The sequence below is a fragment of the Eleutherodactylus coqui genome, chromosome 8, assembly GCF_035609145.1.
Source record: "Eleutherodactylus coqui strain aEleCoq1 chromosome 8, aEleCoq1.hap1, whole genome shotgun sequence".
Classification (NCBI taxonomy): domain Eukaryota; kingdom Metazoa; phylum Chordata; class Amphibia; order Anura; family Eleutherodactylidae; genus Eleutherodactylus; species Eleutherodactylus coqui.
The window spans coordinates 120880684-121024862 of NC_089844.1; the positions used below are offsets into that span (position 1 = coordinate 120880684).

Sequence of the window (144179 nt, forward strand, 5' to 3'; positions counted from 1 at the left end):
AATCATAATACAATAAGCATTTCATAGCGAATCATAGTAAATAGAGATGAGCGAGCACGCTCGTTTAAGGCAGATACTCGAGCGAATGTGTCTCTTCTCGAGTAACTGATTACTCGTCCGAACAAAGGTGGGGGGGGGGGGGCGGAGAGACAGAGACTTTTAGGATTTCTAGGGGCTTCTCTCATTGCCCTCTTCTCTCTTCCTGACACCTTGCCCGGCACAGGTAGGGTTCTTCATGAAATGTTATCTCTCTCATTAATAGGTGAATATTTACATAACTTTGGGTGCGCTCCTTCTTGCCTTCTCCTGTTCAATTGAGGTGAGTTCTGACAGCATCCCTTCCACTGGGGTCTGTCTCTCCCTATGGCCCCCTGCACACGGGCGGAAATTCCGCAGAATTTCTGCCTGTGGAAGCTGTCATAGGATTGCGTTAGAAAATGCAATCCTAGGCAGACAGCTGCGATTTGTCTGCGTGAAATCACGCGCAGAAAACAAATCGCGGCATGCTCTATTTCTGTGTGGGGCTCGCAGAGGACTGCACAGAAATTTCACTCCCGGGCCGTCGGTTCCGGTCTGCGCAAGCGCTGGCTGACCAGCAGCCGGCACATCAAAGAGCCGGAGCCACGGGAGCAGGTGAGTGCTGCGCTGGTCTCTGCAGGGGCTTGGCCCGGGTCCCGTTGCGAGAATTCCCGTTGCTATAGTCCAAAACGTCACATGCTTCCGCCATGCTTCCTCCTCCTACTTTCACCCCAAATTAAAAATATGTCCATATGTAAATATGGAGCTGCAACTCTCATGTTTCCACGAGGAACATACTATTAACCCCTTAACGCCACATGGTGTAACTGTACGTCCTGGCTGTGGGGTACTTAACGCAACAGGACGTATAATTACGCCATGTGGACAGTGCGAGATCAGAAGAGATCCCTTGCCATCCGACCGTGGGAGCTGTTTGTCACTGATAGCCAGCCTCCCGGGTGCATCGGGACAGCAATGCCCGCTGTTAACCCCTTATGTGCTGCAAACTATGTAGATCGTGGCACGTAAAGGGCTTACAGATGGAGCATGCTTCCTCTGTGACATCATGTAATCACGGGGCGCCTACGGGTTGCCATGGTAACAGGACGCCACATACAGGTGTCCTGCTTTACCATTGCCTGTGATCACTATTACAAGCAATGAGGCATTGCAATACAAAAATCCTGCAATGCTTTATAATAGCGATCATAGCAGCTATGGTACAAGGTCCCTACGGGGATATAGAAAGTGTAAAAAAAGATAAAAATAGTGAAAAAAAATGTAAAAAAAAACTTTTTTGTGCTTTTCCCCCTATTAGTATAATTTTTTTAAAATTAAAACCCCACATATTTGGTATTGTCGTATCCGTAACGACTTGTACAACAAATTGAACACACATGTACGGAAAAAAATCTGAGGAAAAATGCTTATTTTTTTTCATTTTGCCATCCAAAAATTGCAATAAAAGTGATCAAAAAAGCTGTATGTACGCCACAGTGGTCCCCATAAAAACTACAGCTCGGCACGCAAAACACAAGCGCTCGCTAAGCTCCATCCATGGAAAAATAAAAAAGTTATAGGACCTTGAATGCAGCGATTTAGAAAAACAAATAATTTCCTAAAAAAGGGGTTTTATTTCGGAAAAGTGGAAAGACCTAAATAAAAAATAAGAATTTTGGTATCGTTGCAATCATACCGACCCGCAGAAAACATGTATTGTGTCATTTATGCTGCATGTAACAAAAAAATAACAATGGCAGAATTGATGTGTGTTTCTCTCCCTGCTGTCCTAAAAAAATTAGTAAAAGTTTTACAATATAGTCTATGTACCCAAAAATGACACAAAAAAAAAACTACAGTTCGCCGCACAAAAAAACAAGCCCTTATACGGCCGCGTCGACGGAAAATGAAAAAGTCATGGCTTTTGAAAAGTGGAGATGAAAATCTCCCAAAAATCGTTGCGTCCTTAGGCCCAAAATAGCCGTGTCCTTAAGGGGTTAAGAGGTGGAATCTGCACTGCAAATCTGATGCATGTGGCACGCTACGGATTTCAGTTCTGCGCCGCATAGCAATTTCCGTGTGGCTTTTTTTTTTATTTGAAATTGCTGCTACTGTAAACACTGCGGATCTGAACAAAATATGAACATGGCCTGAAGGTTAATGTTTTCACTGAAGCAGAAGAATCACCTTGGTCACTGTATAATGGTGTCACTGTAAGGATTCTTTGTCTCTAAAATATACCTTTTAATAAAGATACGCGCTAAAATTTCAACAGAGATTCCGACACAAACACATAAAGTTACTTAATTATAAAAAACAAATAGAGTCGAAATGAGCCACCATGGGACTTGAGGGATTAACCTTCATTAGCTTTAGTCAAATATCTCAGTGTTTAGTGATAGTATACCACTCATATTTAACACTAGTTGATATGAGTTTTCAGTAGCTTTAGTCAAATATCTTAGTGGCTATGGTGATATGCCACCTGTATTTAAGATTATTTGCTATAAGCCGAGGCCCAAAAGAATAATACCAGCTTTATGTAAAAGTAATGCTGATCGGTGACTAGGAAAAATGAACTTCCAATAAAGTGGTCAATATACTGCTAAAAATATCCAGTCCTGAAATCTAGGTTCTAGGTTCAACGCGTTTCCACCACCCTGTGGTGGTTTCATCAGGAACCTGTCCACTCCACAGTGGAAAAAATATGATGGATTCAAAAGAACCACCTTAAAGACTGGCTTAATGGTGCCGGAGAAATTGACCGGACGGCTCTTGTTTAATCACGGAGTATAAAACAAACCTTTTAAGGTGTAATGGGTAATTTAGGAAGGCCGATTTGAATGCTGATAATATGTAAGCAGTAATACAACCATCCTATATATACACACTTTAAATAGGTTATCAGAGAGGAGAACAATGTCTAATAAATAGATGTTATCTTTATAATATTATGGAGGCTCCGATCATGGTAGTTTTTAATGGATCCAAAACAAATGGCTAGCAGTCTGTACACAGAACAAGGGGAATTTTACGTCCCCCAAGATAAAGGAAACCGAGAAGTTATAGGAAACTAACGAATGGTAGTTCTTCATTGAGTCCCTTAGGTTGCACACTGTCAACCCTGTAGGTTCACTGCACTTCCTTCTGTAAGAATCTTTTGTCCATGTCGCCTCGTCGTCCATAACTACGTATGCTTTCGATCCCCTGAAATTTAATCAAATCGGGGTTGCCATCATGATGGTCTTTCATATGGTTTGCCACCGGTGTATTATCACCTCGTCTGATGTTGCCTACGTGCGCCAAGATGCGTCTTCTAAACTCTTGGGTTGTTTTGCCCACATAGTTCTTTTTACATGGTCAGGTGGCTATGTAGACAAGGTGAGAGGTGCGGCAATTGATGAATTCCCTGATCTTATAGGAGATCCCTGTGGAGGCACTCTGAAACTCCCGCCCTTTCTGAATATTACTACACGCCAAACAATCAGAGCAGGGAAACGTCCCTACCGGTTTACATTGGTTCAGCCATGTGGACGGTCTTAAAGATCTTAGGTGGCTCTTGACCACCATATCTTTTACATTCCTTTCCTGTCTAAACGTCAAAAAATGATTCCTGGAGAGAAATTCTCTCAGGTCTGAGTCTTCCTGCAAGATGTCCCAGTATTTAGTCAGTAGGTTTCTCATATACGGTACCCCGTTATCGAATGTTGTAATGATCCGTATAGTTTTATCAGGGTCCCTTATTCGCGGGACTAGGAGACTGGGCCTATTCTGCCCTTGCGCATATTCACATGCTTCCTTAATAATCCTCTGTGGGTAGCCTCTTTTTACAAATCTTTCCCCTAATTGTGCACTCTTCACTTTAAAATCCTCCAAATCAGAGCAATTTCGTCTCAAGCGTAAAAATTGACCTTTGGGAATCCCTCTTTTAAGAGGGTACGGATGACTACTTTCCCAGGCGAGGAGACTATTTGTAGCAGTGGGTTTCATATAAAGGGTAGAGGAAAGAGTGCCTTCTGGTGTTTGCATTATTCTTACATTGAGGAAGGTCAGTGAATCTTCCTGTATCTCCATAGTCAGTTTTAAATTAATGGAGTTGATATTCGGGAATGTCAAATTAATGGAGTTGATATTCAGGAATGTCACAAAGTCAGTGAATGCCTCTTTAGTCCCTGATCACAGAATAAATTCATCATCGATGTGTGGTAGCCACAGTGGTGTGTTGTCAGTCCACTGGGCATTACTCTCAATAAAGACCATATGCTCCTCCCACCAGCCAAGGAACAGATTTGCATATGATGGGGCACAGGGACTCCCCATCGCGGTGCCCCTGAGCTGGTGGAAGAAGCGGCCATTGAAAGTGAAATAATTTCTTGTCAGGACAAAGGATAGTAAATCCACAACAAATTGGTTGTGGTTTAGACATCCATTCCCTCTTTGTTTCAGGAAAAAAACAACCGCATCTAGTCCTTTATCATGAGGAATCGAGCTATATAGCCTTTCTACATCAAGACTAGCGAGGAAGGTATAGGGTTCAATATGCCTCCCTTCAATTTGTCTTAGTACGTCTGTTGTATCACGTACATACAATGGCAAAGCCACCACAAAGGGGCACAAGATGTTGTCTATATAGATTCCAGGGTTCTGTGTTAGACATCCAATTTCAGAAACTATTGACCTGCCTTTCAATAGTTCTATTCCTTTATAGATTTTTGGCAGGCAATAGAAAGTTGATATCTTTGGAGGATTCTGAACCAAAAAGTCAAATTCTGCCATACTTATACAGCGAGCTTCCTTAGCTTGTAGAAGAAGGGTTTTAGACATTCCTGAATATCAACTCCATTAATTTGACATTTCTGAATATCAACTCCATTAATTTAGACATTCCTGAATATCAACTCCATTAATTTAAAACTGACTATGGAGATACAGGAAGATTCACTGACCTTCCCCAATGTAAGAATAATGAAAACACCAGAAGGCACTCTTTCCTCTACCCTTTATAGGATACCCACTACTACAAATAGTCTCCTTGCCTGGGAAAGTAGTCATCCGTACCCTCTTAGAAGGGGGATTCCCAAAGGTCAATTTTTACGCTTGAGACGAAATTGCTCTAATTTGGAGGATTTTAAAGTGAAGAGTGCACAATTAGGGGAAAGATTTGTAAAAAAGAGGCTACCCACTGAGGATTATTAAGGAAGCATGTGAATATGCGCAAGGGCAGAATAGGTCCAGTCTCCTAGTCCCGCGAATAAGGGACCCTGATAAAACTATACGGATCATTACAACATTCGATAACGGGGTACCGTATATGAGAAACCTACTGACTAAATACTGGGACATCTTGCAGGAAGACTCGGACCTGAGAGAATTTCTCCCCAGGAATCCTCTTTTGATGTTTAGACGAGGAAGGAATGTAAAAGATATGGAGGTCAAGAACCACCTAAGATCTTTAAGACCGTCTACATGGCTGACCAATGTAAACCGGTAGGGACGTTTCCCTGCTCTGATTGTTTGGCGTGTAGAAATATTCAGAAAGGGCGGGAGTTTCAGAGTGCCTCCACAGGGATCTCCTATAAGATGAGGGAATTCATCAATTGCCGCACCTCTCACCTTGTCTACATAGCCACCTGACCATGTAAAAAGAACTACGTGGGCAAAACAACCCAAGAGTTTAGAAGACGCATCTTGGCGCACGTAGGAAACATGAGACGAGGTGATAATACACCGGTGGCAAACCATATGAAAGACTATCATGATGGCAACTCCGACTTGATTAAATTTCAGGGTATCGAAAGCATACGTAGTTATGGACGACGAGGCGACCTGGACAAAAGATTGTTACAGAAGGAAGTGCAGTGGACCTACAGGGTTGACTGTGCAAAATTGTGTAAAATTCCCCTTGTTCTGTGTACAGACTGCTAGCCATTTGTTTTGGATCCATTAAAAACTACCATGATTGGAGCCTCCATAATATTATAAAGATAACATCTATTTATTAGACATTGTTCTCCTCTCTGATAACCTATTTAAAGTGTGTATATATAGGATGGTTGTATTACTGCTTACATATTATCATCATTCAAATCGGCCTTCCTAAATTACCCATTACACCTTAAAAGGTTTGTTTTATACTCAGTGATTAAACAAGAGTCGTCCGGTCAATTTCTCCGGCACCATTAAGCCAGTCCTTAAGGTGGTTCTTTTGAATCCATCATACTTTTTCCACTGTGGAGTGGACAGGTTCCTGATGAAACCACCACAGGGTGGTGGAAACGCGTTGAACCTAGAACCTAGTTTTCAGGACTGGATATTTTTAGCAGTATATTGACCACTTTATTGGAAGTTCATTTTTTCTAGTCACCGATCAGCATTACTTTTACATAAAGCTGGTATTATTCTTTTGGGACTCGGCTTATAGCAAATAATCTTAAATACAGGTGGCACATCACCATAGCCACTAAGATATTTGACTAAAGCTACAGAAAACTCATATCAACTAGTGTTAAATATGAGTGGTATACTATCACTAAACACTGAGATATTTGACTAAAGCTAATGAAGGTTAATCCCTCAAGTCCCATGGTGGCTCATTTCGACTCTATTTGTTTTTTTATCATTAAGTAACTTTATGTGGCCTGAAGGTTACAACTATAGTGCCCTCACAGGTGCCAGCGATGTCTAGAACACCTCTACATGTAGGAATGCAGGACACTTAGGCCTCATGTCCACCGGGAAAATCAGGCCCGCTACGGATTCTCCATGTAGAATCTGCAGCGGGTCCCTCCTGCCCCGTGGACATGAGGGCTGAAAATAGGAATAAATCAGAATTAATTTACCTCTCACACGCTCCGGATACTTCCTTCGCTGCGGCGTCATCTTCTCTCGTCGCGGCCGGATCTTCTTTCTTCGGCTCGGCGGATGTGCATGATGACGTCGGTGACGCGCCCCGCGCATGCGCCGGGCCGAAGCAAAATGATCCGGCCGCGACTGAGAGAAGATGGCGCCGCGGCGAAGACAAGAACAGGAGCGTGTGAGTAAAATCAGATTTTTGTGTCCCGCGGATCCGGACGGCTTCCATAGGCTTCAATAGAAGCCCGTGGGAGCCGTCCCCGCGGGAGACCCGCATGAAAATGGAGCATGGTCCAGATTTTTTCATGCTCCATTTTTAAAAAAATCACTTTTATTGACGATCCGCGGGTATTTATCTACCCTGCGGGTGGTCAATGCATCCCTATGGGGTGCGGATCCGCGGGCGGGAGAAGAGTTAAAATCCGCTGCGGATTTTAATTCTTATTTTGCCAGTGGACATGAGCCCTTATGGTGGTGCCATAAGAATAGCAAAGTAAGCGCTGCGGAATAAGTTGGCGCTATACAAATAAAGATTATTATTATTATTAATAGCAGAACAGTTGCCCATAGCAACCCATGAAGTCGCTGCTTTCATTTTTCCTTAAACATATGAGTTGGACTGTGGTTGCTATGAGCAACTGTAAGAACCGTGCCCATTGGCTCTCCAGCTGCTGCTCGTCCACAGCCTGTAACTAACAACAGCCACACATCTCTATGGAGCCTCAGTCAGAGGCTCGGTGACGTCATCTTCTCCCCATCCCGCCCAACCCTTAGCCCCGCCCACAACATCCTACCGCCGCTCTGTTACTACGGCAGTACCCCGCCCACCCGGCACACGCCCCGCCCACTCCCGGGGCTCTGCGCTGCTCTGCAGGTTAGTGTCTCACACGCCGAGCTCTGTGCTGGAGGTGACAGGCTGCTCCTGCCGCACAGCTGCCGTATGGAGGACGCTGCCACATAGACGTGCTGAGAGGAGCTCCACAAAGTAAGCGCTACCGCTGCCTGGCTGACTCCTGTAGTGGGGGCTGAGGGGGGCTTGTTGAGGACTCACTGGTGTCTGGCATCTGAAGTTGTATGTTGCTACATCTCTGTGTATGTATGTCTGTATGTCTATATATATATTCTGTGTGTGTGTATATATGTATGTCTATATATATTCTGTGTGTGTGTGTATATATATATTCTGTGTGTGTGTGTGTGTGTGTGTATATATATATATATCTATCCTTGGAACTCTCCATGTATCACAATGAAATCATCTTGGCTTTTGCTATAATTTCTGCAGATTGTTACAAATGCGAGAAATGTGCATAATTCACCCCAAATCCTGGCCAGGATGGATCGGGTGAGCTGTTATGCAAAGGGTTAATGTCGTAATTGAATTAGCAGTGTACAGACTCGATATGTAGGAGATTTACAACTTGTTGCTGCAGTCAAAGAGCAAAGTTCTCGCGGTCCGTGACGCTAATCGCCATAGTTACTCCCCGGTAGGTCTATAAGGGACTTTTCACGTGGGACGGAATATTCCGTAACCGCATTGTAGAATACGACGCCCCGGAATTCTGCACCAAAATTTGCACGAAGGGCTTAAATAGACGATCGCCTGTGTGAATACGCTTGCCGCCGCGGAGTGTATTTGCGAATGTGCCAGTCGAGTTGTTGTGATTTTTCGCGCCCGTAAAACCTTCCACGCGTTCGTCTGCTGAGGCCTTTTCTGTGGGATTTGATGCAGGATTCTTCTGTTTTTACTTCCGTAACGAAATCCGCGTCCTAGTATTTAAGGATCTTGCGGCTGAATAGCCCGCAGGAGGGCGTATTCGCCAACGCTATTGTGGAATGTTCCGTCCTGTGTGAAAGGTGTATGAGGCGGGCTTCACACGGGTATATCTGCATATATCTTTCAGTCTGTATAAAGTGTATTTTTTGCGCAAGTAATACGGACTGCGTACAACATTGTTTGGTCGTCATCAAAAATCCGAAATATCACGCCTATTGACGGAGTCTGTCACGTATGTCGCTGCTGTGTATTTTTTACATGCGTGAAAAACGTAGTGAATATGTATGCGACACAAAAAAGGAAAAAACCGCGGTGCATTTTTCACGGACTGAATGCACAAATTGTATTTCACATGAAACTCCCATTCTGCAGCATCGGGTCTTAGAATTCGGTGGTGTTCCTCTGTTATTCCTCCTGGAAAAGTGTGGCTAAAGTGACAACTGGGTGTTATTATGAGCCAGGGAGGTGCCAGAGCTACAGTTTGGTTGTGTGTCTGGTCCGCTGGCAGACAGTTTGGGCAATAAGGTGCTGTCTGGGGGTCTGGAGCGATGGGGAGGGGGGTTTACAGATCTTTACAGGTTGTGCTCAGTTCTCATATGTAGCTGATTTTAATGGGGGTGCAGCTGTTTTTTGCACCTCCAGCCCTGACTACAAACGCTGACATCCGGTCAATCAGCTGATCGGGGATCCCCGCTGATCCTGAGGGTAGTATATAGTGACAAGACCCCTGTAGAGGAGTTATCCAGGCCAATAAACTTTTAGGATTGTGCTTTTTGCGGAGGAAACCCTAAACGGAAGCCATACTGGCCTCACCTGATCCCCCGCGCCCCACGTGTTCTGACGACGCACTGTCCCACGCTGCTCCCCACTTCCTGCTGCAGCAATGATGTGACTAGTCACCAGCACAAAGTAAGCCATCTGATTGGCTGGCGTGGTCACATGTCCTTGGTGTCCTACTCGCAGCAGAGGGGACTGGGCACAATCTGAACAAGGGCAATAGGGGGTCAGGTGAGGAGCGTGGGGCTTCTTCTGATTTTTCCACCACTGTATACATCTTTTCTACATTTTTTAATTTTTTTTTGGCCTGAAAACCTGCTTTCCCACCGCTGGGACCCCCCAGATCACTGGAATGAGGGCTCATCATTATAGTGAAGAGGAGATTGTAGGAGCGGTGGTCCTGGATGCTGAAGGAGATGGAAGAGGACAGCGCTCGGCTGTTTGTAGAGGGAACCAGTCACCAGATAGAAGTACCAGAAACTAACGGTGCTGTTACACCTAACGACGTACCATTCCGACCAGCGACCGATGTCCGAGCTCTCTCACGCAGCCTGTTGATACATCGTTGGCTCGTTCACATTTGCTGTATAAGTGAATGCTAACTGAATGAGCGATGAGAGAACGGGCTAACAATGATTTTTATGCCTGCGTGAAATGAATGATAAGCGAACGAATTATCATTCATCATTGGCTGCGTTTACACTGGCCAATTATTGTTCTTACTAGTTTGAACTATTTTTTTTTTTACCGATCGCTCCGTGTAAAAGGGTCTTTAGGTTTGGTTTGTTATAGTCTAGGTGACTGGGAGTCTGGGGAGATGTCTCAAGGCTCCTTCACTAGAACGTATTGTGTGTGCAGAATAATACACTGTATCAGCCTGCCATAGTCTTCCATGCTGCCCATCACACGCAATAAAGATCGCAACATGCTCTGTATTGGTGCATATTACTTGCGGGCAGCACACAGCGAATTAGGTTTGTGTGTAGCCACCCTCATACTCGCCCGGTCCAACGTTCCTGCTGTGCCCCCTGACGAAGGCAGTATGGGAGTGCATGCCCACAGCCTTCTGAAAAGGGCCGCATTGACTTCTCTGGGGACCCCACAGCAATGAGGGACCGGGTGAGTGTGATAAGAGGCTCCCTGGACTCGACGTCACCTAAACTATAGGCACCATAACTTGGTTTATAGTTTATGGTGTTTATAATTAGTGGCAAGTTCCTTTTAAAAAAAAAAAAAATATATATAAACTTTAATTTATTATTTTTTTTACCTTGCAGTTCCTGGCACGATGGCTGCTATCAAGGCTCTCCAGCAGTGGTGCAGGATAAAGTGCGAGGGATATCCCAATGTGAGCATTACGAATATGACCACGTCCTTCAGGGACGGACTGGCTTTCTGTGCCATTCTTCATAAACACCGACCTGACCTCATGTAAGTACATCCTCAGGGGCTTCAGACAAGTTCCATTTCTGTGACAATCCTTGTTATAAAAGTGTATGCGGACTGAAGCGTACAGACACTCACGTGCCTTAAGGCCCATTTACACGTGACGATTATCGCTCAAAATTCATTCAAACGAACCAATCTGAGTGATAATCATGCAGTGTAAATGCACAAAAATAGCTGCCTATTGGTTCACAGTTTTTAGGCGGACTGAAAGCCGGTGATAAACAACCGTCGCTGGCTTCTCGTTCCGTGTAAATGCTCACCGCTTCACGTAGAAGGTGAAGCGCTGAGTGAGAAGCCAACAAGGACTCAGCGATCCAGCGGTGAAGTCTGTCTAAACGCACTGCGCGTGTACTAGCTGCCTTAGCCGACTGTCATCCCGTGTAAAAGGGCCCTTAGACTCCCCTCACATGGGTATATGGTCACTGTGTATTACACGCACAGTATCAAACTCCCATATACTTTACCTGTGCCTCTCGCACACAGAGCACGCTGCGATTGTTTTGCGCATGTGTTTCTCTCACTATTTTGCGTACACACCAAGATGGTGTATGAGGATTGTCGGCACACAGCAAGTACTCATGTCATTGCGTGCTTGTGGGCGGGAGATAAGCAACTTACTCCTGTGCGAGAGAGGCCTCTTTTACACGGAACAATAACTTACTCGCACAAGCGAATGCTGACACGTTTGCTCGTGTGACCTGTTTATACAGGCAGATAAATCATTTGCGTATCGTTCTTATATTCACTGTAGCAGTGAATGTGAGCTAAACGATCGCTCACATGCCAAAACTGGATTTTAATGCCTGTATACAATGAACACATTCCCGTTGGTTGTTTTTACATGGAATGATTATCGTTCACATTCGCACTATCCAGCGGTTTTGTGAATGATCATTCTATGTATAAGGGCCTTTACTGGTCATCGCACAATAGGAAGTAAGATGAAAGGAGCCTCCATTGTTGCTGCTGTCCTATCCTGCACAAGTGTATGACTGAAGGCAGACAATGTAGCTGGCAGGGTGGCGGTACTACCTGCACAAGTGTATAACTGATGGCAGACCATACAGCTGGCAGGGTGGTGGTACTACCTGCACAAGTGTATAGCTGATATTAGACAATACAGCTGGCAGGGTGGCGGTACTACCTGCACAAGTGTATAGCTGATATTAGACAATACAGCTGGCAGGGTGGCGGTACTACCTGCACAAGTGTATAACTGATGGCAGACCATACAGCTGGCAGGGTGGTGGTACTACCTGCACAAGTGTATAGCTGATATTAGACAATACAGCTGGCAGGGTGGCGGTACTACCTGCACAAGTGTATAGCTGATATTAGACAATACAGCTGGCAGGGTGGCGGTACTACCTGCACAAGTGTATAGCTGATGGCAGACAATACAGCTGGCAGGGTGGCGGTACTACCTGCACAAGTGTATAACTGATGGCAGACCATACAGCTGGCAGGGTGGCGGTACTACCTGCACAAGTGTATAGCTGATATTAGACAATACAGCTGGCAGGGTAGCGGTACTACCTGCACAAGTGTATAGCTGATGGCAGACAATACAGCTGGCAGGGTGGCGGTACTACCTGCACAAGTGTATAGCTGATGGCAGACTGCTATCAGATGTACATTTCTCCTCTACTTTTAGTTTATATAAACTATCACTTGGTTAAAGTGACCATTCAGCCCTTGGACTGTAGGGGGGAGTAAAATTTTCTGACGCTTTGCCTTTGTTAGTGATCCTCTGAATCCGCCGGTAGCCAGTCCCTCTTCAGCCTGATCTGCAGGTGAGTGCTGTAAATGGAGAGTAGCAGGTAATATCCCCACCAGTCATTGGCTATTCATTGGCTACTGCGGTGACATGTGGAGCTTATGACATTACTAGAGTCGCCAGGCTGCATATGACATTACTAGAGGCGGCCTACGTGACCTTGCTAGAGCCGCCGCGGCGGGGGCCTACGTGACCTTGCTAGAGCCGCCGCGGCGGGGGCCTACGTGACCTTGCTAGAGCCGCCGCGGCGGGGGCCTACGTGACCTTGCTAGAGCCGCCGCGGCGGGGGCCTACGTGACATGTCACTATGAGTGACTCAGCAAGATATGAGGAGAAGCGCACAAACAGGAGTCAGTGGGGTGTTTTATCCCTGGAAATCCCCTTAATCTTTCTGATTGTAAACACAAATGTTCTTATTCACTGGCAGCCAGTGGGGAGAATTGAAATAGAATGTTTATAACTATTGTACAATGATTAACCCCTTAGTGACCACCAATACACCTTTTTATGGTGGTTACTAATGGGCTTTAAAGCTGCACCTCTCTCTAAGGCAGTGGCTTAGCTGACTACCGACAGCCAGGCTCCTGCTCTAACAGCCGGGAAGGGAAAAACCTCAAACTCTGGCAGTTTAACCCCTTACATGCCACAGTCAATAGCAACTGCATCATGTAAGTAGATGGGTGAAGAGTGCTATCTGTCACCCATTAGCACCCTGCCGTGCGATGGCAAGGTATCAAGGCCTCCATGTCTGCCATGTAACTCAGCCGATTAGGCCCCGCCTCCGGTAGAGTCTAATAGGCTGTTGTCATAGGTGTAGTAGAATGTACTACATAAGTAATGCAGTTTATCAGAGTTGGCAAGAGGGGTGGGCTTTGGGAGCTGAGCTGGCATAAACGGTGCAGCCCGCCCACCGGACCGCTCTGCCTTATTTACATGCAGCACGGGAAAACTTTAATCTCTGATTACTAAAGTAGGCTTTTATTAAGTTAGACGAAAATAATTGTGGACACGGAGGACTGTCAATATTATAGCGTTGCTCTTGGCTTACATTACTAAAATCTAGTGACCACTTCCTTTTTTAGGTATATATTTTTAAATCTGCCAAATTTAGGCCAGTTTCACATCTGTTTTGGATCCTCCAGCCGGAGGTTCTGTCACAGAATCGGCTCAAAATACCGGAAGCAGGGCTTTTCTTTCGTCCAAAAGTCGGGCAGCTTGGCGTAAACCGGACTGACCTCATTATAGTCAGTGGGGTCTGTCCAGAGACTGCAGTTCGGCCGCAGGGGTTCCCCTTTGCTGCTCCCCAAACGGAGCAGGAAAACGGAATCCCCGCTGCAGATGTAAACCACCCTTACATAATCTGAACATTTTTTGAGGCGCTGAGTCCGAGGTATCTTCGGAGATAAATCATTAATGACGCTGTTCAACTTGTGCCCAAACTGTGGCTGTAACGTCACGCAGTGAAAGGAACCTGTCTGACATTGTCAGTCATTGCCGTGAAGAAAGGGCGTCAATCAGCCTCAGAAGTGAAGTAAATGCGGCATTCATGAGTCCGGATGAGAATAGACACTTTGTGTGGGCTGCGCTGGAAAATGTGAAAACAGGCTGTTATTGAGCAGCGTGGATAAATGTCCAGCCTGTTATATGTGCCAGAAGAATGTGTGAGAGCCAGAATCCATCTGAATGATACATCTCATCATACAATAAGGCAACGTTCTCTGCAGAGGAGCCGCACGCAGGACCTGGATGCAGGAGGACAGCCTAGTTTGTCTCTTCATCTGCATGTCTTACTATGTTCTCGTACCGTGCAGAAAATAAAACTGTGATCATGAATTCTCATCTTCATTTGCCTGCACAGCAGTTTGTACTTCAGAGCTGCACTTCCTGCTGTTGCTAGGAACTGGAAGCTGCAAGTGTCGTCATCAATTTTGGAAACAATGGAACTTTCTCAGCTTTTTAGTCAAAGGCGGCTACCAAGTATACGCAGGGATGCCCCGCTTTCTTTATTTCTGTGTATTACTACATATACTGTACTGATTTCATTATATTTAGTCCAAAGGGGAAGGATCACAAGTATTTATACCCAATCTTATCCTGATGAGTCGGCAATAGTTGTCATCTGGAAAACCCCTTTAAGAGTTTCTTGGTGATTACCTCACTAGTTAAGATAGGACAAAAGACTTCTTGAGAAATTTTCCTTCCGGTGTTTCTTATTGTCTTGAGGAGACACAGCTCTCTGCCGCCCACTGATCCTTTATACACCTTAGTCTGATGAAGTTTGTGTAGTGATATAATATGTTTACTTTGTAGGTGTTCTGCTCGTTCCTTATGGTTATAGTGCATTGACAGCTGGTGATTGCCTCACCTGCCACAAAGCAAGGCGATGCACTAAATCCCTCTGCACCAGCTCCATTGTGTATTAGTTGTCATCGGATCACATGGATCATTTCCTAGATTTATGTATACTTGGCTTCAGTTTTTCTGCTAAGATTGAAATCTCCGGCCCCAGGATTACTCAGGGACTGCTTATCATTGGTCACTTAAACCAGTGACCGGGGCAAGATCCCTTTTTGATCACGGTAACCGTATGATGCTTTATTAAAGCTGAGCAAAATGGGTCTAACGAAATGCCTCCTACCAAGTGCAGATCAAGTTATCGGAGGCAAGACACAACCTCTGACTCCTAAGACCATGTTACTAAAAACTGGAGATGAAGTCAAGTACCCTTCTTATAAGTGAGCCATCATGGAGAGCAAGATATGTGGTATCCCAGTTATCTCCCTGCCTGACACTTCACAAGGGTGGTCTTACATTTGTTTGCTCCGATGGAAGGGGGTTTGTCCCATTTCAATGTTTGATCTGGGGAGGTCCGATTTCTAGGTCTGATCAGCAGAATAAGCGGGGATGTAGTATAATGCAATACAGGATACTGCAGCTCAGTCCAGTTAATTTGCATACAAGCTGCTGTATTTGTCCCCACAATGAAGGGGATGTATTACTTGCTGGGATACCGCTGCTCCTTCCTTCTACTTATCAGCAGTCGTCTTGAGGATCAATGAAGCACTGATGTTCAGACAAGGCTAAGCCATCCGGGGCTTCAAATAATGACCAAAATAGTCATCAGTGTGACCTATAACTTGCAACTGACAACACGACTTTACAGTCTTGTCACCAACTGCGACTAGCCCTGCCGGGGCTTTTTTGCAGCTGTAATAAAATTAATTCAATTAAAAGGGTGACCAAAAATTTTGACTCCTAAATTTTTCAGCTTGAGAGCCATTTGCCTCTATGAACATATATAATTTATTTATTAGTCTTCAGTCCTGTTATCAGTAGGGAAGCTTTGATAACCCCTTTTAAGGCCGCACTTAAACCTAACGCCTGCCTTGTCATTTCAAGAGGAGGTCGGTGCCCACTGTAGTGTTTTGCATTGGGATCACTGTCAAAGATCAGAACAATGCCGCCATATCGCACGAGTCCGAGAAGTAGTACACTACTGTTCCAATAAAATAAAGGCATGTCTGCTGTAGTGGTAGCCATTTTTGCTTCTCTGAAAGCCATGGGGTTCTGGAGTTCCATATCAGATGGACTCAGAATCCGTCTTGGGCAGTAAGAACGTGAGCGAGGACAATAACCTTCCCGAAGACTAGGTGGAGGCACTAGCTCAAGAGTCATTCTGCCTTTCCCTCACCCAAGTACCAAGTCAATCCATTTTTGCCATGGGCCCCCTATGTCATCCATGATATAAATATACCAAGGTACGAACAGCATAGCAATGAAATTGAAGTTGCAAATCCCTGGGTCCGGTTGAAGCAAGGTTAAGAGTCGCTGGGTCAGAAAATTGAAGAGACAGACTTATTTTGTGCGGGCCGGAGGAGAGGATGTGCGCTCTCATCCTTGTAAGTCTGCTGTGCAGGAAACTTCAGGAAGCAGGATGAGACAATCCTAATGCCTGCTATTCTGGGTGCTGGGTCTCCGAGTCACTGGGCCTTTCCTCCCACTTGGTATTTTTTCCTGTGTTGTTCGCTGAAACTGACTTGTTTTTTTACGTCTGGCTGATATCGCACAGCTGTACGAATAGATAAAGGATGTGTCTGAGAGCTCGGAAAACACTGCAAGAGTCTTCCTGGTAATTGCCTAAGCTGCTTTATTGGTCTGCCAGTTTCTAGAAGCCCTAGAAGCAAATCTGTTGGTTGTAACAGAGTTTCTCCAGGCTCCTGAATGGCAAATCTGGCTAGCTATTCTGCACTGTGACAGTGTGAGAGGTCTTGTTGCAGATTTATGATGAGGTGCATTTTCCCAGGGTTCTAGGTGCCAGGCTCATGCCAACAAGCCTCTGCCATGGTGAGGAGATCTAAAGACAGGAAGGGCAGTGAGCTGAAATTTTTCATAAGTGAAGGAAAACTAGGCTACAACTCTGGTTTAGTGACACCCCCATGACAGCCATATCCATTGTCAACTAGCTTTCCAAAAAAGTTATTTATGGAATAGAATTTGTAACTGAACACAAATCGGCACATGTTGGGGTCCGCTTAGACCTGCCGATTTATTATTTGGCCTTAGGCCCAATGTCCACGGGCTGGTTTGATTTGCGGAAAGATTCGCAAATCAAGCTGCTCATAGAGAAACCTGGTAGAGAAACCAAATAAATTAAAGCATGCAGATTTGTTTTGCGGACCTTTTGGTCCGAAAAACAGATCGCAGCATGCTCCATTTCACTGTGGATCCCATTGAAGTCAATAGAAACCGTCCAATCCACGGGAAAGCAGGAGTTAAAAAAAAAAAAAGGTGCTGGCTGGTGCATCTGCAGTGATAAAGAAAGAAGGTTTGGACAGGGTACAGAAGACCAGCACAGGTAAAATTAGTGTCGTCGGCTGCGGGCATGGTGGGATTCTGCTGCGGGCTCTTGCAAGCGGAATCCGACCTGCCTGAGGCCTTAGACAAAGATTTTCTACAAAAGGAAAAGGAAAAGGGATTCATCTATAGACCTTTATCTGTCTAGTGATGGGTTGCTCTTTCTTTTGGATCAGTTTTTGGGTTGACTAATGTGAGCTAATTTACATACTTTTTTGAAAATAAGGGCCCATTTACACGGAGCGATGATCGCTCAAATTATTAAGTAGCTACTTGGCTACTTAATAGCTTATTAGCATGCAAATGAAGCCTTTAGCTGAATGCAGTTAATAGCTGGAGGGCTCTTATCTGCATTCAGCTCCTTTGTTCTCCGACGGGTTAAATAGCTGAAACAGTACTATCAGCACTACCCGCGGAGAACTCAGCGTGCGGTCCTGATAAGACCGCCCAATGATTTTTAGGTTGGCCTGAATTTAACAATCAGCTAGCAGTGCACGAAAGTGCACGATGGCCGCGCGTTTAGACGCAACGAGTATAGCTCAAACTATCGCTTTTTAGTGTTTTTTTTTTTTGATCGGTCATCGCTCCGTGTAAATGGGCCTTAAGTCTCCATACACAAACGGAGACTCTTCAATGAGTACCAGCAGCCCATGAACTGTTGACTATTTTAGGCTTCATATACCTAGACACACCAATCAAACTGCTCACTGCCCACCTACCATGGTTGACATCTTCATCAGTATGCAGCCCCAAAAGTCAATCACGGCAGATGGGCAGGGCAAGCAGCATCTCATGAATACCCACAAACCTATCCCCCATTGGCAGCTGCCAAAGCTGGACCTGTTTCCTGCAAAGAGCTGCCAGTTGGCTGTGTGCAGAAAAACTATACAGCATTGTCCCATAAGTGGCAAACCGCTGGAATGGTTGTCTGTGACTAGGTTCTGCTGTCCTCGGTAAGAGTAGTGTAAAGTACCCAACAAGGTCCCTTTAACAGCAGGCTTCTGGCAGCTATGAGAATATCACTTGTCTCCCTGTTCTCCTGCTGGTGCTCCCCTACAAGGGTGTATTCACATGGGCCGATGCGTATTTTGGTCCATTAATATTCAGCATATTCATGGGCTGAAATACATTGTTGCCTTGCGTTTCTCAGCAGTGTTTTTACGTGCATCAAAGAGAAAGAAAAACGCATGAAATCCCATTAATTCCAATTATTTCAATGGGCTTTTACAGTACGAATACAGAGATGGGACGCGCTGTTTTTTTTTTTTTCCACGTGACTGAAAATCATTGAACTCATTGAAATAAATGGTCTCTCTTCGCTGTGTATCACACTCATAAAACATACCTGTGTAATATGCTGTGCATCCACACCCACGTGAAACAGCCCTAAACTTCAAGCTGATACATTTCATCTGCACTGATACATTTTAGCAAACTACACTGACAGGCTGGTTGCTATGGAAATGCTCTGTGACAGCCCTATTTAAAAGCTAGAGGTTGTTAGGCAGTTTGTCCATAGCAACCATTCTGTTTCCGCTCCACGCTGGAGAGCGCCAGCATTATCCGATGTAATCCCGCTCCCTGATCTGGACACATGATACTAACCAGATGTTGTGCCTGAGTCATATAGACCCCCTCCCCTCATGGTTTGTGGTAAGGAATGACGAGGGGTCATTGCACTAGGACATCAGCATGTGACATCGCCAAGACGGTGGAATTTGTGGTTACTGACACGTACCGCACTTGTAGAACGGCTGCCAATAATGATGTGGCAGGAATGAGTCAACGTGTTTTTTTTCTTTTTTTTCCTGAGAAATACTTGTTTTCCTGCGAATAAGACGTTTGTGTCAAAATAGATTATTTTTATTATTTAGCATTTTCTGGAACACTTTGTGATGGGACGTTTTGTCCATTACTAAAGTTCAAACGTCTTATGATGAAATATACAAGTGTTTCAATTTCTCCCCCTTTTACAAGATCTCTGCTTGCTGTCAGGTAGCCAGATTTTTATCATTTACCTCCGATTGTGACAACGAGAAAACCCTTAGCGTGCTATTACGTTAGCGACAGTGACTTGAAGTATCTCGATTTAATGCATCTGGACTTGGCGGTTCAACCTAGCAGTTTATAGGCAAAAATATGAATGCTAGCAGTGGCCATTAGGGCTTCAACTGAATGGACGCTTTATTACAACCTCTGGCCCGTTTACGATTGGAGCTTCCTTGCATGGAAATGATCCCCGTGACCCCGGAGTGCAGCATAAACCACGTGACAAGTCTTCTGCGGATCAGTTTCAGTGTGAATCCACATTAGATGGGAAAATCCAGCGATCTGAATGACTTCCAACAAGACTTGGTCATCGGTGGTAGACTAATCGGGGCCAGGATGTTACTGCTGACCGTGTGGGGTTTTCTCATGCAACAATGTGGAGAGTATACAGAGAATGGTGGGATCAAGGAAAAACATCCAGTGGAAGGGCATCCTGTGGATGGAAACTTCTTGACAAAAGGGGTCACAAGAGGATGTCAAGAATCGTTCTGATGAAAAGGTGGTGGACAGTCTAGCACATTGCGGCTGAATGGAAGGCTGATGTTCTAACGAACGTGTCCAAATGCAGAACTCGTTCATTAGCCCACATGTGGCTAAGCAAGCAGACGATCAGTATCGGCACCAATGTAGTCTAACAAAAAGGCGAAACTCCAGGGGACAAAGGAACACGAAAGTTGCATCACTGAGCAGTGGAAAAAAATTGCCTTTTTAAGATGCATTCAGATCTGTTGCACCATGCTGATGGGAGGTCAGAATTGGTCACAAGCAGCATGAATCGATGAACCCTTCCTGTTAGGTGACATCTCAGGCTGCTGGAGGTGAAGTAATGGCATGGGGAAGGTTTTCTTTGGTGCACCCTGAGTCTTCCGATACCCATCCATGGACACCACAATCGTCATTGCTGCCATTCTGAATGTCAAAGGAGTTCAACGCATTACTACTGCAGGGTGTCTGATAAAGTGAGCAATCGATATGTTATGAAATTGACCACTTTGGACTATTTAGCTCGGGTCTCATACGTATGGCTGTATTATGGATTTGTAATATGTGCCTATGGACTTCCGTCCAGGATCTTCTAATCCTGTCCTGCCTATTGTTGTGCTGGGCATTGTCTCGGTTAGCCATGAGATGGTTATCAGTGTGCCGCGGTCCTCTCATCTCACGGCTGGGTCCTGTCACTCCGGCATGTGGCGGTGTCATTGTATGCTGTGTTACAGGAAGCACCTGGATGGGTGATAAAGGGTCGGGCCATGCAAATTAATTCAGGATGTGACCGCATCCACGGCAGGTCGCCCGGCTGTAGAGTCCCAGCGTGATTACAGGGATGCCGGCATCTGATATGACCTGCCGATGACTCCAATCGTTAATCATCCACCATTACCATTGTTGTGTGTGTTTATATTGCTGATGGAGCTGACTTTTATAAAGCTGGTTCAAATAAAGAAGATAATAAAATATTCCGGAGAATCGTATTCGTGATAAAATATTGGAAGAAAAAGCAGAAATGTGGAGCCAGCCGTACATGGTAGGATGTATGTCAGCGGAGCGTTGTCCGGCTGGACTCCGCCGCACAGCTGGGGTCCCGTATGGATGTGACCTGGATACGCCATTTCTGATACTTTTTCCATTACAACATATTGTTTGCAGTTTTTTTTTTTTTAATCACATGCTCTTCCTTGCATCATCCCAACTTTAGGTCATTATTCATTTCACATTATTCCAGACATATATGTCCAATCATCCTACACTGTCTAGTGACTAGTTTGCCCCCCCCCCCCCCCTCGTTGTTCTATGGATTCTGCTGTGTTGTTTATGATCCAGACTACCTAATGCGTCAAACTATACAGAATGACTGATGGAACTGCCTTTTTTTAATATTCCACTTTTTTTTATTTTGAGTCTGTTCTTTTTAGTTCTAAATCCCATTGATTTCTCTCCCGCCAATTATCCTTCTGATGTCGACTTTCCTTCCAGAACATGAAGCTGGCAATGTCATGGTATTATAGGTAAACCTTTTCTGGCCCATTTTCAGCTCCGGAAGGTTTTGTTGTTACATGTCCCATAAACAAACATGATCGGGCGAACCTGTTGACACAAGAATGTTACAGAAGTCTAACTTCACTTTTGCTTTCTATTATGTTTTTGCTTTATGTGCCAGTGATTATATGTTGCAACTGGTGATCTTTGGAATTCTTGAGGACCTGTATTATAATCGGGGGGCTGCTTTGGTCCACAGAAACTGCTACTGGTGTCCAACTAAACTACGTAGTCCAGCTCCTAGTTCACTAAATGATCTTGGCTTCCTTCGGCAGCTCCCCAGTGGTGAGCAGGTCATTGGGGTCCAGCAATGGGCTCATCCACATTTCATCAGCAGTATTCTACATAGTCACCTTTTGACCACCAGAGCTAGTCTCTCATTGGAGGGGCTTTAATAAAGTGCAGTTCCAAGCAGTCATATGGATGGCTTTCAGATGCAAGGTGAATGGTTATAAAGTACCTGCGCTCGTGCTCCGTCAGCTGTTGGCTCTTCCGGCAGCTGAAGATGACCCCATATGGTTTATAAAATGTTATACAGAGCCATCTTCAGCTGCCGGAAGGAGCCAAAAACAGCCGACGGAGCACGAGTGCTCTAGCATAAGAGTGCAGGTACTTTTTAAAAAGGGTATTTTACATGGCCGACTATCAAACAAGATCGCTGGACTGAATGTTTGTTTTCCCAAGCATCCGGCTGTGGACAAGCAAATGAATGAGCAAACACTTGTTCGTTAACTAATTGTATCTTTTATGTGAGCCTTAAAATCTTTGCTGCTTGGCTGCACGTTTCCCGCCACCAATAACTGCTTGTGCTGCTAGTCTAAATGGATCTGTATAAAGGTCCGGTAGACCAGTGCCGATCTCGTTGATTGATGCTGGTCTACCGGGGTAGGGGGGGGGGGGGTAACATAATAATAATAATCTTTATTTGTATAGCGCCAACATATTCCACAGCGCTTACATAGACAGGGGGATACAGAAAGACAAAAAAATACAAACATTACAGAACCACGGTTACATAGTAATCAGTTGATGGAAACAATAGGGGTGTGGGTCCTGCTCCAACGAGCTTACATACTACAAATAATGGGGTAATACAGAAGGTAAAGGGCTGGAGATGATGTGCACGGTATGGCGAAGTGTGAGCGATGTTATACACATAGACAATGGTCAGATATTTAGCCATGTGATGGCAGAATCAGTATGACTGCAGGGGCAGTTTATGATGGCTAGCAGGGATTGCAGTCAGTAGGTCAGGGAGCATGTTATCAGGCGGAGTACAGAGGGGTTTGTTTAGAGAATGCAGTATGCCTCCCAACTTCACACAGAAGCACCGTATCTGTAAAGACATTGCTTAGTTCCATCCAACCTGTCGGATCCATATTTCTCCTGACATTAAAGGACCGGGAACATTTGGCAGCCCATATAGACTTTAGACCAGTGCTCTCCAGCTGTTGGGAAGCTACATAGTCCAACGTGCTTAGACAGTTGCAGGCTGGGACTTGTAGTTTTCCAACAGCTGGAGAGCTAAAGGTTGGAGACCACCGCTCAAGTATGCCAGTGGGCACTTAGAGCTGGCATGCGTACATGGCAAAATTCTCCTTTCTTAAACAGACCTTTGGTTGCAAGATAAAACTCTATGTAAAACAGTGTGTAAATGCGTTAAATTACATTTGTAATCCAAATCTTTTTTTTTTTTTTTTTTTTTTTCCCTTCCAGAAATTTTAATTCTCTCAGTAAGGAGAATGTCTATGAGAACAATCACCTGGTAAGTCAGTATTCACTTTTCATTGTTTATACTAACATTGCATTTACCCCACTTTATACCATCTGAAATACCATTTATAAGAGCTTGAAACCTTTGTCCCCTGGATGTTATAAACCGTCGTGTTATAGAGGTCCCCCACCTTTTATACCTTGTGAGCCATGTTCAACTTTTACTGGTTGGGAACCACATTCAAGTCAAATATATTAACATAGTAAACATTGAGGAAATGATGTAATTTCAGTTTGGTATTGGTCACCCTGGTATAACACTACCATGTTAGTCAATTATCTGGGGATAGGCTGTCTTTAATATTGTCAGTGGGTGTGACAGTATAACCAGCAAATGTAACATCCACTAACTTAAATGATGTATATATATATGTGTGTGTATCTAAACTCGGGGCTCCTATGGCGAGCCACACGGTAGAGGGTAGCAGGCCACATGCAGCTACTGATTGGAGATCATGCTGTTGGATATTTTTTCCAAACTTTTTTTTTTTAACGTCTCAAAATTGAGCGATTTGATATTTTTATGACCAAATTCCTGATTCAAGTTTTGCCTATATTGAAATTCCTGGGACCGTAGTGTCACTTCTTGACATGGAATCCGTATCGGGAAATCTGCATATGGGTTTTCCCATTGAAAGGGTTAAATCTGTGTGCGGCTTCACTGTACACTGAAGGGAGAGAAATCTGCTGTGGGTTTGCATCGAAAATTCAGACACAGATTCCTCTTCCTGAACACACGTTTAGGCCTCCTGTACACAGCAGAGCCGGATCTGGCAACGGCGGCGTCCGCGTGTACCTGCTCTGTTGGCTTCTTTTCTCTGCTGCGGATGGACCCGGCGGCTTGCCGTCGCACTTGCTCAGTACAGATTTTATTTTTCCTCCAAATTTTTTATTTTTCCCGTGAGTCGGGCGGCTACCATTGACTTCAATGGAAGCCATCCACGCGGAATCCGTGGAAAAAGCAACCATGCTGCGATTTGTTTTCCTCCTCAATTGGTTTCCCCAAGTGTGCAGGAAGAATCTATTTCCCGTAGCGTTCTATGGGCTCTATTTGCCATGGATCCGCAGCAAATATCCGCCCGTGGGCAGGAGGCCTTATAGTCTTCCTAGCCACCCCCCTAAAAAATTCAGTCACACATAGGATATTTAGTTTTTTCCTGATACCGTTTTTTTCCCAAACCTGTGCTTGTTATTAAATGTACAGCAATTACTGCAGTAACTTTCTTAATGAAACGATGTCTGCGTGTGCTATCACTTTTGTAAAAAAAAACAAAGGCTAAAAAAGCAAATCTACCAATAACAGTGTAAATAAGACCTGATTACTAAACTTTGCTCGAACTACTAGTTTTGGATGAAAACCCACTTTAATAAGTCCTCTTTAATATTGAATGAGGCTGTGCATACATATAAGAATAGAGGTTATTAGGAGAGTTGTCGCCCCTTAGAGACTTGGTGCAGGTTATGTTTAATAATCTATTCCGAGAGGCACGGCGTTGTATTTGTATATATGTTAATGACTAATTTATGCCGTATCCTCTAATTGAGAAGGCAGTAGTGCGCTGCTGATGTCTTTGCACAGCAGGTTGTTGGAGGTCCGCTCTCCAGCTGCCTAGTAATGCTACACTCATTGTTGTAATGTGATGCTTCCCACGAGTCCCATGTTATACCTCCACGCTGCAGGCTTTCCGTGTGGCTGAGGAACAGCTTGGAATTCCAGCTCTCCTGGATGCAGAAGATATGGTTAAACTAAAAGTCCCGGATCGACTCAGCATCCTCACCTACGTGTCGCAGTACTATAATTACTTCCATGGACGCTCGCCCAGTGAGTATACCTCGATGATTTACATGTTCCATTAGACTTGTTGGTTATGTAGTAGGAGTAGCGGTCACACCCAGCCCTGGTGGGCGCCCAGTTTGCCCCTCTGGCACATAAGACACTGGTAGTATAAATGGTACTACTATATGGGGGTCCGTTAATCAGAGCTAGGACTTTCAAGCCAATCATGTGGTGTCCTATCATATAGACATTGACAAAGTATATACCTTTTATATATTTATTTATTTTTATATATATATATATATTTTTTTTATAGTCACAAGTTTTACTGTGTCGGACACTTCTTTCTGGCAAAAGGACATCATAGAGGTGGAACAGAATGGAAAGCTGCTGTACAAAAGCAGCTTTCCGTTCTCATCCTAACGTCTGTCATATGTATAACAAACTTTAAGATGACCCCTTTAATTTGCTATACTCTGGATTGACCGTCTGTGTTAGCGGTTGACCATGTTATCAGCACAGTGACCACCACAGTGCCTTCATTGCACTACCGGACATAGTCTGCCACCTCCATGTTTGTAGCGCTGCTCGGCCCCATGCAAGTGTTTGTACCCTGCTGTCGCAAGTGGTGATCACTGCATGATGGAAGGGTTTTAATACATTTTCTCCATTGTGTTTTGCTACGTTTTGCACAAAAAGTTGCATTTGACTTGACTAAAGGCCCATTTGGACATAACGATTATCGCTCAAAATTCGCTCAAAAGCCATCTTTTGAGCGATAATCGTTGTGTGTAACTGCACTGACATCATGCAGTGTTTGTTATCCCGTCGCTCATCGCTGTCTTTCAGCATGCTAACAGACAACGATCAGCCTTATCAGGGATTCACAGCAGCCCCGCTTGTGTTCTGCATCCTCCACTTGGAGCGCAAGGTGGCCGCTCAATGTTTGAGCGATCATCTTGTACTGTAAATAACACAATGATTGCTGCTCAAAAGACATCTTTTGAGCGATAATCGTTGTGTCTAAATGGGCTTTACATGGGATAGCGATCTGCTGAAAACACTCCAACTAGTGATTTTCAGCGATGGTCGTCTGTATAAACACAGGGCCTGACGGTGCGGAGTGAGAAATCCCTTATTAGTCACTTTGTCTCAGCTCACTGCAAACAAAGCGACTAGCGAGCGACTCAGTATAAACAGGCAGTCGTGGATGATTGAACAATCGCCTGTTCACAATGAGTGGAGACAGGCGGATTAAAGAGCTCTACACGATCCACCGCCACTCACTGAACGACTACTGCGCTCATATGAAAGCACGATAGTCGTTAAGATGATTGCGAGGCGCTTGTGCGCCCAACAGGATTCCCGATGTAAAGTAACCCTAGAGCTACCAATAGACAAAAGATGATTAAAATGGAAGATTTCAGCCCAAACCATTCTTAGTCTGGTGAAATTTAACAACGAACGATGACAAGGCGTTCGTTTTAGTCGACCGATGGCAAACCGTCGTCATCTGGAAAGTTGTCAACGAGGTTTGGAATTTTCATCTGGTAGTTGGACAAAAGATCTTTTGGCGATCGCCTGGCGCCAAAGGTATCGTACAATATTTGTCTTTTGCTGACAACAATCACATTCTAGTGTCGCTGAACATGCGGGGCCTAGAACAGTAAATACGGACTCAGCCCTACTTCACACAGACGCCGACGGTAATGCGCAGTACACTGTTCTTTGTACTTCTCGTGCCGCTGCTAAGGAATGACGCAGGTACCCGCAGTCCATACGCAATGTTAATTGTATATGGGCTGCCGGTCGGATGGCCTCCATTGACCTTAATGGAGCGGATTCTGCGGCAAAATAGAATATGCTGCAATTTTTCTTGACGCAATTTGTGTCCATGAGTGTAAACGAAAAAGTGAAAATGCATGCCTTTCTATGCCTCTGTTTTACCGCTTATCTCCTGCGCAGACGGCGATCGCAGAATTCGGAATCAAAGTGTGTGTGTGTGTGTGTATGTGTGTGTGTGTGTGATGGTTATTCTTATCTGTGTTGCCACCCTCTGGCCCGAGGGGCATGGTGGCATAAGTAGCCATAAACTGTGTTTATGGTACTTGAAAACTCTAATTGGCCTTAAAACTCTTTCAATGTATTTGAGATGTAATGTATGTTTTCTGTGATTTGACTTGTATGTTGTCTATATAGGGACGTCCTTCATACTGTGTTCTCTTTGAGGCGTGTAGAGCTGGTTCTGTGGTGTTTGAGGCTGTTTTCGGAGTGGAGGTCAGGCATGTTCCCCCTCCTCTGTGGGAAAGAGAATGAAAAGGATCAGTCTCCCGGGAGGATTGCTCAAAATGTTTTCAATTGTGCTTCTCATATGAGGGTGAAACTTCTTCCGACTCGCAAGTATTAAGGAATGTGCGCTGATAAAATGACCTCTGCCCGGCGTGTTAAATACTTCATATGGAAAGACTAGGTTGAAAGATCAAAAACTTTGAAACAAAAACCCCATTCAAACAGTTTCCTGGAAAATAGAAAGACAAACAACATAAAGTGTGACAAAAGCCGATTAGTTGTCCTTATCTGTCAGTTCATTTAGGTGACGAGTCAAAGGGGGACATATTCATAAATCAGAGGGTGGAAATACTTGGGGTGTATTACATGGGGGAAGTCAAAGGGGGACATATTCATAAATCAGAGGGTGGAAATACTTGGGGTGTATTACATGGGGGAAGTCAAAGGGGGACATATTCATAAATCAGAGGGTGGAAATACTTGGGGTGTATTACATGGGGGGAGTCAAAGGGGGACATATTCATAAATCAGAGGGTGGAAATACTTGGGGTGTATTACATGGGGGAAGTCAAAGGGGGACATATTCATAAATCAGAGGGTGGAAATACTTGGGGTGTATTGCATAGGGGGAGTCAAAGGGGGACATATTCATAAATCAGAGGGTGGAAATACTTGGGGTGTATTACATGGGGGAAGTCAAAGGGGGACATATTCATAAATCAGAGGGTGGAAATACTTGGGGTGTATTGCATAGGGGGAGTCAAAGGGGGACATATTCATAAATCAGAGGGTGGAAATACTTGGGGTGTATTACATGGGGAAGTCAAAGGGGGACATTCATAAATCACAGAGGGTGGAAATACTTGGGGTGTATTACATGGGGGAAGCGAAGTTGGTTCGAGAAACTCGGACTGATATCACACTTGCAAACAGGCAACTTGTTTCTCTGTGTGAAAAACATGCATTTGCAAGAACTCATTGTGATACATGCGATTTTTCTCGTGTGTGGAAAACTAATGTTTCAATAGGAAAAATAAAAACTGCATGCGAGCGTGATGCGATTTTTAGTATGTTTTACTCTTAGAAAAATATGGGTCAAATAAGACATGCTGCAATTTTTCTATCAAATAGTAGGTTTTTCTGTGTAAATACAGCCTTAGGCCTCATGTCCACAGGCACGCAAGAAATCCACCAGCGACCCTGCATACCTGTCCATGTCTTGAAGTTCTGTATTGCGGATGTGTGCGGAAGTGCCAGCCAGCGCACATGCGCAGTACAGATTTTTTTTTTTCAAACTCCTGCTTTTCCCGCGGAAAAGAATCTGCAGCCCGTCTACAATTGACAGGCGGCGGATCGGACGGCTCCCATTGACTTCAATAGAAGCCATCCATGCAGGAACCGTAGTAAAATAGAGAATTCTGAGTTGTTTTTTTTTTTTTTTTTTTTCATCCACAAGCAGAAACCGCAATTGGTGTCCACTCATGCATGAAAAATCATTTTCCATAGCATGCTATGGAGGGTTATTGCTGCGGAACCCGTAGCGAAACGCCCACTCCAGATTCCGCAGCAAAAATCCGACTGTGTGCATGAGGCCTTACCGGTATACTGATACAAAATACAAGTGTAGATACTGTAGATCGCTCCACGTGTAGACAGCCAGGTTTCTATATAGAGCATACAGGAGCACTGCACAAGTGCAACAGATTGATGAACAAGCACTTGCACATTGGAGGGGGGGGACGGTATGCCTTATGTATGTGCAAGCATAATCCTAAGCAATGGGTGCCAGTCCAACTGATGTGTAGCGCACCAGGGATTTTGACGTGCGGAAAAAACGCATGTCCAGCGATGCTCGTACAAATCGGATTGCACTTTTTACAAGTGCAATATCGATCCAAGTTTCTTGGACCAATATCGCGCTCATCCTTGGCTGACCCTGCGTACCTCACTTAACTGTACTGCGGAGGCTCGCAGGCAGTCAAGCGCAGTACAGTTTTTTTGTTTGTTTTCCTAGTTTGTATTTGCTGCGACGTCGCTTGGCAATGACGCAGCTACCTGCAGCCCATACGCAATGTTTATCGCATATGAGCTACGGGTCAGGCGCCCCCATTAACATTAATTGAGGCCATCTCTATAGATTCCACAGTAAAATAGAGCATTTTTCTTCTGCTCGTGGAATACACAATTTGTATCCACGAGTGTGAAGGAAAATTGGTAAATGCTTGCCTTTCGATGACTGCGTTTTACTGCTTATCGTTCACGTGGATGCCGCCATTCAAATCTGCTCGTGTGAGCCTGGCTAAGTGGAGTAATCTATTGAATGGAATATTTTTTTTCTTTGACAGAAGGGCTAATATGAGAAATGTTCTTTGAATATATTATCCACTTTGAGCAATGCCTTTTGTCTGGCTTATGGGAGCCTCAGCAATCAGCTATAATCTTTAGGGACTGTTCAATTTCCCTGCAGTGCCACCTCTGGTGAGTTGAAGTATTACACGGCACTCACTGAGATCAATAGCCGAATCTGGAATGCAAAAAAGGTTCCGGGTCCTCCAGGGAAACTTTGTAGGTGATATCTACTCTACATAATAGATGAAGGTCTTGAATGAGGGATCCCTTTATTAATGCAGAATTCCCTAATATGGTATTTTACAATATGTTTTCTAAACTGGCCCTTCAGAGCATTTGAGCTTTGACTAACTTTCCTTACTAACTCCAGGCCGTGTCTCTTAGAGGTGCTGGAAGGTGCTATTAGATGTCATCTGGTATGATCCGTTTTCTGAGAAGTTGTAGGATACGGTTCTTTAGTTCGGGGGGTACACAGTAAAGACATTTAGAACAAGCAGTAACGCAGCAGAGTTGGAAAGTGAAACTGGAGTCACCGGTCACAAAGTGCAAAGTAATTATCCTTGGAAATGTCCTGAGGAGCAGAATAGTTTCGCTTCCAGTTATAGGAAAACCCCTGGCTCTGGGAGCGTGTATATAACTCATTGGAGATCGTTTCATATGGCAAGGAGATAAAAAAATCACCATCCTCCTGTTACACCGCTGGGCTGATCGATGTGAGACTACAACCTGTTCCTCTGCTAGAGAATTATACGGTATATAGACTCATCTAAGGCTCTGTTGGTATCATCCTGTTGCTAGCTCATGCATTTATGGATTTTGTCTTTGTGAGCGCCACTGTGAATGCTGCCTAAAATTAAACTTTTTGTGAATGGGTGATTTGAAGAGTGAAATAACTTTTTGATAACCATTCTCTTACCACATGAGATTAGCTTTAAGATGCCCACACCCCTATAGTCACTCTTGGCCGAATAGCTGTTCCTTCCAAATTCCCCGTACACCTACATATTCAGTTAGGCCAAGTGTGCATGTGTTTGTAATGCAGAAAGGAGCACAAAACACTGTCGAACACCTCTGGTAGCAGCTCATCTCTTGTGAAAACAAAAGGATGGGGCATGTAAAATTCAACATGCCTGATCCTCCTTTTCTTGACCTCATCTGTCAGAGAAGAGTTGGGAGGGTTATTCCCATCACTGCAGAATTACCCTACACGTAGGTAGAGTATAACATGCTGATTGGTGGGGGTCTGACCATTGGGATCCTCCACCGTTTTTGAGGTTTCAGCCCCAGCATTTCCCAAAGTGTTGACAGTGGAGGTCATTCATGTTCGCCTATGCTCCAGTCACTTCAATGGGACCACCAGAAATAGTTAAAGGAGCTGTCCGATTACTGGACAACATTCCCCCCAGATAGCTGTAAGTTTCTTAAAATGGCATAAAGAGCAGTACGTACTTGTCCCTTACAGTGGGGATCCAGCGCTGTAGCCTTGCTGTCGTCCTGGCGTTTGTTGTGAAAGATGGCGTCACAGGAAGTCACCTGACCACTGCAGCCAATCAGAGGCTGCGGTGCCACTGGCTCTCCTGGCATCGGCGCTCACATCCTAGGTACCATGATGCCAGGAGCTCATAATGGTGACCCAGTCAGTTCGTATCTTGTGACGACGTCTTCCACAACAAATGCTGGGAGGACGGCGGTGCTACAGTGCTGGATCCCCACTGCAGAGTACAGGTAAGTACTGCTCTTTTTATTATTTTAACACCATTATAGCTAATGGGGAAATGTTGCCGGTAACCGGACAACTTTGAGTGCTTCAACTTGGCTATCTCTAGTGGACTCGCTGAATGGAGTAGAGACATGTATGTGTCCTCCACTGCCCACACTTTAGGCGTTCCGGGGCTGAAATCTCAGAATTTGTGGAGGTCCTAGTGGTCAGACCCCCACCAATCAGCAAGTTATCCCATAATCTATGGGTAAGGGTATATCATGCTATGATGGGAATATCCCTTTGTCGAGTGTGACCCACATTATTCCTTTAAAGGCACCACTGATATCCGCTTCACATAACTGGAGAATGGGCGACTGTGGGTGTTTTACCTAATATTTTTCTCCAATCTTATGTCAAAGTTTCTTGACAATAGCACGGGATTTCTGGTGACCAAATGGTACAACATGTGAGCACATCTGGAGTTGTCTTTAATAAACTCCATTGACCACATTCTGCAGAACGCCTGAAGGCCCCAACACTAAACTTCCTCAGAAACCCTTGCCGGATCTTCCACTCTTGCAGTTTTTCTTGGCTTCTTCCGTCTGTGTTTGCACCTGATTTCTTTCTAATTTCTGTTGTGGATTAAGGTGTGTACTTCTCGGAAATCAAATATTTCCTCAGTAAATACACAAGCTGTTTAAATAGAAGTTGGCTGCAGTTCTGTCCTGTCAGAGAAGGCTTTAACTTGTTCTTGTTCGGCTTTCCGGCTGGAACCATGTAGTAGAGAAAAAAAGTAGCTTTTTCATTTGACCCTTTTTTGCTACTTGTCTGCGGGTAATGAAGAAAACCTTTGTATTATTTAGTGCCAGACACGGTTTACGTTCTAATAAGTGTGTAGAAAACAGTCCTTGTGTGGTGCGATTTGATTATCCCTGTTAATGGATGACAGGTTAGCGCTGCATACATGAATACGTTTGCTCCGATTTCTGGCCAAGGAATAATAGAATTAATGAAGATTAAAGGAACCTGATGTACTGAGAAGATGTCAAAGCCAACATGATCCCTGAATACTCGGCTGCTATCAGTAGTATCTGGGCCTCATACATGCAAATGATAAAGACCCCTTGGGCTCCTTACCTCCCATCATCCATCTTGTTTCCATTGCTATACTGTTCCCTTTCCACATGATCGCCCATGGATCTGTGGATGCTATACCTCATTCAGTGTATTGTAGAACGGGAAACCAGAAGACTAGTTTGCGGCCTGTACAGCTTCACGTGCATTAAATGGGCCCCATTTTTGCACGTTAATGAGTCATTGGGCAGGTCCCATGGAATGACGTCTAGGTGTCAAATGCGAACTGGCATGAGTGAATGGATTCCTTTTTGCTTTGCCGCCATCAGCAGTACCATCCGTGTTTCCCCAATGGTAGTGCAAGCTGCAATGACCCCCTTGAACACAGGACTCTGCTTTGAGTTGAACAGACTTTAGCAAGTTCAACAAGATTGCAATCCAACAGCAACAGTCTCTATAAATTGTAATCCTCCTCGTCCACACGGTGTATAATGTTCTTCTCAATGGTGGACTTCTCAGACCCAGAATAAATTGATCTCTGAGCATGATATTTGCATCATGAAAAGCATTAGGCCCTTGTTCTTCATTGCGTATTTCAGCTTGGCCATCAGTACTTGGCAGACCGGTGGTCCTTGGCAAACTGGGGCAGTGTTTTTGCCCTCATTTTTGGTGGCACGCAAAGAACCTTATCTACTACATTCCTAAAGAAGCTGTCTTCCATAACATCTTCCCAGATGCAAGAGATTTGGTCAAGCACTCTGTTTCTTCTTCGAGTACTAGTATTGTCGTTCTTGCGCCTCCTTTTCTAGTTCTGAGGACTATTTCAGTCTTCAGAGGCTATATTACAAAGTCAGGCCATCCCCTCAAGTATCTCCCACTAATCATCCTCCAAGTAGACAATTAGTCCTGTTCAGTTTTGGCATCTGATTAAGGACTCCTTAGGATGGACAGGGTTGGAAGAATATATTGCTCCTTCAGTCGACATGTTTGCATCCTACACTGCTCTGCTCAATCTCCTTCTTGGCTTACTTCAGTTGTACTCTAGGTGTCTCTGGTTACAGACTCCATTTCTCTGCAGACCCTTGTCAGTGGCTGCCTTGTATATTTTCATGTGGGCTGTCCAAAACCAATAGTCCCAACCTCTGATGCTCACCTTAGGGCCTACTAACTCTTTGATGCTCTGAACTACAGTTTGTGAGATTGGTGGGACCCCAACTGATTTTGGTGGAAAAACCCCTTTATATTGAAACTATCACCAGGAATGAGCACCATCAAGTAAGTTATGGGGCTCATATGGCAGGTTCCCTGGAGTCCCGGGAGGTATTTCTTATACTTACCAGACACCCCCATCCAGAGCTGTCCCCCTTCAACTCCCCCTCCAACCATGCAGCCAATGCGCTGAGTGTACACGCACAGCATGCAGCCAGCGGTCCTGCATTGTGCCACCTGACTTATGGGAGTGACTGTGCTGGATCCGGGAGTTGGGCAAGCATAAGAAATACCTCCCCAGACTTCAGGGAACCTGCTGTATCAGTGCCATAACTTAGTGTGTGGTGCTCATACCTGGTGGCAGGTTCCCTTGAATAAGTCAGTGTGTTCCCCCAACCTTGCCATCTACCTATCCAACACAATCCCCACATCCTCCAACAATTTGTAAGCTTTCATATTCTAATGGGATTGATTTATCTATCATTAATGCTGTACGTTTTCTCTTCCAGTTGGAGGTGTCGCGGCTGTGAAGCGTCCTCCTCCAGACACTACTGAAGAACCGGCTGGAAAGAAACTAACCAATCATGTTCCTCAGCGCACACCCCAACCGCTACAGAAGAGCAGCCCGGCTGTTGAGAATGCTCCAGTTCGAGCGGTAAGACCATACATGCTTCAGTCATTAGGTCCAATTCCATAAACCCAGATCCTTCCAACTTGCATATCCCATTATCCAACAATGGCAGCATTCCTCCAAAATCTATGAAGAACCAGTTATTTAACGTGGATATTAAATTTTTTACTTTTGGCAAATCATTTATAGGTAACAAGATATTTCCTAAGTTTGATCTATCCATGCATATATTGGTAACCATGAGCCCCAGATGGATCATCTCATGGGCTGACTTCCAGAAAAAGTTCCACGATGTCCACAGGTTGTGTCTGGTATTGTAGCTCAACTCCATAGAAGTGAATGAGGGTGAGCTGCAATACCGCACACAAGCTGTCTACAAGTATGGCACTGTTTTTGGAAAAAGGCAGATAGAGCTTTCTAATCTTGTTCAAACCTTTTAATGTATTGCTTACCTAGTGAACATTGGTATTGACTTGCCTTTTTTTTTTTCTTTAGGGCATTAGAGAACTTAATCCAAACAGCATGGTAAGCAGCAACTGCTCGATCTGCAATAAACATGTACACTTGGTTCAAAGGCACATGGCTGATGGGAAGCTCTATCACCGCAATTGCTTCAGGTAGGTCTTGTGGACGTCTTGACCGTAGCAGTGGAGACTGTTGTGCCATGTGAAGCACCTCTGTATTATACTTTGCTATTCAGAAACACTTGATACTTTTTGTTTTTAGGTGTAAACAGTGTTCAAGAACATTGCAGACGGGAAGTTACAAAATAGGAGACCATCCGGGTACATTAGTTTGCACAAATCAGCATTGCAACTCTCCTCCCCCTACATCTACTAGCATTTCATCCACTGGACCATATGCACCTGTAGTATCTTCTTTACCCAATGGACCATATACATCTGTAGTATCGTCTTCAGGAATAAGTCGGAGCAACCCAGTCGCAACTAGTCAACCAAGCAGCAGCCCTATTAGCAGGACTTGGCAAAATACCACAAGTCCTTCTGTTCCAGTGACAACCAACAGAATTACTACTGGCTTTGCCAACAAAAACACTACAGATGTCTCAAGAACAACAGGACAAGAGTCTGGATATAAGAGCACTTCTACTGTGCAATCCACAATCATTAAGGATGTTCCCACAAGCTCAACCAAACATGAATCCACAAACAGGATAGCAGTGGGATTTTATGGTAACCCTGAATCAAGTGGTAATGCCTCTAGTCCTTTTGGCCCGAATAAGGACAGAATGGCTTCAAATATGTCCAACAGCCCAACAACTAGTTATTTACAGGCAAGCAAAGGAAACAAAGATATTAGTCACTCTTCTTTGTTTCAGAGCAACTCTCCGAGAGATGCCCAAAAAGATCTAGGACAGACTGGTCAACCAACCAAAATGACTGGTGTATCGGGAAATGTCATAACGGTGTCTTCTCTTTCTACTGGAAAGTGGCCTTCCTCAGCTGCTAAAGATGAAACAAAGGAGCCCAATGCCGCCTCAAAGCCTTGGGTTTCAACAGCTGCAAAAAATAAGGAAGCCCGGGACAAGTTTTTTCAGTCAAGTCTTGTTTCAGAGCCAACAACTAATCAGTCTTCAACTGGGCGAGACTCTCCAAAAATATCTGTGTCCACCAGTGGGCCTGGTAGATCGGTGGCTACTAATGTGGCACCAAAAACACTTGAGACCAATACTGAAAAAGATAAAGCTAGGAACTTTCTCGTGAAAAATCTTCCAGGTCCAGGGTCTCCCAAGTTTTCCAGACCTGCTGAAACAATCATTATTGTATCCACTCCAAAAAGGTATGAGCTCACTACTGTAAGGCCATGGTGCCTGTTGATTTCCACCTGTATCTTTGGAGTCAAATGTCATTTTTTTTTTTCTACTTTATTAGAAGATTTTGATGTGTGTACATATAGTGATATAGGAAGGAGCGAAAACATCCAGTACATAACAAATGGTAAATACTTGCTTTACTGATTGTGACAACACCCATAAAAACCCATGTTCGAATAGCTAAAGCTTGTATGCTCACTTCAATAAAGAGGGGAATAAGGCAGTTAACAGACCTATGGCAACTGCCTATCTCCTGCAAAACAAAGGATTAGGTATGTTGTCTAATGTACCCTAGTGCACATTAGATTGTTGGCCTGTTGGTTCACCACCAGGAAGACCAAGGCTGGCATCAAGCACCTGACCAACCTGGGCAAATACGAAGACACATTGGACTTGGGCGTCTGTAGAGGTCTAAGTAAACATGCTATATGCTTGTCAAGCTGAGGCTGTGGAGCCATTGTGACTGTGGTCCCCCAAGTGCCCAAATACACCGTTTTCCCTGAGATGGAAACCTGATTAGAAGATGCCTTTGTGGTCCCTATAGTAGGTAAAGTCCCCTAATGCAAGCACCGAGTCATGACTGACTCCTAGGGTGACATAAAGAAGTAGGACGGCTGCACCAGAGGAGTAATATTGGAAGGCGTTCAGATCATTCAATCTCCTTTTACTAATAAAGATGGAGATTGAATGATCTGAACGCCTTCCAACATTACTCCTCTGGTGCTGCCGTCCTACTTCTTTACATGATCTTCATTGTTTGGATCTTTGTGTCCGGATCCGGATTGGCGTGCATGCCAAGTAACTCCCTCACTCTGGATAAGTGTATATTTTAAGTGCTGCTGACCCCTCCTTTTACAAATGACTCCTAGGGTGACGTCGCATCGTGACGTTTTCTTGGCAGACTGTCTTTGCGGGTTGGTTTGCCCAGTCATCTTTTATCCCCCAGCAATCTGTAGTTGCTCCATTTTAACAAAACTTATTTTATAGATTACCAGATCCTCAACCAAATACTACGTTTTCAACATCCAAAGCGGAGCCTGAGAAACCTGTTCCAAAAGAAAGAAAAAGTAAAGTTACAACAATTGTGTCGACTCCTGAGCCACCAAAAAGTACTTCGCAAATCAGTATCAGTAAAGGCTATGGAGCTCCAAGTTCTGACAAGAGTCCTCTTCCAGCACCTCGCACACAACCTGCACAGCCTAGTGTGCTGAGTCCTGATAGACTCCAGAAGGTGGACGAACCATCTGCAAAGAGTAAGTGGTATTCCATGACCGGTCTTGGGTTGGGTTGACTTGTGGGAGAGCTTTGCCGAGAGCTTTGGCTCCATCTTCACATTCCATCTCAGTGTTTTCCATCCTCCTTTCTGTATCTGATGGCTTTGAAGTACATTCCAAAGTGCTTCAGCTTTTACTTAATTAACTTTTTATACATTTCAGCATCAAATTCTGGCAATAAAGTGGCAAAATCTGAAGCCCCTGAAGACTGGAGGTCAATGCTGAAGTCTGTGGACAAGAAACCTTCAGTTCAGCGGTAAGATTACGTGGAATAGTCAAAGGAATTGTCTGGGAATAGTCAAGTGTTTACTATTTTCCTCAAATTATGCCACTCGTGTCTCTGGGCTACTTGTCTGCAGGCTGCTCCTGGTCTTGTGACTCGCTTCCATTCATGTGAGTAGAGATCAGCTGCAGTACTAGACACAGCCTATGGTCAAAAGTGGTTCTGTTTCTGGGGGCAAAAACACAGAACCTTTTCCTAACCATAACTCATTAAAAAATTGAAGATTATATAAGGAGTACTCTGTCCAGAAACTCCGCAAGTTGTTGAAGCAGCAGTTTCTCAGTGCCTTTTGGACCTGATTTTCTGTATTTCTGCATTGCATTGGATGCATACCTCCCACCCATCCTGCAAAATCACGGGTGACCTTGCTTTTGTAGGCGTTCCTGGGTGGTTTAGGGGTCAGAAACGCTATCTTTTCTCCTTAGGGATAGCACCTAGACGGTGAGTGAGAAGACTCAAAGGGCCATTCATGCTCCTCTGGGTAATATTCAAATAAGAGAGATGGAATAATACCTCCACAGTGCCACCTATTGGAAGGCAGCATTCCTTCAAGCCAAAGTCAGACTCTTTATACAAGACTTGTAACAACGACTGGGAATTAATTAGGCATGGGGCTTCAAACTGTCTTGAAAATGGGGATTCAAATGTTGTGCGATGTTGTTGAATTTCTCCATGGCTGCCCACAAGGTCGGTCGGCAGGCACATTTTTATTATACATATCTAAGCATTACTTAGAGGATCTCAGGCTCTTTTCACACCATGTTAGTGGTTTTCATGAAACGTATGTGTCGGGAAAAGCGCCTGCTGTATACATTTAACGGAGGCCGTGGCAGAATGCTTTAGTGGCATCTGTCACCCATAGGATATAATGGCATCCTGGAAAATATTAAATGGACACTATTGTAGCCTACAAGTGACACCTTATTTCTCATAGACTATAATAGTTTCCTTTTCATTGGATACTTTTTTTTTTAGAATGCGGCTGGGTAAATTGCTCAGTCTGCTGCGCTATTCCATCCAGTAACAAAAACCTATATCCTTGGTGGATACCAGTCAAACCGAGGCAGAAAGGGTCTATATGGATATATTTGTGTGCACAAGGAAACTTCCGTATACTTCACATGAATCCCAAAAAAGCAGTGTGAAAATAGCCTCCCATAGGCTCTAGGAATGTCTTCTTGCTTAGTAGTCAAGCATCTGTATCCCAGAAGTTTTAGAAGCGGTATTTCCCTAAAGTCACACCCTGCTATATGGGCCTCTAGGAATCGTTAAGATGTCTGGGCTCCTTAAATAGAAGCATTTACATGAATTATGATGTGACTTTGATTAACTCCTGGCTCATTCCAGCCAAGTGTCGGGTTTAGGGAAGTTTTGTAAGACAGATGTGTGTTTATAGCATGTGTCTGGGAAAGTCCTAAAGTTTTGGGACTGTCGACTTCTCTGGCTGCAGAACTGCTCCCTGCGTGCAGAAAAACACCTCATTATGGAGTCCCGGTCATCTGTCCTTCCTGACAATGGGGGGAGATGTGTATGTGGTTGTCATTGTATGTGTGCTGCTTGCTTCCAACAGATGCTTCTGCATTTACACTAATACTAGCCTTATGTTCTTCACAGTACTGTGCACGAGCCAAAGGCGGCAACAAAGGATCCAGAAAGTACTACAACTCCCAAGATACAAACTACTATACACATCATCACTCCAAGCCCTGTAGAGAAAGACAACAAGCCAGTTCAACCAGCTGCACCCACTACTACACCAAGCCCCATAGTCACAGGTAAGGAAACACAAAGGCCATTCACATACCTGTTACTAATGTATACATTCAATGGCCGCTTTACTAGAGACACCGGTCCTGTCATAATTGGAGTTCCCCTGTATGGAAATTAGACCCGTGACCCCGGAGTGCAGCATAAAATCAAGTGACAAGCTTTCAGTGGATCAGTTTCAGTGTGAATCCACATTATAATAGGGAAAATCCAGACATGTTAGCCACATGAAAAAATGGCAGTCTGCATGCTGTCCGTGAACGAACATGGACAGCACATAGAAACAAATACACTAGTGTGCTGGAGTGCAGAAGATTGGATCTTTGGGCAGAGGAAATGCATTCCCTGGTCAGAGGAATCCAGATCTCTGTTGCACCATGCTGATGGGAGGTCAGAATTTGGTGCAAGCAGCATGAATCGATGACCCCTTCCTGTCAGGTGTTCAGAGCATCTCAGTACCTCCATCTCATTTGCACCATTTGCAAGAAGCTTCCTGTCCACATGGGCCCATATCCCCGCAGAGCTTAGTGGAATCTACCCCATGACAAATTGCTGCAGTTCTGAGAGTCAAAGGAGGTTTAAGGCGCTTCTAGGTGGGTGTCTCTAAGTGGCTATTCACTGTGCATAGACCCTTTCTGGTGTCAGACTGTGGCCGTTATACAGAGATGAGCGATGCTACATAGGCATCCCTTAACGTCCTGCAGATGCGCTGGGGGCTATGCCATAGTACATGGCCAACAGAGGGCTCTAGCAGTGTTAGTACTGCTATTGTCTGAGTTCATTTCTTGCACCTTCAATATGAAACTGTCCAATGACCCGTAGTGGAAATTCTATCCCCCTCCCCACCATATATGTACATTATTCAGTTTGTGTTGTGCAATCTGATTGGTTTTCTTCTGTCTTTTCAATTTCTTCTCCAAACTAGCTGAAACTGAGCTGATATAGGCTTCTCCTAATCTGTGTGGTGAGCCGGCTGCACGCAGTGATGTGTAATCTATGCATGGTCCATATGTCCTGCTTTTATCCCTGCATGTGTTTGGAGTGCAACCTTAAATTGAACCGTATCCTAAAAGATCTGTTCCAGGAAGCCCCCCGTAGATTGAGATCAATCACGTAGCACTGATGACTATCGCATGTTACATCTTCATGGGACAACCCTTTCCGAAATGTAGTTCCCAGGATTGCGCAGGTCCCGCTCCTGACACCCTCAACATACCGCTCATTTTTGTTGGGGGAAATTACTGCTGATTAGACCCCTGTAGGGGAAATGTATTATATGGCGGTCTTCTAGATGAATGGTTGCCCATGTACTGTAATAGGGCAGGTCTTGTCTTCGTGAGATAACCCTTTAATTATCTACCCTTCCTGTATTTTTGGTCTCTACTATGCGTGTATTACGGACAGTTTAACAATCATAGATTTGCACTGAGACATTCAAACGTGTTTTTCACGCACATGAAAAAAATAGTAGACTGTCTTATTTTGGTCCTTATTACCAACCAAAATGGCCCATGCAAGTCTATGGGAATGTTAAAAATATGCATGATGCACGCGTATTCACAGCATATGTACACAAGGAGGCAGGAGAAGTCAACTGGTCCTGGTGTGGTTTTTTGGGGGGGTGGGGGGCTTTTTTTTTTATTTGCACATGGAAAAGAATGCAGTGAATACGCCTTTAAAATAACGTGAGAAGGACCAAATGTGCAGTAAATATGTGCAGCTTCACATATCAAAACTGCATATGGCCATGTGACCAAGTCCTTAGACCAAGAGACGTCTCCTTCACTTTAGAGTGCTGCCATTCTCCTCCGGTCGGTCAGTCTCCCAAGTGACGACTGCATATGGCAGCACACTTCTCTTATCAGGAAACCTGTTTCGGCCACCTTGCTGCATGAGACACAACCTTCAGTATGGATGGCATGTGAGTGCATGAGGGTGGCCATCACCGGCGTGACTTGTCTGTGGCGGACCATGACTTGTATTAGCCATACAGCTGCAGCACAGTCTTGTCCTTTGGTATAACGCATTAGATATGTGCTTTTCATAGGACTGCAGGTACACTGTGGAAATAATAAATCCCGCCCCTAGAAGAAGTTGTCATTTTGCTGAAAAACTCAGCATGCAGTTACATCTCAGGCAGATGTATAACTGATTATAGTTGTAGTGTGATTAGATGAAGGGTACTAAAAGGGGTTCACCCAGCTGATGCTATAGTCTGAGAGGCGGCACATCATTAGAATGTGAGAAGCTGGATGATCGTATCAACAAATTGCCGCCACCTGGGACTTCTGACCAGACTGTTAACAGGTATTGGGACCAGTGGATGTGTGAGGGCACTTGCATCCAAGCTAGAGGTGGTACAACAGGGTACTAGAGCCTACATGCCCACCTGTATCACATCTTGTATCTAAGCTAGAGGCGGTACAACAGGGTGCTAGAGCCTCCATGTCCGCCCGCATCACATCTTGCATCCAAGCTAGTGGCAGTACAACAGGGTACTAAAGCCTCCATACCTGCCCGTATCATATCTTATATCCAAGCTAGAGGCGGTACGTACAGCAGGGTACTAGAGCCTCCATACCTGCCCGTATCATATCTTATATCCAAGCTAGAGGCGGTACGTACAGCAGGGTACTAGAGCCTCCCTACCTGCCCGTATCATATCTTATATCCAAGCAAGAGGCGGTACAGCAGGGTACTAGAGCCTCCATACCCGCCCGTATCACATCTTATATCCAAGCTAGAGGCGGTACAACAGGGTACTAGAGCCTCCATACCTGCCCGTATCATATCTTATATCCAAGCTAGAGGCGGTACAACAGGGTTCTAGAGCCTCCATGCCCACCTGCATCCCATCTTGTATACAAGCTAGAAGCGGCACAACAGGGTACTAGAGCCTCCCTTTGAGCGTTCAGCTTTACACTATAAGGCTGCCTGTCCACGGGTGGTTTTGAATTGGGTTCCCCGTGGCGATAATCTGGCCATGGGAAACGCAGTGACCGCTTTCCATAGCGTTGCTATGGAAAGCGCAGCTGCCCTGTCCACAAGCGGAGAATCATAGCGATTCTCCGCTCGCGGCCTGCAAATTGCAGCATGCTGAGAATTACCGAGATTCTCCGCGGTAATCCTATCTGTCAGATAGGCCCACAGCGGAGATCCGTCCTCTGGCTCCTGTTTCCCAGCGGTGGCTCCCACAGCGGAGATCCGCAATGCCCGTAGACAAGCAGCCTAAATGATCATTTTGCTCTGATATTGTCATTACTTATATCAATGTTACAATCACACAGAGGTGGTGTCATTTCATCCCAACAACTCCTTCTAGGGAGGGTTTGGTTTGACAATGAATGTATATATTGTGACTTTATACAGGGGCTCTTTCTCTAAGGTGAACCTTGGGGAATTTATTCTGGCACCACTCTTACGAAAGCAGACTAAAAGAAAATCTGTGCTTCCTTCACCGGGTAACTAGTGATCAGCGGCCTCTAGTGAGTACGGCGCCGCTGATCACCTCTACATCATCTGAGCAGCGGCGTTGTACTCGCATGTGAACGTTCAGATGAATGTTCATTCATGGTTATCTGCCTGTTTAAGAGGCTTTTTAGGTTCTGGTCACATTTGCAGTTTGCCGCTCTGTCCTTGCAGACAAAAGCACTGGACCCCATTCAGGTCAATAGGAACCATCTGATCATTGTATTATAACCACAGGCCATGTTGCAAGTGTGAAGAGTCGGTGACATTTTATACCCCTCCATCACTTATTTCTTTATTTCACTCCTTTAAATAGTGCATACGTATTCTGTAGCGCTGTACAGACTGTCATCACTTACATTTGTCAGTGACCACATTGGGGCTCACAATCTATATTCACATATTGGTATGGTTTTTTAGGTGTGGGAGGAAACCAGAGTACCAGGAAGAAAGTCACACAAACATGGGGAGCGCATACAAACTCCATGCAGATGTCATGGACGCGTGATATACTGTAGTCATGTGACTGCAGGATATGGTTGCCATGGATGAATGTAGGAAGTTTCTTGCTTTTTTGCTTCCCTTGGGTTTGTTCTGGGGGGGGGGGTTAATGGTTATACCTTTTGTGTGTATTTTTCAATGGTCTTTGTTCATCTGTCTAGAACCGGCTAAAGTAGCAGCTGCTAAGAAGAAACTTCTGGTTGCCAAAACAGACCTGTTAATGGATTGGCCCAAACCTGAGCAAAAGTGGCAAGATAACTCTGTGACCCATAACCCGGAGGTGCCTAGCTGGCGCTCACATGGGTCACCGGACAAAGTCTCCTGGCCAAACTCTGTCACAGACAAGACTTCTACAAATAACCTCCCTGGTAAGGACGGTGTACATACAGGGCTGCGGGGAGGGTTTGTATACACTTCAACTAGTCATTCATTGCGGACAGGAAGTGGTTCAAAGACGAATGACTGCCTGTTTACACTGAGCGAGAGGCGCTCACTAGTTGTTTCTTTTCGGTGAGCTGAAACAAAGTAACTAATGTGCAATTTCTCATTCAGTTCCCTGTGGGGTTCTACGTTCACACGGGACAACTGTCTCCTAAAATCACTTTTTCTGTTGATAAGGTACTTTTTCACAGGCCAACTAATGCACGCACGCCCGGGCCAGCTGACGCACGCACGCACACCCAGGCTAGCTGACACACGCACGCACAGGCTAACTACTATACACATTGTCTACGTAATACTGTTATACAAGGTCCATGGCCGTTTCGAACCTCCGCTGCCAGTCCAAGGAGGTGCCCTCTTTATTATGTGCGCTGTTTGGCGGCACAGGTCACACACCCTTAAGGCTGGCGGTACTTTTCACGTAGGTGATGATGTTGTTTTCAACTCTCACACGGAGAATGAAAGGGAATTCATGTAAACGTTAGGCTGACTGCACATGATCACAGCGATGTGACAAGTTGCACAAGTTTTGCCTCGCCCGTATGAGTCACATGAATGTGGCTGCTAAGAAGCCATTACTCCATCGGGTGTGCACCTGTAACACTGCCTCCCCCATCACAGCTAAATTTAGAGGCAAATCTTAATTTAGCTGCCTATATTAAGGAGATTGATGCTCCTAATGATGTAATGGACTTAATGTTTTTATTTAGCCTATTACATTTCTGCCCCAGAAGTTGCAGGCTGTCTCTGCAGAAGGCTGGAAATGTCCTGTCAGATTAAATAAATTGCTCTGCCTTGCAATTGTGTTTCCTACCTTTGATCACGGTATCCCATTGTCCTAGTAGAGAGGTAGCAGAGCTGAGTTTGTTTTGGCATCCAAAGATAAGACTGCTAGTGAAACCACAGATTATGCCATATGACAAGTTCAGTATTGCAGCATTTGTATGGAATCTTCTGCTGATGTCTGCATATGGTATACCGCCATACAGTATACAAAATATACCAAGCAAGGCCATGTAAGTACTGTACATTATCAACTACTGCATGAGCGAAATAATAGTGCCATACAAGTACATTGGTCAAATAACACTTCAGCTAAGTTCTTAAATAAAAAATCCCTTTCTTGCTCTTAACACCATACAATAATATACTGTGCAGCGCCACACAGAATAAATACCGCCATATGTTGCTTAAGTTATACCAACATATAATGACCGAATAACCGCTGCATACTTGGCGTAATCTAATAACATGTAGATGTTCTATAGCACTAATACTGTTATATAACTGGTGTTAAAGGAGTTTCCAGCTCTAAAAACTTGATAACCTAATAGGTCAACAAGAGCTGATTTTGGTCTGCCACTCGGGACCCCACACGATCCATTGTTTGCCAGCCACTGTCATGGTGTATGAAGCAGACAGCTCTGTACATTGTACAGTGGCCTAGTATGGTATTGCAGGCTCAGCTCTCCTTCACTTCAATTAGACTGTGCCTGTAATACCATGCTGAGCCACTGCACAATGCACGGAGCTATCTGCTTTATAAACCGTAAAGTCCAACAGCCACGTATGGATTTTATTTATTAAATCCACGCGGGAGATCCGCAGCTCTAGCCGCCCATTAAAAAAATGGGGCATCCGCAACTGAATTAAACCCTGCAAATTTGATTTTTAGATGCTTTGCGGATGCCCTGGGCAGATCTAAAATTGCAGCATGTTCCATTTTTTATCGTGGATGTGGCTCCTTTCATCTTTATGGGAGATGAAAACACATCCGTGATGCTTGCGGGTGCAAGCCATTAAAAAATCCTTTTTACCCAGTTTAGGACCAGGCACTGTAAATTTACGGCGCCTGGTCCCAGGCTTAAAGCCCAGCTGTATGTAATATTACGTCGGGGATTTAAGCCTCCCCTTCTGCAATCAATCAGAGGCAGGACGGGTTGTCAGCCGTTAACAGCTGATAACCCGGAGGAGAAGGCAGGAGGGGTTTTTAACCCTTTCTGTTTTCTCCTTCCCTGAGTACACAGCGTCCAATCATCACTGTGTATTGAAAAGTGAGAGCAGAAGTGTAGCTTTCACTACGAGAGCCCAAGGGTCACGTGACTGCCGGGATTCCCTGCTACAGCAGAGCTACAGGGTCCCAGAAGACCTGGAGTACCTCTGCCAGTGACTGTCACTACAAAGGATGTTTTCCCCTGTAACTGGGGCTCCTATGGATTCCCCAGCTACAGTGGAAAAGTGTCAAATAAAAAAACAAACATGTGACTGTCCCCCAGAGGTCTTACATGACGTTGTGGGGGACACAGATAGTAAAAAAAACATAATTCTATACATAAGGAAATAAAAATTACAGAATAAAACACTCTATACATAAGAAAGAAAATAACCCAAAACCGTCGCAATAAGCGCCCTGTAAACCAAAATCATACATTTATATATCAAAACGTCCGAAACAAAATGAGGAACCCATTACCATACTTTATTTTAGCGTAAATATACTAATTAAAACAAAAAACTCTAAATGTTTTTTTTTTTTTAAATCTTTTTTTTTTAGCTTTTTACCCCCAATAAAACTAAGAAACAGAAAAAAAAGTCAGTGAAAAAGATATTAAAAAAATACCTCTATAAGGCTGGCTGCAGATGGCCAGGTCGGATCCCCTGTGAGAATTCTCGTAGCGGGATCCGACCCGAGCCCCTGCAGGGACCAGTGTGGCGCTCCACTCTCCCATGGCCCTGGCTCTTGGATGTGCCGGCTGCCGGCCGCCGGCCAGCCAGCGCATGCGCAGAGCAGAGCCTGCTGCCCGGGAGTGACATTTCTGTGCAGGCCTCTGCGAGACCCGAACAGAAATAGAGCATGCCGTGATTTGTTTTCCACGTGTATTTTCACTCGTGCAAATCGCGGCCTTCTGCCTAGGATTGCGTATTGTAATGCAAGCCTATGGCAGCTTCCCACGGGTGGAAATTCTGTGGGAAATCCCGCTCCAGAATTTCCGCCTGTGTGCAGGCGGAAAAAAAAAACTGCAGCAAAAATTATTTTGGTAGCTAAAGAAAAAAAAGTAGGGAAGTAAAACCACCACATGGGTAAAATCCCTAAAAAGTGTCTGGACCTTTAAGGTACAAAACAGTCTGGTCCGTAATGGGTTAAGATGATCCACAGTGCATCCACTGCGATATCCGCATTGAAAATCCGCGCGTGCCGTGGACATTGGGCCTTACAGTGGCCTGATTAATAGCTGCTTGATGGGGCTCTCAAAACAGCAGACCCCGCCAATTGGCTATTGATTACGTATCCTGAGGATAGCTCGTCAGTTTTTTTGGAGCTGGAAAAGTATTTGTGGTGGTCACAAGTTTTGGCTGCCAGGACATGTAACGTGTCCCCTTCACCAGATGCCCCTGATCTACTTCCCTTGCTCCTCACTGTGTGGCCACATACCTCCTGAGATAGGTATTTGACATGCTTAGCTGAAAGTGACATGATTAGCAGTTTGCCAGGCCATCCTGTATATGCGGTTATACTGTACATATTATGTCATTTATGGAATGGCAATTCTAGAAAGTGACAGATCACCTTCACAACGTATATGGGATACACAGAAATTTGAAATGCTAAATAAAAGTTCTTGTGGTATCAGAGGTGCACCCGGGGCACAACCCAACGCTGCCTCAAAGACCTCTCTGACCTTGCTATGTGTTATGTTGAGTAATACTGGCAGTTCCCATGTGCATCATCAGAGAAAGTAGGAGCTATTATTCCATCTCCCTTATCTGCACCCATTTCTACAGCCAATGACCTCATCCACATGTGCCTCAATCATAGCAATGGATCTACATCTATACAGAAATATTCTACAAGTATAATTCGCCTGGGTACTTGCTGCATAGCACACATTCAGTATATGTATAGCTGAGGAGTAGGCGGGTCACTGTGCCAGCATTGTAGACAGCTCCTTGTATCTGCCTATGCAGTGGGGCTGTCCGTCAGGGGCCGCAGGAGGCAGACCGCTCATCTGCACACTTCATCAAGCTCTCAGAAGTTCAGGAAGGAAAAACAGGCACTCGAGGGGCCCTTTTACATGGAACTTTATCCTTCAAAAAATCGTTTGATCCTGCGAATTTGAACAAATGGTTCCATGTAATCATGGCCACCGATTAAAATGACGGACAAGAACTGCTTCTCGTTTATCGTTCGTTTTATGCGGTCATAAAGTGTTCCTTCGATTTACGCATCGTTGCATGTGAACAGCGATTGTTTAGGCATTCCACATTCGCTGGTACGGTGAATGTGAACGGCTAAACTATTTATCTGCCTATATAAACGGGCTGCACGAGCAAATTGTCGTAGTTTGCTTGTGCGAATGGTAATGTGCTCCTTGTAAATAGAGCCATATGCTCCTAAACGACTGCACGAGCGCGGGCGTCACCGCTGTGGTCGTTGGCACTCGTGCAGAACATTAAGACTGGCCGGCTTCTCGCTCAGCACTTTACCTTCTATGAAGCGCTGAGTAGGAAGCGTTTACATGCAATCGTGGCATGCTGTGATTTTTAGACGTGAGTGGAAGATCACGAGCGTTTTTTTTTTTCCCGCTATTATACAACGGCACTATATGCTGGTTAAAGCCAGTACTGCATGCGGTGACACGTTGGATAGGCTCCAGCAGCAGAGAGGCTGGCAATATACAGTAAGAGAAACCCGAAAGACGTCTTCCGACATCGGAGCTGTACAGCCTTAAATCATAATGTCTTCAGACATCAGTGGATTAAAAAGGGTTAATTCACCCGCCATACAGTATGCATCAGGCCGCGTATACTATCCTCAAGCTAGGTCATCAATAGTTGATCTACTGGAATCCATCACTATGGACCCTGAGCGATCAGCTGATCGGTCACCCGCTGTCAGAAGACACGGGGGTATGGGAGCAGAAGCTGATTCTCTGACCCCTGTGTAGTGGTTATTGTTGGTAATTGCAGCTCCCATTAAAATGAGAGCTGCGCCTGTAATTACAAGTGCTGGCCACTACACAGGGGTCAGAACACTAGCTTCTGTTCCGACCCCTGTGTGTTGCGGCGCTGACGGCGGGCACCAGATCTGCTGATGACCTATCTTAAGGATACGTCGCCAAAAGTATTTCTCTAGCAAACCCCTTTAAATTGAGCATGGAGAAGCTCCTCAGATCGGCCTTTACTGACCCTGTAAGATGTCCAAGACTTTTGCTAAATATACTATTATGTATACTCGGTCTACAGGAAAGCCATGCCTTGCTTATTTCTTGGGGTGCGCCCTCTACATTGCAGTTTGCATCCCTTGCTTTCGCTCCACCCCACTCAGCTTGATTGATAGGTCTCTCCCTGTGCGCAAATGGAAGAAAACCTCAGTCAAGTGGAGTTGGGTGAGGAAAAGCTGAAGGGGAGCTGTCCGGCGGACACTTCTCCTGATCTCTTTGGAAAACTTGTCTGTCTTTGATGTACATCAGCGTTTCAGGGTAAGGGCTCATTCACACAAGCGTGTTTATATGCTGCGTATTTACACATGCTTGTTTTGCGCTCGTAACTCCCATGAACAGAGCCCATTGATGTCAGTGGGTTCATTCACATCTGCGTATTTTAGTCACGTAAAAGAAAAGGTGGAAATATACTGCACAAAAAAGACGCACTTGCGTATGTACGCTGCGTATTTACGTGACCGTGACCTGCAATATACCCTAAAACAAAGCGCTTTGTAATGAGGGAGCTTGGGTGAGTATAAAACTGATGGCCGGTTCCCTTAAAGTATGTGCCTTGGCTTACACGTGTGCAGGAAGGATTGCAGCGTAATAAGACATATGTGACTTATTACCTGAGGTTTAACCCTCTCCAATCCACTGCCTGATGTCCGAAGACATTATGATTTAAGGCTGTACAGCTCCGATGTTGGAAGACGTCCGTCGGGGTTCTCTTACTGTATGTTGCCAGCCTCTCTGCTGTCAAAGCCTATCCAACGTGTCACCTCATGCAGTACTGGGTTTAGCCAGCAGATAGCGCCATTGTATAACGGCAGAAAGAGAGTAAGCCCCCTAGGAAAACCAGGATACAACTTGGATTGGAAAGGGTTAATATGCATATGGATAGCACTGATGAGGAGAACCCGGTGGTGGTGGTGGTGATCAAGCCGGAAGAAAAGCTCCTAGACAACAGTTAAATATTGTCATTCTGTTATTCCGATCCAAAAAGCTATTCCTTTAGGTAATTATCCGGTAAATGCTTACTGATGTTCTTTTCTTTCCTTCCAGCTAAAACGTCAAATTCAGTGGAAAACAACAACATTGCCTCTCCTAACAAGGTTTGTGTTTAGTAGATGTCGTGACCATCAGAAGGCCATAAAACACAACTATATAAGACTATAGTAAGCCTAAACAGGAACAAGTTAAAGGGATCTTCCCAAATTCTAAAGTTATGCCCCATCCACAGGATAGGGGATAACTTTATGATCGGTGGTGGGGTTCTCGCCTCCATTTATCCTGAGAACAGGGGTCATGTTTTTCTAGTGACCCTCACTGCACTGTAGGCTTACTACACCCCCCACAGTGAGGGGGATTGAGTGGAGCAATTGCTACGCATGCATGGCGCTGCTGCATCCACTTTCAGTGGAACTACCAGAGATAATCAAGTACAAGCACTGAGCAATTTCTGTCAGCCCCATTGAAATGAATGGAGTGGCGACTGCGCATGCTCGGCTATTGCTCCAATCAGTGACATCACTATGAATGGAAGAAGCATCCCCGCAGTGAGGAAAACAGGGGGAAACAGGACTCTCGTACTGAGGATCAGGGATAACTGAGATTTTGGGAATACCCCTTTTAAGACTGGTGACGGCCTCATCCCATGTATGGAACTGTGACCTCACCTGACCCTCTATAGATACCCTTGTGCATGACCCAGGTCTCTGAAGCCTGTGGCAATTATGGTGAAAGCTTGAGTCAATGACTCTTTAACTTCAAAATGAGAGCCATACAGTAGGGGAGACAGATGAGCAATGTATATATTCCTTCTATAGATAGTGATTGCCATAGCAAGCATATGAATGCCTCCTCTTTTGTTGCAAGCCTTCTCTAAGGTCATAGCTACTGTGAAAGAGTCCTTACATTTGATAGATATAGAAAACCAGCTTAGGTAGAGGGGGCTTCTTTTGGAGGTCCCTTAGGTCCCCCAAAGGTGGAAATGTGCACCTTGTAACCTCCCTGTAATCCCACCCTGCAAGTAAGCCATAGCTCTGGGTCTTTAGCTACGGTGTCTGTCATATAGTGACTTGGATACAGCTTTTGTTCTGGGTTTGTGGTTTGAGCAGCTGATTTGACCTATTGCAGGTTCGTCCTGAATACATTCCCGAAGAAGAGATCCAGAGACAGCTCCAGATCATTGAGCAAGAATTAGATTACTTGGAGCAACGAGGAGTAGATCTGGAGAAAGAGCTGCGTAGCTGTGTTGGAGGTAAGCCCTGGTGACTCTTGAGTGGCTTTCAGAATTGGTCATTTAGAATATAGATTGTAAGCTTAACAGGGTTTTCCAGGACTAAAATATTGATGACTTGTCCTTAAGATAGGTCATCACTGTCAGATCGGTGGGGGTCTGTCACTCACAATCCACACCAGTGTGTTGTCTGAAGGGGGTGCAGCATTTTCTCAGGTATGTGACATTATATTCATTGGTGACATGAGAGCAGCTCAGTACCATTCAAGTGAATGTATAGCAGCTGTGCCTCAATGTACAGTATGAACGGCTGCGGCACTCGCCTGAGCAATGCCATCATTTCGTTAGCTCCATACGGAGTAGCAGATCCCCACCGATCTGATATTGATGACCTAGCGTGAGGATAGCTCGTCAATATCTAAGTGTCTGGAAAACCCCTTTTAGAGGGCTGTCTCAAGATTAAAAGTTCTAATTGGTGGGGATCTGACCTCTGGGAACTCCACAGATCACAAGAACATGGGTCCCTGTCCCTTTGTGTGAATGGATTGGCGGTTGACAATGTGTGTTGCCTATCTATTCACCTCTATGGGACTGTGGGAGATAGCCACGTGCTTTTACTTGGCTATCTCTAGCAATCCCATGGATATGAATGGAGCAGCATGCATGCTTGATCACCACCCCATTTATTCAGGAACACTTGGTACCCCTGTTCTCATGTTGTTGGAGGTTTTAGTGGTCACACCACCACTGATCAGACAGTTATCACCTATTCTGTGTATGGGTGGGGGTGGGGAACTGTCAATTAAAGAATCAGCATGTCATTGTATCGTTAGAGGTGTGAGAGCTCTCATTGTGTAGGGTCCTTACCAAGAATGGCAGTGGATCAGAAGAAAAACATTCAAGCTGTGTAGATGTTGAGTGTCATGACTACAAATGATGCAAATAAAAGGACCTCTCCAACCTTCCATGGTAGGAGGAGGCTCGGCACTGAACTGCTTACCCTGCTTTTGTGGTGAGACTTATATATTTCTGTAACACTGCGAGCTCCTGGCATACAAATCTATAGCGCTCACATATATTGAAAGTCAGGCTCAGAGAGCTGTAATTCGCTGTGTGCCGCCTGCGCCAGACACATGCAGTACGCAATGACATTGCTTGCTACCAATTGCAATGCACTAGTTGGCGTGTGGGCACAACTAATATGTGCCAAGATAGAACACACTGCGACTTTTCTTTTCTTTCACGTGTATTTCGCACAATCCGTGTGAGCGGCAACATGGCAGCCTATAGCAGATTGGTACAGCGTATGCCACGCGCAAAACACACTAACAATACATTTGTGTGAGAGAGTCTTAACTCTAGCTATATGAAGACGGCCCTTCATAGTGGTGGTCGCAGGCAGCACGAAATGTCTATTTTATAAGGAAAAAAAAAATTACCAACTGAGCTCCCATATGTAGGTATGAGTGGACATGGTGATAATCAAGGCGAGGATCCTGTAATTTACACACACGTCCCCTGAGTCTACCAGAACATTCTAGCTTCCCAACTTGCCTTACTATACCAGTGTTCACACAGGACAGCCAATGTATCCATAATAACTACTAGTAATGGGCATCAAAGTGCCAGCAGGAGGCAACCTTGTTTGAAGGTGACCTTGGAGGACCTAGGGAATCCTTCTGATGGGAGGATCACAAATGCCCTTATAGAGCTAATTGATTATATATTCTGTGATGACTATAAAAATCACAATGTCCCCATTAAGTGGACATTGCATGTTAAGTATGGCCTCAGAATCATTTACTCTGGTGGTCATAGGGTAGCCCAGTGCAATGCTACATAGGCCATAGCGGTAAGATCTAATAATGAAGGGTGAAATACTGTTGTCCTCTTGTTATGTAGATGAGTCGGAGGATTCGCTTATGGTGGACTGGTTCAAACTCATCCATGAGAAGCAGCTTCTGCTGAGACAGGAATCTGAGCTGAATTACATGTGAGTATGACCGGTCTGTAGTCTTGTAACCCCTTCTGTACTGCTGAAGATATGACATAAGATCAGTCTGGAGTAGTTTTCGTCTGGCCTGTAAGGTTCGGTGTACACAAAGCAGTCATACGTACAATGCTCTGAAAGGTTAGATATTTGGCTGGTTTTCAGGTAATCTCGGGTCATTGGATAGAAGATGCTTATTCTTGTGAGTCTTGTGACTCAACTGATTGTTCATCAAGGTGGTTTCCAGACTTCACATCTTGTTTGGAACTTCATTTCCTGAATACCTACCTGCACAGGTAAAGTGCTTCTACAATAACCTGGTTCCCCAAGGGTCTGACAAAGGGTAATATTTGCATTATTTTGGTTCAAGAGGCTTTCCAGAACATTGATATTGATGACGTATCCTTAGGATAAGTCAGCAGATCAGATCAGATCTGACTCCCAGCCCCCCCTCCCCCCCATCCTCGGCCGTTTAAAGGGGCTGCAGGAGTCTCTGTATACCAGGCACAGTGCATTGTGTTATAGCTGTGCTTGGTATTGCAGCTCCGTCCCGTTCACTTGATTGACACTCGGCTGTGAAAGGTAATGTGATCAATGAACATGACCTCACAAATGCAAAGAGGATATTGCCTCATCAAACAGCAGGGATGCCGGAGGTCGGATCCGCACCGCTTTAAAATTGATGGTCTATCTCAAGGAAAGGCAAATCATATAAAGGGGTTGTGCCAAGATTAAAAGTTATCTTCTATCCACAGGAAGGTCCCCAAGTGAACAGAGCGGTGGTTGAGCATGTGCACTGCAGCGACAATTAATATCAGTGACTCAGCCGGGGGATGAGCGGAGGTCCAACATTTGGCGATCTCAATCGGGCCGAATGAGATGAAAGGAGCCGCAGTGCACATGTCCGGCCATTGCTCCATTCAGACTGGGGGACTTTTGACCTCTCTTGTCCTGGTTGCAGGTCTCAGCATTCAGACCCCCACTGATCAGATAGTTATCTTTTCTGTGGCTAGAGGGTGACTTTTAATCTTTGGGCAACCTGCAAAGGGGGTTTGGGGGGCATTAAAACTTTTACAGACTTTAAAACTGTTTAACATAAAGGAGAAATGCAAATTCACCTATTTCATTGGTCCCCTGTCCAGCACTGGAGCCCCAGCCCTTGCCCCTCAGAACGCAGAAGAAGCTGGTGGGTATCACTTGTGGACGGTCAGCCAATCACAGACTTCATAGGCCATGGGAGAATCGCTGCTGATGCCTGAGATTGGCTGAACGGTCACAATGACACATGACTGCTGGCTTTTCCTGGGTTCTGAGCTGCAGGGGCTGAAGCTCCAGTCCTGGAAAACGCCTACAAAGTTTCTTAATGACCCAGTTTGTTGTTAATTGGGTATGTAGTAGTTATTAAGGCAGCTCTTGTCTCATCAGCGAAGCTTAAAGTCCTGCATCGTCCACCATGCTTTAAACTGTAGCGCTCCTTTTTTTTGTCATATGTTTGTGTTTTAAATAAATGACACATTGTTACAATACTGCAATAGCTATACGACTAGAGCTACACAGTAACTTCTAGTATTTGGCATAACCTGTACAGTAGGCACTACAGTAGCAGTACTGTGTGAAATAACATAGCTTTCTGCACTGTATTGTACCACTTTAGCCAAAAATGTGTATAATTTACTAGCTTGGCTGTGGAACATCATAGGATGTGATATTACCAGGCATAAAATACTGCTATAGGGGGTGGAGAGGTACCAGTACACACCTGAGGCCCCGGTGTCTGACGGGATCAGTCTGCTACATAAGGCACCAGTACTATAAATGACATATTACATCGGGGCCCAGGAGCTTTACGTTACGCCTTAAGATATTACAATGTGACAACGGCGCATCCTTTTACACAGCATGCAGCCTATGATTTAAAGAGAAACAATGTTATTAGCCCTTTTTACTATACATCTATACGGCCACATTTATGGACTCCGTCCTACCTAGACGACGAAGCGCACTGACTCAGGGCAACGTGTGATTCATGAGCCGCCAGCTTACGATCCTACAGAGCAAACATTTCCAGCGGTTCATTCTCTTCTCTACTGTACAAAACACTTGAAAGGTTTAATACAATGGGAACGGCTGCATTGAATCATAAACTGTGCTGGAAATTAGGAGCGCCGCGCAGGGGAGGGGGAGTTTGTTGGCAGGCGTCGGGCTTTGTAAACAAGTACTGATTGAAAGATAGTAGCATCTCAAGGCTTGTACAAAGTATACCAGCTTCTAATGGTTTTGTCAATGTTTTCCAGATCCAGACAGCAGGCTCTAGAGGACCAGCAGCAGGATGTGGAGACCGAGCTCCGCAATCTAATGAACCAGCCAGGTGAGAATAGGAAAGTGCTAGTCACCCATGAGACGGGCTAAAAGTGTGAATGGTAACCTAGTGTGAGATAGCGGGAGATAAGCTGGAAAACCCCGGGGCCTGATCTATAGAGCAGACACACCGTAGAAAGGAATGGCAAGCGTAGGAGAAGCCTGCAGTGCGGGATTAGCTGAATGAATCGTGCCACACCTGCTCCCTCTGCTCAGCAGCTGTATAGCAAATCCAAGATGTTCATCCACATCAACATGTTGGTATAAGTTCCATATGTGCTTATTACAGTCTATGCAATCTGCTGGGCCCTGTTATCCGCTAGAAGAGGGGAAAGCGTTGACTGTTTTACTTTTTAATTATAGGCCTACATGCCAAAAAGCACCCCTTGCCCCTTTTTGGTCTATAGTAGTTGTTTGATCCCCTACTCCAGTTTTTAATGGGATCTGTCAATCTAATATGTATCTCGGCAGCCATAACATCACCTGCATGCAAAGATTGAGTATATTGGGTGTTAACATGACCAGACATTTGTTACCCCCTAGAGATAAGCGGCGCTAGATATCTTACAGATTCTTATCCCCTTTACTGTTACAGTAAACATGCATGCTTCAATGATTTAGCCATCAGCGTTTGAGGGAGCTTTAAGGATTATGGTTATTATGTATTGCAGGGGAGAGCGCTACTTTAAGGGTGCATTAATATGTGACTGATGTTGTGGATTTTCCACATCTGTAGCAGATTTCACCCTAAAATCTGTGCAGAATACAGACCAAATGTGTGGATTTGCTGCAGATTTTTTTCAGTTGTCAATGCAACTCTAAAACGTCATTGAGCCCAAAGTCAGCAGGAGGTCTCCTCTGTGTATTTAAGTCACTTTCGTGCAGTGCAGTCTCCTCATCAGGCATCATCTTGATGCTGAGATTTCTCCATGCTTGCTTTCTCTATGCCCATGCTGCATTCTGTACCATCTCTGCATGCTGGGAGGGCACTGTCTTTACCTTCTGAGTTCTGAATTCCTCTAAATAAACTACCATAAATATAAAGTCAGGAGAATGAGCTGTGATGTCCTTCTTTGAAATGCAACATAAACACAGAATAGCCAGTGTTACGTGTTTCAGACCTATACAGCCCTTAGTGACTGTAAAACACTTAAGGGGTGGCTGTTCTGTTGGGTGTTAAAGGACCACTCTGGTGATTTGGTTTTTCATTCATTATGTAGCTGCTCCCCTTAGTATATATAAGTGAGCTAGGTGCTATCTTGGCTAGTTTTTTTTTCTTTCCGTCCAAAACTTTCGGCCTCATTATTCCTCAGCTGATCATGTGATGATCTCCATTCTGACCAGTTCAGATCTCCTTGCAGTTAAGATGTCTGAAGCGAGTTAATTCCAAGTTTGTGTTAAATTGTTACACGATCCCTACCACAGAAACTGCCTAGCGGAAGACACAGGCACCCCAGTCACAGTTACTGATCATACAGCTCCTGTCACACAGTTATGATAGAGGAGATTACGGCTCAATCTTCTTATGGTCTGTAGCTTATTTAGGTGAAGATAGAAGGTAATGATTCATTAAACTCTTTCCCCCCACAGGCTGAAATGGAAAAGCTTCAGTTAATGCTGTGCTGATGCATTATGGGATAGATTAAAAAAAAATAAATCTCACACTCGAGATGATGTCTGTTAAGCATCAGACAGGGGGCTGCACTGTAGGAAAGCAGCTGGAATACACAGAGGAGAACTCCAGAGTGTGACAGGCAATCAGATGGGAAGGGCCGCGATGGAAAAATGTGTGTTTGTTTTTGTTTTTTTTTCCCCGGAATGGAACTTTAAGGAATATGAGGAGTTTTGCTACTTATGTGCTTCTTCTGGACTTTTTCTATGATGTGTATCTTCTGGTTGTTAGTTGTCCGCTGACTTTATCATCACATATATGGTCAACTCTATTCTCCTAATTTTCAGACCATCTGAAATCTGAAAAGGACAAGACCCGGGAGAAGGAACTTCTGCAGAAGTATCTACTCATAGTCAATGACAGGAGTGAGATTATTGAATGCCTGGATGAAGACCGACTACGGTAAGAAAGAGGTTCCTATATCACGTTACTAACACATGTTAAAGTTGCCGTTGTCCTAAGTTTCCAGTTATTACTTGAGAAGCTTTGTAAAGATCCTCTCCACAGGCCCCACAGCATTAGCAAGCTATCGTTTGGGGAATTAACCCAAACATCATAGATGGGCGTAAATGAGCACCAAGTCCTCCTGCCCCGTGCAGATAGCCTTGTGGTGGCTAACTGGCACAAGTATGGGGATGAATTGCAATACCCGACACAGACCATAGACTGGAGTGGTGCTGTTTCTAGAAAGAGATCATGAACCTCATCAATCCCCTTATTCATAGGATAGGTGATAAATGTATGACCACTAGTGGACCCCCAAAGATCACACTAACAGTCCCTGAGTCCCCTTGGTTATTCATGTGCACTACACTCCATTCACTATCTAGGGGACTAACCGGCACCAGTAGGGGGCCCCCTATTGTACTTTCTCCCCTGATTCATAGAACTCAATGTGTTCCTGATTTACAGCCAATAATATGGTTGTAAATTATGTGCTTTCCTCATTGCTGTTATTTCCCAGCTGGGTCGTCATACACCAGTATAATAGAATGTGACCTGTAAAACCAGAAACACGAGACGTCCTTAGAGCTGCTTTATATCACTTGTGTTTAATTATGCGTTACTGATACCTATTTTTTTTTAAAGGGAACCTGTGACCGAGTTTATGCAGCCCAAACCACAGTCAGGTATGTACATTGCGGGCGTGTGTGGTGGTCTGAGATGCTGCAGCAATTCAGAATAAGCATACGTTGCAAATCCAGTCCAAATGAAGCTTGGAGTATTGAGGTGGAGCCCCTCCAGCTCCCCCCTGCCCAGATCATCTAGAGAGAACGCTCTCCTCTTATACACAAACTGGGAGAGAGCGGTCATGCAGCATTACAGACTCGCATACATGCCCGCAATGTACACTCATTGACAAAAACTAAAAAAATCGAGCACCAGAAGGAGTTGTCGCAATCGGATGAAACCTTTTATATGTGTGATTGTAATGTTGCTATAAGTAAGTGATTACAATAATATACCCAATACAAGTCTATGGGAAAGGGTGCACATAGGAATATGAAAATAGTCAGATTTCTGTGCGTCACATGATCTTCAGAGGGGCACAGTGCGGGAACCAGGGAGCGGGTGAGTATAAAAAGAAAATACATCACCCGGCTCCCTGTCACCTTCCCTAACAGCACCATAACTTTAGTTTATGGTGCTTTAGAAAGGTGACCGGTTCCCGTTAAAGGAGTAGACAATGATTAGAAAAAAAGTATCAGCATTAGAGATGAGCGAACGTACTCGTTTAGGGCGATTTCGCAATCTAGCACCGCTTTTTTCGAGTAACTGACTACTCGGGTGAAAAGATTCGGAGTGTGGCATGGTGGAGCGGGGGGTAGCAGTGGGGAACGGGGGAGCTCTCTTCCCCCCCCCCCCCCTCCCACTCCCCTCTGCAACCCCCGGCGCCCTACAAATCTTTTCGCCCGAGTAGTTAGTTACTCGAAAAAAGTGGTGGGCGATTGCGAAATCGCCTTAAACGAGTACGTTCGCTCATCTCTAATCAGCACCTTTCTTTTGCTTGGGCTGTGACTGGTAATGCAGTGTTCATTTGAATGGGGATAAGCTGCAATACTGTATACAGATCATAGACAAAAGTAGGGCTGATTCTAGAAAATACATAGTATATTAGGCTGAATGAAGACAATGCCTATCCAGTTCAGCCTGTTTCCACCCCCCTTGTTGATCCAGAGGAAGGCAAAAAAACCAATAAAGCAGAAGCCAATTTAGCCCATGTGGGGGAAACCATTCCTTCCTGACTCCATAATGGCAGTCTAAATAATCCCTTGATTAACGTTTTGAAAGTTCCTACCTGACTCCAAGACCCGGATCAACAACCCCTCTGGTTATTTAATGTCTATATCCTGTAATATCATAGCACTCGAAAGCCATCTAGTCCCCTCTTAAACTCCTCTATGGATTTTGCCATCACCACATCCTCAGGCAGAGAGTTCCACAGTCTCACTGCTCTTACAGTAAAGAACACCCTTCTATGTTGGTGATGAAACCTTCTTTCCTCTAGACGTCGTGGATGCCCTCTTGTTACCGTCGCAGTCCTGGGTATAAACAGATCATGGGAGAGATCCTTGTATTGTCCATTAATATATTTATACATAGTTGTTTGGTCGCCCCTTAGCTGGCTTTTTTAGGGTGAATAATCCCAATTTTGATAGCCTCTCTGAGTATTTGAGTCCTCATTTCGTTAATTTAGTTGCCTTCTCTGAACCCCCTCAAGCACAGCAATGTCTTTCCTGACCAGTGTCCAGAACTGTACGCCGTATTCCATGTGAGGCCTGACAAGTGCCCTATATAGTGGAAGAATAATGTTCTTGTCCCTCGACCCATAGCTTTTAATGCACCCCAAGACTTTATTTGCTTTTGCAGCAGCTGACTGGCATTGCAAAAACAATCAGTCTTGGGATGTATTAAAAGAGGTATAGGGATCACAAATCATAACACTATCGATGGGATAGAAGATAAATGTCGGATCACTACTGGATCCAACCAATTGGACCCCAGTGATCACAAGAACGGTCCCCTGTATGAATGGAGCATTGGTTACACATGTGCACTTCAATCCATTCATTGTCTATGGGACTGACAGCCAAGTGCTGATCCAGTCCAAACTTTCTGAAGGACTATATCCTATCATGTGGCCATATATACTTATGGTCACCCTGCACATTTATCCAGCTGCTTAGCTCATGCATGAAGCAGATGAATCAGATCATGTATCTAACTTAAATGACTTACCATGAAAATATACCCTCCTCTCTACTGTTATCATTGGGATGTAGGGTCAGAAAAAAATTGCTGAAAACTGCAACGTTTTAAAGGGGTTGTCTCGCGGCAGCAAGTGGGGTTATACACTTCTGTATGGCCATATTAATGCACTTTGTAATGTACATCATGCATTAAATATGAGCCATACAGAAGTTATACACTTACCTGCTCCGTTGCTGGCGTCCTCGTCTCCATGGTGCCGTCTAACGCTGTCTTCTCCTTCCATTTAGACGCGCTTGCGCTGTGCGGTCTTCTGCTGTTTCAATGGAGCTGCTCCGGCGTGCTCGCGCCGCCGAGGTCTTCTGCGCATGCACAGACCAGCTCTCCGGCGCGAGCACACCGGAGCGGCTCCATTGAAACAGCAGAAGACCGCACAGCGCAAGCGCGTCTAAATGGAAGGAGAAGACAGCGTTAGACGGCACCATGGAGACGAGGACGCCAGCAACGGAGCAGGTAAGTGTATAACTTCTGTATGGCTCATATTTAATGCACAATGTACATTACAAAGTGCATTAATATGGCCATACAGAAGTGTATAACCCCACTTGCTGCCGCGGGACATCCCCTTTAAGGGTCCTTTTACACTGGCCAATAGCAGCTGTTTGAAGAGTGCCAATCAATGAGATCGAGGCTCTTGGAAATGACCTGTACAATGGCCAGCACAGTCTGCATGGGGGGCGAACAATTGCTAATGCATTCTTTCATCCCTACTACAATATCGTCGTTGACAGCCGCACATCCTCTGCTTAAGCATGGAGATATCCCGCAATGGGCTTTTTTTTTTTTTGGCTGCTTAAAAAAGATGGAATCCGTCAAAGAAGAAGCACTTGCTTGTGCATTGACTGATCAGGTACACAATGACCCAATGATTGTGCAAACCAGGACATAGGTGCCTGATCATTGGGCAGTGTAAAAGGGCATTAACCCTTTAGTGGCTGCTTGGCATCTGTTTGGAAGATGTCTTAGAACTTGTTCTTGTTCTTACCTAAAATATTGTCTATTACAGGGAAAAGGAGGAGGATGAAATGATGGAAAATATGATCAAAAAACATTCTGGTAAGCAGATCTGAGCTTCTTGTTCATCTATGATAGTTTTACTTGGGCTTTCCTGGTAAAGTCATCTATACAATTTTATGGACTCCCACTGTTCAATTGTCATCTGTGAATAAAATCTGATGTAATGTGATAGACTTGTAAGGAATCTCCTGCCTTTATTTTCCACCCCAAAGGCTGTGTCTGGTATTGCAGCTGTGACCTAAACTGTAATACCAGTCACAGACACTGGACAAGAGTGGCGCTGTTTCCCCATACAGCCCCTTTTAATCATTTAATGCAGTATTCGTGTCCCCATTTAACATAATCGTGTGCTTTCAGATTCCCAACCGAAGCAGCCCAGTCCAGAGCCAAACATCAAGAGGCGATCCAGGTTCAGCTTCTCAGGCTGGCTAAAGCCAAAAGATAAAAACAAAACTTAAGGACAGTCTTGAATGGCAGCAGAAAGGACTTGCAGTAAGCCGCTGTATCTTGCACGTAATATCTTGTGGATGCACTGGATCATTATTCACACTACTTCACATGCTGCCCTCATCCCCGGACTTTACTCCGGTTGTAGGACAATCGCAAGCAAATCTAAGGCAATCGTTAACTCTTTCTTCTCTGTACTGGACATTAGCTGCATACAATGTTTGCACTGTGAGATTATATTGCTGCAAGAAGTGAACACCTCGTGCTCGAAGGATAAGAACTGGTCAAGTTGGAAATTCTTCAGGTCACATGACATGGCAATGAGCCGAGTCCTCAGGTGGAGGCATCAAGCTTATGCTAGTACTTTACCGGCCTGTTAATGCTTCCTTGAGTGAGTCACATTATATATATAGTTGGAAAGTTTTTTCCTTCCTGATGACTGCCAGCTACGTGTATTGTTTACACAGACTATGCCTTGACGCATGGATAATACCGCAATCTGCGTGCATCAACCATTGCACTGAGGGATTGTATAAAGGTGGGGATCGATAACCCCCATCAGAGACGTCTTTTATCATGTTCAATGGCAACTGCATACAACAGGGCTGAAGGGTCGGAGGAACACACAAAGCTGAGCCCAACAAGCCATCATGGACCGCATTTGTACAGTGATGTGGAAACACTAACAATGTCCCCCCTTTCTGTCTGCTGTCACAAAGGTGTGAAGAGCCAAACTCCTGCTGAGCAAGATCCAAAGTCTTCTATTGTCTTGGGCCCAGTCTTGCACACTGGGGAAAGTTTACACAGAGGACTGCTAAAATTCCTTGAGTACGTTCCCGGCAGTACTCGGCCAGCCCTGTGGTGCCGCGTGTTTTCTTTATTTTGGAGTGCAGTTTGCCTCTTGGAAAGGAAAAAAAAAAGATGGAACTCCATCTTTTGTGCACTTCTATTTAAATAGGCCCTGTTTTCATTTTGTAAGTTCAGAGGTATCCTGAATAAATATATAGTTTGTTATAGGCCGGGGTCATTGTGTCTTATGACCATGTATATTGTCTAATTATACATGTAATCAATCAAATGAGCTATTTTGACAGATAGTTGCCCTATGTTAACACAGGACCTGTCCATACTAAGTGAGAAATCGCTTATTGGTCGCTATTCACTTAGTTTCAACTCACTGAAACAAAGCGACTAGTGAGCGAGTTCTCAGTATAAACGCGCAGTCGTTCATCTGCCTATTTAGTGAATGGAGGTGGGAGACCGGAAGATCCCTGGAGCGCTCCATGTCCATGCACTGAGCGACAATCAATCCTATGTGAAAGCACAGGAGCAATAGTTGTAGCACCTAAGAGTACTCTCGGGTTACTGTCAGCATGCGTTTGTGAGCAGTTGAACACATACGCTGGAAGTTTGTACATTGTATTGGCTTATTTCACCCAATTACATAGCACATACATGATCTGCAGCGCTGCACACAGATCATCATCACTTACGTTGGGGCACACAAGCTATAATCGCCTATAATAGTCTGTTCGTATATGGTGGATTTGTTGCTGAAAAACTAGCAAATCCACATAAACATAGAGGGTTAAATGCACACCAAAATCTGGGTGTTGAATGCGGATTGTGCCATGGATTTTGGTGTGAATCTGTATTAAAATCCACAGAGTGGTTTCTGCTCCAGAAGATATAATGTGTGAAGATGGCCTTCGGTCTCGTTCGCATGGTGAAGTCTGCATCATTTTACCACGCTATGGAGAAGTTCACACAACCCGTTTGTCTCCACACAGATTGTGACATTCAGCTGGCAGTAAAAAAAAACAATACTTGGCGCAAAATCTGCACGGAAATCTCGCCGGGCTGCCACAGGTGGACTGGGCCCATTGACTGGCTAGATCTACATGTGGCTCGGCCTCTGAGTTCTGCAGTGGATTAAACTGTTCAATCCATGCTGTAAAAATCCAATGTAGATCTGACGGTTTACAGCCCGTGACCAAGGCCTCCGTATGTTCTGACCAGGTTTGCATGAAGGCCTCCGTATGTTCTGACCAGGTTTGCATGCGGTCTTGTCCCACAGTTCAAAATGACTCCATTCAGATATTGCCCCCAGAGCTGATCGAGGTGCTGTGCAGATGGGTTTGTAGGCCTCCATTTACCAGACAGAGACACGTTTGGCCTCCACTTGACCAGTATCCATCGGGGATGGCAGTTTTTGTTTCTGAATGGAATGCGCAGAAGGCTCTAGATGCACCATGTAAAAATGCTGTTGATAGGTATGCATATATCACCCATAGGCTACTATGACAGCATGCCATTATATCCTTTGGGTGATGGGTGTGATTCGTGGGCATTCTTCACAGCCTCTGTTAAATGTACTCATCAGGAGGTCTTCCCAGCACATAATACTTTAAGAGAGCCATTGATGCAGTGTGAAAAGGTTCTAAGCTGAGGTATAGGAAGTCAGGGGTGATGGGGCAGAGGGGCTACCTATTGTCTACTACATTGCTCAAAAAATTAGGGAAAGACCTAAATCACACACTGGAGCTTTATAAATATTAAGGCAGGCTCATTGTGAACCTGCGCTCATCGGTGAAGAGAATGGGGCACCAATGACCGTTCAGGTGTTCTCTGGCGAATGCCAAACGAGCTGACTGGTGCTGGGCTGTGAGCACAGGTTGCGCTGCAGGACATAAGGCCCTCATGCCACCTTCATGAAGTCTATTTCTGATCGCTTGATCAGGTACTGTGCTGTGCCCACTGGAGGTCATTTTATAGGGTTCTGGTAGTGCATCTCCTGCTTTGCCAGGTGCAGATACCAGTTCTGATGTTGGTTGATGCCCTCCTCACCCCCCTGTCTGGATCTAATTGTGTAACAGCCTGTGCCCTGGTATCCTGTTTCCCTGAAAATAAGCCCTAGCATGATTTTTTTCTGAGTTTTTGAAGATGCTTGAACTATCTCTTGTCCTATGAATGCATCCCACTGCTGGACATCAAACTTTGTATGAAGGGCACAGACCGAGGACGTCCTCTGCCCCTTGGTGCAGCGAGTGCTTTACTTGTACGTCTCAATGTACCCTAGTATGAGACATCTAGTGGACGTTGTAGCTGGTGAGGAAGGAAACTGCTGCCACTGCATATATGTGTACCTTGAAGTCAATAACCCTGGGGGGGGGGGGACACAATTTTTTTGTTGACCGAAATGTTGGAACATTTTTGGGGTAATAGATTTTGAAAATGACATTTTGTGTTTCTCCATCAGATCTGCCTATCAAGATATGACATATGTCCATATAAATGTATACATGTAATAACTGCCACTCAATAGCTGAAGGTACAAAGAGAAGTCTCAAGAAGCCGAGAACGCGCATAAACAAAGTTTCTTTATTGAGACCCGTCGCTGAAACTATATTTTTGTGATTTCCTGTGATGAGATGTTCCTGGACATTCGCACTGGATATTTCACCAGTAGTCCGCCATCATATGCGTATCCCATCGTCCGCAGTCCTGTTCTTCCACGGTCCTTATTTCCTGGTGAAATCGTTCCCCCTGTTCATCACTTACATCACCAAGACAATCTGGAAATCCATCTGCAATCTAATATTCATGTTACACCCAAGCGTTCAAAAACAGAAGTCAGCGCGGATTCTCCACTAGTTCACTGATGTTTACAGCCTTAGGCCTCCTTCCCACGGACGGATTTCTGCCGCGTAATACGCGGCGGAAATCCGCTGCGTTGCCCGCAGCTATTAGGTTCTATTGTACCTAATAGCTCGGTGCTCACGGTGTGGAATTCCGCACCGTGAATTCACCCGTCCTCATCCGCGGCATGCTCTATTTGCCGCGGGTGTACGCGTGGACGGCTTCCATTGCAGTCAATGGAAGCCATCCGTCATGCTATCTTCCGCTGTAGCACAGCGGAAGATGGCGTAAAACTGCTTCCCCGCCGCGTCATATGACGCGGCCGGCCGAAGCGTCATGCGGGGGACCTAGGACGCCGGATCCGCAGGTAAGTATGGTGTCTCTGGGGGGGCGCCGTGACGGCGGAGCCTGTCACGGCCGTGTGCAGCCGGCCTTTGGCCCAATGCAGACGGCCGAGTTTGATTCTGACTGTGAGATCCCATCAGCGATATGCAACCCTGTGCCCCTGCAGTGACCGCCAGCTTACCTGCCCGGTTTCTTCTCTGTGCTCCACGGATGTGCCGGCTGGTGCACAGCCACACGTGCAGTGCAGAGCAGTCAAGCTGGCGATGACGTGAATAGTGCGAGGCTCGCACGAGAATAGGACATGCCGCGATTTCCACCCCGCGAACGGAATATCACTCTCGTGGCCATGGAAATGCATTTTTCAATGCATGTCCTGTGGGGCTGTATTTGCTGGGGGATCCGGAGCTCTAAATGCCCCCGTGTGCATTGGGCCTTAATAGTTTCCAAGAAAATGCTTCACAACCATACAGAACACGTACCGCGCACGCGCCTCACGGCTGTCCACTGAATCTTGGTAACGCTGGCCTTTCATGAGTTCCTGGATCTGTGGGCCATTGAATTTTCCTGCTTTTAGCTTCTCCAGGCTCATCGCAGGAAACGGTCTACATTTGTAGCCGAAACAAGTTCCACTTCTCTTCAATGTCTTTACACCCTGTTGTGCAGTGGTGGCAGTATGTATTCTATGTACTAATAGTAAGCAAATGCTGGCAGGAAAATAACGTAAATATAATAAAACTGGATAATGACATCCGGAATATCTCAAGCTAGCGCTCCTAGAAATTTATGGTATTTTCGGAATCTGCGGCATAAAAATACCCAAAATAAGGTCCAAAACTCCAGGCACCATGAACATTTTTTTTTTTTTGCTCCCCAATGTAATAAAACTGTACACATTCAGTACCATAAGACATATACAGGATCTAAGGAATACCACCCTACAGTGCAAAACTGACAGATATACAACTACACAGACTGTCCCCATCTGCCTGAACAAGAGCATTAGTTCTTTTCCTGTTTGTGTGGGTTTTTTTGCAGTGCACTATTATATACTGCACTGACAGGCCCGTATATAGGGGGGGTCCACTAATGACCATTATCTATTTCTAACCTCTCCCTCCACCAAAGTCCATAGTTGATACCAACCAAGTTCATTTTCACAGTCTGGCTAAGTTTCTTGTCATTTACGCCTTTCATGCTCCAATAAAAACCTGCAGAAGCAGATTTATTAAGGCCAATGTCCCATAATTCAGACTCGGGACAAAAACTGGTACAAATGCCGCATGCCATATTTCTGTTCTAGACCTCTATTCATTCTTGCTAGGAATTTTTTAAAAATGTCTAAAAAAGGGTGTGTGGCTTTAAGTCCTAAAATGCACCAGATTTACTAATGGTATGCTCCAGTTTATTGGCACAAAATATTAGTGTAAAGAAGTGAAAAAAAATCTAATGTGCCTTAGTGATAAACTTGGTGCATCTTTAGCTTAACTCTTATAGGTTCAGGGTAACTTTATATAACCCCTTCTTAAGATAAAACTTTGTTCTATGGAGTCACCCCTCCGAAACCCTGCTCCATGCCAAGTATAAAGGCCCATTTACACCAGCCGATGATCGCTAAAAGATCACTCAAACTACTCAGCTACTTAGTAGCAATTTAGTGTGCAAATGAAGCCTTCACTGAATGCAGTTAATAGCCCGAGGGTTCTTATCTGCTTTCAGTTCCTTTGTTCTTCAGTGGGAAATAATGCTATCAGCACTCTCCATGGAGAAGGTTGGACTGAATTTAATGATCAGCTAGCAGTGCCTGAAAAGCACACGATAGGCGCACATTTACACGCGACGATTATTGCTAAAACGATCGATTAGTGATTTTTTTTTTTTTAAAGCGATCATCAGCTGGTGTAAATGGGCCTTAAGGGGTTTTGTGTCCCCCTCTCCTCCTTACTGTGGACTTTCTGCATCCCTTCAGTGAGGAGGAGACTAGTAATTATTAGGAAATTATAGTATCAGTGTTTCTGGTGGAGCAATGCACCTCACAGCTGTACTACATAGTACATTCATCTTGACCCCCAAACATCACACAGCTCTACACCATCCATCCTGATTCCCACACAGCACATTACACACTCAGCTCTACTGTATCCAGCCTGATTCCCACACATCACCAGCACAGCAGACTCCTGGATACAGTGATCAGCCCCTGGTCATGTGATCCTTGACTCCACCCACACAGGTGATCACATGGCAGTGATGTCATCACACGTCCTGGTAGCCCCTGTCGGCTTATCCAGTATCCAGTACTTTAGTTTGATTGAGGTGGCAGTTGCTCATGTGCAGGGCCTTTCCATTCATCTTCACTGGCACTGCCAGATATAGCTGAATGCTTGTACTCGGCTATTTCCATCAGCCCCACTGAAATGGATGGAGCAGCACTGCACATGTGACTACTGCTCCATTCAGTCCCCATGTCACTGCAGGTGAGTGCAGTGAGGAGGAGAGAGGGACATGGGATCCTCATTCTGAGGATCAGTGGGTGACTCAGTAGTGATAAAAGCGTATTTTGGGAAATACCCCTTTAAGGGTCAGCCAGGGACTGTTTTTTTTTTTTGCAGTGAGAGCAAGTAGATTTTATTGGCACCATTGTGGCGTACATACAACTTTCTGATCACTTTTTTTTTTGGGGGGGGGGGGGGGGGGGGGAATGGTAGGGTGTTTTAGCAGTTTCGGCATTGCGTATTTTCTTTTTCTTCCGGTGTTCACCATGTGTGAAAAATCATGAGATGTTTTGATATATGGTACAAATGCCGCAATAACATTTTTTTTATAATACAGGCAAGCCTTAATAGGATGAAACACATTGCAGCCTTGGGACCCTTCAAAACCCCAGGATTGTTGAGGGGCCCCCATTTGGCCAGCTGCTTAGACACTGTGGGTGGCATTGACCACTGCATTTAAAGGGGTCATCCCAAGACTTTTATCACCTGAGAACAGTGGTCCTATTGCTCCCCCTCCTCACAGGAGGAGGGAGGGGGCAGAGAACAGGCACCCTTTTCATGAGGTTGGTGGATGTCTCAGCGGTCTCAGTTGACATGTTCGGGCCAGAGATTGGCTAAAGGGGGTAAAGGAGAGATCGGAGTGGAATATGACCCCAAGGCAGCGGGTGTGCTGTCTGGGATTTATGGTGGTGCCACACATTTAGATGGAGATGTCAGGATGAGGTTGGTTAGAAGAGGGTAGAGAGAGGACATAGTGTTAGAGACAGCGGACAGACAGTTGGTGGCGTTCTGGAAGAATGTTGCTGTGATGTCCCGGGAGGAGGTCCATAGCTGGGTGTCATCAGCGTAGACATGGTACCGAAAGCCAAATCTCCTGATTGGTATTTAGAGATAAGAACTTCAACTTGCACCTCTATAGTGACAGCTGAGTCTGCTGATCGGTATTATTCTATAGGAATGATCCCAGACACACTGTCAGTAAATAATACGTGAAAGTAGCGGAATTGAGTACATACAGCTTAGGGGATGTTGGGTTGGGAATATTCAAATGCAGGCTGAAATGACATGCTGGTGGTTGTAGTTTTGGCAGCTTCAACTAAAAATTCATTAAAATTCTATTATTTCTGAATTTGGCTTTAAGGTTCTCGGTAACGATCTCTTCTCGTTATCTTGCACTATGACAATGTGGCAGGAAAAAGGCTGCCACCTGGTGGCTACTATTGAATATGGCAGCAGTTAGATTATATTTCACCAGCTGCACAGTAAAGAGTTACTGGAGACTGAACAGAGAGTGCTGTTTTTGTAGCTAATTAATGAGAGGCAAGGTAATTAAATTATTACATTGACTTAGTGATACATCTGCGAGCAGTCAAAAACATCCTTAAATTGATAAGTTCTGTTCTAAAGCGATGTTCTGCACCTAGCAGGGTGAGGCTGGCTGCAGTTGTCTTTTTAATGGGCCTGCTGTGGAGTTTAATACTTTTATCTCAAGGGTTAGAATTCTGCAGCATTTACCCTACCTGTGAAGGCGCCTTATATTATCCACAGAGGATGCCAAGGTGGAAACAGTCAACATGATCGGTACTGCATATGGTAAGCAGATACGAAGAAACTCAATCCTTTGAACATCGCTCACGGTGGTCCTAGTCCACACTGAAGGTAAGAATCTACAGTCCAAATTAATATATTGGTATGTTTTTCGAGAGTACTAACCACTTGAACTGCTATGGGTTTACAACCCCTATTATACTCAAGCTATATTTACCATTCTGCAGGCTTCAGAGCTGAAATCACTTAAAGGGGTTGTCTCGCGAAATCAAGTGGGGTTATACACTTCTGTATGGCCATATTAATGCACTTTGTAATGTACATCGTGCATTAAATATGAGCCATACAGAAGTTATTCACTTACCTGCTCCGTTGCTAGCGTCCTCGTCGCCATGGTTCCGTCTAATTTCGGTGTCTTCTTGCTTTTTTAGACGCGCTTGCGCTGTGCGGTCTTCTCCCTTCGGCTCCGCTCGGCAGCATCGGCGTTTTGGCTCCGCCCCATTGTACGCGTCATCGCGTAGCTCCACCCAATCAGGAGGCTGGAACCGGCACACGTCATGGGCGGAGCTACGCGATGACGCGTACAATGGGGCGGAGCCAAAACGCCGATGCTGCCGAGCGGAGCCGAAGGGAGAAGACCGCACAGCGCAAGCGCGTCTAAAAAAGCAAGAAGACACCGAAATTAGACGGAACCATGGCGACGAGGACGCTAGCAACGGAGCAGGTAAGTGAATAACTTCTGTATGGCTCATATTTAATGCACGATGTACATTACAAAGTGCATTAATATGGCCATACAGAAGTGTATAACCCCACTTGATTTCGCGAGACAACCCCTTTAACCCTCCTGACTGGCTCAATGTCTACATGGAGCTCTTTCTAGTTGTCCCACTGCTATAGATGGCCCCATCTATAGCATTGGCTAGGCTGGTGTTTTGGAGGGAAGCACATGAATTTATGCAAGTGAAGCAGGGGGATGGCACGGGATGGCACATCAGTGACTGGCGCAGGCAGCATTTTGTTTTTTTAAATAAACTTTTTTGAACTAAAGCACTGGTTAGATGACTGCGTTCCATAGGAGAGCTCGATCTACTTAAACGTTGCATCAAGCATCACACAGGTTGTGTGCAACACTTGGGTACAGAGGCATAACTTGAAGCTGCTGGGCCCCAATGCAAAATCTGTGCCAAGGCCCCAATTATAATGCTTTATTCATAGTATTGGGCTCCCTATATGGAGAAGATGGATTTCATGGGCTCCTGGGCCCGGGTGCAACCGAATCACCTATAGTTACACCCCTGCTTGTGGGTATATCACCCTGCTTGGATTTCTGGGCAGCAAAACATCTGACAGTAAATCAGGCCAGGGTTGCCAATTGTCCAGAAGTTCCTGGACCAGCCGTAAAATTAGGTGAATCAGGCCTACCTTAAATGCACCCAACTCTTGCCTTGCTACTGCTATCTCAACCTCTAACCCCTCGTAGAAGCCACATCCTTATATTGACGTCAATACTACTAAGGACTCACACACTATGTTACTTTCTGTCTATACCTCAGGGGTCTTGTTACAGCATTATATGCAACATATCATTAACCCCTTAATTGAGATAAAAAGAAAAAACCTCAGTGCTCGCACCGTAGAATAAGTAGAAATAGAGTATACTGAAGAGATTAGAGTTATATCACTTACTTCAGGGAGGCGCCTTTAGGGTAGGCGCCTCCTAATCCAAATAGGCGTATCAAATATGGTACCGATCAACAATGATGAACAGGTTCCACGATTTTAATAAAATAGAATAAAATATAATACACAACGCGTTTCGGCCGCACGGCCTTTTTCAAGTGTCAAGGCACTTGAAAAAGGCCGTGCGGCCGAAACGCGTTGTGTATTATATTTTATTCTATTTTATTAAAATCGTGGAACCTGTTCATCATTGTTGATCGGTACCATATTTGATACGCCTATTTGGATTAGGAGGCGCCTATTTCTACTTATTCTACGGTGCGAGCGCTGAGGTTTTTTCTTTTTATCTCATTTATATTTTCCTCCTTCATGCCATGACCGGAGTTTCCCTCTAGCCGCTCTCTCTTATGAGATTGTTTACAGCACCTAGGAATATTCGTCTTCACCTGGCAATCAAGACCCCTCACCTACTACACTTTTCAGTATCCTTCCAGTGAGCGCCAAATCCTTACTCATCACATTAACCCCTTAATGGTCCATGATGTACAGTCAGGAATGCTATCTTTTCTCCTTAGGGAGAGCACCTAGTAGGTGAGTGAGGAGACTTATAAGGCCTTTCATGCTCCTCTTGGTGATATGCAAATAAGGGAGATGAAACCATACTACTGCAGTGCCACCTATTGGAAGGCAGAATTCCTGTAAGTCAATGTTAAAGGGGTTGTCCCGCGCCGAAACGGGTTTTTCTTTTTTTTTTTTTAAACCCCCCCCCCCCCGTTCGGCGCGAGACAACCCCGATGCAGGGGTTAAAAAAACAAACCGGGTAGTACTTACCCGAATCCCGGCGGTCCGGCGTCTTCATACTCACCTGCTGAAGATGGCCGCCGGGATCCTCTGTCTCCGTGGACCGCAGGGCTTCTGTGCGGTCCATTGCCGATTCCAGCCTCCTGATTGGCTGGAATCGGCACGTGACGGGGCGGAGCTACACGGAGCCGGCATTCTGCACGAGCGGCCCCATTGAAGACAGCAGAAGACCCGGACTGCGCAAGCGCGGCTAATTTGGCCATTAGAGGCCGAAAATTAGTCGGCACCATGGAGACGAGGACGCCAGCAACGGAGCAGGTAAGTATAAAACTTTTGATAACTTCTGTATGGCTCATAATTAATGCACAATGTACATTACAAAGTGCATTAATATGGTCATACAGAAGTGTATAGACCCACTTGCTGCCGCGGGACAACCCCTTTAAACTCTTTATGCAAACCTTGTAACAATGACTGTGACTGGGCTTTCAATTCCCAGTCATTGTTGCAAGGCTTGTATAAAGAGTCTAACTTTGACTTGAAGTAATGCTGCCTTCCAATAGGAGGCACTGTGGAGGTATTATTCCATCTCCCTTCTTTGACTGTGATGTACAGCAGCACCTAAATGCCCTGATGGGAGGCAAAGGTCCCCAATGCCACCCCCACCCCCTCGTGTTCAGATTGCGGGGTGCCGTTTGGTTGCCATGGCAGCCCGGGGCCTTCCGAAAGCCCCAAGAATTGCCATTGCAGATTTCCTATCACGCCATGCCTGTCAGATCATGGTTTAATGTAATACTATGGTATTACATCATACTGCAGAAGCGATCAAACCATTCCAAGTTTGTGTCTTCCTATGAAGACTAAAAAAATGTAAAAATCTGTTTAAAAAAAAGTTTTATGAATTATTAAAAAAGTAAAAGGTAATAGAAGTTTTGAGGGAAAAAAAACACTTTTCCCAGGTTTATAATAACAAAAAATCTAAATAAAAAAAAAAACCCAAAACATATATGGTATTGCTGGGTTGCACACTTACAGATGGCCTACAAGCTGAGATGGTTGCACTAGGCTGCAAGAATCATACAGTTGGAAGGGACCTCCAGGTTCATCTGGTCCAATCCTCTGCTCTATGCAGGATCACTAAATCATCCCAGAGAGATATTTGTCCACGTTTTGTTTGAACACTTTAATTGAAGGAGAACTCACCACCTCCCGTGGTAACCTGTTCCACTCATTGATCACCCTCACTGTCAAAGTTTTTTTCTAATATCTAATCTGTGTCTCCTCCCTTTCAGTTTCATCCCATTGCTTCTAGTCTTTCCTTGTGTAAATGAGAATAGGGCTGATCCCTCTGCACTGTGACCGCCCTTCAGATATTTGTAGACAGCTATTAAGTCTCCTCTCAACCTTCTTTTTTACAAGCTAAACATTCCCAGCGCCATTAAACGTTCCTTATAGGACATGATTTGCAGACCACTCACCATCTTGGTAACTCTTCTCTGAACTTGCTCCAGTTTGTCTGTCTTTTTTAAAGTGGGGTGCCCAAAACTGGACACAGTATTCCAGATGAGGTCTGACTAAGGAAGAGTAGAGGGGGATAATTACCCCCATGTGATCTAGACTCTATGCTTCTCTTAATACATCCCAGAATTGTGTTTGCCTTCGTTGCTGCTGCATCACACTGTTGACTCATGTTTAGTCTAGGATCTATTAGTATACCCAAGCCTTTTTCATATATGCTGCTTAGCCCAATTCCTCCCATTCTGTATGTGCTTTTTTCATTTTTCTTGCTCAGATGCAGGACTTTGCATTTTTCCTTGTTAAATACCATTCTGCTAGTCGCTGCCCACTGTGCAAGCTTTTCTCGATCTTTTTTTGTGTTAGCTATCCCTTCTAGTTTTGTGTTTGTCTGTAAATTTGATCAGTTTCCCTTCAGTTCCCTCCTCCAGATCATTTATAAAAATGTTGAACAACACTGGGCCTAGGACAGAGCCTTGTGGTACCCCACTTGATACATTCTTCCACTTGGATGTGCAGACATTTATGACCACTCTTTGAGTACAATCACTCAATCAGTTGTGAATCCACCTAATTGTTGCCTTGTCAATCCCATATTTGGTCATTTTTTGTTACTAAGTATGGTATGAGATACTTTGTCAAATGCTTAAAGGGGTTGTCCCGCGGCAGCAAGTGGGTCTATACACTTCTGTATGGCCATATTAATGCACTTTGTAATGTACATTGTGCATTAATTATGAGCCATACAGAAGTTATCAAAAGTTATTCACTTACCTGCTCCGTTGCTAGCGTCCTCGTCTCCATGGTTGCCGTCTAATTTTCGCCGTCTAATGGCCAAATTAGACGCGCTTGCGCAGTCCGGGTCTTCTGCTTTTCTCAATGGGGCTCCGTGTAGCTCCGCCCTGTCACGTGCCGATTCCAGCCAATCAGGAGGCTGGAATCGGCAATGGACCGCACAGAAGCCCTGCGGTCCACCGAGGGAGAAGATGCCGGTGGCCATCTTCACCGGGTAAGTAAGAAGTCACCGGAGCGCGGGGATTCAGGTAAGCGCTGTCCGGTGTTCTTTTTTTAACTGCATTTACCTGATCAACCCAGTCGGTGATTCTAGAAGAGAGACATGATAGCATTCAAGGTGCAGGGGTTTACAGCAGGAGGTCTCCATAAATAGTTTCATGCCTCCTGCAATAAATCCTACTGAAGGCCTGCAAGTGACTAAAGTCCCTAATGATGTGCACACCTAACGGTGGGGGGCTCCTCTTACATTTATGTAGGTGGGAGGTATTACCTTGACTGATTTCTGGCTTTTCCGAATCAGGAAGTGTCACCTTTGACTGCATCCAATGTTCTAGGTTGTCATCCAGCAACTCCAGCTGCTCTCCCTCTGACTCCCGGAAGTAAGCATAGTGTATCCTTCAGCATCCATACAGCCCAACTATGTTCCAGGTCTCTCTCCTGCTGGGATCACAGTCTCCATGCTTTCTCAGGTTGGGTGCCATCTCTTCTCTATCACTGGTCACCAGCTGCAGCGAGCAGAAGGGGCAGAGCTACCCTGGGTGGATGTACTAACTTTAGTGTGGTCACGATGGTGGCTACTCTGACTAAAATTGCTACCCGCACAGTATAGGGATTACAGTATACGTCTATGCAGTTCAGTTAATGTCAGATCGTGATGCCAGTTCCCTGTTGAGGGTGGACTCGTGTTTGCGGTGGTGAAATAATTTAGACCAGACCACATAGTTTAAGGTAAACCGAAGGTGCACAGTCTACTCAGTACTTGAAGAGGATAATGAACAGTTGACACTTTGCATCTCTTTAGTCAACAAATAATTTTAGAAGATTATCAGGTAACAAGTAAAACAGTCAATGATTTCTTAACTCTTTCTCTTTTAGGAAAGATGAGCCCGCCAGTCTAAGTTATCTGGGGGGTGTCACTCTGGATGGTTATTTGCAGAGATATGGAGGAATTAGTGCAGAGTTGACTGTACACCTACTGTCTCCTAATCATGCAGAGGTAAGTTACACTCACGGTTAAAAAGTACCCTTTTTGTTCAGCTTCCATGGGCCTGCCCTGACTTGGGTTCCTTCCTGCAGGGTTGAAAAAGGCTCCAGGCACTGAGAGCTCGCTTTTTCTCCCTGTGCCTTGCTCCCAACACCTTCCTCCAACACCTGACCTCCGGTGACTTTTTAGTTGCTGCAGCTCCTTACACTGCTGCCTCTCTCTTCTTCCTCCGATGACTAACTCCCTTCACTTTCACTGTGTCACCCCGACCTAATGGCGCAGCTCTCAGTATTTATATGACGCCTTGCTGCACCGAGAATATTCGGGGCGGTCGGTGGGGCTTAGCCACTATACACTACCCTGTATGGGCAGCTCCTAAGAGCGGTGATATGCTAGCTGCCTCACCACTAACATGGAGGTGGGCAGAGCCTCCTCCGGGCACTACACAGCGCGTAACCTTCAGCGCTGTTACTTCAGTGCACCTCTGATAGCCCTCCCCTCTGTTTGGCTGGATCTCAGGCTGGAGGGAGCTAAAGTTTAGCGTGGCCACTGAGCAGCTTCAGTAAGAGGGACAGCGGGGCACCACTCTGCCCTCTTGCACGAGCCCCATTCCTATTAATGTGACAGTTGTAGCAACTTCTAAATATATCCTTAGAAGAGCTTCTTACAACAAACTTGTTGACCGTTTCCAGTGCCAACCAGCAGAAATCTAAAAGCAGCTCTGAAATATAATACAGGCAGTAAGTCATACAAGTAATGGATTGTATGTACAGTTTTACTCAGCCTTCCTCAATCTGGTGGTCAAAGGTGGACCTATAATGCATCTAAGGATCACATTACACATCTCTACAAGTAAGGATTGAAAGTGCATTCTTCTGTACATCAGGACTTACCCTGATTCCTCCTGTCTAGAGATAGGCAAAGTGCAGTAGTATGCCTAAAACTCATTTCACATGATCATAACAAGGCCATAACACCCCGACCACCTTGGTTCGGGACTGATCTAGCTCCATAATGATCTAGGTTTGGTTCCACAGAATTGTGAAGTCCGTGTGTTGTGTACATAATATAGATACTCTTGGCAGAAGAGTCTGATTACTTTCTCCTATGGTTGGAAATTGGAAGGACTGCTGTTTTATGCCAAATCAATCCTCTATTCTTCTTGTCTCGGGACAGGGCTGATGTTTAGTACGGTATATTCTGTTCCTGGAGAAGGAACCATCCCAAGCAAAATGGTTCCAGTGGTCTTCACTAATGGATGGCCATGTACTGCAAAGGTTTACTGAACCAATTTCTTATAATATAACCCACATCTGATCAGGGTGTACTGTACCATCAGCATATGAGGTGCATTCACATTCTAAGGTCTTCAAATTTTTTCTTGGGTATAGGATCAACTAGAGATATGGGACACATTTTAGAAGACTCGGGCGCTCTCCCGGGATGAATGAGACAAATGGCAGCATCATCCAGTGCACAGAACCCACGTGACAGCGGCTGGGATTAGAAGAGTTTTCAATACTTAAAATGGCAACATTCACGTTCCAAGAACAGCGGTAATCTTCAGTTTTCTTCATTTGCTTGGAATGAAACCTATCAACATTTATCGTCAGTTGAGTGTGACATGTGGTGAAAGTGTCATGGAAGTGAGAAATGTGCATTTGTGGGTCCAACAGTTTCAAAGAAGACTGAATGTCATGTGAGAATGAACCAAAAGAGCCTCAGCCATGCACCAGTCGGTCCGAAAACATATTCGTTTGAGTGGAGCAAGTAGTTATGGAGAACCGCCGATTTGCTCTGGTAGAGATTGCCTACAAGGTTGGCATTTTCCGTATGACTTGTGCAGGGGGAATAAAAACAAAGTCAATGTTATATGAAGTAATCAATTGATGGAAACAGTAGGGGTAAGGGGCCTGCGCCAATATGAGAAGGGAGTGAAAAGTGTCAGACGTTTAGGGTTGTGAGATAGTGGGGAGACGAGAGAGGTGAAGTAGACTTGTTTGGCATGGTGGAGGGCGAGGTTGTAGGTTCTGAGCCTTAATTGAAGTGGAGAAAGTCTCAAAAGTCCGCAGACTTTCTCCACAGCCGTTCATCTCATCTGTGAGCAATGCAACAACTGAGCAATGTTGGCATCTTTACAAATGCTTGACTATTTGCCATCTTCTCTAGAACAGTTTGTATACATCCTGATATATAGAATTACTTTTGGAGACCAAGACATGATGAAATTACTTCTTCCTTTACTGATACCAGCAGGGGTACATATAGTACTGTACAGAACCATACAGAACCATACAGAAATCTACAAAGTACACAGCCACCAATTCTAACATAGAGATCATTCCTCACTTACGGACCGTCCACTAAATATGTTACCTTGATAATTGGGAATAATAATGGGGATGAAATAGGGCAGTGTATCTGTTTCTTTTCAATAAGAAACTTTCTTCTGTGTGTTACGTCTTCTAGTTCCAACGCATAAACATATATGGAAAGATCAGTTGGCTATGTATAAAGCTATAAAAACATGCAAAACATTATTAAAGAACATAAAACCATAATAAAGAACATAAAAACCTATCAACACTATAAATACCTAAAATAAAACTTTGAACTATAAATTCTATATCAGTTGAGTAAGGACACGAGATTATAAATTTCCTACACTGAGTGGCCACTTCATTAGGGATGCCCATCTAGTAGCACGTTGGACCTCCTTTGGGGTTTAGAACTGCCTCAATGATAGTCAGGGCGTAGATTCCACTACGTGTTGAATTTGTTTTTCAGGAATACTAGCCCATGCGGACAGGATAGTGGACGGAGCACAGGATTCTTGCAGTTGCTGCAAATTAGATGGAAGTCCTGACATCTTCTCATCAATGGACAGGAACGGTTCATTGATTCATGCGGTTTCGGCCAAATTCTGACCTTCCATCATCATGGAGCAGCAGAAATCTGGGTGCCTCTGACCAGGCAATGTTTTTACAATGATCCCATGTGTGCCCTCTTTTGTGCACTGAAGTCTCACCTTTCTGTTTCTCTTAGATGGGCCAATAGATCGTACAAATTCCCGTATCCAGCGGGAATCTGAATGATTATCATTCAGTGTGAATGCATGCCTCGACTGAACAACAAACAAGAATTTGTTCGCTGTGTAAACAGGCAGTCATTCATTTCTGAACAACTGCCTATTTATTATGAATGGAAGATCCCCGGCCCGCTCCACCTCCACTCACTGACCGATGTTCCTAAAGCATAGGAACGATCATTGCTGAGATGACCTGTTGGGCATCTGTACCCAACAGGTCGTTCCATGTCTAAGGGCGCTTAGAAAGCAATGCCACAAAAACTGGTCCTTTGATGTTCTAGCTTATCTATGCTAAGGAACAATAAATTATGTATATGGACATGTTAATTGGAGCTCCAGCATTTTATTCTACTCCAATTTGCTCAAGTATGCATCCTTTGGTTGATCAGAACAATTCTTGACATCCTCCTCTGACCCTTTTCGTTAAGTTACTTACGGCCACAGGATTCCCTGGATGTTTTTCCTCGATCACTCTATTCTTGTCACACTCTCCAAACCTTTACACGTGAAAACCCCATAAGACTGGCAGTGAAATCCTAACCCAACTAGTCTAGCACCGATGACCAGGCTTCATTGAAAGTCGCTCTGATCGCTGAACTTTCCCATCTAATGTAGATCTACACTGAAACTGATCCATGGAAAACTTGTCACTTAATTTTATGCTGCACTCCGGGGTCACTGGAATAATTTCCCATACAGGGAGGCTCCAATCATGAAAGGGCCGGTGTCTCTTATAAAGTGGCCATTTACTCTACACTTCTATAAAATGTCAGCACTCGGATGTGTGACGAGAGGAGGCCCCGTTATAATGATGGCTTTTGCCACCCAAGACAGAAAGGCCAAGTGTCCCTTGGACCAATTGCTCATATCCTTGCTTGCAAACAATGCAATTTTTGGGAGAGCGGAGTCTTGCACAGGTTCTCAACATCCAGTAGCAAAGGGGTTGAAACCAACCACGCTTAGGCCTCTTCTCTTAGAGACCCCAATAGCAGCTGAAAAGTTTGCCCCTATGCTATGTAGACCCTTGCACCCAAGATGACCCTCAGATTATCATACGCATTCAGTTTAGCCTACGGAGAACTGAGTGGATACCCGATAACTCTCGAGGGGCAGTGAATAATTCAATGAGTGGTCTACCATCTAATAGACACATTAGATCATCCGTAGATGCCTACAAAACTCACAGGATATGCCAATAGTAATCTAATCTGTAGGGATGCCTTTAATTTGCACCTGCTGACAGATCTCATTAATGGGAAAACCTACACGTGAAGAAGCGAAGAGCATATATTACCGGACCCAGGAACTGTCTCCATTATTGTCTGCAGCTTCTCATAGTCAGGGTTCTCAGCGAGGCAATGATCGGTCTGCAGCCCAAGCCACCCATCTATTAATCCCCTCTAATATAAAGTACATTATGAGATAAATAGTTCATCATTATGAGACCCACCAATAATTTCAGAATGAAGAATAGAATTTATGGCAGCCAATATAAAGCATGTTTTATTAATTATTCCTAACATTTTGATGACCCCTCAAATCTCGCCGGTTGAGAAAGCGTCTCCATTTTGGCTTATTATGGAGGATCTCCTGTCCCTGTGGACAAATTAGCATGAAAAATACCTATTTCCCTGGCTTTACCAAGCAATAACCTCTCAAGGAACATAGTCAACAAAACATTCTCTTAATATAATGCCTCTCTCAAGGAAATATACGCCGTTTATAAGGAGAGTGGATTTTCATGTGACTTTTTATGACCGTTCATTCGCAGACATATGAGGCATTAGGAGCTGGAAACTATTTCCTCATGTTTATACTTACTGGAATAAATGACTGATAAAACGTTCCTGCGCCGGGCGCTCCTGCGGTCACATTCCTAAGAAAATGCTTATTAAAGAGCGCTTTCCCCATAAACAAAAAAGAAAGAATCCTCAAGTCAGTCCCAGGAGTGTAACGCAATGATTGCAACCGGACCCAGGGTATAGAGGATACCTCCTGGATACCCATAACTGCAAAGTTTCAATTGGGGCGCATGGCAGCGCAGTGTGTAATGCAGGTGTGGCAGAGGGTGATGTGACATTGGATTCAGAATACGATACAGCAGATGGAGTAACCAAAATGTACAATATTTATTAATAAACGCAAAAATAGAAATAAACAATACTAAGATAACAATAATGGTTCTGCAAGTAAACCTTTTTACTTAGAATTACCAGGCATTAACTAAGGCTAACTAGATTGTAAGGATAATACTCCATGTACAATAGGAAAGAATTCCAGAAGAACGATATCAATAGCATTCGACTGTTATCAGCATCATTTCACACAATGGTTATGGAATATAGGGCACAGTGACACTGCTTCCCGTTATGGGTTAACACTGCAATATTTACTTTGAAAAGGTGGTTCCCATATTCACCTATCATGTCCCTTTAAATAACACAGTCCTTAACTGGGGTTCGAGCATCAGAAACTTGCACAATATTAGTGTCCACAATATGAGCACGATCTCCTATAGTAAGCCTGCTAACACAGCATTTAACACTTTCCCTGAATGTGCACACCTATTGTCAGATTGAGGCTAGCCTCACTTACAATATGTCACGTGGGATTACTCACTTCAACTGATCCAGGCTAGTCAAGGGTAAAGAGCACGCCTCCACCACTGTTACTGTAAATCCTTGTTGCTGCCCAAGTGTACCTCTGGGTTGGGGGTGCAGCACTGGTCCTTCTCTTAGTTCAAGACACCAGCAGTCCTGAGCGGCAGCAGGTCCTCAGCTATCTCAGGCCCAACTTCAGCAGCATCTCCAGCTCACACTCTGCTTAGCACTCTCCACTGTGACTCAGCACAAAAATGGCCCTTTTATAACCAAGTCTCCAGTCTCTAGAAAGTTCCTACTGAGCATGCTCCAGGGGCCTTTAGGGCTTTCCTTGACTTGAATGGCAGTCATGTGACGAGCTGTGTAAACCCTTCAGTCTTGTCATGTTAGCCGCTACCGCAGCTAGCCGCTAGTGGTAAAGTTTACGCTTTACTACTAGTGGCTACCATGACAAGACTGTGCCTCAGACTGTAGCATGACTATGATATCACAAGGCTAGCGACTAGCCTCTTGACACCATAGTCATGTCACAGTCCACGGGCTGTCAGAAATCCTCTGCCAGGCCACATGTGGTCCACGGGCCGCATATTGTGCAGACCTGGTCTAGGGTCTGCATTTATGTTGGGGTCTCTGAGACTTCAAAGTTAGTTCAGACTCCAAACTCAATTATGTACTTCTATGTGTATTGTACTACAATGCCTTGCAACTTCCAAAAATGTTAATATTAGAAGGGAGATGCCAAGGCTTTGTTTAGGGCTTCCGGCACAGAGCCAACCAAAATCCTTGAAGAAATGAGGCTGCAGGATTTACTATTTTGTTGGGATAGCATAATGGAAACTGGGTGGACTCTATTGCAGTCTGTGGGGGCCATTCAGCACCATTTGGCCATCATAGCCGTCGTTGACATAGTTGTGTGAGGGCTTGTTTTTTGCAGGACGTTCCATAGTTTCTATTGGTATCATATTGGAGTGCATACAACTTTTTGATCAGTTTTTATTACATTTTTAAAGGTGGACAACTAACAAATGGAATCGGCAGTGGCGTAGGAAGGGGAGTGCGACAGGTGTGGCCCGCCCCAAGCGCAATCACTGACAGGGGTGACAAAAAAAGTTTCTGCACTGGGTACCACCTCCTGACCTTGCTACGCCATTGGCTGGAAGGAGGGACCCACTGATGGAGGACGACAGGCCTGGGCATGGCGAGGCTTGGGAGAAGGAGTCGGGCTAAACTAGGAGGGGATGAGTGGCTTGTAACAGCAGGCTGTCAGTGCCGCTTCTGCCCCGTCGTACAGTCCTAGGACCGTGTGACTATCTGCGGCTGTGTCCTGCATATGAGCCCGGGCTATGAGGACATGAGCCGCTGGATGTGCTGGTGGAGCTCCACTGGTCACCCGTAGAGACACAATTATTGGGGAGTGACAGCGAGGCCATGGAAGCTGTCACTAAACGAAAGTAGTGGACTGGGTGAGAGGTCAGTGCAGCGGGTGCGGGGTGTCAGGCCGAGGGGGTAGGAGGATGGAGTCGTGTGGAGGGGGCAGCAATGGTGTGTGAGGGGGCAGTAATAGTGTGTGAGGGGGCTGCAATAGTGTGTAAGGTGACAGCAATGGTGTCAGGGTGCAGATCTAGTATGTGAGGGGGCAGTAATAGTGTCAGGGGCAGCGGCGAGGGGACAGTAATGGTGTCGGGCAGTGATGTAGGAAGGGGGGTGCGGTAGGTGTGGTCTTTCATTGAGGGGGTGACAAATAATTTTCGGCATTGTGTTCCACCTGACCTTGCTATGACACTGGGAATAGGCGGACTACAAAACCCAGAGAGATTATCAAAATTGGGATTATTTAATATGGAAAAGATGGCTAAGGGGCAACCTAATAACTATGTATAAATATATCAGGGAACAAAACAGAGATCTCTCCCCATCATCTATTTATACCCAGGACTGTGACTATAACAAGTGGGCGCCCTCTACGTCGAGAGGAAAGAAAGTTTCTATACCGAAATAGAAAGGGGTTCTTTACTGTAAGAGCAGTGAGACTGTGGAACTCTCTGCCTGAGGACGTGGGGATGGCAAATTCGATAAGAGTACAAGAGGGGCTTGGAAGCCTTTCTTGAGTGTCACAATATTACATGTTATAATCATTAATAACTTCAGAACGGTCGGTGATCCAGGGATTATTCTGATTGCCAGATTGGAGTCAGGAAGGAACTTTTTCCCCTAAAATGAGGAAAATTGTCTTCTACCTCATTGGGTTTTTTCTCTGGAACAACTTTAGGGAGTAATAGAACTGGACGGATTTGTCATTTTCAGCCTATAATATATTAAATCTCTCTGTTTCTGAAAAGCTGGATAATAAAGCGATGTACAGAGGCTGCTAACTGGAGAAGGAGTTGTGGAGAATTGGGACTGTATGGGGTGCAGAGCTAGAAGCCACACCTGGGCACTGGTGCCAGAATGGGATGAAGGCTGCTCTGGAGAGGAGACATCAGTATTATAAATGGCACAGGGTAAATAGGGGATCGGGTACAGATTTTGCTTTGGAACCTGGAAGATTCAAACTATGCCCCTATTGGCACATGTGAAGAACTTTGGAGATAGTTTCAATGTGTCTTCTATCAAAATACAGTACTGTGTAAAAGTTTTAGGCAGGTGTGGAAAAATTCTGCGAAGTAAGACTTTTTTGCAAAAATTGTCTGATTGGCTCCAGATTTATGCTGCAGCAGGACAGTGACTCCAAAAATGCAGCCAATTTCATTAAGATCTATCTGCAGTGTACAAATAAACAGGGGGTCCTGGAAGTGATGATCTGGCCCCAAAGAGCTCTTATCTCATCATCATCCAGTCTGTCTGGGATTAAATGAAGGGACAGAAGGATATGAGCAGGCTGACATCCACAGAAGATCTGTGGTAAGTTCTCCAAAATATTTGGAACAACTTCCCTGCTGAGCTCCTTCAAAAACTGTGTGCAAGTGTACCTAGAAGAACTGATAATATTTTGAAGACAAAGGGTGGTCACAGCAAATATTGATTAGATTTACATTTCTCTTTTGTTCAGCCGCCTTTGCTTTTTGTTAACTGACCAAAAAGAAACTATTAACGATTCTATTTTGCAGCATTTTTTCCCCCTCGCCTACCTGTTATTTTATGCACAGTACTGTGTGTTATTAAGAAAACGTATTATTAGGTTCTGTCTTTATGTCTAGTTATGCCTTGCTGATCTGTTCACTTTATAACATTAGTAAATTGAAACTTTTGTATGTTCAAAAAAATCACACTCTACAGCTGCAGTGTCAGTTCTTGTCCAGCAGGTGGCAGCATTATCCTCTTCTTTGTGCAGTATAGCGAATGGTTGTCTTTTTAAGTTCGGTGGAACCTTAAATTATTGCTATTATATAACTTTCCAGATAGTTGGCCATAGGCGCAAGAACCATTATTAACTATGTAAATATTAATCATTAACAATGTAAAAAGGCGATTGTCCGACTGATGTAAATTTGTTCTATTAGTTAGGAACAAGTATAGGATCTGTATTACATTTTTCTCTCTGGTACACTCCTTGTCAAAAAAATCTGGCCTCTAGAAGTTGTCGTTTTGCTGTAAAACTCGGCATGCAGTTCCATCTCAGGTAGATATGCAAATGATGAGAGTTGTGGTAATTAGATGAACAGTCTTGTCACCTGAGGCCCTAAAAGTGGTTCCCGCTTGGCCTATAGAAAAGCTCTCGGAGGCTCCTTGTGTGTAGTGACTAGAGATGAGCGAACGTACTCGTTTTGAGTAATTACTCGATCGAGCACCGCGATTTTCGAGTACTTCAGTACTCGGGTAAAAAGATTCGGGGGGCGGGGGGAGGTGTGGCGGCTCGGGGGGTAGCAGCGGGGAACAGGGGGGAGCCCTCTCTCTCTCTCTCCCCCCACTCCCCGCTGCAACCCCCCACTCACCCACGGCGCCCCCTGAATCTTTTCACCCGAGTACGGAAGTACTCGAAAATCGCGGTACTCAGGCGAAAAAGGGGCGTGGCCGAGTACGCTCGCTCATCTCTAGTAGTGACCTCTTCTTCCGCTTGTGTAGAGCTTGTTGACCACTAGACGCTTCTACGACGCAGAGAAGAGATCTCACCCCATTACCAGAGTCTGAGAGGGGCGCATTATTGGGATGTGAGAAGCTGGATGGTCGTATCGATGAATTGTCCCCAACCGACTGTTCTGACCAGACTGTTAGTAGGCGCTGGGACCAGTGGAGGTGTGAGGGCACACAAGGTCACCGTGCTCAGGAGGCCTTGGACAGATCAACAGTAGAGAGGATTGACTGATCGTACGGCAAATACAAGTAGCTCCAACTTCTTTGTTGTCCACCATTCAGAGACTGGTGGCGCCATCATTACACCCCTTTGTGTCTGTCAGAACCATTTCCAGGCACTTCACTGAGGGACATTTGGTCTCACAGCCTCCATTACATATACTGCCTTTGACACCCACCATTGTCTCTGTTTGCAGTGGTGTTGAGAACGTCAAAACTGGACCGGGTGATCGCCTCAGTCCTGCCTTTGCTGCGGAGCGGCACCCTGCCCCCTGCTGGTGTGATGGTCTGGGGGACATTGCATACGACAGTCGGTCACCCATAGGAGTGGTATGAGAGACAATGACAGCTCAGCGATATGTACAGGGCATCCGGCAGCCTTATGTGTTCCTCTCATGGCGACTTCCAAGAGGCAGCAGGATAATGCTCGGCCGCAAACAAGAGGGAGTCACAGGAATGTCTCCACAACATTGTCACACTTGTGTGGCTGCCCAGTCACCAAATTTATCACCAAAAGCACATGTATGGGAGCATCTGGGACGCCAACTTCAGCAGCCTACAAGTTTGCATGATCTGGAAGCTCAATTACAGCAAATGTGGAGCGATATGCCGCAGGATACAATAAAGAACCATGTCATACTCTATAACATAAGCCCTTCCCTGGAAAACAATAATTTTAGTGTAAAAAACCCCCCAAAAACTTACCAGTCCGCAGCTGCCATGTCACCGCAGGGATGAAGAAAACATCTGCTGCATGCAGCACGTTTCCTTCATCCCCGCAAGGAAAAAGAATTCCTTGCTGCACCTACCACATCTGTGACAGATGCAGCAAAGGAATTCTTCATCCCTGTGGAGAATAAAGAATTCCCTACCACAGCTGTCACAGATGACAGCTGCAGTAGAGGATTCTGCTGCTGGCACCCGGTAATTGTTTTTCAGGGAAGGGCTTTAAACATAAGCACTTCCCTGAAAAATAAGAAGAAATGGTGAATAAAATAAAAAAAAGAATACTCACCTTTTTTCAGCTGCCGGGGCTCAGCCGCATCCAGCCGGCTCTTCTCCTGCACTGCTCTCAGTAGTATTCAGCAGGCGGGGATTTAAAATCCCCTGGCTGCTGAATGGGCTGCCTCTGATTGGTTGAGCACTGTGACGAATCAGAGGCAGCTCTCAGCTATTGAATGACAGCTGAAAGCTGCCTCTAATTGGTCCATGCGCTCAGCCAATCAGAGGCAACACTCACCCATTCATGAATTATATTTAAAGCCCTCCCCTAAAAAACTATTTCGGGATGCCGGCCGCTGGATCCCCTACCGCAGCTGTCATGTATGACAGCTGTGGTAGGGCATTCTTTATTCCCGCAGGGATGAAGAATTCCTTTGCTGCATCTGTCACAGATGTGGCAGGTGCAGAAGAGAATTCTTTTTCTCGCGGGGATGAAGGAAACATCTGCCGCATGCGGCAGATGTGTTCTTTATCCCTGCGGGGACATGGCAGTCGTGGACAAGTAAGTTTTTTTTTTTTTAAACACTAAAATTATTGTTTTTCAGGGAAGGGCTTATGTTTAAAGCCCTTCCCTGAAAAACAATTACCGGGTGCCGGCAGCAGTATCCTCTACTGCAGCTGTCATGTGCTGTCATTTTTACTAGCGGGGATGAAGGAAACATCTGCCACATGCGGCAGATGTCTTCTTCATCCCTGTGGGGGGCACGGCAGCGGTGGAGAGGTAAGTTTATTTATTTTTTTTACACTAAAATGATTGTTTTTCAGGGAAGGGCTTATGTTTAAAGCTCTTCTCTGAAAAACAATTACCGGGTGCGGGCAGCAGGATCCTCTACCACAGATGTGGCAGATATAGCAGCAGGGAATTCTTTTTACTAGCGGGGAGGAAGGAAATATCTGCCGCATGTGGCAGATGTATTCTTCATCCCCCCGACTGAGAGGTAAGTTTATTTATTTTTTTAACACTAAAATGATTGTTTTTATGGGAAGGGCTTATGTTTAAAGCCCTTTCATGAAAAACAATTCAGGGGTGCTGGCAGACCATTGTTTTCAAGAAAACCTTATATCAATTTAAAGGGTTATTCAAGAAGTAAAAGAAGAGAGGCGTCGAAATTAGCAGAGGCCATACTCACCTCTCTCAGCACTGGTGACCTATTCCCTGCTGGTAGAGTCGTAACTTAAAGCTCCTGGGCCCCAATGCAAAACCTGTAACAGAGCCCCCAACTATAATGCTCTATTCATGGTACTGCAGCATCCGAGGAGCAGATCATGGCCTAGGAGACAGCGGGTTAGAGTTTGGGCCTTGTCACGGTGGCTCTACCGCCTCCCACCCAGAGGGAAGCTTGTGACATGTCCAGGGGGCTGAGGGCAGGCTAATAAACAGGGGAACCCAATGGTGAATTACTTGAGTCTTTTTTTTGTCACTCGTGACGCCACCGTTTCTTCTGTTGTGGGGAATTGCTAGTTGGTGGAGTAAACCCTCTCCCGTGCAGCTTCCGTGGGGAAATTCCTAGCTGATGGTGTAAATCCACACACAAACGGGTACTTTTTAAGATACAGCCCACGGAAACAGACGGGCGGCTGATCGTTTTACTGAAACTTCCATAGCATAACTCTTTACATTTAGTGCCTCCTGAACAGCGTCTTGACAAGTGGTGTGACAGGAAGAACTCACGGGAATGCAGGAGAAACCACAGTTGTAGTTATCTGTAGGTCCTGGGCCGCTACCACGCTTTCCTCTCTTTCAGTCACTTCCGGTACACACTCACGGTCACAAGAGAATACGCTGCAGAACTTCTCGTAATTCTCTCACTGTCGGCTGTGAGCTCCGGGGGTAATAGTAGTTCCTGGCAGCCATCAGGCCATTTTCTCAGCCTCCTCCATTCTGGGCCACACAGAGCTGAAGTACCTGGGTGGCTCCTCTGCAAGTCCTCTACTATTCTCTCCCAGCCTAACTCTAACTCTCTCTTGCACACCTCTTGCAAAAACATATATCAAGCATGGTCAAGTGACATAGAAAAAGATGCATTACCCAGACATTCATGTCAACACTAGACACTTAACCCATTCAGTGCTGCAGGTATGCAATGCACCTCAATCATGCAACACAAAAGACACTGACAAAACGACACAATGCATGCACACTTGTGAGGAGGGTCCCCATTGTACTGGGCCACTATAGTGGTGGGCTGCCTATATGGAGAAGAGAGGCCTTATTCGTCCCATAAGACTCTTGGACCCGGGTGCAACTGCATCTACTGCATCCCCTATAGCTACACCAGTGCCTGCTGGTGTAGAGCGTTGATGGCAAGCAACAGAACATGTAACCACCGCTCACCAGCCGAAGTTAAAAGATTAGTCACCAGAATTATAAATAGTACATGGTATGTCTGGGGCCCTGTTACAGATTTTGTATCGGGGCCCAAGAACTACTAGTTATGCCTCAGTGGCCTAAGTTCAGTGAAAATGTATATTTATTCTGTTCATTCTAATGAAGCTAGAATGGGGTTATTCACTTTGGATGATCCCATTTCATTAAGAGTAGCATGAAAGTTAGCTGATAACATCTGATGACTATCTGGATCACAACGATCCACGGTGATCTGCAGAGAAACCTGATATTAAGTGATCAATTCCCCTGCAGCGCCACCACAGGCTAAATGAAGCACTGCATAATGTCTATTAAAATCAATGGGCTGTCCATGTAGTGCGAGGCAGGACAAGTCCTCCAGAGCAAGAGGCATATTTTGTAGCCGCTCTCAGCTCTGGCTAATAGATGAGGATCCTGAACCGTGGACTGCCTATTATTAATTCCCAGGATTCTCAAATATGGTATCATGAAAATGGGTTTTCGGAACCAGCCAAACTATTTAAGGCTGTTTTCACATCTGCGGCGAGGGATCCGTTTTTTTGCTCCATTTTGGGAACAGGAAAAGTGAATCCCCTGGCTGAGCGGATCTGTTTTATGACAGCTTGAATGGATCCCATTGATTATAATGGGGTCTGTTTGGACTCGGCTCAGCTGTCTGGCGTTTTACCAGGCAAAAAAGCGCGGCATGCATCTGTTTCTTTCAGTATTTTGTGGCGGATCTGCGACAGAACGGAGGTTCCAGCGCAGATGTGAAGGCGGCTTTAGGCATATGTTCCATAGAAGAAATAGGAAAACTAGATGATGATAGCAGCATTCATAGCAGAACGACTTGATTCTACACAGATTTACCCAGTGCTGAATGAGTGAGCGCAAACACACTTGTGAATGGTAATTAATTAAAGCAATAACATTTGGAATAATAAGCTTGTTCATTGATTATAATAGATCAACTCAAACTCTCTTTCTTGATTCCTCTTCAGCAGGCAGTAACTACTCTTCTGGCTAATTGCTTGTTCTCTATTTCTAGTTTTTTTCTCTAGCCGCACACAATATTCTACTTATTAACATCACACACAGCTTATCTTTGCATATTCACAAACAGCAACTACTACCATAGAGTAACTGAAACTCCTGGGGCCCAATATAGAATCTGTAATGGGCCCCCACCTACCATTTTCCCTTTATAATACTAGTGTCTTCCTATATAGTAGAGGGGCTTTTGGCTCCAGAGCCCAAGGCTTGTAAACAGACTCTGTGAGGGAACTTTATTAAAGCAATTGCACCAATTTTCCAGATCAAAAGGTGCACATTTTGGTGCATATTTTTGTGTACACAGTTTGTAACTTTTTTGCAGTTCTATGCCACGTTCACCAGTTTTCAAAAAAATTGAGTAGTGCTTAGTGGGAGGGGCACTGTCTCCCACTGCCCGATAGATTTACTGTACTTTATATTAAAAGCTGGTGTAAATTACAGCGTAAATCTACTTAAACATATAGCTGGTGTCGATTTTGATTTATGGCGCACAGATGACTAAGACGCATGAAATGTATTAGGAGGTTTGCAATTTTTAATACATTTAATGTATCTTTCTCTAGTAGGGTTCAGTGTATGGAACACAGGTCTTAATCAATTCCCCCCTGTATGTATATGTGTATGGCCCATGGGTCAACTCCGACTCTCTTATAACAGGGACAGCCATAATTTTCCCATAGGATGCCATAGTGTTCCTTGAACAGTGTCAACTAGAGATGAGCGAGTATACTTGCTAAGGCACATTACTCGAGCGAGTAGTGCCTTAGCCGAGTATCTCCCCGCTCGTCTCTAAAGATTTGGGGGCCGGCGGGGAGCGGCAGGGGAGATCTCTCTCTCTCTTCTTCCCCCCCGCTCCCCACCGCAACTCACCTGTCACCCGTGCCGGCCCCCGAATCTTTAGAGACGAGCGGGGAGATACTAGGCTAAGGCACTACTCGCTCATCTCTAGTGTTAACCAAAGTGGCTCCATAAGAAGACCAGCCACCATATCTTCATAACAGAAATTCTTAGTATCCCCATAAGGTACATCAGAGTGCCATTATGAGATGTAGTCCTAGTGCCCATGTGCAGGAGATGCATTGATTACATCTCAGTTCTAGTGATCTGTAGAAATACCCAACATGGACAGAATGAGTATAAACGTTGGTAAGGATATTTCACATTCACTCAAGTTTTACTAATAAAATCTCAAACTTTTGCACCATGTTACCACTTTTACTAAATATATTACATTACTTTCAAAAGAATCATTGCATGTCTGAGCAATCCACCAAGCCAATGCCACAAATATACACTTCTACCCACACCATATAAAAGCCTTGGTTAAATCTACCAAGATGCAATAGATAAGATACAGCAATATATCCAGTAAATGCTGCATGTAATATCCAATTTACTAAAGTCGCCAGAGGGTGGAAAATCCCTTCAAATTATAAATAATTTTGAAGACAACATTTATTAAAAGTGTTCTTAGCAGAAAAGTGAGCCAAACATGACTAAGAAATTCCCACCTCTTTCTATCTGAACTATATGTGAAAATAATTAGTTGTTTCTCAGCATATTTAAGATATAATTAAACTTGTCTGGTTGAATTAGTAAGAGCACTGGTCTCACCTGGCGCTCACCTCTAAAAATATAGCAGAGTAGTTCAGCTTGGCCCAGTATGGCATGAACTCTTACCCAGCACACACTTGCAAGCTGCAGAAGAGGCATTATTAATTGGGAGACCTGAGATCCATCTTCCAGGGGTGAAGGAGACATTGAACAAGGAATATTTCATAGATGATGATGATAAATCTTGCTCTTCATGAAGACATTTTTTATGTTCCGAAATGTACTACTAATAAATAAATCTACAACCCATTTTTCCATTTCGTGAAATGTCTGTAATGAACCCAAAAATGCAAAAGCACTTTGCCTTTATTGAGTATCCATGGACCCCAATGCCCTGAAACAAGATATCTTATGCATTGTTCTGACTAGCAGGAATTCATCTGTTGGATCATCGCTTCTTGCCTTTTAACTTGTTGTTTGGGTAGCTGCTATATAACTGTTCCCACAGTTGCTCCATTGGAGTAGATCAGCTACCCCTATTTAGAGAAGAGTTTCTCATTGACTACTCTCCCCTTAAGTATCCCTTGCTTCTGCAGTGTGGTTACTGGTGATAGCAGTAACAATTTGCATTTAAATCCAGTATGGCTTGTTTAGTGCCAATACCTTGTTCTTGTCTAGTTTTCCCTTGTCACTGTGGTCTTGTTTCTATGGTTGTCTAGCGCAGTTTTGTTTTCTAGCCTCTGGTTTGTCTGATTATTCCCTGTTAATATCTGCCTAGCCTCGGTTCATTCAGCTTAATTATTTGGCTTCTTGTCTGGGTCCTAGTTCCTTCTTGTTTTCAGGGATTGTATTTTAGATAGGGTCATCAGTAGGGATATCTGATGGTTAGTGTGGACAGCACTGGCTGCTCTTAGGGTCAGTGTCAAGGAGAGAATTAGGGAAATAAGGGAGAGCAAGCATTAGGGATAGGATTTCTCTGGTTGTTATTTTTGTTCCATACCAGCTGCTCCAGTGTCCACTGTCAGGTTTGTATCATCATCTTCATCCTCTTCAAACAGTTACCATCACGTTCTGCTCCAGTCATCTATTGGTGAGTCCCTAGTTAGGTATAAGTGTTTTCTATTGTGTTCATATGTGCTTCATGCCTATTATTCTTATGATGGTCCCATTGTTACACTATCTAGTTCTACTGTAAGTCCTGAGGGTATCTTAATACTGAGAGACAGTACCTAGGAAATGCGACTGCTATAGGCGAAGTAAAGTTCTGCCATTTAGCATGCAATCAGAGTCATTACATGTCAACAAAAATAGCTTTTTCTACAGCAGCCCCTGAGATCATTACAGGAGAAACATCCCTTTAAATCTGTCAATAGTATGATACATAAATTGCATAGAAAAATGTGGAAATGTGGAATTCTTAAAGTGGTTGTTTCAAGGCAGACAACGCTTTCCATATAGGAGCCCAAAGCGGCCAAACATTTCCTCCTCAGCGGGAAATGTTGTGCTACATGGTAGTTGCTCATGAACTGCACATGTCCTCCAGAGCGCGAGCTGCTATTACAGAGTGCTTCCTCCTTCTAAATTATATTTACTATTATAATAAGTCATTTTTATATTTTTAACTAAGATATTATTTAGCTAAGGCACAAAGACAAGAAAGCAATTCATGTCAGACGACAAAAGAGATATTAGGTTTGATCAGCTGTGGGAAACATGGATCAATAAAAGCTATTATCTAATTGGAAGCAATAGATTATAGCATTTGTGCGGTTTCCTTCACAATTAAACAAGCCGCATTATCTGATGGTCTCGTGAGACCGCAAGAAAATAATGTGATATGATAGACTACCATCATATGACGAGTGCACACTATGGAAAGCAATGTAAAAGATGGAGGTTATTATTATAGTGTTATGGTATTGTAGCCCCTCTACCCATAGAAATGTGTTTGGATTTGATGCTTCGAAAATCCCAGATAGGAATAGAACACGTACAAAAATATAAGATTTACTGATTGCAACCGTTGTCTTAAAGGCATTAGCCACTTTTAGAAATCTCTTTTAATTAGGGGAGGGGGGGGGGGGGGGAATGATGTGGTACCATGTTAGCCAGGAAAATCTAAGTGATGTTAAATGCTCAAGTTAGAAGGGTAATAAGATGATTAAAGGGTATCCTATTGTTGGGACCCTGAGCGATCAGCTGTAATTTATGGGAGAGTGTGGCAGAAAGTGTTTAATTTCTCTGCAGCACCTCTACAGGAGAAATTAAGTATTACACAGTTCTGAAATCAGTGGGATGCCCGTGTGTTATGTCCGTTCTGCACAGATTAAAACACCCAAGGATGTACTGAAAGCTGGTTAAAAAAAAGAGTAGCATAACTGATTTGTGGGTACAAAGAATTAGATGATACCTTGAACCAAACCCCAAACTGACCTAGTTCGTCCTGTTAGGGAAACAGAGCACCCACTCTGAATAGGGCAACCCCACTGGCAGCCCCCTAAGGATGGACAGATAGTCCAAAGATGGAACAGGCTGGAGGCCAGCACATGGACATGGTCAAAGTACAACCCGAATGCTGAGGGCAGGCTGGGTCTGCAGCTTAAGTCTACTAACAAAAGTTCAGATATAAACGTTCTCCAAAGCAATGAAAGACCAAATATATTACTGGAATCCTATGTTAGAAGGAGTCGGTCTTTATACACTAACAGATTCACTGATAGGCTGGCTGGAGTGTCAATCATCCCAACCGGCTCATCAGTACATTCGGTAAAAGGAGATGCTTGTCCTATGGCGTCCAAGCGCCAAATAACACTGAGCATGACTGAGCAGCACACCACATAACTAAGCAGCACATCAGTGCAGTGATGTCAGCAAGGTGTTGACGGGCATGGCTGCCCGATTCTGGCAGCGCTATGACACCATGTATTCCGGGTCGTTGAGAAATACATATGCTTGTTGTAGCTGTTCTCTTTTTTGGTTAATAGATGAGAGCCCTGAAAAGCTGATCCCTACTATTAGAGATGGTTATATACCTCAGATAGCTGTTGGTGGAACGTCCAGATGTCTGACAGCTATTCTTCATGACTCTCCATATACACTCACCTCAGCCAAGCATATATGTGTTCTGAAAAAGGAGTGGGGAATAAGATGCTCCCAGACGCTTCTGACAATGGCTTATCTCCCTTGAAACCAATGGAGTGGGAATATTGAAATCCAGCTCGCCCCATCATTCTTTCCACTCACATCTGCTATCGAGGAGAGTGGGGACACCCCCACAGACTTTAGATGGTCTTTCAATCCTGTTGGCAGATTCAGCCAATATTCATCTAATCTGTATGGTCACCGATTCCATAATAGGGTATTTGCACAACTCCTTTGCGAATAGTCAATGGTGGACTAAAGTCCTTTGGGCCCGTAAATTTTCCAAAGGACTTATAGATTAATTGGGAAATATCCCAATAAAAGTATAAAGTCAAGTGCAAGTGATAACCAACACAGCCACCACCACAGCTCCCAAACAGGTAGTAATGGTAAAAAAATTTTCCTTGACTCCACAATGGCCAATGTGCCTAGCTTATGCAGTGATATATTCTCCAATCCCAGATCTTCCATTCAATAAAAGGCAAACCTTGGTGACAAACCCCATAAAAGCTGTAAAGGCCGCAGTGGTGGTGTTGTATGTGATGCAGAGGAAGAAGTTGCACCATGGGCTGGGTGTCTGAGGGGGCTCAAAGACCACTTTGTCACATAAAACACTAGTATTATAAATGGCACATGGCAGGTAGGACCCTGTAACAGATTTTGCATGGGGGCCCAAGGGCGTGCTCTCTGTAGTGTTTCATTGCTCGGACTGTCAGGTTCAGAGTGATGTGAACAGGAGTGCGCATTAAAGACTAATTAATATCTAGTTGAGTTCATCAATGCATTGTTTAGGGGGAAAAACAAGTGTTAGACAATGTTGCTGTGAAGGCCCCACTGCTATTATAGAAGTTTCCCCAGACTCCTCCTCTCTGACTTCCTGGCTGCAGAGTTCCTTAATTACATTCTCAGTGGAACCTTCTATTAGAAGTGCAAAATAAACAAGGGCCACTCACCAAGTAATATGCCATCAACACATGGTAAGTAACTGTGGATGATGAAATAATTTTTTTGCTTTAGCAGATATCTGCAACCACTCAAGGGTGACACAACAGCTTTATAATACGGGCCGTTCACTTCTTACATCTTCCCTGATATGCATGGCATTTCTTAGCATTATAATAGCAGAGACTTACAGGCAATGCACGTAGCAAATGTGTCACACGCAATCGAGGGTTACAATAAGGTGGCCAAATGTCCCGATTTAGGCGGTACAGTCCCGCTTTGGGACTATCTGTGCATTTAACGGCCTGGGGGCCCAGCAGACAAAGACCAACTCCCGCTTGGAGGGTACAAGCTAGCCAGGTTGTCCAAGGTCTTGCCAGCACAAATAACCCAAAGTCCAACGCTTATGTGGCAAGGTGGATCTACTTCTGCCTCCAGCAAATATGAAGGACTTTCTGATAACAGCTCAAAGTGTTGCTGTGAACAGGGCCTTACTTGTAAACAGTAGACTCTTTTAAAATATCCCCGATAATGATTTTTTTATATATAAACCCTCAAAAAACAAACATACCAAAAAACTCTCCATAAACTGGGTCCACCCCTATGTATTATGGAGGGTTGGTAACTATGTCTTCTCACCATACCATCAAAAAGGTGATTTCAGTGAGTATCTCCAACCTAACAAGAGGGAACTGTCTTCATTTTCCTCACTAACGAAGAATCATAGATTGATAACGACACACAATTAATATTTAAGTCCATAGAAAATTCTTGGCACAGCTCGCTAATACTCTTGGGTGTCATGGAGCATCTGAGGAGCCGCTGCAGCCAAGGTGACTTGCTCAGATGATGAAACTTTAAAGAGAGATTACATATATGTAAAGCGTATAATGAGATAGTGCCCCCCTGAGGGTGACCGTTACCCTCTTTTCGTTATCCCACTCTTACCTAAATAGTGGTTACATAATGACATTGTATGCATGTTTATAACCTGAGCACCAAATACAAGATAGAGGAGAGGAACCAAACATGGGAAAAGCCAGCAATTTACGACTTATTTAATTAAGTATGTTATTATACACTTTACTTAATGAACATGTGTATGTAATAGAGTCTTGTAGGATACTGGGTGTTATGTATTCTGCTAAATACTAGCTAAATCCAGGGTGAGCGGCTCTGGTCATATAAATTATGCATTGTACTTATGAATACATTAGTTAGTGCAGGACCTTCGCTTTTATTTGTTTTGTTAAGTCTTTTTGCAGCGGTATGAATAAATACAGGTTCCTAGCAGGAGTATTAGTGCTAGAAGATTATAACTGGGGAAATTGCTATAATTTTAGGGGCTGGGCAGACCCCGCAAGTGCAGAAGAAACACACTGACTATAGGTAACATTTTACACTGCACCCAAAAAATGAATAATAGGAAAGGGCTGTAGGCTATAGGATTCGGGAGATAAGGAGGCTTCACCTGTGCTGATTCCTAATTCTAAAACTAGTTTTATTGTGATTTGTTACAGTGTAACTGTTGTCCTAAATCTGCACACTGATGACATCATCAGTGCATTGGATTGTAATTGATGTGTAATAGAGATGAGCGAACGTACTCGTCCGAGCTTGATACTCGTTCAAATATTAGCGTGTTCGAGATGCTCGTTACTCGTGACGAGTACCACGCGATGTTCAAGTTACTTTCACTTTCATCTCTGAGACGTTAGCGCGCTTTTCTGGCCAATAGAAAGACAGGGAAGGCATTACAACTTCCTCCTGTGACGTTCCAGCCCTATACCACCCCCCTGCAGTGAGTGGCTGGGGAGATCAGGTGTCACCCGAGTATATAAATCGGCCCCTCTCGCGGCTCGCCACAGATGCATTCTGACAGAGATCAGGGAAAGTGCTGCTGATGCCGGAGCTGCTATAGGGAGAGCGTTAGGAGTGATTTTAGGCTTCAAGAACCCCAACGGTCCTTCTTAGGGCCACATCTGACCGTGTGCAGTACTGTTGAGGCTGCTTTTAGCAGTGTTGCCCAATTTTTTTTTTTTGTATATCGGCCGTGCAGAGCATTGCGTCCACAGTGTGCAGTCATTGTACAGAGTATAGTGCCAGTACTGGTGAGGCAGGGAAAGAGATATTCAGGCTACATAGGCAGTGGGCTTTTTCCAAAAAATTGGGGAAAAATACTATATTTGGGCTGCCTGTGACGGTCTTCAGTTTACTGCGTGTCTGCTGGGGGTAGTAGTCCTAATTAATACGCAGCTAAGCGTTACAGCAGGCTTGCGCAAAATTGTTTCCTGGATCTGCTGTCTCTGTTACATCAGCGCCGTCATCCCGCCAGAGGGAAACAGTATACATAATATTATACACTGCCTACAGTATCTATCTGCTGGGGGTAGTAGTCCTAATTAATACGCAGCTAAGCGTTACAGCAGGCTTGCGCAAAATTGTTTCCTGGATCTGCTGTCTCTGTTACATCAGCGCCGTCATCCCGCCAGAGGGAAGCAGTATACATAATATTATACGCTGCCTACAGTATCTATCTGCTGGGGGTAGTAGTCCTAATTAATACGCAGCTGAGCCTTACAGTAGCCTTGCGCAAAATTGTTTCCTGGATCTGCTGTCTCTGTTACATCAGCGCCGTCATCCCGCCAGAGGGAAACAGTATACATAATATTATACGCTGCCTACAGTATCTATCTGCTGGGGGTAGTAGTCCTAATTAATACGCAGCTAAGCGTTACAACAGCCTTGCGCAAAATTGTTTCCTGGATCTGCTGTGCGTTCCGTAAGGGAAGTCAGCCTCCAACCACAGGCCAATAAGCGGCACAATTATTACAGCGTTCTGTTTCTGCACTACTGGTAATACAGCATGCTGAGGGGTAGGGGTAGGCCTAGAGGACGTGGACGCGGGCGAGGACGCGGAGGCCCAAGTCAGGGTGTGGGCACAGTCCGAGCTCCTGATCCAGGTGTATCGCAGCCGACTGCTGCGGGATTAGGAGAGAGGCACGTTTCTGGCATCCCCACATTCATCTCACAATTAATGGGTCCACGCGGTGGACCTTTATTAGAAAATGAGCAGTGTGAGCAGGTCCTGTCGTGGATGGCAGAAAGTGCATCCAGCAATCTATTGACCACCCAGAGTTCTGCGCCGTCCACTGCTGCAACTCTGAATCCTCTGGCTGCTGCTCCTCCTTCCTCCCAGCCTCCTCACTCCATTACAATGACACATTCTGAGGAGAAGGCAGACTCCCAGGAACTGTTCCCGGGTCCCTGCCCAGAATGGCCAGCAATGGTTCCTCTCCCACCGGAGGAGTTTGTCGTGACTGATGCCCAACCTTTGGAAAGTTCCCGGGGTCCGGGGGATGAGGCTGGGGACTTCCGGCAACTGTCTCAAGAGCTTTCAGTGGGTGAGGAGGACGATGACGATGAGACACAGTTGTCTATCACTCAGGTAGTAGTAATTGGAGTAAGTCCGAGGGAGGAGTGCACAGAGGATTCGGAGGAAGAGCAGCAGGACGATGAGGTGACTGACCCCACCTGGTTTGCTACGCCTACTGAGGACAGGTCTTCAGAGGGGGAGGCAAGTGCAGCAGCAGGGCAGGTTGGAAGAGGCAGTGCGGTGGCCAGGGGTAGAGGCAGGGCCAGACCGAATAATCCACCAACTGTTTCCCAAAGCGCCCACTCGCGCCATGCCACCCTGCAGAGGCCGAGGTGCTCAAAGGTCTGGCAGTTTTTCACTGAGAGTGCAGACGACCGACGAACAGTGGTGTGCAACCTTTGTCGCGCCAAGATCAGCCGGGGAGCCACCACCACCAGCATGCGCAGACATATGATGGCACCCCACAAGGTGGGACGAAGGCCGTTCACCGCCTCCGGTTTGCACCGCTGCCTCTCCCCCTGTGCCCCAACCTGCCACTGAGATCCAACCCCCCTCTCAGGACACAGGCACTACCGTCTCCTGGCCTGCACCCACACCCTCACCTCCGCTGTGCTCGGCCCCATCCACCAATGTCTCTCAGCGCACCGTCCAGCCGTCGCTAGCGCAAGTGTTGGAGCGCAAGCGCAAGTACGCCGCCACGCACCCACACGCTCCAGCGTTAAACATGCACATAGCCAAATTTATCAGCCTGGAGATGCTGCCGTATAGGGTTGTGGAAACGGAGGCTTTCAAAGGTATGATGGCGGCGGCGGCCCAGCGCTACTCAGTTCCCAGTCGCCACTACTTTTCCTGATGTGCCGTCCCAGCCCTGCACGACCACGTCTCCCGCAACATTGTACGCGCCCTCACCAACGCGGTTACTGGCAAGGTCCACTTAACAACAGACAGGTGGACAAGCACAGGCGGGCAGGGCCACTATATCTCCCTGACGGCACATTGGGTGAATTTAGTGGAGGCTTGGACAGAGTCAGAGCCTGGGACCGCTCACGTCCTACCCACCCCCAGAATTGCGGGCCCCAGCTCGGTGGTGGTATCTGCGGCGGTGTATGCTTCCTCCACTAAACCACCCTCCTCCTCCTCCTCCTCCTCCTCCTCCTCCTCCTACGCAACCTCTGTCTCGCAATCAAGATGTGTCAGCAGCAGCACGTCGCCAGCAGTCGGTGTCGCGCGTCGTGGCAGCACAACGGTGGGCAAGCGTCAGCAGGCCGTGCTGAAACTACTCAGCTTAGGAGAGAAGAGGCACACGGCCCACGAACTGCTGCAGGGTCTGACAGAGCAGACCGACCGCTGGCTTGCGCCGCTGAGCCTCCAACCGGGCATGGTTGTGTGTGACAACGGCCGTAACCTGGTGGCGGCTCTGCAGCTCGGCAGCCTCACGCACGTGCCATGCCTGGCGCACGTCTTTAATTTGGTGGTTCAGCACTTTCTGAAAAGCTACCCACGCTTGTCATACCCGCTCGGAAAGGTGCGCCGGCTCTGCGCACATTTCCGCAAGTCCCACACGGACGCTGCCACCCTGCGCACCCTGCAACATCGGTTTCATCTGCCAGTGCACCGACTGCTGTGCGACGTGCCCACACGGTGGAACTCTACGCTCCACATGTTGGCCAGGCTCTATGAGCAGCGTAGAGCTATAGTGGAATACCAACTCCAACATGGGCGGCGCAGTGGGAGTCAGCCTCCTCAATTCTTTACAGAAGAGTGGGCCTGGTTGGCAGACATCTGCCATGTGCTTGGAAACTTTGAGGAGTCTACCCAGATGGTGAGCGGCGATGCTGCAATCATTAGCGTCACCATTCCTCTGCTAAGCCTCTTGAGAAGTTCCTTGCAAAGCATAAAGGCAGACGCTTCGCGCTCGGAAACAGAGGCGGGGGAAGACAGTATGTCGCTGGATAGTCAGAGAACCCTCCTGTCTATATCTCAGCGCGTTGAGGAGGAGGAGGAGGGAGAGGAGGATGAGGAGGATGGGGAAGAGACAGCTTGGCCCACTGCTGAGGGTACCCATGCTGCTTGCCTGTCAAACTTTCAGCGTGTATGGCCTGAGGAGGAGGAGGAGGATCCTGAAAGTGATCTTCCTAGTGAGGACAGCCATGTGTTGCGTACAGGTACCCTGGCACACATGGCTGACTTCATGTTAGGATGCCTTTCTCGTGACCCTCGCGTTACACGCATTCTGGCCACTACGATTTCTGGGTGTACACACTGCTCGACCCATGGTATAAGGAGAACCTTTCCACTCTCATACCCGAAGAGGAAAGGGGTTCGAGAGTGATGCTATACCACAGGACCCTGGCGGACAAACGGATGGTAAAATTCCCATCCGACAGCGCTAGTGACCGAAGGCGCAGTTCCGAGGGCCAGGTAGCAGGGGAGGCGCAGAGATCAGGCAGCATGTACAGCACAGGCAGGGGAACACTCTCTAAGGCCTTTGACAGCTTTCTGGCTCCCCAGCAAGACTGTGTCACCGCTCCCCAGTCAAGGCTGAGTCGGCGGGAGCAGTGTAAAAGGATGGTGAGGGAGTACATAGCCAATCGCACGACCGTCCTCCGTGACGCCTCTGCCCCCTACAACTACTGGGTGTCGAAGCTGGACACGTGGCCTGAACTCGCGCTGTATGCCCTGGAGGTGCTTGCTTGTCCTGCGGCTAGCGTCTTGTCAGAGAGGGTGTTTAGTGTGGCTGGGGGAATCATCACAGATAAGCGTACCCGCCTGTCAACCGACAGTGCCGACAGGCTTACACTCATCAAGATGAACAAAGCCTGGATTTCCCCAGACTTCTCTTCTCCACCAGCGGACAGCAGCGATACCTAAACAATACGTAGGCTGCACCCGCTGATGGAAGCATTGTTCTCTATCACCATCAAAAACGTGGACCTTTTAGCTTCATCAATCTGTGTATAATATTCCTCCTCCTCCTCCTGCTCCTCCTCCTGAAACCTGACGTAATCACGCCGAATGGGCAATTTTTCTTAGGCCCACAAGGCTCAGTCATATAACTTTTGTAAACAATTTTTATACGTTTCAATGCTCATTAAAGCGTTGAAACTTTCACCTGAACCAATTTTTATTTTAACTGGGCTGCCTCCAGGCCTAGTTACAAATTAAGCCACATTAACCAAAGCGATTAATGGGTTTCACCTGCCCTCTTGGTTGGGCATGGGCTATTTTTCTGACGTACATTAGTACTGTTGGTACACCAATTTTTTGGGGCCCTCGCCTACAGTGTAATCCAATTAATTTTTTGCCCACCTGCATTAAAGCTGACGTTACATCAGCTGTGATGGGCACTGCAATGGGATACATTTATGTACAGCCGGTGGGTTCCAGGGAGCCACCCATGCTGTGGGTCCACAGGGAGTTGTAACTGCATGTGTCCACTTCTAAAGAACCCCAGTCTGACTGGGGCATGCAGTGTGGGCCGAAGCCCACCAGCATTAAACATGACATTACCTCAGCTGTGATGGGCAATGCAATGGGATATATTTATGTACCGTCGGTGGGTTCCAGGAAGCCACCCATGCTGTCGGTCCACACGGAGTTGTAACTGCATGTGTCCACTTCTAAAGAACCCCAGTCTGACTGTGGCATGCAGTGTGGGCCGAAGCCCACCTGCATTAAACATGACATTACCTCAGCTATGATGGGCAATGCAATGGGATATATTTATGTACCGCCGGTGGCTTCCTGGCACCCACCCATGCTGTCGGTCCACAGGGACTTCACAATAGGGAGTTGTACCTGCCTGTGTCTATGAATTAAAAACTCCGGTCAGGTTGGGGCATGCAGTGTGGGCCGAAGCCCACCTGCATTTAATCGGACGTTACCTCAGCTGTGATGGGCACTGCAATGGGATACATTTATGTACAGCCGGTGGGTTCCAGGGAGCCACCCATGCTGTGGGTGCACACGGAATTCCCATTGCGGAGTTGTACCTGCCTGTGACTAGTTATAAAAAACCGCTGTCTGACTGGGGCATGCAGACACCTTGACAGAATGAATAGTGTGTGGCACATAGGTTCCCCATTGCTATGCCCACGTGTGCAGCTCCTGATGGCGGTGGCACAGGATTATATTTCTCATTGCTTCTGTACAGCATTGTGGGCTATCGCCCCACCCCTTTTAAAGAGGGTCGCTGCCTAGCCGTGCCAACCCTCTGCAGTGTGTGCCTGCGGTTCCTCCTCATGGCAGACGCACTTATAAATAGACATGAGGGTGGTGTGGCTATGAGGCCAGCGTGTGGCATGAGTGCAGCAGAAGGCTGCGCAGGGACACTTTGGTGTGCACTGTGGACACTGCGTCATGCGGGGAGGGGGTTGGGCAGCATGTAACCCAGGAGAAGTGGCAGCGGAGTGTCATGCAGGCAGTGATTGTGCTTTGTTGGAGGTAGTGTAGTGCTTAGCTAAGGTATGCCATGCTAATGAGGGCTTTTCAGAAGTAAAAGTTTTTGGGAGGGGGGGGGGGCACTCTTGCCGCTATTGTGGCTTAATAGTGGGACCTGGGAACTTGAGATGCAGCCCAACATGTAGCCCCTCGCCTGCCCTATCCGTTGCTGTGTCGTTCCCATCACTTTCGTGAATTGCCCAGATTTTCACAAATGGAAACCTTAGCGAGCATCGGCGATATACAAAAATGCTCGAGTCGCCCATTGACTTCACTGGGGTTCGTTACTCGAAACGAACCCTCGAGCATTGCGAAAATTTCGTCCCGAGTAACGAGCACCCGAGCATTTTGGTGCTCGCTCATCTCTAATGTGTAACTTTCTTTTTTAAGCATTCTGAGGGCCAGTTATTCCTTCCCGTGCTCCCGATTAATACACTAAGTTACACTTTTTTGGGGGGGAAGAGGGGAATTTACCATTAGCTTTGTGTTGCCTAGGTCACTTGTAACTGGTAATATGCTTTTATTGAGTCATAACTTTGGTTTTGTAGCTATTGAGCTGGTATTTTAGCTTGTCCTATTTCCTATGCAGCATATCACTGAAGCATCACACCCAGTTAGCAAACAAGCATATCATGGTGTATGTATCTGTTTGTTTTTGCAAATCTGGAGCTACCTGGAAATCTGAGGCAGGAATGCACCAAAATTGAACATGACATTTAACGTATTATAATAACTTTTTGTGTCAGTTTTTTCCATCCACTCCACTACCAATTAGTGGGCTTGGTAGTGTTTAAGATAACAGAACAGTAGCTTTTTAATGATGGTAGATAGGTTTCTACAACAGTTAATGCAGACAAGCTGCAACTCAGAAGGTATACATTTGTATACATTCTGTTTTTTGTAAGATTGCAATCTCTCAAGGCCAATGTAAAGCAGATACTTTGTTTGTCTGTTTTTCTTGTGCAGACAACAGAAAGTATACAGTTCTTTAGATTTCCAGGCAGCTCCAGACTTGCAAAAACAAACAGATGTATGTACCATGTGCAATGACTTGTTTGTTTACAACCTGACTGAGTGTGATGTGTGCAGTGATATGCTGCATAGTATGTAGGGCCAGCTAAAATATTGGCTCAGTGAGTACAAAACCAAAGTTATGGCTCAATAAAAGCACTTTACCAGTTACATGTGACCGAGATTCACAAGAACATTTTTTAATCAGTTTTTTTTCTGTGTATGAATAAATGTTAGTGTTACTTGATTTGAATTAGGTTTACTGATTTTATGCAAACAAGAATATGGAAAAATCACAGGTTTTGAGGCATAACAGGAAATTTTCAAATAAATAGTTTTTCTGGCAACAAACCCAAAGTTTAACTCCTTAACAACACAGGATGTAAGTTTACGTCCTGGGCGCCTGGTACTTAGTGCATCAGAATGTAAACTTACATCCTGACAATCATGGCGACACTGTACTGATGGCTGCTGCTGATGTCGTCAGCAACCAATCACTACTTGCTGCTGGGGGATCACTCACAGTGCTCCTGCCCCAGTGATCGCTGTGATTGGTCAGTGCTGATTGGTCACTGTGTATTACGCATGCAGTTTTTGTGCACATGATTTGTAGTACCAATCTCCCATACACTTTAACTGTGCCTTTCACACACAGCGCCAGAAATGCGCAGGAAAAAAATAGTGGCATTTTCTATCTTGGAGTGTATTACATGCACATACATGGCCAGATAGTGAATGGGGATTGTGAGCACGCAGCAAGTAAAAAATGATTGCAATATAAAATAGGTCTATGGGAAATGTTAATTATTAACTATTCTGTGGTGTTTGACTATCTGTCTAAGGGCTCTTTTACTTGACCCAATGCATTTTTATGGTCGGCCGTACGCATAGTAAAATTGTCCAGAATTTTAGCCACATATTCTCTGCCGTTCACACGGGGCGGCTGCTGCGTATCGGCAAAAAAATACGCTGCAGCACGGAAATTCCTCGATCGTCAGAAATCTTCAGAATGACTAATGCTTAAATAGAGCCAGCTACCTTCTTTTCCCAGCGTTGTGTGCTGAGTAACTCCCTCCTCCTCTCTTTTTTTTCACTTCCATTGAAGTCTATGGGAGCTTCCAGTGTATCTCAGCAAAAGATATGGCAAGACCCATCTTTTGACACGGCGTATAAAATCAGCAACTGAATACGGTCGCCTATGTGCTATTTTTCCTTGATGTGATTTTTTTTTTTTATGTGCCCAAAAATCATTTATCTGAATGAATCCATTGAAATTCAATGCTTGAGAAACATAAAGCAATCGTCCCATTGGTCAGTGGGACAATTAGGTATGCACAAACTGGGGAATCCCAGCTGCATACTGTCAAGTTTGCCACAGTGATCATTAAGCAGTTAACAATATAGAGATACACACGCAGTAATCCCAAATCAGACCAAGATATACTAAATATCGGAATAATCAGGGTTTTTTTCTCTCGCCTCTATCAATAACTCATACTGTGAAAGTAGCGCGGGCGGCTTTTTTACCTTTTTCCTGTACTGTGTTTATGACCAAGGTTACCTTTACCCACGGGCTGCGCCCAAGATGCTCCCCCTATGGACTAGGTATCTTACCACTTGGAATATATCCTTAAAAGCCTCCTTGGACTGAAGGTGTGGACGTCTGTCATGGGACGAGCGGCCCACATCAGGTAAATGTCCTCTGTTTTTTGGATATTGATTATCAATAATTTGCACTATCCATCTGACTGGAGCGCTAGTCCGCTGATTTTCTATTATTGTAATACTTGTAGTCTTAATTTCTATTTCTATGCTTATCAGTAAATATTGTAAACTTTGGTAACTCCATCTGCTGCATTGTATCCTGAATCAGGGGTCACACCAACATGGGTGACATTTCCACAATGTGATCTGCCTGTCTTAGGCCTCAGTTACACGGGCGCATCGGCGCCCGTGTTACTGCAGGAAGGAGACGGACGTACCTGAAGGCGGCAGTCTCTCTGCAGCGCCGGAGGAAAGAACATGTGACCAGCTTCATTGCCGGTCATGTGTTCTTTCAGCAGCGCTGGAGAGAGACGGCCGTCTTCAGGTACGGCCGTCTTCTAACTGTCAGTCACATGGGTGGATCGGCGCCGGTGTACGGATGCCGATGCGCCCGTGTGACTGAGGCCTCACATGTGGATCTGTCATGGATTTTATTGTGGATAACGGCTATTTCCCGCGGGCTGTTTGCGTGCGGAAAATTTATGTGTGCAATACGCAGTGAATAGAACCCATTGATGTCAATGGGTTTGTACACATTTCCAGATTCTGCGCACGCAAAAAGATAGAATGATACTGTAATTTCCTGCGCATTTCCACACCAAAGTACCCATAGAAGTCAATGGGGGTGCGCAAATGTGCAAGTTGATGTAAGGGCACGCTGTGTAAGGGCTTTGACAGGCGAGCATGTTACGCAATATGCTCCCTCTTGCGCATATTTTTGCGCAATGAATGATAGCATTTTGCCTTTGTGCCTACGCAAATACTGGAATAAGGGGAGAAAACTAAGCCCATCAGAATCCGCCCTTATACTACTTGAAAAAGAACACATCTGGAACTAATTAGACCAATAATTTAAAGGACATACAGATGCGTGCGCAAAAAAACTATTTTAGTTCCCAAGGAAAACGGCGCTCACATTCGCAAATACATATATGCTCGTGTGAAGCTGGCTTTAAACTACTTCCAGAGCAAGAAGGTCATTCAGGAAGCCCAAGTACTTGTCCACTTTTTTCACCCCCCCCCCCATCGGTCATTACTTGGATTGTCCATATTGCACAATGTCATTGAATATAAAGGTTCCTGTTAGACATAACGTCATTTTAATTCCTGCAATGGAGTTCCTCTCCCTTTGTTTGTGTGGCCCGGAGGTAAAGGGTTAAGCCTGTCTTTGCTGGCATCCTTTGGATAATGTGTGACTTGTTCTGTGTCCTCCTACATGAGGATCCCATTCCACTTGAGTGCGCCGGCCCCATCTGCATGTCCCTATCTGATGGCTTGTGTCAGCATCCTTCCGTCACACAGCATCTTGCAGAATACACATCCATTCAGGATGTTTACACTTGTCAACGAATCAGCGTAATGTTGTTTTATGCCTGATAATACTGCGTATCGCTGGAGTGAGGAAGCCGAGTATTTGGGGGATTTTTTATTAACCCAGCAGGTCATATATTTGGAGGCTGGAAGCAGATGTGGGAACTGTGCGGTAACTGTTTGCAGCGCACTCATTACCTACACAGGCGAGACATCCAGAGTGAAGCAATACTCCGGAGCCGACATTAAAGGGGTTCTCCGACCCCGAAAAATCAAGTTAAAATTTCTGCGGTCCCTTTTTTCTGCACACTGTGCTGTGAATGGGGCTGTGCTGCACTGTCCTGCATAGTAGGGACTGCTGAGGATTGTTGGAGGTTCTGGGTGTCGGACTCCAGCAATCAGAAAGTGATGGACTATCCTAGTGATATACTTTAAAGGCATTGTACTAGAATTTTAAGTTATGCCCTATTCTGTGGGCATCGGCACTGTGGGATTGCAAGGTTCACTTGGCAGCCGGAAGCCTAAGGGCTCAGTCACACGAGCAGAGGTCCGCGTGTATCAGCGTCGATACAGGCGTATTTCTGCACGGAAAAATGTCCACACCGCAGACGTCCGCACCTGTCAAAAAAAGAACATATGGATGTCAATGGAGCTGGTCATGCGGATTTTCGTCTGCACGCGGAGCGGGCGTTTTTCCGCGCGGAAATCGCCACCTGTGTGACTGAGCCCTAATAAAGGCCTCCATGTCTTCAGCAGAGTCTAATAGACTGCTGTCATAGGCTCAGTAGAATGCACTACATAAGTATTGCAGTGTACTATTCTAGCGATCAAACTGGGGACTAAAAAATAGTGTCAAAAAAGTTCAATAGAGTTTAATTTAAGGCCCCCTGTCCACGGCAGTGATTTCGCTGGCGGTAAATCGCCGGCAAAGTACGCCGGCTGAAGCTTTCCATAGCGTTGCTATGGGAAGCGCAGGCCTCGTGTCCATGAGCGGACAATCATTGCAATTCTCCGCTCGCGGCCGCCAATTCACAGCATGCTGCGAATAGCCCAATTCCCCGCGGTCAGCCTATCTGTCAGATAGGCTAACCTGCGGAGAACCGTCTGCCGACTCCTGCTCTAGGGTGGAGGCTCCCGCAGCTGAGATTCGCCACAAGATACTGCAACACCCGTGGACAGGGGGCCTAAAGAAAAACAAATCCAGTTTTTAAAACCTATGTATTTTTTCCCCCACAACAAGCCTTTTTAAATAGATAAAATTCCGAAAAAAATGAATAAAAGCAATACATAAATATTACCCAGACAATGAAAATATTTTTTCATTTATCGCGCATGGTGAACGCCGTAAAAATCATTAAAAAAAATAATGCCAGAATTACTATTTTTATTTTGTTTGCCTCCCAAAAAATGCAATTAAAAGCTATCCAAAAGTCATACATACCTCAAACTGGTACCAATAAAAATCACAAGGCTTCCCAGAGCTCCGCTGTCGGAAAACTAACAATGCTATCGATCTTAGAATGTGGTGATGCAAATTCAATTGTTTTTCTTTAAAACTGTGTTTTATTGCTCAAAATAGTAAAAAATAAAAAAAAATCTATATAAACTTGGTGTCGCAGTAACCGTGCTGTTCCATGTACGAAAGTTATGTTATTTTTACCGAATAGTGAATGCTATTAAAATAAAATCCAAAAACAATGGTAAAATTTTTGGACGTTTTTTCCATTTCCACAAAAAAAAAATGGAATAAAAGTTCCATTATATGTACCCGCAAGAGCTTACAATCTATGATGAACTATGAGTGCCACAAGAGGTTGTTCTATACAGGGGTGCAGCCATCTTTTGTATAACCAGGGTAATATTCATAGAGCTACATGAGGCAGTCACCAGCCACAATTTGTGTATGCACAGATATGAATTGCATTAGCATATATGGCATGTGGAGGATACAGTGGGATAAAGGCATCAGGGTCTGTGGGAGGATGTGGAAGAGATAGATTAGGTAATGTGATAGGCCTCTCTAAAGAGATGTCTTTTTAGGACACGCTTAAAACTTTGGGTATTGCTAATTAATCTGATTGCCTGGGATAGTGCATTCTAGAGAAGTGGAGCAGCTCAGGAAAAGTCTTAGGAATTAAGTGGTCAGAACTTAGTCTAGGGTCAATTGCAGAACAGGCAGCATGGGTACAGTGGTGGACAGATGAGGGAGGAGATATATGGTGGTGCAGCACTGTGGGAAGCTTTATGGGTGATGAATTTAAATAGTGTCCTGTGGTGTATAGGCAATCAGTGCAGTGACCTATGCTGGGTAGAGGTACAGATTGCAGTAAAGCTTAACGCTACTGGTGTATCTTGACACCACCAGAAGCTAGGGGTCTGACAGGGCTTCCATGGAGAAATGCCCTTATCACACCCCTAGCTCCCGATTGGTGCAAGAATTGAAGGTCCTAGGAGCGTGTGTATTGCAGCCAATGCAAGTGGCTAGGAGTATGTGCCTTGGAGCCTGTAAGCCCCCTTCCATTGCTTCTCATACTGACAGCGGCCCCGTCTTCCCTGCAACAGCTGGGCCAGAAAGCGGCCCACGCTCTGTGTTTCAGTGCAGAGGGGTGGGGTTTCGACAGCAGTGAACCACAGCACCGTGAAGCTCCTTCCCTGCCGGTGCCCCATTCACTGCAGAGGAGGGGGGGGGGGGGCATCAGCAGGGACACCACAGTGGCGTGAAGCTTCTTCACCGCTGGTGCTGCAGCATGGAGCCCAGGACCTTCAATTCTTGCACTAATCGGGAGCTAGGGGTGTGACAGGGGTGTTCCTCCATGGAAGCCTTGACAAAACCCTAGCTTCCGGTGGCGTCAAGCTGCACCAGTACCGAGCTTAACATGACTTTTAATGTGTTATCATAACTTTCTCTGCCAAAATTATCCTTTAAATTACTTTACAAAGGTTTTTGATAACATAACAAATGGCTTAGGATAAAAAGATAACTTGGTGCAGGAAGTTATAACAAACGTTAAACTGTGCTACATCTGTATCAGTGCAGTGGTTGGACAAAAAGATGAGCCTGGCTGCTGCAATCAGGATGAATTAGAGAAGGGAGAGTTTAGGGAGGGTCAGACTGATCAGCTGTGAGTTTTCAAGTTGAGAATGGATCAGGGCAAAAATAAGCATTTTTGATGTATCCACAGTAAGAAAAGGGCAGATTCTGGAGATGCTTTAGAGGCGCAGGTGACATGAGTGTTCAAGCGATTTAATATAGAAAGTAAGGGAAAGATCGAATATGACCCCAATATACTAAGTGTGCTGCTTAGAAGTTAAGATTAACAATCATTTTAATATCAGTCACTTCTTACACCAGGTGCGCTTATTCTGTTTGACTCACACTACCGTTTATTGCTTTAGTACAGTGGTGGCAAACCTAGGGCATGCATGCCGGAGGTGGCACGCAGAGCCCTCCCTGCTGGCACGCGTCACCGGCGGCCGCTCACCACATTAGTAAATGCCTGCAGGGGCTGTGGCTCCTCTGCAGGCATTCACTCAGTGCTGCTATCTGCGCTGATCCCGGGGCACACTGTGACATCAGTGGGCAGCCGGGATCTTCCTCCCGGTCCCCCGACGTCTCCTACTTGGTTCTGCGAGAGCAGGGGGAGGAGGCATCCGACAGCACACTGACGTCAGTGTGCACCAGCGATCAGGCAGAAGAGGAGCGGCGCTTCCACAAGGAGGAGGGGTAAGTATGCGGGGCTGGGGGGGCATTATGACCGCTAGGGGGCATTATTACTGTTGGGGGACCGCTGGGGGGGGGCATTATTACTGTTGGGGGACCGCTGGGGGGGCATAATTACTGTTGGGGGTCTGCTGTGGGACCACTGAGGGGGGTATTATGACTGCTGGGGGACCGCTAGGAGGGGCATTATGACTGCTGGGGTGGAGGGGGGCATTATGACTGCTGGGGAAACCGCTGGGGGGAGGGGGGCATTATTACTGCTGGGGGACCCCTGGGAGGGCATTATTACTGTTGGGGGCCTCTGGGGGATGTCACTATTATTACTGATGGGGGATTTTACTATTATTACTGCTGGGGGGCCGCTGGGGGGGGGGTGTTACTATTATTACTGCTGGGTGGCGACTGGGGGGTGTCACTATTATTACTGCTGGGGGGCCGCTCTGGGGGGTGTCACTAATATTACTGCTGGGAGGCTGCTCTGGGGGGTGTCACTATTACTGCTGGGGGGGGGGTCACTATTACACTGGGGTCCGCTGTGGGATGTCACTATTATTGCTGGGGGGATGTCACTATTATTGCTGGGGGGATGTCACTATTATTGCTGGGGGGATGTCACTATTATTGCTGGGGGGGTCGCTATTATCGCTGGGGTATGTGTACATGCGGCAGAAATGGACAGGGCTTTTTCAAAATAGACGGGGTGCAGATTTTGACCTATTTTTGGATGCAGAAATGCTGCAGAATTTTCCACAGTCTTTTCCGCTGAGGACATTCTGCAGTATTTCCGCATCCAAAAAGCAGTTAAAATCCACACGCGGTCTATTTTGAACTGGCCCTGTCCTTTTTAGAACAAAGGGGGTAAAATCATACGTCATGATCCGCCTCCTGACGTGTTGGCACTTTGCGGTAAATAAGTGGGTTTGGGTTGCAGTTTGGGCACTCGGTCTCTAAAAGGTTCGCCATCACTGCTCTACCATAAGGCCAGCCTTTCTCTTGCTCTGCTGCTGTGATTCGTGTCTGTCTTTGACTTTGTGTCCCACTTTAATGACTGTCTGGCTTCCACCTTGATACTACTCCCGGAATACTGGAAGTGATAGTTGGTGGCAGGTTAAGCATCACACCTGGTAGCCTCCATTTCTCTCCCCAACTGTGCTTCTCACATCAGCATTTACTGTCACAACACTATATTTCTGTTTCCTATGTGAGCTGAAGCTTATTACCTCTACTGTGGGTAACAGGTACACCTAATTTAAATGCTGCTCTGTATTACCCTGCCATCACTTTCTGTAATGAAAATCCCCTTTATGCAATTTTATTAGGGTAAGAACATTTTCCACTGACCTCGGTGAGGACCCACCAAACAGCTCCACGTATCTCAGCTTCCTGGACTCTTATTAATGTGATATAGGGGACTGTTATATATTAGTCTACGTAGTTTCGCGCTACAATTTGTATAGTTCTTAGATCTGCTGTCTCCCGTACGTTCCCCCTTCTACTTTCCAGGAGCGAGTGGTATTATTTACACTACCAGCGAACGAGTTAAAATGATTTGAAGAAACAAATCTGCGACATATAAATGAATTAGCATGTAAATGAGGACACTTGCCATACACAGTTTAATATAGCCTGCAGCTGGAAATAATTCTAGGAACGGGATCAGAATAAAAACAAACAACACAATTTTGGTTCTCGTAGATGCAGTCGCTCCTTGGCGGTGCTTGCAAGAACCATTCTCTATCAGCGAAGAAATTTACAGACACAAATCCCGTTAAGAAGTGCGCTGTTTACAGATCGCTCTGCGCATCCAAACGCTTCGCCTTTTTAATCTTATTTTGGTTTGTGAAACTTTTTACTGGACATATTGATTTATCCGTCTAATGTACTAATTACCCGTCTCAAGACTCGGAGCGGAGCTGGAACGTAGACAAGGGCTACAGAATGAATGTCAATGGTTCTCAAATATAATGATACCTAAGTATAAGGGCTCCTTCAGACGAGCGTAAGCGCAGAAACGCCTGCGACAGCACGACTTTTTGCTTTTTGAACATTGCGTGTATATCTGCGCTTTTTATTGTACTCTATGCAGTGACGGGGACCGTTCACATTGTGATTTACAAGGCTATGCAGCCTAATTAGTCCCCTGTGTTCTCCATTTCCCCACAACATTGCGCAGTTCATTGCACAATGGTGCAGGGATTGGTTGCACATTTGCACACTTCCCATAGATTCCCATGGTGCCCTTGGTGAGCAAATCTGCACCAAAATAGAGCATGTCACTTTTTTTATGCCAAAGTGAGAATGAACCCATTGACAACAATGAGTTCTATTCTCTACTCAATGTGTGTGCAGATTTTGTGTCAGTAAGTGTACGCGAGCGCAAAAAACCCCCAAAACTTGTAACATGCTCTATTTTGGTGCACATTTGCCCACCATGGGCACTATAGGAGTCTATAGGAGATGCACAAATGCGCACCCGATCCTCGCGCAATTGCACAATGAACTGCACAATTTTGCACAGAAATCGAAAAGATCGGACACTAATTAGGCTGCATAGCCCTTTAAATCACAGTGTGGGTGAGTGCCATACCAATGTGAACGGTCGCCGGCAGCACAAAAAGTAAAGTAAAAAGTGCATATATACGCGCAATAGTGTGACCTTCACAGTGCAAAAAGTTGCGCTATCGCAAGCGTTTCTGTGATTACGCTCGCCCTAATAATAATCAAGTAAACTATAAAAAGATTGACTTAGGGCCCCTTCATCTGGATGAATTTGTGCGCGTAGTTGAACGTGAAATACGCCAAGAATAGAACCAATTGATTCAGAAGGCTATGTTCTCATTACTCTGTGCAAAAAAACGCAGCATACTCTATTTTTGTATGCATTCACACACCAAAGGCCTCCTTAGAAGTCTACCGGAGGTGCGCAAATAACCAAACAATTGCACAGTACAGCTTGCAATTGTGTAACATCTGCCTTTAAAATCATGGCGGGGGGGGGGGGGGGGGGGTTGTGCCACGCCCGTGTGAACTTGCAAGTGCTTTTTGCTCATAGTTCATTTTATGCATAAAAATCATCATTGGCTTTTCAGTGAGCTGGTCCTCCAGGACCTGACGCTGGTCTTCTGCGCATGCGCGCCAGATGTCATTAGGTCAGCCACATGCGCAGAAGGCCGGGAGGCCCGGGAAATTTGAAAAGTAAAAAAAAAAAAGTCTAAAAAAATTAGTTTCAGCTCCCCTCACAGATTGGATCTATGAGGGCAGCTGAAAATACTCACCCCGTCCTGCGGGCTTCTGCGCCGATGTAGTGCACATGCGCAGAAGGCTGGAGAGACTGGCAAATTTAAAATCTCCCTGCACCCACCTCTCAGAGATAGCCGAGTGCAGGGAGATGTTACCGGGGACCGATGTATGCGGTTCCTGGTCACATGATCACTGTTATCCATTGGATAACGCTGATCATGTAAAGTTAAAAAGTGTAAAAAAAAATGTTTGAAAAGTTAATGTTTCATCTCCCCTTACTGTAGAAAATTTGTACAGTATGTTTGCACATATTTAGGATATTGCAATTGAAAATGTAAAAAAATGACGATTTTTAAATTTTTTCCCAATTTTGCCACTTTTAATAAAAATACCAAATTCTACCGGACTATTTTTACCACCTAAAAAAAATTCAACGTGTGGCGAAAAAACAATGTCAGAATCACTTGGATATGCAAAACCTTTACGGAGTTATTCTATGTTAAAGTGACACATGTCAGATTTCCAAAATTTGGCTTGGTCATTAAGGCGCAAACAAGCTTTGTCACTAAGGGGTTAAACACCTTCTCAGCTGCAAAGTGCATTTTGTGAATGGAGTCACTATTTATGCAATAACTAAGCTTTTAATGAGTTTGCTAGAACTAAAAGCGTCACTAGCACCATAACTTGATCGTACAGCTCTATTCATGTTCAAGGGTGTAACAACTAGGATAGCAAGTGTATTGCACTGACACCGGGCTAGACAGTCAGTGGATTGTTGGGGATCTTGAGCTGCAGATCTCTGGTAATCAACTTTTGGTGACCTATCCTGAGGATAAGTCATCAATAGTATTTTCCCGAACAATACCTTTCAATTTATAGCGCCACTCTAGCAAAAACAAATTTTTCCATGCCTGCCCCCTCACCTGATTGTTTGTCTGGAGGTCTCCTCTATATATTCAAGTCACTTCCATGAAGTGCAGCCCCTGCCTGATGCTTATCAGCCACCATCTTGATGGCTATATTTTTTTGCTTTTAGTTTTGCATCAATCTCATGGTGCATCAGCACAGCCTTAGCTTGAGGTTATACCATTCTGCCTGCTCGGGGGGACAGTTTAATTATCATTACTTTCTGTATTCACCTATATAAGCTACAGCTCCTAAGTATACAGTCAGGTGGATGAGGTGTGATCTCCTCTTTTATAGCTGTGTGATCATCATCAGTAACTGTGATGGGAGTGTAGTTGTCCCCCGTAGATAGTTTCTGTGGTAGATCCATGTAACAGTATCATACAAACTGATAATTTGACTAGAAAATGAATCCATAACCCTAAGCAGATCAAAGCTGGTCAGAATTGAGATCATAAGACCATCTGAGATAAAAGAGGTTGAAAGAAAGAGCTAACTATGGTAACACTAGCTCACTTATATATGCTGGGGAAAAGCTACATTGCTAGCCCAGCAATCAGCTGATCACAGTGGATCTGACTTCAAAAACGCAAACCAATTTCCCCTGCAGTGGCCACTACAGGGGAAGTGTAGTATTACATGCTGGTCATTCCAATATTTGTGCATTTCCATTATGGCTAATAGATTGTCGGGTTTATGACATCTACATATCCTAATGGGACATATTGGAATGGGTTATCTTAGTTAGACCCTTGGTGATTAGCCTGACCCAAAAATAATTTATACATCAGTAAATAAGCCATTTCTGCCATACAAGCTATTCTTTCCTGATAATGTACATTACCATTTGCCCAGATAATATTTTACCACTTTTTATTAAATTTGTGAATGTCTCTCCATCCTGCCGTGGGTATGCTAATTGGCTAAATCTATGCAGAAAAAAATATGCATCCCTACCTGCAGGCTGTGTACATCTGCCAAGTTCTGTGAGCGCAATCTGGGATCCTGGCCGCTGACTGTTTATTTTTGGATATTTTTGCATAAAAAGGTGACTAGTAACATAATTGCAACAAAACAGATACTGTACATTATACCTATTGATAATGCTTCTTCACAATTAATTAAGTTGCGTGTAAAGGTGTGAAAGGCTCATTACTGACATTACAGATGCAATTGTCTTGACTAATGATCTGATGCTGAATGCATTTGCCAGTAATTAGTAGCTGGTAATAAACATACCTTAAGGATGATGTTAAGAACAGTTTGATAAACAGTGATAATACCTTGCTCTTTGTAGGGCGTATAGATAAGGATTTTAATTAATGCTTGCCATAGCTTTGTTTACAGATGTTCCATAATTGACAAGCTGCTGGGTCTTGGTAATGAAAAGGGAATTCATACACCTGAGCATGTATCCTACAAGGTTAGCTTTTCTTTTCTTGGCTATCAGACTAGTTTAGATTTATAGGACCCACAGAAGCTACCTAATAAGAGCACTAGCTTGGTTCTTCTGGATACCCCTGGTATGGTAATGTGAGGTGTAACCCTCTTCTGTGGCCAGGTCACATTCTGCAGTTCTGGTAGCCCCACTTTCATTCGCTCACATGTACTGACTGCGGACAGGATACAAATCCCCAACATACAGCAGGACTATAAGATCCTGGGGACATCCACATGTTCCACGTCCGATGTTGTGTACCTGATCCTGTGCAGGGAATGTCCTGATGGGGGCCTTTATGTTGGAGAAACAGGAAAAAACTTAAAGATGAGATCTCATCATCACACAATTAAACAGAGAAAGACAGAATTCCCTGTGGCCGAGCACTTCTGTAGTCACGGACACGACATAGAAGATATGAAAGTTATTATATTGAAAGGCAATTTCAGATCACAAAGTCATAGAAGAATTTGGAAATACAAATTTATAACAACTTTTGACACTTTCAACAGAGGGTTAAATTTTTCAAAAGGATTCATGGGTTACTGGGAAGTATGAGAAATCTATAGCAGAGATAACACTGCTGACCTGATGATCTCTTAACACTAATTCAGAGACCATAAAACCTTTACATCTATTTTTGTATTTCTGTTGTAGTATTCTTTTAAGTGCAAATTAATCCCACCATGATCGTGCCTTGTCATAAGTATGTGTGTATATATATGCTTACCTCTTCGGACCCATTTCATTTTGCCTTGATGAAGGATCCTGTGAGGCCCGAAAGCTCGCTAGAACATCATGTATCTTTGTTAGCCATTAAAAGGTATCATATCTACAAGATTACTTGGTTTCTCTTACTGAGAACAATCACACTTTGCTCTACTGGCTAACACCGTACTAACCCCCTTTTTTTTAACTTTTCGGCTGCATATTTACATAAGGGCTTGTTTTCTGAGTATAATGTGATATTTTAATAAATTGGACCTCTATGGATTCCACAATAGCAATCTTTGTATTTTTAAAATGTTTTCTTTTTTGATGTGAAGATGGGTAAAAATGGGATTTTTAAACTTTTTTTGATAATTAAAAAGTCTTTATTTTACTTATCTCGACTTATACACAGTATAATGCAGTACTATCATGTTGCATTACATTGTATTTTAAGAAGCATCCTATTAAGATGTGCCACAGACTAGTCTTAACAGGCATACAATCATGGCAGCCCTGGGGGCCTTCAAAGGGCACCAAGGCTGCTATGACAGCTGGATAGCACCCCCATAATCTCATTGTGGGGGGAAGGACATTCTGGGGGCATTTTGCACACACACAAAAAAAACAGCACACTCTACTTTTGTGTGCACCAAAGGTTCCCATAGAAGTATATGGGGGGTGGGCAAATGCTTGAGCAATACACAAGAAGATGGCGTCATTAATAGGTTGCTGGTCTGCATGGTGAACTACATATATCAGAATGGTCTGGCACCCTGTATCCACTATACTGTGTGGGAGTATACGCCAAGCAGCCACCCCCCTCATTATCAAGAAGCAGTGTGAGTGGTTGTCTTATCGGTGTCCTGCACAGGTGTTATTGGCTCCTCCATTTGGTAGCCAGCTACCTGCATGGTGAGAGGAGAATGCATCTATATGCACTCCTCACTCAGTAAGTAATGGCCGTTTTCTGTGATTGTTTTTAATTTTTTTATATTTCCCCTTCTGTGATGCAAGATGTGCAATATGGTGCACAATTCTGCGGGAAAAAGAGGACATCTGTAACACCTTAGGCTAGATAGCCTTATGAGTTATTATTTTATTTTACTACTGGACAAATACCTAGACCAGATATCTGGATGCCAAACACTGCAAAGGCAAGTTGTGACTAGGAGAAGTTGTCATGGTGGAAGAAGAAGAAAAGGAGAAGGACTCCAATCAGAGAAGACTCGTGAGTCATTGCAATGTAAAGGATTATTCTCTCTTTGTGTTTGATGGCCGGAATGATGGGCTGTAACCTGTAACATTTTTATTTTCTAAAACACCTCCCAGTTCACCCTTACATTGTTAAGGTTAAACTGGGAGTTGTAATTTCACATGATATAAAATTACATGCCAGCAGTTAACCTGACTTTGCAATTGCTCACCACTGTACTGATTGTTTCTGAGGCTGTATTTATCTTATAAGCTTGGTTCTGGAATTGGATTTACGTTATGAGGTTGGTTCTGGTTCCATATTTATGTTCCAAAACACAAGATTACTTGCAGCAATCATACAAGTTAAAAACAAAACTTTCAGCATCCTTAAAAACATCCTCATAGAAGCAGACGGAAAAAAGGGGAACGACTTTTACATGTTTCAAGCCTAAGACATTATTAGGAAGAACCCAGTTTGTGAGGCTTGAAACATGTAATAATTGCTCTCCTTTTTCCCATCTGCTTCTAGGAGGATGTTTTTAAGGATGCTATAATAAAATAACATAATACCGTCACTGTCCTGGGTATGAATAGATCATACAAGGATCTCTCCCATGATCTGTTTATACCTAGGACTGCATCGGTAACAGGAGGGCATCCTCTACGTCTAGAAGAAAGAAGGTTTCATCACCAACACAGAAGGGGGTTCTTTACTGTAAGAGCAGTGAGACCGTGGAACTCTCTACCTGAGGACGTGGTGATGGCAAACTCGAGAGAGTAGTTTAAGAGGGGTCTAGACATCTTTTTAGATCACTACAACATTACAGGATATAGATAATAGTACGAAATATAGCTAAATAGTCAGAAGGATTGCTGACCAGGGGATCTTCCTACTGCCGGACTTGGAGTCAGGAAGGAGCCTTCTCTGAAGAGTGTTGATCCAGAGATTATTCTGACTGCCATTTTTTGCCCCCAGAATGAGGATAAATTGGCTTTTACCTCATTGGGGTTTTTATGTCCTTCCTCAGAACCAACATAGGGGGGCGGAAATAGGCTGAATTTGATGGACATTTGTCTTTTCTCAGCCTATTAGAGATGAGCGAGCATACTCGCTAAGGCAAACTACTCGAGCGAGTAGTGCCTTATGCGAGTACCTGCCCGCTCGTCTCTAAAGATTCGGCTGCCGGCGTGGGTGAGAGGTGAGTTGCGGCGGTGAGCAGGGGGGAGCGAGGGGGGGGGGGGGGGAGGAGAGAGGGAGAGAGAGATCTTCCCTGCTGCTCCCCGCCCCCCCGGCAGCCGAATCTTTAGAGATGAGCAGGCAGGTACTCGAATAAGGCACTACTCGCTTGAGTAGTTTGCCTTAGCGAGTATGCTCGCTCATCTCTAGTTACTATGTGAAAGTTTTGTTTTTAACTTCATATGAGTGCTGGAAGACATGATTTGGAATTGGAACCATCCATGGCTGAGGCAGCTTCCTATCCTGCACATGCTGCTTTGATTCCAGGATAGTGTCCGGTGTGGGTGAGCTGGTTTCACTTTTTCCATTGCTGTATTTATATACTGAGGTTAGTTTTCATGCTGTATTTATGTTACAGAAGGCAGAAATAAATGGACCAGTGCCTGGTGCTTGCCCCCAGGCTAAAATTTGCCAGCCAGACCCTTGTATAGGCTTATCTTGAAGATCCTGGGCTCCAATGTAAAATTGTTATCAGGGTATCTGCCTACCACGTGCCAGTTATGATATTTGTGTTTTATTTGTCATAGAGGAATCTGGGACCCCTGAGTTCCAGGTGTGACTGCTACCTCTGCCCCCCCTATAGCTATACCCCTATACAATACAATGTATCATTCTGTATCCTCTAAATATTGGGAACAACCAGATGTTCCCTGATCACTTAAACCAAGTAAAGTATTACACTTTCGACTTTTCGACTAAATGAGTGAAATGGAAATCAGCCTTTAGATTAATCATTTCAGAAGGTAACCTGTTTAAAGCCGCCATCTGATGAATTAAACGTGAAAACACCCTTGCTGCAATGTACCTCCACAAATCAACACGTAACGCAATTGGCTGATTGTCTGTGTACTGTGAGAAGGGAAAGCTGATAACTCTTTTATCAGATCCTTCTACACGTATCCGACACTGATGAATCTCCCAGTTCCGAGACTCATCATAGTCAGTTTCAGGTGCTGCACTAACTACATCTCCCCGGTAGACGGAATCATTGATGAAGACAGATAGACTGAACACAAGTCCATTAAATTGTTAATAAAGAAAATTACACATATACCTTAATCTGCAGCTTGCCTGACACTTTATGAAGTACATTAGAATGTAATCCAATTGCATCCTCACTATCAGGAACATCTTATCTCCACCACAAATTGAAATTATATCATATTCCTCATTCCTTAAATTAAAAAGCTAAAACCTTTTAGTTTGCTCTCATCTGCTTGTGTAGAACTTAATCAGGGCTTGTAACAACATTATTTTTCAATATGGGCCATTTCTTCCCTCATTTATTTACCAGAGAGAACTTCCTGGTAGAAGGTTTGATTCAATTTGTGAGAGGATACATCAAGCACTTAAGGATTTTGCAAGGATTGATTGATTATTTATCATGTAATATTGCCTGAAGTGCTTTGATGTAGTCGTATGTGCTGGGATATTTGGACAGTGAATTAGTCCACTGGAAGAATGATGTAGAGCAAAGGCATTAACCAATTAACTTGTTTTAAAGGGGAAATGAAACCCTATGCATGAGTCAGATGGAGAGGTAGACTAGTTCTTAGTGAACTATTATATGGGGGGAATTTATTAAATGATTCACACCAGCTTTCTGGTGCAGAGAAGTTGCAAATTTTGGCACATTCTGTGTTTGCACTAAAACGTGTGACTTTTTGTTTCTCTTACCGCTTTTGAAAAGTGGGCGTCATTAGGTGGGAAGGATGGGCTCACCATCAATCTGATAGATTTACAATAATTTATGCCAGAAATGGCAAAGACAACTATGCCAAGTCTATTAAGATTACTCCAGCGTACTTTGGTTCAGTAGTGGCGTATGAAACCTTTGTGCATGAAAAATTAATACACACATATTTTTTTAAGTCTCTGCAGTGAAAAAAAATGATGCACGTATCTGTGTTTTTTTTTGCATTGAGTTATCCTTCTCATGCATTTGGAAAGTCTCATACTTGGTGTGCAGCCTCTCATACATTCACATTTCTGGCTTGGGGACATTCCCATTGATTAGCTGGTCTCGCTCATGAATGTGGACAAGCTCAGCCTCCCCTCCCCACTTACAGAGCCTGTGTAGCATAACCACGCCTACTCAATACTGGACAGCTATCTCTTATCTCTGAGTTGCTGTTGGTTCCATTCCCTCTCAATGCTGATAAGAACATAAAATTAACCCCTTTCCAGTTCCTTGGAAAACAATAAAAGTATAGAAATAAATCAATCAAAAATGTTTAATGAAAACCAATTGCAAAAAGTTTTAAGCCTCCCTCACACAGACATTTTTGTACAGCATTTAGTGCTGCCTTTTCATTTCATTGGGGCTGCTCACACAAGCGTCAAACCCGCAGCATCTTCAATTCAATGAATGGCTGTGATTGGTTAACACAGCGCCGTCTTTCATTGGCTACCGCCGCGCTGAGTTGGCCAATCAGAGCATTAGCTTTCTGGAGGCGGGGCATTCAAGCCCCGCATCCAAAAAGCAATGATCTGCCGGCACGGAGGAGGGAGCGACAGCCTGCAGCAGCGCTGCGGGAGGTGAGAATTGATTTTTTTTTCTACAGCGTATTCCCGGCGTATAAGACGACCCCCGACTTTGGAGAAGATTTTCCAGGGTTGAAAAGTCGTCTTATACGCTGGAAAATACGGTATATATTTTTTTCCTGTCGCCATCTTCTGACTGCTTTAATTTTTTGGGTTGTGTGAGGGCTCGTTTTTGCAGGATGACCTATGGATTCTATTGGTTCCATTTTTGAGTACATATGACACATAACATATTATTTTGATAGATTGGTTTTGTATGGATGATGCGTTAACAAATATGTTTTCGGATTTTTTTATGATACGGGAAAAGTTTTTTAAAAAACTTTTAGTACCCTTTATTATTATAATAAAAAACTTTACTTTTCACATATTTTTACCTCTTATTTTTACTTTCACTGGGGATTTGAACTTTGATCACTTATACCATATATGGTAATACTTGCATGCAATACATGCCTGTCCTAGATAGAAATACATGACAGCCCTGGAGGCCTTCAGAAGTCCCTGGACTGCCATGGCAAGCAAATAGCACCTTGCAATCTCATATGAAGATAATCTGTGACAAAACAAGCTTCAGTGGCGATAAAGGTGATATTAGTGATGATAGTAACAATGGATCTTTCCGCTCCTGTAGATCCATTCATGTAACTAGGTACGGTCTTCCATGAACACTGTTGACTGTCCGCAGGAGTTTCCTCTTTTGTGTGAAAGGGAATGGGCAAACTTTTTCCATAGTAACTAAATCACCCTATTCAGCAACAGGCGGGGCGACTGCCTAGAAAAGAATGGCTCTGCGGACACCCTGAAAACTAGAAAACCCAAGCTCTATTATAAGTATATAACCAGGGAATACAAACAAGGACAATATAAAGAGAAAGAGAGATCCGCAGTTAATGGCAAAAAGTCCCAACGCCTTCCATCCTACCCATAGACTTATCAGGGGACCAAGAGAGGAAAAAACAGCACCAAGGCACGGAGTAATAAAGAAAAAAAATTGGTAAAAATATTGTTGATTTTTTAAAAAATTTCCTTATGGGTTCCATGCAAAACAATCATAAATTAAACATAATCACTGCACAGCATCTCACAAAGTGACGCTACTGAAAAACGTAATCCTGTAGGATCTGGTAAATTCACACCACCAAACTGATAAAAAGTCATGCAGCAAACAACACGGCACAGCTACCCGTATGTGGCAGTAGGAAGCACATTGCGTATGGCATTAGTGCTACATAGAAGAGACACCATAAATGCAGTGGCCAGCCTGAGCTGCATATGGCAGCAAAAACCACATATGACAGTACAAATAAAGATGAAGAAAGGATCCCCACATGCGGCAAAGGGAGTACAATGGCGTCTAGCCACTGCTTAACGCAGTGATTCCCAGCTCCAGTCCTCAAGGCACCCCAACAGGTCATGTTTTCAGGATTTCCTCAGTGTTGCACAGGTGATGGAATTATCGTCAGTCCTCAGACATTGCCACAGGTGTTCTTACCATAGGATATCCTGAAAACATGACCTGTGGGTGGTCCCTGAGGACTGGAGTTGGGAAACACTGGCTTAACGTGACACCATTTAAACAAAGGCACGATCGCACGTCAGGCGCATCACTTTCTGGCAACCAGGTGATATCAGAGTTGAGAAGAGTGTGTTTATAACAATCCACACTTCCATGCGAAACAGCGAGGGAATTATCGACGCACCACCGAATGTAACAATTCCATGATAAAACCCCAGACACAGTCAAGGCCATTTCTTGGCTGGTTTTCACATTCACTGGTCAGCTCACATTAGCAACCAAGATGGAGTAGAATGGGGAGACTGTCAAATACACCTTCAGCAAACTTATATTAAAAGCACTTAAAGTTCAATCTGCCTTCAGGTTCCATTGTGTGCAAGGTATAAATCCAAAATATCTCTCTATGTAGTAATAGACAATCCTAATCGCCTCCACATGTAGGAGGGAAGATCAGATTATTACCCCTAAATTTGATGTAATTAATTGAGCAAGCATGTTTAGCATTAACCCATTGCAATCCAATTTTGGATTCAGGGTTTTCTAGGGGGCTTTCTCTTTCTGTTATTTTACGCTGGCGCCATCTGCTGGCTAGAGCCAGTACTGCGGAATGGGACATGCTGGAGAGGCCCCTGACAACAGAGCAGCCGGCAATATACAGTAAGAATACCCTGCCGGACGTCTTCCGATATCAGAGCTGTACAGGCTTCAGTCAGAATGTTGGAAGACGTCAGACAGTGGATTGGAAAGGGTTAATATGGCGAGCAATTGCGGTATCCCTATTATGTTGTATATCATTAATATGTTCACCAATTCTTCTTCGCAACTCTCTCATTGCCTTACCCACATATTGTAGCTTAACAGACCACTTCCCTAAACTTATAGTTAATAAAGTGTTTAATGATGGCTCATTTCGAAAGGCTCGTCCCATGTGTATAGATGGACATGCCACACAGCCACTGCTACGATAACACCTCACAACGTGTGACCGCAGTCTCGACACAACAGACGATTAATCACAAAGTGGCTATGAATCAATCTATCTTGTAATGATCTGCCCCACCGATATATTATGGAGGGACGAGTAACAACAGCTCCTATTAAGTCCGGATTCAAACATAGTATGCCCCAGTGTCATTTAATGATATCTCTTACATGAGGGGCGGCTCCATCAAAAGTAGTGATGAGTCTGATAGTTTTTGTGGAATCTTTGATCTTGATGTAAGGCTCTATGATATGCTCATTGCAAAATATGATCAGGATAAAACTGATCATGAAAATGTCGCATTTCTACTGCTTTTTTAATGCAATCCTTCCTGTTTGAGCAAATTCTTCTTAAATAGAGATATTGGCTATATGGTATCCCTCTCTTCGGAGGAGCAGGATGACAACTGCTCCAGGGGAGGAGGGAATTAGTGGCTGTGGGTTTACAGTGGATGGTAGTATCAAGTTCACTGTTAGATGATTTAGATAAACAATTGGCTCCAAAAAAAGGAGCCTGTCAATATGGATCAACAGGTGAACTTCAGACCCACCTCATTTTGATTGTCTTGTCTGTTGATAAATTCCAAAAAGGCGCCCTTCTCCCCATGCCAAACATCAAAAATATTTTCTGTGCAATGAAGCCAAAGATCAATAGATCCATCACCCTCCATAACTAGATCACCCAACACCAGTGTCTCCTCCCAACAGCCCAGGAACAGATTGGCATACGATGGGCATAATAATTCCCCATCACGGTGCCCCTGAGTTGGTGCAAGACATGCCCATTAAACAGGAAGGTATTTCTAGTAAGGACAAAATCAAGCAGTTGTAGTACAAACTTGATTATATGTTCTATATTGGCACCCCCGGGCAGCCATAACATGAGTCCAAATTCATGGGGAATATAGGAATAAAGCACTTCAATGTCGATGGAAGCCAACCAGGTACATGAGTCAATAGAGATGCCCTCAATAAGTTACTAGTATCTTTTACAAAAAATGGCAGACTGGAAACAAAAGGGGACAAAATACGATCAATATATATGCCCAAATTCTGACTCTCAACTCCAGAAACAATTGTACGTCCTTTCAAAGGAAGTCAGCCCTTTGTGAATTTTAGGGAGGCTATAGAAGGTTGCCGGGTCTGGAAACTTTGGATATAGAAATTCACATTCATTCACATTCATCATTACTCTTGGCCTGTGCCAATAAGCTCAGGATCAGAAAATAAGACTTCATATCCAGGGTTCAGGGGGCTGAGAAGAGGTGAGTATGGTCTATTTTTTATGTTATGGTGAGCTCAGTGGCTGAAACATTTTTTGTATTAATGACAAAACCCACACATACTGACAGCATTTGTTGCCAACGGGTGTCAGCTGTCAGAAATAGCGGGCACTTCCCCTGTATGTAACAGGATCGCCTTTCAATCCCGATTGATACATACCCCAACACTGGAGGACGTACATGTACGCCTAAAAGTATCAAGGGTTAATTTAACTAGTATTTCCCAACATGTGGTCGCTGTTGCAGCCATTTAAACAGCTCTGTGTCCAGACTTAGAATGAAGCAGCACTTTCCTTCCCTCTCCTAGTTGGAAGTACAAGAGCAATCAGCAGCTAAGTTATAACCAGCCAATCAGTTGCACAATCAAACCCCTGTCTTTGATCTTCCTATACCAGAAGAAACTTACTCCTTACTTCTCATCCAATGACACTTCAAAAGACTGTTTCAAGACATTCTTGACTCATTCCGCGTCTTCCCCCATGCTTTTTGGCTTTGGCACTTTTTTATAGTTTTGGAAAGTTCCAGAATTTAAGAATACGTTCAGCACAACAGATGAACAGAATTAGAAAACATTAGCTAGTCCAATATTGTGATGACAAATAATGTTTAAATACTTTTATAAAGCTAATTTAAAGGGGTTGTCTGCTTTTAAGAATTTGGTTATGCTTGAAGCTCCCCACAAATTATAGATTATCATCATAGTTTGTCCTGACGCTGGAATATTTAGCAATCAGCTCTAAACTTCAAGATAACCGAGCAGCAAGTGTTCAATTCTCCTGCAGCACCACCACAGGGGAAATTAAGCATTACATGGTGCCCACTGAAACCAATGTAATGGAAGGATGTGCTGGGTCTTTCACAGCTCTTTGTAGATGCTTTCCACTGTTACCGAGAAAATTCAACATTTAGGAATGTCTATTAACTCAGAATACAGAATATTTTAAAAAAGGGGTTTTCTAAAGCAGGCAACCCCTTTAAAGGGATCCTGTCTCCAGGATTCCTCCTAACAAACCATTCTCACCAGGTTTTCAGTCTATAAAATAACCTTTCCAAATTTCTATCTACTACTGCTGAGTAGTACAGTATACTCTCTACTATAGTAGATTATTTAAATCTTGTGCCATATACTAACTAGCTCTCAACAGTCTGGTGGGAATATCCGGACCCTGAGAGCTGTGAGCTGAATTCATCCTTGGCCAACTCCATTCTGTCACGTCCGCCGGGCGTACCTCGCCACAGCACGGACACAGGGTGACATTCACACTCAACGCAAGTATAAAACACCACGCAATGTGGGACAGTGAGCACCACTCCAGGTAGATGGAAAGAACCTGTCCCTACCAAACAGGGAGGTGAGGAGTCCTTGCCTACAAGCAGAGTTATTATCCTGATAAGGACAGTCCCGCTGGACCCTGACTATCCCTGTAGGAACCCCTGGAGAGATGGACTGACACCACAACGCAAATAATAAAGGTAACCAAAAACAACAGAAAGGAATAAAGCAGCACTTAACTGTAATGGGAGCTATCACCCAGGCTAGAGGATCTCACCAACTCCAACCTCTCCTCTAGTGAACTGAAATCAACAGCAAGGGGAAGAGGGTGTGGTAGGAATATAAAGCTCTCCACACCTGCTGATAGGTAGAGCAGCATGCATTAACCCTTTCACTGCATAATAACAGGGTGATGGGTCAGACCCTGTGTCATGGCCACCATGCCATGACACCATCACGACTGACAAGCTGCGACACATTTTTTTGACTGATATGGATGATGTCCCCTACATAATCCACAATCTGGTCATGATCTCTGGACATCGGAAGTGGTACAGGGCCAAATAAACTGATTGTGCACTGGACCTCAGCAGGTTTTCTCTATGCATGTTCCACTCCCTATGTGCCATGATGAATATCGTAGGGAACATCATCCAAATCACTCAACGTTAGGGAGTTGACAAAGGGTTGAATTTGAATCATATGTGCATAGGACACCTTCTGAGAACCAGTGCATGCAAAGTTTATTGTGCCCTGCCATAGGCGCAGATTTATGAGAAATCTTGTCTACATGGGTGGCTAATCCTGGGATTAGCGGCCGCAGGTGGACATGTCGCGGCAAAATTCTGGACGGAGTTTCCGCGGCAAATCCGCCCTGTGTGAACCCAGCCTAAAGATACCTTAAGGCCGAGTTCACACTAGCTGGTTGCATTCTGCATGAGGGAAGCCCACAGTGTATTCGGGCTGTGAACCCAGCCGATGACCCTGCATACAGCAATTTACTGTATTGCAGATGACCACAGAGGCTTATAGGCGGTCATGCTCAGTACAGTTTTTTTGGGGGGGGTTTTGTTCATGTTTCATGCGCTTTCGGACAGTGATGACATGGGTATCTACAGCCCATAAGCAATGTTAATTGCGTATGGGCTGCGGGTTGGACACCTCCATTGACTTCATGGAGGCTGTCCGTGCGGATTCCGCAGTAAAATAGAGCATGCTGTGATTTGTCTTCCACTTGCGGAATACGCAGTTCATACCTGCAAGTGTGAACAAAAATGTGAAAATGCATGCCTTTAAACGCCCCCACATTATACTGCGGATTGTCCACGCAGACTCCAATTGCGGACTCCACAATTCATATCCAGTCGTGTGACACCGGCCCATAGGTAAAAGCAAACACCCCACTTTGCGTAGCCCAACCTGTTCCGCTGCCGAATGTGTATAAGTAACCAGAGTTAGGGTTTGTTTAGACCTGCCGATTTCCCGTTTCAACGAGTGAACGACACCCCGAGTCCGCCATTCGCTCAGGTAGCCTGTTTATACAAGCGGATACATCATTGGCTCATTGAGATGAGAAATCATTCCGTCGCTGTATGCACACCGTTAATTTTAGCCAATCCCATTGTGTAACTCGGCATTTGCAAACACATCCAAAAACCAAATGTTCCTACTAAGAAGTTTGAAATTAATTTACTCCCAAATCCTAAAACTACTGAATTTTTCCTCCACTTAACCTTTACATTTGTTGAGGATGCCAATTAGTATCCTAATATTCTAAAAACAAAAAAAAAAATGTTTTCCAGTCCGCTACATGTTATCACACCTTCAAAGGCGATGACAATGGGTATGTTCAATTAACGCAGAACAGAATGTCTTATTTGAAGTTCCGGCACAAGCGCGGTATTCAAAGCTATTTTCCGTCTTGTGCTAGACACCAAATTCTCACTCCGACTGACTTTGCTAGTTCCATACAAAGAAGGGTCTATTTAGCTTGGCGCACTTCCAGACGAGCTCAGGTAAATTGGTCGGTCCCTAGAACTAACCCAGAAAATCGTGTACGTTACCACGAGTCTATTGCTTCAAGATACCGCAGTCATGTGACCCGTCACCTGACAAAACAGGATGACTCAGCCAGCAGCTGTCGGCTTCCTAAAATAATGACAAAAACAATTAGCAATCCAAGCAGTAGCCTCTCCTTAATTATCTCCTCCGAGTTTAATTAACTAGCTAAATTATCAGCAGTAATGTAGGCATTAATTATGTCAAATTACAGTGTAAAAATCACAGAGTGTGGAAAATGTCAATTCAGCTGTGTTCACCTGCCGGGATGAAATGCCAGCGAGTGTGTATGTTTGTGTCTATATGACAGCCATGGCTGCGGAATGGAGGTGCCTGTGAATAGTGGCGTTTGCTGGTTCACCACTAAACCATACGTAGGTTGGATGGGGGTATTCATGGAACAGTTGCAAGAGGGGGGGTGGTATCGCCACATTTTTTGATTTAAAGCCACATGGGAGAAGCTTCATTTGTGCAGGCAGGGAAGGGTTGGATTTTTTTGGCTCGTCTAATGCAAAGGAAAGGTACAGCAGTCCCTAGACCAGATGGCGCGAATGCTGAATTATTAAATTATGAATATTAATACAAATCATACACGGAAGAGGTAATAATTTTGCTGCCCTGCAGAAATAATTAACATAATTTTGATAAATTATGTGGTAACAGGATCTCAAAATTAAGGTAGATTTATCTTAATTAATATCTTGGACTGGATTCGGACGGTAAGACGTTGCACCTGGGAATGGGGAAAGGGCTATTTTGGGCAATGTTTTCGGAAGTTGTGTTTGACCCTATTCATGGTGTGCTGTAGGCTGTCTAGTCTTGATGTAGTTTCGGCAAATTGAACAGATGATCACGGCTATTAACTACATTGAATGGCAGGGCATGTAATTGTGGTATATCAAAGGTTCAGAAGAAATCACTCATCATTAGAAAGGCATTGCTGTGTACATGGTTTTATAGTAGTTTTGTAATATCTTTTCTGCGTCGAGGCAGTCAAATTCATACTAAAGTTGGCCTCGGGTCTATGTACTTGGGAGGCAGCCATTATGCTGAATGATACTATATTTTTGGTGGTCTACCTTGATATGCACCATCGGCAACACAAAACGTTCCCTTCAAAATGAATCAATTTGGGAAATAGTCGCAGTGGGTTATCCAGTTCGCCAAAACATTAAACTTCGTTCCAAAGATCTAACATCTGAAGCCGAACATTTGATTTAGAGATAATGACAGCCTCACCTTACTTAAGGCCCATTTACACGCAATGATTATTGCTCAAAATTCATTCAAACGATAGCAAGTGAGCGATAATCGTTGTATGTAAACGCAACCATTGTTCACTTTTTGTCTGAGTGATAATTTTAAGGTGAGCTTAAAATCTATTGTTCAGCTGGAGAGAGATAACATAGGCCACACGCTGTGTTCTCAGTGGGTGTCGGAGATTACATTGTATTCTACCGACAGCCTATGCAATAACAATGCAGCTATGTGCAAACAGCTCCCGGAGGCCCTTTTACACGCAAATTAAAGTGATAAAGTGTTAATGGTCATTAGTGTCCATTAGCACTTTATGTAAAATGATCACACATGGATTATATTTTCTTTTCACTACATACAAATATGTTAGCGGATCAGTCCATCATCCCAGACTGCTCATGTGTGAGCACCTCGAGTTTTATCATAAGTACATAGGAACAAATCTATCAAAATTCTATCAGAATTGTGACCCAAAGAAGTTGCAGTTTTGGTGCAAGTGATGTTTCTTGGAGCTAAATTGGAGCCAGCAGCCAATCACAGCCCTTCAGTGAATGACATCACTGAATGGCTGTGATTGCCTCATCGAGCGCCGGCTGTGATTGGCTGCTGGCGCTTGATTAGTCAATCACAGCGCTCGCTTTGCTGGAGGTGGGGTATTCAAAGCCCCGTCACCAGCAGAAGCTTAGCTGTGAGACAAAGAGGACCAGTTTACCGCAGCGCTGCGGGAGAGCATCGTGATGCCGCGGACCAGGTGAGTATTGATTTGGGGGGAGGGCACTTTAGCTAGGTCTTATTTTCAGGGGAGGACTAATATTTCAAGTCTCCTCCGAAAATCTGGTAGGTCTTACTATCGGGGTAGGACCTATTTTCGGGGAAACACGGTACAGGATAAACTGAGTATTCTGTGTCAAATGTAAGAGGACACCCTGCAAGGGCAGTTGTCCTCCAAAAATCTATTGTATTAGGTAAAGTTTTATCAAAGTGGCTTATAAGGTCTTGCCTTGTATTAGACTTCTATAAATAAGGGATATGGAATAATACCTCCACAGTGCCAACTATTGGAAGGCAGCATTCATTCAAGTGAAAGTTAGACTCTTTATACAAGCCTTATAACAATGACCGGGCATTGAAAGCAAAGCCAGACTCCATGCTTTCATTGTCCAGTCATTGTTACAAGACTTGTATAATGAGTCTAAGTATTCCATCTCCCTTATTTGCATATTACCCAGAGGAGCATAAATAGCCTTTTGAGTCTCCTCAGTCACCGTCTAGGTGCGCTCCCTAAGGAGAAAAGATAGCGTTTCAGACTACTATAACACATAGAGCATAATGAACAAAGCAATTTCTCTATTTTTCACTACTTACCAGTTAGTTGTTTGGAAGTTCTATACTACAATGGGCTTCTTTAGTATCAAAATATTTTGCTTTTCAAAGTATCACACCATATCAGTTGGGATTCATGAACAGAGATCTTCACCAATGGCATGAATGAAGTGATCCCGGCCCCCACTGAAGAAAGTGGGTTGCCAGAGTATTGGTGAAGGTAGTAGTCCCAGTTTCCATTCCCCAATAAATGCAATGTAAGCATTATCTTGAAATAGAGAAACATCAAGCAACGTGCTGTTTGCACAGTAAGACGCATACTAAATGCTAAAGGTCTTCATATCTGAATTCCAAGACCTACACCTCTACTGACCCAAAAGTACAAGAAAAGTCAGCTCCAATATGTTCAAAACCATATAAATAAGCCACAGAAGTTTTGGGATTCTGTACTGGAACTTTTTGTAGAAGGAAGATTGAAGCATATGCTGAAAAGTACCCCCTCTCTACAGTGAAGCATGACGGTGGCTCGGTGATACTCTGGAACTGCTTTGCTTCTTCTGGCACTGGAAACCAGCAGTAAGTGAAAGAAAAGATGGATTCAATTAAGTAGCAACAAATCCCAGGAGAAAACTTTTCGTGAGGAAGCTGAAACTTCAGCGTCATTGGACCTTCCAACAGGACAATGATCCCAAGCATATCTCAAAGTCCAAATAAATGAAAAACAATGGAGAATGTACAACAGCTCACCATTAGCTCACATCACACATTAGCATAGCAGATGTCCCAGACAGATGCACGGAGAGAACGCTGAGCTAGTACTGAGGAAAAATGCACATAAAAATTGCGACAGGGAAAAGGACTTGGGGATTTTAGAGAGCTGTAAGCTTAACTGGAGCAACCAGTGTCAGGCAGCTGCTGCCAAGGCAAATAGGATCATGACGTGCATCAAAAGAGGAACTTGGTTACTAGACACTGGTTAGACCACACATGGAATATTGTGTACAATTTGGGCACTGGTACTCAAGAAGGATATATCAGAACTTGAGCGAATACAGAGGCGGGCAACTAAAGAAATGAACGGAAAGGCGGACTACAATACCCAGGAAGGTTATCAAAATTGCTGTTATTTGGGTCAGAAAAAAAATGGCTGAGGGGCGACCTAATACATGGTTAAAATATATGTAAAAAGCACAGATCCACATGGGCCTATGCCTTTCAGCTACTACAAGCCTTAATCACAGTATGGATGGTATGATTAAGGCTTGTAGTAGCTGAAACACATAAGCGCATGTAGCAGCTGAAACACGTGAGCCCATGTGGATTTGCCCCCACAACACCTACTAGATACAGTTATAGCCCCAGGGCTGAGTCTAGCCTCTCCTAGCCCACCTTAGCTCACTCCAGACTTACGTCTTACACAGATCTAGCCAACTTCCCAAAAAAGACTTCACCCAATGCTCAGCTACCACAACTTCAGTCACAGCACATACAGAACTCTGCAAGCTGTCCCTTCTCATGACTAAGACTATTCCAGCCCACTATTCTAAAGTGTTAATTCCTATGGTCAGCTCACCATCTTGTGATGTGCGATAGGTTTTGCTAGGCAATACCATGATAGTATCTCTTGCCAAAGGTTATCCAAAAAGAGAATACAAAATGACCCATTATTGCAGCATTTCCTTAGCCCCCTGTCACCCTCTTCTGGACCTCTAGCCCACTGGCACTTCACAATTGACAAGCCCTGCAAGAAAGCAACATCTAGTAACACCACTAGAGAGGATCATCTGATTGTCCAACAAGCTCAAGCAGCTCCAACTGTTTTTGTGTCCACAATTCAAAGACATGCGCCACCATCAGTATAGACCCCTGTGTCTGTCGGAACCATTTCCAGGTGCTTAGCTGAAGGCCATTTTGTCTCATGGTGCCCATTATGTGTGCTGCCTTTGACACTCACCCACCGTCGCCTCTGTTTGCAGTGGTATCATGAATGATGAAACTGAACGCTACAGAGTGGAACTGGGTTGTCCTCAGTGATGAATCCAGGTTTAGTTTGGACACTGACGATGGCCGTGTTCATGTTTGGAGACCTAGGAGGGAACAGCTCAGTCCTGCCTTTGCTGTGGAGCGGCACACTGCCTCCACTGCTGGTGTAATGCTCAGGGGGCCCATCACAAACGACAGTTGGTCACCCCTAGTAGTGGTACAAGGGACAATGACAGCTCAGTGATATGTTCAGGACATCCTGCAGCTACATGTGTTCCTCTCATGGTGGATTCCAAGAGACAGCAGGATAATGCTCGGTCGCACACACAAGGGGATCACAGGAATGCCTCCACAACATTGTCACACTTCTGTGGCTGCCCAGTTGCCAGATTTATGGTCAATAGAACATGTATGGGACCATCTGGGATGCCAACTTCGGCAGTCTACAAGTTTGCACAATCTAGAGGCTCAGTTACAGCAAATGTAGAGTGATATGCCACAGGATACCCTACGGAACCTCCTCACCTGACCGTATCACATCTTGTATCCAAGCTAGAGGTGGTACAACAGGGTACTAGAGCCTCCATGTCCACCTCTATCCCATCCTGTTTTCTGCAATAAAACTTCTCTTCTTGCTCTGATATTGTGATCACTTACTTATACCAAGCTGGAGGCAGTACAACAGGGTCCTAGAGTCTCCATGCCCACTCATATCACATTTTGTATCATAAGTAGAGGAGGTACAACAGTGTACTAGAGCCTCCATGACCTCCATATCAGATCTTGTATCCAAGCTGGAGGCTGTACAACAGGGTACTAAAGTCTCCATCCCCTCCATATCACATCTTGTATCCAAGCTAGAGGCGGTACAACAGGGTACTAAAGCCTCTATGCCCCCCGTGTCACATCTTGTATCCAATCTAGAGGTGGTACAACAGAGTACTAGAGCCTCTATGCCTGTGTGCATCACATGACCTCCATATCAGATCTCCATATCAGGGTACTAGAGCCTTCATTTAAGGGGTCAGTTTTCCACAATAAAGGATCCTTTTGCTCTGACATTGTAATGACTTACTTATATCAATGTTATAATCACACAGAGAAAGTTTCATACGATTCCAAAAACTTCTTCCAGGTGTCGGCGTTTTCTTTTTTGACAAGTAGAACATGTTTGTGGCCATTACACTGTCAGTTCTTTTAAGATGAATAAGCTAATTCATGGCATGTTTGCCTTTTGTATTTGGATCCCTAACAGTAAGAAAACATTTCTGATGCTCATGTAATAGTCAGACAGAGCTATCGTAAACACAGCAATTAACACCCAATACCAACACACATAAAAATAGCAAATTAGGAGCGATTATGGTACAAAACTGCTTTAAACAGTATCACATTAAAAGCTGACACATCAATGTGTGTTTTTGGGCTTTTGGCATCTGCAAATGATACACCTGGGTTCCAACGCACCAAACAAAGCACTTGTCATGAGATTAACACAAAGAAGTGGGTGTTACTTGCTGTAATATCCTGGGTACATTTTGTAGCATGTAAGCAATAGAGACTCTTAGAGAGAGAATAGGCACTGCGGATCTTCACATGCCCTCTGTATTAAAGTACAAAAACAAGCAGGTCTATAGTCCCTTGATATTAGTCATGTGTGCCAAGAGGGCAAGGTTTATAATAATGATGCCAGGTCATACATTTCTGCTGCAAGGAAATACAGTATTACTGTTCATGGTGCCCATTCAAATGAATAGCCAACTATGCAATGCAAGGATGGGGTGAGTCCGCCAGAGTTAGAGCCGCTCTTTGTTAGCTGTGTATTCCCCTCTATGATGTCCATTTATCCCAAAAGGTTTGATGGGACTCTCTCCAATGTGTAATGTTGCCTTAGAGATTTAAAGGAGATGTCTCGAGGAAGCAGTTAAATTTTTTTTTTGCCCAGTCCCCCCCATTAAACATACATTACTAATTACCCCTGTAAATTACATTTCTAGCTGGTTCGTACTTACCGTTCCAGCGTTTCAGCAACTTATAAAAGTTTCCTCAAGATGGCCGCCGGCTCTTTCCCCGTCGCTCGCTGCAGCCCGACGTGCGCGCTCCCGAGACGCCGCCAGCTGTGTCTCCATGGCAACCGGACGCATCGCAGCCGCCGACCAGACGCCCCGCAGCCGCCGACCAGACGCCCACCGCCAGGCAGCAGGTAACCGGCGCTAGCCCCCGGCTCCCCAGCGCTAGACCCTCAGCCCAGGTGAAGGCCCCGGAGCCCAGCGCTAGGTTCCGGAGCCCAGCGCTAGTTCCCCCGGCCTAGCGGCAGCCCCCCCCGGCCTAGCGACAGCCCCCCCCGGCCTAGCGACAGCCCCCCCATCGCAGCGGCAGCCCCCCCCGGCCTAGCGACAGCCCCCCCATCGCAGCGACAGCCTCCCCGGCCTAGCGACAGCCCCCCCATCGCAGCGGCAGCCCCCCCCGGCCTAGCGACAGCCCCCCCATCGCAGCGACAGCCCCCCCGGCCTAGCGCTAGTTCCCCCATCACAGCGGCAGCCCCCCCACGGCCTAGCGACAGCCCCCCCATCGCAGCGGCAGCCCCCCCCGGCCTAGCGACAGCCCCCCCATCGCAGCGACAGCCCCCCCGGCCTAGCGCTAGTTCCCCCATCACAGCGGCAGCCCCCCCCCGGCCTAGCAACAGCCCCCCCATCGCAGCGACAGCCCCCCCGGCCTAGCGCTAGTTCCCCCATCACAGCGGCAGCCCCCCCCGGCCTAGCGACAGCCCCCCCATCGCAGCGACAGCCCCCCCGGCCTAGCGCTAGTTCCCCCATCACAGCGGCAGCCCCCCCCGGCCTAGCGACAGCCCCTCCGGCGCAGCCCGGCGCAGCGGCAGCCCCCCCCCCGGCCTAGCGACAGCCCCCCGGCGCAGCGACAGCCCCCCCCCCGGCGCAGCGACAGCCCCCCCCCCCCGGCGCAGCGACAGCCCCTCCGGCGCAGCCCGGCGCAGCGGCAGCCCCCCCCCCCCGACAAATCACTTACCTGGGAGGCTTCTCGGGGCTGCTGGGCTGGGCTGGGCTTCTCCGCTGGGCAGCTCCAGTTTCTGCACCTTCCTCTAACAGAGGAAGGTACAGAATGACCGCTGCAGCGCGCTCCCGAGCAGTGACAGCTCGTCTGCGCATGCGCAGAAGAGCTGTAGCGGGGAGCACACTGAAGCGGCTCGTGCTGAATGGAGAAGACCGGACTGCGCAAGCGCGTCTAAAAAAGCAAGCTGCCAGCGAATTTAGACGGAACCATGGAGACGAGGACGCTAGCAACGGAGCAGGTAAGTGGAATAACTTCTGTATGGCTCATATTTAATGCACGATGTACATTACAAAGTGCATTAATATGGCCATACGGAAGTGTATAACCCCACTTGGTTTCGCGAGACCACCCCTTTAATAGGAAATATGCACCAAAAACTGCAACAGAACAAAACATGCTCGCTGGACACTAACTCACAAAAAAGCACAGTTTAGCTGTGCATTAAGCATGCAAGGACTGGGAGGAAGACTTAAAGACTGCCGGAGGGGAGAGAGAAGGATCATAATGGCCCTGAGTTGGAGAGGGCCAATCAGCAACAGCAAGGAGATGGAGAGAGCAGAGAGTTGTGTTCCCAACTCTGGACAATGCTTTGGAAGAGATCAAGTAGGTAGAAGCTGGGACTCCTGTATAGAGAATTGTAAGTGAGGCTAGACTTTTGGACTGTATGTGTACACACTGATAGCAATAGATGATAATTTGCTTGAACTTGAAGAGAATTTGGGGTCATTGCTCAAGCACTTCAAAGTCACATGGCTATTGGGGAGCGTGGAAATCTCCCTACTGCTGGACTGAGATATTTTACAGGTGGAAAGTGGAAACGGTTTTAGATGTGAAAGTGTGTTTACTCCAGAGGGAAACTGCATAATATGTCCCATGATCTATCATTGCTGCTCCGAAGGAACAGCTATATTATAGTTCATAGCATCCAGATATGTGAAGGTGAATATCCAATAGTTTCATCACTAATATTCAACTGTTTACTTTTATTTGTGTTATCAAATAAATATCGCTTGCTTTGGTTACTCCATCTGCTACATCGTATTCTGAGCTTTGCGCTGGCATACCTCGACTTATGACAAGGGCAAAGGGAGGATGCTCAGAGTTTTGTCGGGCATTGATCAAAGGCAAGTTGAGGGTTGTCTTCTATTAGGGCAAAAATGAAGCCTATGTGGTCCCTGTCAACATGACAATGCAGCATAGTTGGCATGAATTACCTGGTTGTCAGCATACGAAATATTGGTGTACATGCACAGTAGTTGGTGGTGTAGTTGGCAAGTGTTGTATTTCCTATACTGTCTGCCAAATCTCTCAGTGGTCATGATGTCATAGACAGACCAATGTCTTGTAGAGAACCAAAAGCATTGAAATAGCAGCATTTGGCTAGTAAAATCTTGGAGAGACGTAGAGCCTCAAGGGTTTGGCTAATATCTGAATTCTAAGAGCATGAATGACATTCCTTATTTAAAGAGGTTACCCAATAAAATGAAGTTATCTCTTATCCATAGAATAGGCGATAGCTATCCAATTAGTGGTGGACAGAACGCTGGGACTCTTACCGATCATGACAACAGGGGTCCTGAAAGTTTCCGAATGAATGGGGTGATGGTGAAACATGTTCCACCGTTCCATTCATTGCTGTAGGACAGTTTTAGATACCTAAGTGCTTGAAGTTGGCTATCTTGCCAGTCCCATTGAAATGAATGGAATGGCGGTAAACAAGCATGACCCATTCATCTCACTGGGACTACTAGAGATACGAAGATAGCAGAGCGCTTGAACTTTGCTATCTCTAGTAGTCCCACCTGAATAAATCACCATTGCTCCGTTCATTTGAGAACCTTTGGAACCCCCAGTGTCTTGATCGGTGGGGGTCCAAAGAGTTAAAGCCCCACTGATTAGGTAGTTACCTTTTATGCTATGGTTATGGGATAAGTTCATTCTGTGGGCAAACCCCTTTACAGTATGCCTGTTTGGGCTACAGTGGCATACCACGTTACTATGTGCCATGTAATGTAGAGCACTAGCCATACGCATACCCCTCAAATTAAAAAAAAGCAATGATAACAATGGGTTGGTGAAATAGTTTATCTATAATGACAAATCAATACTTTCCCAACCAATAGAAACATAATCCAAATGGTAGAAAATGTTTTGCTCCTGCTTAAATGTTATAATCAATTAGTTGTTATTGTTACTAAAATCATAGCAATAATGGATTTTCACCTTTGTACAATAATTTTTATTAGAAACATCCCAACTGTTTAGAGATTAGTTGATCACATGGAGTCCTGCTGATGGGACCCCAAATGATCAGTGAGGGAACCTAGCTGTACATGTTCAATTTGGCTGCAGTGCCACCACAGGGCAAATGAAGCATTACACAGTGGTCATTGAAATCAGTGGGCTGCCCATATAGTGAAAAGACATTCCAGGTCCTCCAGGGGCCTTTGTTTAAGGCATTTAAAATATTAAATTGGAATTGATTTAATAATATCACAAAGTTCTATATGATTGAAACAAAATATCAATGTCTTGGCCAATTAGGTATCAAAGTAATGAAAGATTTTTTATTATGATCAATACTTCCTGGCTAGAGTTGATTTCTTGTTCATTGGAGAGATTTCTGCGACTCATAGGGTGATCTCACTGAAACAAGTAAGCAATTGCTTCCGTCAGGCTTGGCAAATGTAAAGTCAAAATACAATGTGGTAAAAAGTGTGAGAAGTGATATTAGCAATGTGGAGTCCAACTGTGGATTGATTAATATGGCTGAGATCCAAGCTACTATCTGCTAGGGCATGTCTTAATTTATATTATCTCAGAATGAGAAGACTATAGACACTACATGAGGGTTATATGCTCGAGGAGAGTAGCGGCTCACCTCCGTGTTACATATTAACTGTCAGACAGTGGGAATGCTGGTTTTAAATATTTGCTGGCAATTTATAGCAACCATTATAGGATGTTAAAAGGCACTCCTCTCACCTGTAAGGAGGGAAAAAGTGATATCACAGCTTGTTAGAAAATTGATACCACGCAACTAAAAAAAATTTAAATTTTAACAACAGATATGCTTAATCGAAGCATTAGACGTGTTCCAGTCTTTTGACCATATTAAAGGGTTTCTCCCCTTTGGACAAGCTCTTCATGTTAGAAGGATTCCCCTACAATGAGCTTATCACAGGTTGGCCTGCTTTTGAGGCCCCTAGGGATCAGCTGTAATTTCTTTGGGAACATGGCAACTGTTCAGTTTTCCCACAGTGCCTCCAAAGGAGAAATAGAGCGTTACAGAGTTCTCATTGAAATGGATCAGCTGAGGACAGATGTGTCCTCTAAAACAAGAAACTCTCTTTGTAGCTATTTCTCCGCTTTGAATAATAGATAAGAATGCTAGAGCTAATAGAATAGAGTACCTATCTGTATTAACTCAGAAATTCTTAATGAGGTATTTGACACTGAGTTTTCTAAACTAGACAACCCCATTGAGCTAAACTTGAAGGACTCATATAGGTCATTGCTTAACAGAATGAATAAGAAGATGCTAACATAGGTATGTTATAGAGGGGTTTTGCATGTAAATGATGTTACCAAACAAGACCTGGTAGGGTTGTAAGTAATGAGAGACATTAGAAGTTTATTCTGTTACATCTATCAGGCTCACCTCGCCTCAGGATGGACGCCGGAGTGGTAACGCGTTCAAACAAGACACGCTGGCTGGAACACCAAAGAGACAGTGAACTGCATACTGGGACCTGGACTCACGGTCAGACATAACATAAGGACTGACAAACACCCAAAACACTCACCTGTGCATATGCACCCATAACAGATGGAATTGCTATAAAAGTACGAGGTATTAGTTCGTGAATTGGCCAAGTCACTTAAGCCTGCAAGCCACTTCAAGGCTCCTTGTTGTCTTGTGGGTCCCTACTCTAACGAGACAAATCCACCAGAACATTGCCTGTAAGCAGGGCGATCACCCTGATAAGGGCGGCCCCGCACTGGAACCTAAGGGCCACACTAGTCCAGAGATGACAAGCCATCTAGCAGGACAGGACACAGTTCACACCAACACACTAGGGCTAGCATGCAAGACAGAACACACACAGAAGAGGAATATCCGCACTTAATCCTCTAGCAGAGGGACTGGTGTGTGTATATATATATATATATATATATATATATATATATATATATATATACAGCAGATCTGTGGGGATTGGCTGGAGGGAGGAACCCCACACCCAGCCAGCTTGATTAACCCTCATCTGTGAAGCTGTGCTCATGGAAACCTGTAGAACCACAGGTCTCAGTAGCATACACCTAACATATCCCCTACATTAGTTAATGTCTATGAAGTTGTTAGTGAATCATGTTTGGGAGTCTAGAGACTACTCTCTAGACTTAGCCTGGCCCATCAAAGTATAGGTGTAATGTCCGAGCTGGACACCAAACACTTTGTCCTGATTGGATGTAATTACTTGTCCAGAAAGGAACGATTAGCACACAAATAATGTGGAGAACACAAAATATGAACAAAGCCAAAAGTGGGGGAACAGGAAATCTGACTCTGACTACTAATGTGAGACCCTACCCAAAAATAGAGCACTCGCTCTGATGAAGGCAGCCCCACATCAAGAACCTAGTGTGACCCTGACTCTCCCTAGTTGGAAAACAGGGATATATTAGCTACAGAGTATTACAAGGAACAAAGTATAGATAGAAACCAACACACAATGAACCAGACGAAATGCAATAGTAATGTAGTCAGGAATTAGATGTCACAGCACCCCAGAATATCCTTTCCACTAAACAGACTTATCTGACAATGGAGCAGGACAGGAGCCGCCAATATGAACAGAAACACTCATCAGATTTAAAGTATAACTGGCATCCTCCATGAGGAGGAGCCGGAGTAAATGTGTACAGATAGGCACTGACGGGCCGACTGGGACACATGCCTCTACCCCGACCAATCAGTTCACACTCCCACAGAGAAGTGTTCATATCGGCAACCAGTACTGAAGTGATACTGAGCATGAACTCGCATGTGGATCCCATGGGCTGTGGCTAACGCTATGACATCACCCTGGTCCTCAAGCTGTGACAATAGGAGAATCCTCCGGTGGGCTCAACTTTTACACAATAATGGACCTTAAAGGTCAAGCAGAAGAAAACCTGATTTAGAGGTGACTTTGGAGCCAATAACTTCCCACTAAGGTCTATTTCTAATGACCAAATAACCCATTGGATTTTATTCTCCTGTGTTTACAAAAAGAGCAACAAAGATCTTGACGAAATTCAAACTGGACATGCAGAAGTTCGGTGTAGATGGAGGCTAGACCTCTGAATCATCTCCTCTGGTGGGACCAAAGAACCCCATTCCGACATTCCTCCCCTCGTATATTCTCTAATAGCTGAACAGGCCTTAGTACGAACTATGAGAGTGCTTTATCTATTGAAAACCATACTTAATGAAGACATTTACAGATTAGATCACATGGCAGTTGTCTTTGAGGACTTGTAGCCATCACTTCCCAACCCTCCCATTCCTGTATGTGTCGCCTCCTACTGCAGAACATCTTCCCACACCTCCGCTCTGTGTAAGGAATCACACTTTCTCCAGACCGGTTGTTCACTGTATTATTTCCAATTTCTCTCCAGTTTTTTTTTTCCTCCCTCTGTTGGGATCCTGGACACTCTGCATCTTCTGTAATTATATAATTACTTCACAACACGGCTGGTAGAAATAACCAGGCAGACAGCTAAACCACCACAACAATAACGACAACGGCAACATTAATTTCTAGAGTTCTCTTAATTAATTCATCAGGAACCGTGCTGTGCAAAATGATTACGTTAAAGTGTTTAATTACAAATTTATATGTAATGATGCACTTTAATTACTTTGGACGGTTACAATATTATCGGGCCTTTTTCCCAAGATTCCTGGCACCGTGTCTGGGTTTTGCAGAGAACTGCCACAAACACTTCTGCCTCTCAATTATTTACATGGCGTGTGAAAAATCTGGCTCGGGTTTATAAAGGAAGGGAAAAAAATACCTCTTAAGCTGGATGGTAACTTAAACCACCCCCAGGAAAATACAGTCAAAGAGTGTCAGGTCAGGCGGAAGATTCTCTGTGCAACAGCAAACACTAATCCAATAAAATGAGATTATAGAAACTGCAGGAAGAACACAACGTTTATTGGAAAGAATCAGGATACATGACATGTTTCTGGATCTGATCAGATACGCTGATACAATGTAATCCCTCTCCATATCTAATTATAAACTTTCTGCACAGAAACATTTCTACAATTGCTTTCTTGATACGTTCCAT

At 44.8% G+C, this 144179-nt stretch overlaps 1 protein-coding gene across 1 annotated transcript; it reads left to right on the forward strand.

Moving 5' to 3' along the window:
- Positions 1-7752: 7752 nt before the first annotated feature.
- On the forward strand, positions 7753-63175 carry MICALL2 (MICAL like 2). The gene is made up of 18 exons (XM_066576323.1): positions 7753-7855; positions 10702-10855; positions 23307-23355; positions 25044-25185; positions 34273-34418; positions 34890-35011; positions 35121-36194; positions 37216-37481; positions 37665-37758; positions 39400-39560; positions 43683-43889; positions 50229-50278; positions 51303-51426; positions 53308-53398; positions 55690-55763; positions 57713-57827; positions 61702-61751; positions 62070-63175. Exons 2-18 carry the CDS (start codon positions 10713-10715, stop codon positions 62168-62170), a joined length of 3009 nt encoding a protein of 1002 aa, XP_066432420.1. The 5' UTR covers positions 7753-7855; positions 10702-10712; the 3' UTR covers positions 62171-63175.
- The last annotated feature ends 81004 nt before the right edge of the window (positions 63176-144179 follow it).

What these genes read in the sequence shown, in the direction of transcription:
- MICALL2 (XM_066576323.1), top strand. Translation starts at nt 10,713, where the DNA reads ATGGCTGCTATCAAGGCTCTCCAGCAGTGGTGCAGGATAAAGTGCGAG. An exon ending in CTGGATGAAGACCGACTACG is followed by an intron (nt 57,828 to 61,701) that starts GTAAGAAAGAGG and finishes TGTCTATTACAG; the next exon opens with GGAAAAGGAGGAGGATGAAA. An exon ending in TATGATCAAAAAACATTCTG is followed by an intron (nt 61,752 to 62,069) that starts GTAAGCAGATCT and finishes GTGTGCTTTCAG; the next exon opens with ATTCCCAACCGAAGCAGCCC.